General features: G+C 38.6%; 7 protein-coding genes across 8 annotated transcripts in view; 5 read left to right on the forward strand and 2 right to left on the reverse strand.

Moving 5' to 3' along the window:
• The first annotated feature begins 2,178 nt into the window (after window positions 1-2,178).
• Window positions 2,179-17,698, forward strand: agfg2 (ArfGAP with FG repeats 2). 2 transcript variants are annotated; one of them, XM_056259337.1, is made up of 15 exons: window positions 2,833-2,965; window positions 3,111-3,163; window positions 3,469-3,562; window positions 5,993-6,108; window positions 6,229-6,376; window positions 7,869-7,995; window positions 8,181-8,285; window positions 9,101-9,133; window positions 11,264-11,452; window positions 11,555-11,639; window positions 11,782-11,828; window positions 13,281-13,364; window positions 15,602-15,706; window positions 16,542-16,612; window positions 16,746-17,698. In XM_056259337.1, exons 1-15 carry the CDS (start codon window positions 2,834-2,836, stop codon window positions 16,791-16,793), a joined length of 1,437 nt encoding a protein of 478 aa, XP_056115312.1. In that variant the 5' UTR covers window position 2,833; the 3' UTR covers window positions 16,794-17,698. The 2 variants fall into 2 exon arrangements, with proteins under 2 accessions (XP_056115313.1, XP_056115312.1); XM_056259338.1 differs by lacking the exon at window positions 3,111-3,163 and having other exon boundaries at window positions 2,179-2,965.
• Window positions 17,699-19,811: 2,113 nt separating this feature from the next.
• Window positions 19,812-75,743, forward strand: si:ch73-335l21.1 (insulin receptor substrate 1-B). Its single transcript, XM_056259339.1, has 3 exons — window positions 19,812-20,544; window positions 42,016-45,378; window positions 75,469-75,743. Exons 1-3 carry the CDS (start codon window positions 20,196-20,198, stop codon window positions 75,474-75,476), a joined length of 3,720 nt encoding a protein of 1,239 aa, XP_056115314.1. The 5' UTR covers window positions 19,812-20,195; the 3' UTR covers window positions 75,477-75,743.
• Window positions 75,744-94,290: 18,547 nt separating this feature from the next.
• LOC130091449 (uncharacterized) lies at window positions 94,291-95,139 on the reverse strand. The gene is made up of 2 exons (XM_056259340.1): window positions 94,489-95,139; window positions 94,291-94,458 (listed from the first exon to the last, which is right to left on the reverse strand). Exons 1-2 carry the CDS (start codon window positions 94,948-94,950, stop codon window positions 94,300-94,302), a joined length of 621 nt encoding a protein of 206 aa, XP_056115315.1. The 5' UTR covers window positions 94,951-95,139; the 3' UTR covers window positions 94,291-94,299.
• A 4,473-nt stretch (window positions 95,140-99,612) lies between these two features.
• si:ch73-335l21.4 (E3 ubiquitin-protein ligase-like) lies at window positions 99,613-100,294 on the reverse strand. The gene is made up of 2 exons (XM_056259119.1): window positions 99,815-100,294; window positions 99,613-99,715 (listed from the first exon to the last, which is right to left on the reverse strand). The coding sequence occupies exons 1-2, from the start codon at window positions 100,242-100,244 to the stop codon at window positions 99,660-99,662; spliced, it is 486 nt and encodes a 161-aa protein (XP_056115094.1). The 5' UTR covers window positions 100,245-100,294; the 3' UTR covers window positions 99,613-99,659.
• A 7,230-nt stretch (window positions 100,295-107,524) lies between these two features.
• si:ch73-335l21.2 (RING finger domain-containing protein) lies at window positions 107,525-109,659 on the forward strand. The gene has a single exon (XM_056259121.1). The coding sequence runs from the start codon at window positions 107,600-107,602 to the stop codon at window positions 108,293-108,295; it is 696 nt and encodes a 231-aa protein (XP_056115096.1). The 5' UTR covers window positions 107,525-107,599; the 3' UTR covers window positions 108,296-109,659.
• A 2,908-nt stretch (window positions 109,660-112,567) lies between these two features.
• Window positions 112,568-135,953, forward strand: dvl2 (dishevelled segment polarity protein 2). The gene is made up of 15 exons (XM_056259341.1): window positions 112,568-113,103; window positions 120,569-120,638; window positions 121,510-121,655; window positions 123,587-123,696; window positions 123,807-123,942; window positions 125,099-125,186; window positions 125,264-125,333; window positions 125,474-125,613; window positions 126,788-126,864; window positions 128,063-128,130; window positions 128,699-128,821; window positions 128,903-129,034; window positions 129,640-129,816; window positions 129,910-130,128; window positions 135,056-135,953. The coding sequence occupies exons 1-15, from the start codon at window positions 112,943-112,945 to the stop codon at window positions 135,586-135,588; spliced, it is 2,250 nt and encodes a 749-aa protein (XP_056115316.1). The 5' UTR covers window positions 112,568-112,942; the 3' UTR covers window positions 135,589-135,953.
• Window positions 135,954-138,627: 2,674 nt separating this feature from the next.
• Window positions 138,628-144,179, forward strand: part of acadvl (acyl-CoA dehydrogenase very long chain) — a 13,598-nt gene continuing 8,046 nt past the window's right edge. Inside the window, exons 1-5 of the mRNA XM_056259342.1 lie at window positions 138,628-139,104; window positions 139,732-139,795; window positions 140,639-140,716; window positions 143,115-143,187; window positions 143,416-143,480. Coding sequence (XP_056115317.1) covers window positions 139,031-139,104; window positions 139,732-139,795; window positions 140,639-140,716; window positions 143,115-143,187; window positions 143,416-143,480 — 354 coding nt within the window. The 5' untranslated portion in view covers window positions 138,628-139,030. The remainder of the gene's footprint in view (window positions 139,105-139,731; window positions 139,796-140,638; window positions 140,717-143,114; window positions 143,188-143,415; window positions 143,481-144,179) is intronic.

A 144,179-nucleotide genomic window follows, 5' to 3' on the forward strand; every position in this document is an offset into this window, starting at 1 on the left:
GGTCCCTGTCAAACCTGTTGTTCATAAGAAAGCCCCACCTGACAACAGTGAAAGAAATCAAGCCAAAACCGAAACAATCAAAAGCTGAGTCAGTTATGTAACCTTAAAATAAGCCCATGCCTCACAACATTACATCTAACACACGCATTCAACATTCATTTCTCTCTCCATGTCTCTTACTGTACATAAAGTAGTAGCAAGTCCGCAAGTCCTACACATTTTAGAATAAGAATAAACGTACAAAAGTAACACAAAAATATCAAATATGCAAGGCTCTATTTGTAGCTGACTGTGACCTTGAACCAAAAAACAAAGTGTCGTACATCTGCACTCTGGGCTCTTATGTTTTTGTTTAATAAAAAAAGAGTTATATTTAGCACTTAAAAGTGATATAAGAAATTATATTATAATTCAAAATTACATTTAAGCATTTACTTTTCTATTACATTTGTCGTTGAAATAATGTTTAGAGGCAAAAAAAAATAATAATTATGTCATCATTTACTCACCCTGAACACAAAAGAAGATATTTTGTCAGTAATCAAACAGTTGACCCCCCCCCCCCCCCCCCCCCCCTTCCTCCTCCTCATCCTCCTCATCCTCCTCCTCATCCTCCTATGGAAGTCAACTGTTTGGATACTGACATTCTTCAAAATATCTTCTTTTGTGTTCATCAGAAGAAAGAAACTCATACAGGTTTGGAACAACTTGAGGGTGAGTAAATGATGACAAAATTTACTATATGTTTAAAGGGATAGTTCACCCAAAAACAAAAATTATCCCATAATTTACTCACCCTCAAGCCATCCTAGGTTTATATAACTTTCTTCTTTCAGCCTAAAACAATCGGAGTAATTAAAAAATATACTGGCACAGGCATGATCATGTGGGAACTATATTGTGAGAGGGGGGCGGGAGGGGGGGCTTTGAGGGGGAGGGAGAGGGGGGGCAGGCCTTTTTAGTGTAGGCCTATAGTAGGCTGTGTTATGTATCCTGATTGACTTTATGATTAGTTAAATCTGTTTTAACCATTTCAGACAGTACCGGACAGCCTCTGTCTCATTCACTTCACGTCTGTGGGCGTTACGCACAGCTCAGTGTGGCCGCTCCAATTTACCTTCAATGAAATCTAACCTTAGTGTAATTGACAGAATTACTAAAAAATATTTAGCTACCTAAAAGTTAAAGATTTTTAATAAAACTCAAGGGATGGTGGATGTGCATCCATCCATCATAAAAGTGATCCATACGGCTCCAGGGAGTTAAAAAAGCCTTCTGAAGTGAAGCGATGCATTTTTTAAGAAAGATATTAATATTTATAACTTTATAAACTATAATCACTGGCTTCCGGTAACGGCCAAATGCGAGTCTAGTTCCGGTGGAAGAGTGACCTCTGACCCGACGTATGACGTAGGATGTAGGAGTAGCGTAAGCTTAGATGAGAGAAGAATCGAGGTTCAAACAAATAGGGCTGGGCAACAAACTCAAGCTCGTCCGACATTTCTCTGAAAAAATTCTACTTTGACTTCTAATTTGTGACCGGTGTTTTGTTTTTCTCTATCCTTTGTGCTTCCACATTTGTCAATACGTCATACGTCGGGTCAGAGGTCACTCAGGCCTTTACCGGAAGCCACAGTGATTATAGTTTATAAAGTATATTTAAGATAGTCATTTTTATTGTAACTGTTTGGTTGAAAGAAGAAAGATCATACACCTAGGATGGCTTGAGGGTGAGTAAATTATGGGATAATTTTCATTTGTGGGTGAACTAACCCTTTATTGAAGCTAAAGTGGATGTTTGGCGGAGCTGTGACCTCTGCTGGTTGCTAGTTGCCACTTCATGACACGCATCGTGTGTTTTCACCATGGTTTTCACTCACAAGACCACTGCAATACCAGGAACCAGGCCAACATTACATCAGTGTAACTGCTGAGATGTCCCCGTTAATGTGATTTGACTCAAGAATGTGTCAACAGGACGGAGGACGCACTTAACTTAAAACTCGTCTAGCGTGCTATTTGTTTTAGTCGTCCTCCATGAGGAAAACTGTGTGCTTCATGCAAAGAGTTAATAAACACACGTACGGACAGCGATTTTTATTTCAAACGTCATAGAGGGGCGTGATAAAAAAAAAACCTACTCTCGTCCAAGATAAAAAATCTCACGTTGCTGAGTAACACTGGAAATAAATAAGCACAATATAATGACCACACAGCCATCACAAACAAAATATTGTTAAGCAGATTAGTCCCTACTTATCCCGCGCGCGTTATTCGCTTTCCAGGGGCATGTAGTACTCAAAGTTGCCTCCGCGTCCTCCTCCTCTAGGTTTCTGTTCGCAGTCTCCCCAGAATCCCTGGAAGGTAATACGGGTGCGCAACAGCAGAGACTGCGCGGTTTGATACGGTGCGAACGAACGGGAGAGAATCAGCAGAGCGAAGAAAAGCAATGACAAGAATCGGATTTTCTCCGCGCCCAGAGGAGAACACCGCAGGAATTAATAAATAAACAGGGCGGTTGTAAAACTCACGGCCAGTCGTGACCACGAGAGACTACGCATGTAAAGATCCTGTTCATGTCAAAGCAATTCATCAGCGCGTGAGAAGAAGACGACCAGCCGCGTAGTCGCGTTCAGTATGCGCGCGTGAGAAGCACTACGGCGGCGGGGGGATTAAAGTGCAACGGTGGGCAACAGTGAAAAGAAAACGGCTCCCCCATTACCATCTTGAGGGCCAGGGGGGTGTGTGTGTGTGTGTGTGTGTGTGTGTGCGCGCGACTACAGGGCTCCAGAAGAAGCATGTCGAACAGAAAACACCGGGACAACCAGGAGATATGCGCGCGCAAGGTCCGCGAGCTCGCCCAGGCGGGAGTCAACAAACACTGCTTCGAGTGCAACCAACCCGGGGTGACTTACATCGACATCACCGTGGGCTGCTTCGTATGCACGTCATGCTCTGGAATGCTGTGAGTGAAAACATGCAACTACATGCGATTATGTCAAGAATTTCATCAGTAGCATTCACCAAACTCTGTAGCTAATATGCAGCGCGAGTCTGGTTGTGTTTACATTCGAGATATTCGGTATTTACTGCTACTTTGTCGTTTTCAGGCGTGTCCCAGACAGTCTTGCTCGTGTTACGTTTCATTTCGTCATGATTTCAGGTTTGGTATTAATATAAGAGTGGGTTTTTTGGCATGTCAGCAAAGGAATGGTGTAATTTCTCCTTCAATTTGCACTTCACTTCACTTACGAACCAGTTTCCTCACCAGCACTGATGAAAAATGCGCAGCCCTCTTCCTTCACTGTTTTGTAATTGATTGCTGCAAGAGGTTTTGTGCAGCTTACTATCGTTATCACAGCCCTGTCACATCCCGCATCATTTATCTCACACGTTTCTCCAATTTCGATTAAAAATGAATGCGAACCCGTTGAACGTTTCATTGCTTGGGGTTTGTTTCTGTTTCAGGAGAGGGCTCAACCCACCCCATAGAGTTAAGTCTATTTCCATGACAACCTTCTCCCAACAGGAAGTGGAGTTTTTGCAAAACCACGGCAACGAGGTGAGTGGCAGGTCTACTTGTGAAGTGATGCTGTGAAACCACTTGCTTTTAAGGCTGAATTTTCTTCTTGTGCAAAATTCTACCCCCCTTGGACCCAAAGGCGAATAAAGGGTACTCTATTTGGTGCCTGATTAAAATGTTGCTTGTTAATAGTATGTTTCACATTATATAATACATTATTTATATAATCTGCAAATTACAGACTTCCTTGGAAAAAATGTACTTCATCAGCAGGGCTTGACATTGACTTCTTTGCTCACCAGCCACTGTGGCTAGTGTATTTCCAACGTTATTAGCCACTCAGCATTTTCACTGGCCTCAATTTTGACGTCAATACCATAGGGAAAAACTGCCATATAGATATTTTTAATATTATCTCATAATTTAGCAGCAGGTATATTGGGTTACTGTCACTTTAAGACCTGACACACGGATCCATTATACTGTTACACATGCGTTTTCATTTCATCAACATTACTGACTGTGTTTACGTGAATTCTCACCAAGATGGTCATTTTGACATTGTTTTGTGTGTATTTGACTGTTTAAGCGCAATAAGCAGCGAAAAAAAAAACTACATTTAGTGCTGAGAGGCGGGTTTATGCACGCACACTTTGGGTGTGAGCACAAAATCTGCGGAAATGAGTGAAAATATGGGCAACAATAAGCGCAATCCCACACTGAAATTCAAGCCCTGTAACACCAACAATATTCATCGAAGCAAATGAAACGAGTGAGTGAGGAGAGGCGGGTTTGTGTGTAACTCGCTGTCGGAGAGATGAGAGAGAGAGAGCACAGCTGGTATAGTGTATCTATTCTGTGGAAAATGAGCGTTGTTTCAGATATTTCAGTATCGATATGTATCGTAAAATCAATATTTTTTGACAACGATACATTAGTCTATTATTTCAGATATTTTAAAATTCAACCCGCCGAAATGGCTAAGTGTGACAAGTGTTAATTTCAAGCCCTGTTCATAATAATAAATGGTTACTTTTGAATGGAGATCAATGGGGAAACATGCGTTTTGCCATCATAATGGTAAAAATTCCTGACCCCTGAAATAAACCGAAACCAAAGCTCAAAGTAAACGTAACACAGTCCTGCTACGTGCATAGGAGTCTTAAAGGAAAAAAGGTCAGAAAGAGCACAAACAATTTTGGTTCAACATTAAAGAATGAAAAAATTAAATGATTTAAGTAAGGATACAGGCCTATACACTCACTGGCCACTTTATTGGGTACACCTCTCTAGTGCCGGCCGGGCTGGACGCCTTCTTGCCTTAATATATTGTTAAAATTGAATAACAGTGATAGCAAAACTAGAATAAAAACAGCAAACCTTGAACATAAAGAAATATATTATATCCCATTTTACCTATCAACAACCTTATGTGCAACATAACGTGAATTCTATTAATAGAAAATACCACATGTGCAATGGATACACTTTTGCGTTGTTTATTTTTGTGTGTATGTCTGTCAAAACTACCTATTCCATCTGTGGAAATGATAGACTAAAAGCATTTGATGGCTTCCATCATATAAAATACAAAAGCAGTTTGATTTTGAGAAAATGTTAGATAGCAAGAGCTTGTGTTAAGCTGGTTTGTGGGCATAATAAAACATAATATATAGTTTTAATAAATAGTTTTTTTAATAAAGTTCTTAATATACTGCAGTTTTTCCCATGAGTGTGTGACTGAGCTTGCCTTTCTGGTGAGCAAATCTGAATGGGGTTCAAGTACAGACGTTGCTCTTTCACTCCCTAGCCAACACACACACACACACACATTCACACCCACCATTGGCACTAAAGGATTCTTGCTCATTGCAGTTGAAGCCAAATGAATGCTCTGAGGGTGGGCGCCATGCTTGTGTAACACTGGCAAAAAATTCTTCTGACTCATTCCTCCTCTCCTCTGTCAGTAAAGTGTCGAGTATGAGAAGGAACAGACGGGCATAGCTAATATCAATGCTAGTGATTGACATTAAAGTGAATGACAAATGAAAACGACAGCTAAATAGCCACTAATCCACAGTGTGTAACTGAGCCTGCTAATTTGCACCTAAGCTCATTCGATGCTAAAATATGTCGGTGTTAATGAGTCACAGTGTAATTTGTTGAAAAAGCTCAGACACGTCATGTACAGCACACAGTTTGCTTGTAATGCAATAAACAGTATCTGTTGTTAATGTACACATGCTTACATTAACTATTAATGTTCAGTAATAATAAAGCTTTTAAGTTAATTGCAAACACAACCCCAAAGACGCTAAATGCTTTCTAAATGAATCTCAATGTTACATTAAAGTCCTTACATAACATCTCCTTTGAGAGAGTACTCTATGCATTATGCAGATTAGCCTGTAACAGTTAATGAGGGTTAAAACGGTGATTAACTCTGTTCTTGGTTTATGGGGTTGTTAGGTTGGAAGGAGGACCTGGCTCTGCACTTTTGACCCCAAAACAGACGGCTGTTTTGATGCGCGCGACACACAGAAGCTGAAAGAGTTCTTGCAGGACAAATATGAGAGGAAGAAATGGTGAGTGTGGTTTCGGTGTGGATCAAATGGAATGATTAACACGTGCAATGGACCTTCTCAATGGATTGTGTATTGATGAAAGTTAAAGGATGCAATGCTAGCTAGTGTCTGTCTTTCCAGGCATTTCTCTAAAAGCAAGATGCGCAGGGATGTGGAGTCCCCATGGGGCCCGGGGGTTCAGGCTGTTCCTGCTCCACACGGGCCCGCTCAGAACCAGCCTCCGCCGGGACATCCACTGAACCCCACGGCCCGGCCCACTCGTACACTGGTGAGGAGCAAAAGAGATTTGAAGAGGCAAAAAAAAAAGAGATAGAGAAACAACAAAAAATGCAAATGTTTATTTATTTTGTATATTGGTTTTAATAGTGTTATTATCATTCCTGCCTATGTTTTTTTGTTCTAGTTGTCACATAATAATAATAATAGTAATACAATTTTTTTTACTTATCAGTCACATAATAGTAATAACAATAAACATTATTTTATTTATCAGTCACATAATAATACTAATAATTATTATTATTAGACTTATAGTAGTAATAATAATAAAATTATTCTCTTGATGTAATTTCTTAATAAATTAATATTATTATTTTTAATAATCCCTTGCTGTTATTTCTCAATATTAATAATTATTATTATTTGACTGATAATAGTAATAATAAAATTAATCCCTTAATGTAATTTCTTAATAAATTAATATTATTATTTTTAACAATCCCTTGATATAATTTCTCAATAATAATATTATTATTATCTGACTGATAATAGTAATAATAATAAAAATAATCCCTTGATGTAATTTCTTAATAATTATTATTATTATTACTATTTGACTGAAAATAGTATTATCAATCCCTTAATGTAATTTCTTCTTATTATTATTATAATTACAAATGAAAATGACATCAAAGGATTTTAGGAGGAAAATAGAGTATAATAGTGTCAGTGAAGTGTCAGTTATCATCTGTAAAGAACTAAATTATTATTGTTATTATTAGTAGTAGTAGTATAATTATTATTAGTAGTATAAATGAAATTTACATCAAATGATTGTAGAAGTAAAATAGAGTATACAAATAGGCCCAGTGTCAGTGAAGTTTTAAAAGTATAATTCCCCTTAAATTAACACAATTAGTAGTATTATTATTAAAATAAATGGAAGAGAAAATACATCAAGATCTTAGAAGGAAAATCGAGTATATCAAAGCAATAAGCCCCGCGAAGCTGTGTTTTACAGTGAATTTAGAACAGCTAAGGGGCGTTGTTAGGCACGACACGCAGCGGTTACTCAATAAAAATATTAATTTATAAAATAAACACCAGCAACAAAAAATCTAACGTTATAATAACACATTTATTCCTCCGCCAAGCAATGTAGTTCCAAAGAGGTTGCCAAGCAACACATGCAACAACAAAGCATCACAAACGGCAGTTGTGCAGTAATACTAATGTAATGTGGTCACATGTGTAGTTTACAACAGCTTAACCAATCAGAATCAAGGACCGGAACTATCCGTTTTTATAAAAATAGGCTTAGTATCAGTGAAGAAGAAGCATTAAAGCTGTAATTTCACATTCATGACACTGTTATGAGCTCAGTCCTGATGTACTGCTGTAGCAGGACGGTTTGAATTAAAAGAGGGTTTTGGTTCAAGCTGTCTAACATGCTTTCATTTCTGATCTGAAAACCAGCCCAAAAATGTGTCACATCGAGGGTGGTGATCTGATTTTGAATGCGTGTGTGTGTATTCCCACAGTCCCAGTCCCAGTCCCAGTTGTCAATATGGGACAGAGCTCCTGCTGTCTCTCCGGCTGATAGCCGTACTGAAGTGTTCACTGCCAGACCCACTCGCTCACAGAGCTTCAGAGATCATCCCATTAAAGGTACATCCTTCAATCTGTTTTTCTTCTTCCTTTCCTATGCCCTCCTTCTGTCTGGTCTCTCCTGATTAATAACACAGATGCACTGTACCGTGAGTCATCGTTAGACTGTGATTTATTCTTTAAATATTTTACTTATCCCTCTTCCTCTTCTCTCCTTTCTGTCTGTTTCTCTCTTTCTGTCTAAGACACATTGTTAAGTGGTGTGGAGAGACAGAGGCCAGGAATAATTTCTTCGGGAATGGGACCCCAGAATCATCCCTCCTCCTTTCCAGCCCTTCCACGTCCTTCAGGTACACAAAGACACACACACATATTGTGCCCGTCACATAACATACATTTCTATGAAGTATAAAGTGGGCTCCAAAAGTCCACGTTGAAAAATGTATTTTTGTTTAATCGTGGAAATAAAGTTTTTTATTTATAAAGTTTTGAAGGATTTTGAAATATTTCAAACAAAGAAGTTTGTAAATTTGATAGGATGTACATTTAATAGTAGTATATTTAAAGGTGTATTATGTAACTTTTTTTGTTTTGTTCAAAATTAACTAAATTTTACTTATTTAATGTTAGTGCTGGGCAATGATTAATCGTGATTAATCGCATCCAAAATAAAAGTTTGTGTTTATACGTGTGTGTGTACTGTGTATAATTATTTTGTATATATAAATACACACACATGCATGTATGTATTTAAGAAAAATGTGTTATTTATAAAATATTTATTTATATATCATATAAATTATGTATATATATATATATACAGTATATACATGCAAATATTTCTTAAATATATACATGCATATGTGTGTATTTATATATTCAAAATAATTATACACAGTACACACACACATATATATTATTTAAACAACACAAACTTTTATTTTGGATGTGATTAATCACGATTAATCGTTGCCCAGCACTATAAAATTAGCATTAAAATGTTTTTTTTTTTAAATGGAAAACAGAAGCATTTTAATTCGGATCCACAAAATGTTGGATCCCATGGTATATCTAAATTTCTGCATTTAAAAAAAAAAAGATTCACTATTAAGCCATAACAGTTTCAATTGATCTCATCTTCCCTTCTTTATCTTTTATTTCACAGCAAGTAGCACTTTCAAAAACAGCTTTACTTTAGGTAAGTCGCGTAAACGATATATATGTGATTGTGCACTGCAGAAGCTTCAGCTGTACCTCAGACCATCTGGCTGAGTCGCTGAGTGAGCCAGCCATGACAGGCAGGGGAAGAAAAAGTGAAATAAGAAAATGCAGATATAATGTTTGTGTATGTGTGAGGGCTGTGAGTGTGTCAGAGGAAAAGCTTGACACTATGCAGACTTGAACCCCCATGGAATAATGCTGTTAACAATAAACCAGTGATCAAGATCAAATGACCAAGCTAGACTTTATGCAAGATAAGCACTATTCAGTATGTTCGTGGCCACAGTATTATATTAGCCAGTGCATCTACATTGAAACAAGCTACAAAAACTATTTAAAAAAAAACCATCACCTAGATTATAGGGGTGGGAATTGGCAAAAATGGGCGATATTTGGGCCACGATTCAATATTATTGCTTTTCTTAACATATTGCGATACAGCAAGTATTGCGATTCGATTCTGCGATATATTGCGATTCTTGTCCACCATATTATTCAAAGGCATTACAAACAATGAGAAAAATAAGACTGCTCAACTCACTTCAAATGTCACATTTAATTCTGTGAACATTATCTTCTACACATTAACTGAAGTGCAAAAACTTAGGAGGATAGTGCAAAAACGTTGTCCTTGAACATTCAGCACACAAGACCTTATTATAGGACAGGACGTCATTATTCTCTGAATAGGAGAGCTCTCACATAAATGGTGAGCTCCCAGGCCAGCACATAACTTAAAATTATTTAAATACAATAGAGTAACATAAAGCAGATATTATAGAGTAACATAAACCTGAGAATAATCATATAAATAATGTCAAGGTCTTTACTAATCGCTTTTTGATAAAACCCGAAATTTACCCACACTTTCGATTTGAAAGAAGACGGAGCGTCGCGTACAACCGGTTGTCATGGTGAAGCCATTGATTGCACGACAACAAAGCACCGCAACAAGCGCCACCTTGTGGATGTAATACGCAAATGTAAATGATCAGAGTAAACACCGAGAAAACCAATGGAGAAAACCTGAAAGTAAAACAGATAATTTTATAATTAAATATTTCAATACTTTGCGCTACTTTGATATAATTGCGTGCGCAAAATATCGCGACACTGAATAGAATTGATTTTTTCCCCCAGCACTACTAGATTATCACCTTTTGAGATGTTTCTCGCTGCAGTGGCTTCAGACGGAGCCTCTAAATACCAGCAGTGCCATGTTAAAGTCACAGGACGATACTGAATGTGTCCTGCACATGCTTCAAAGCCCACGCCACAGCTCTGCCAGGTCAAGGAGACACAATCTGCTCTTTGATAATGAAAAAGGCACAGGCTTTAAAGTAAAGGTATATTTAGAAAATCGCTCAAAGCACAACCTGTTGATGTGAAAGAATGTGTCGAATTATTTGTAGAATACACTGGAATACCAATAAAGGATATTGCTAGAGGAGCATGGAATTCGATTTTAGTCATTTCCAGGGTTGGATAAGTATGGGAGAATATTTGTTTCTATACTATTGCTTCTATTCTGTTTTCTAAAATATAAATATAATGTATCATAGAGGCAGAGTGTTGTTTTTCATGGTTTTTGAAGCAGGTGGCCAGTGCAGCCAAAAGTTTAGTAATCATTTAACATGATTAATAATGTTCAATACGCAAAATTATAAAATAACGACTTTATTCAACTATTCATTTTCTTTCGTGTGGGCCCCTGACGCGAGTTCACGCGAGAACTGAGACGATGAAGCAGATGGGTCTCGATGTTTAAAATGGTTCAAAAGTAGGCTAATTACTGACAGAATTTTAATTTTTGGGTGAACTTTCCCTTTAAGCATTTGTCTATTTAAATCCAAACAGCATTTTTTGTTGTTGCCTGGGCAGTGTATTTTATATTTTGAATTAGCTTTTATTTCTATATTTTCAGTTTACATTTTAATTGCAGTTTACATTTTAGTCATTATACATGCTAATATTTCTATTTAGCCTAAATTTAGTACTTCAACTTTAGCTTTATTTCAATGAATCAAAATGATGATCTTTAGATATCAATAGCAACACCATATGCAAATTAGAGCGTAATCACTGACAGCCTCTCTGATTGGTTTAGGTCGCACTCTGTCAACTGGGGGTGGAGCTGCGTTCAGAGCCTTCCCTAAATCTATGAGTTTGGATTTTGGGGGTCTGAGCCACGCCCACAACACACTCAGTTCTGTTGCTCCGCCCCCTGTCACTCAGGATAAGTATGCAGTCTTATCACAGCTTGATAAAGTGTTCACTGACAACACACCCGTCACAGGTAGGTTATGGGTTATATCTATTAAGCTAGTGGATAAAGATCTCAAAATAATGCATGGTTCAAATCTACATAGCTTTGACAAGCCCTTTTACACTTTTGTAGCCATTACAACAGCTCCCTCTGATGGACCCCCTCAGTATAGCACCCTCTTTGGGAACCGGCTGTCCTCAAGTTCCACGCCTGCAAGGTAAAACAAAATAAAAAAACACATATTCAAATTAGTTACACACATCAGTCCAAACTAAATAGAAATATTTTCCAACCCACATTACTATGAACATGTTTGTTAATGGCTTTTTTGTTGTTGATCTCCTGTTGCTCTTTTTCAGCTCCCCAGGCGTTCCTGAGGCCACCTCGGGATCTCAAACGTTTGCAAGTGAGCAATTCACAGCAGTGTTTTCTAGTTTATTTAGTTAACCCATCCAGAACTGATTCTGAACTACAATAGAAATGGCTTTTGGCTTTGACTTGGATTTTAAAGCAGTTATTTGTGAGTAAACAAGTAACAGTAGTTTTTTTAAATATACATTGATCCGGAATAATCCCATGTGTTTAAAGAGAACCTCAGCTGTCATTATACAGTAACTTGGGTAGATTACTTACAAATTGTAGTCAGTTACTGATTCCAAAATAAAAGGCAAAAAAATGTAGATCGTAACGGTACTATACGGTAATATAATCGGACTACTTTTAGAAGAATTACCTAACTCATTTATCACATTTGATTGGCATAGGATAATCTTCTACCATATTTATCTAAAATAAAAATACAAAAAGAAAGAAAATATATTCCATTCTTTGTTATCAACAACATGAGGTGCATTAAATATTATATTACGTCAGGGTGTGTTGTGAGTTTAATGAAAAGCTATTAAGTAAATCATAAAAATTGTAAGTTTTTGAAATTATTTTAAAATAAAAACTATCAAAATAAAACACTTACTAAAATAAAATATATTTTATTTGTTTACCTGCATGTCATTTGACCATTAACCAACCTCAGAACTGTGAAATTAATTGTATTATTTATTGTTATTATTATCATTGACTCGGTTTTATTAATAACCTAACTTATTAACTTAAAATCTCAGGGCTTACTTCAAGGAAATATATTTGGTCAAATACATTCAGCTGGCAAAATAGTTGAGGAATAATCCCTGCATCGCATGTAAATATGAAATGATGTGAATTTGTATGTTTTAATGTGTTCGAAAGACAAAAGCCTTTCTACGACAGTAATACATGGTTAAATGATAATTAAAATAATAATTAATCAGAAGCTGATTAGATATACAAGATTGCAATGCAAGTTGAGAAAACACTTGTTAAAAGTGAATGATTTCTGTAAATGCAGTGATCAAATGCTGTTTTTTTCCTCAGTTTTCAGTGATAGTCACATGACTAGTGGCTGGTCTGTGAGTGCAATAAAGACTTTCTGAACGTATATAAGCAGTAGGCTTTTTTAGAAAGGAAAATTTAAAATATAACATGAATAATGAATCATTTACTGACATTGTGATGAGAATAACTTCAATCAATAAAAAGTAACTGTAGTCTGATTTTAAAACATAATAATCTCATTACGTAATCCAGATGACATGTAATCAGTTACTACCCAGTCCCAGCACTGCTTGTGTGTGTGTGTGACATGCAATATTTGGACGATCTTACAGCATGACCTCAGAAAGTCTCTGAGATGGAAACATCTGTAAATTCACAATAATTAAGTCAAACCAGGGATTTGATCCAAAGTGCAGTTCATGGTAATGAGAGACCGTCTGCAGTGTGTGTGACTCATAACCACACTTTTTCTCTCTCTCTGATTCAGATTTCCCAAACCCCTTCAACTCTACAGCCAGTTGCACCCAGTCTGTTCTGTCTCCCAGTAACCCCTTCAAAAGCACAGCCTCAGGTAAGAGATGTGTGCCCATGCCCACTTCATGCGTTGCCTATTGGAAAACAGCAAGACTGCAATTCAGTATAATTGCATTTTTGGGGGAAAATGAGCTAGGATTAGTTTTTACCTTCAATAAAATACCTTTATGGACTGCGGATGTCATAAATCAGAAACTGACTGTAAAGAACTGCATACAACTCCGACCTAAGATTAACCAAGCCTTCCATTTGCAGTGACATGTATGGACATTTCCCACTGGAAGATCCATGCAGCCAAGTCATTATTAATCTGATTGTGGGACACAAGCCCATAGTTATGTCTTGTGAAGGACACATTGTTACAACGCTATAAATCTGACAAAGTGTACTTGGTTTAAAAGGAACTTAATCCATAAATCAATGAATCTGATAACTGGATATTGCTGGTGTTCCCGTGCGGAACTATTACTTCTGTAAATCAAGCCAAACTCTGACTCGCACAAATGCTGTCAACCCAGTGTACATCTCAAAGCCAACACCAACAGTGATGTCACCTGGGAAAATTTCAATGCAAAGAGAGTGGTTTGGTGGATTTATTGTCGGCTGAAGTCCAAGTGTTAAGAGGAAATAATACACTTTGTCTTGAGCAGTCAGACTCAGCACATTTATCATTTTATCATGATGTCCTGAACATTGAGTTCAATACTATTTTCAAACATGAAAACGGGCTTTTATGTCCAAAGTAAAACACAAAACTCTATCTATCTATCTATCTATCTATCTATCTATCTATCTATCTATCTATCTATCTATCTATCTATCTGTCTGTCTGTCTGTCTGTCTGTCTGTCTGTCTGTCTGTCTGTCTGTCTGTCTGTCTGTCTGTCTGTCTATCTGTCTTTCATATCTATCTATCTATCTATCTATCTATCTATCTATCTATCTATCTATCTATCTGTCTGTCTGTCTGTCTGTCTGTCTGTCTGTCTGTCTGTCTGTCTGTCTGTCTATCTGTCTGTCTATCTGTCTTTCATATCTATCTATCTGTCTTTCATATCTACCTATCTATCTATCTGTCCATCTATCTATCTATCTATCTATCTATCTATCTATCTATCTATCTATCTATCTATCGTATGACTGCATATCTATCGATCTACACGTATATATAGATAGATGATAGATACTATAGTGATAGTTTTGTGTTTTACTTTTACTATTTATCTATCTATCTATCTATCGTATGACTGCATACTGTATATTGATAGATAGATAGATAGACAGTTAAAGTAAAACACAAAGCTATCACTATATATCTATCTATTGTCTAACTGCATTTCTATCTACATATACAGACAGATGGGTCGATAGATAGATATGAAAGACAGATAGATAGATAGATAGATATGAAAGACAGATAGATAGATAGATAGATAGATAGACAGACAGACAGACAGACAGATAGATAGATAGATAGATAGACAGACAGACAGACAGACAGACAGACAGATAGACAGATAGATAGACAGACAGATAGATAGACAGATAGATAGATAGACAGACAGATAGATAGACAGACAGACAGACAGATAGATAGACAGATAGATAGACAGACAGATAGATAGATAGATAGATAGATAGATAGACAGACAGACAGACCGATAGATAGATAGATAGATAGATAGATAGATAGATAGATAGATAGATAGATAGATATGAAAGACAGACAGATAGATAGATAGATAGATAGATAGATAGATAGATAGACCGATAGATAGACCGATAGATAGACCGATAGATAGATAGATAGATATGAAAGACAGATAGATAGATAGATAGATAGACAGATAGATAGATAGATAGAGATAGATAGACAGATAGATAGATAGATAGATAGAGATAGATAGACAGATAGATAGACATTAAAAGTAAAACAAAATTATCAGTATCTATCTATTGCCTGACTGCATAGTATCTACATATACAGATAGATAGATAGATAGATATGAAAGAGATAGATAGATAGATAGATAGATAGATAGATAGACAGACATTAAAAGTAAAACAAATTATCAGTATCTATCTATTGCCTGACTCCATAGTATCTACATATACAAATAGATAGATAGATAGATAGATAGATAGATAGATAGATAGATAGATAGATAGATAGATAGATAGATAGATAGATAGATAGATAGATGGATGGATGTCAAAGTCAGTTTGCATGTTTGTGAAGTGTTGAACTCTATATTCATGTCTTTCTGATTGACAGATGGCGTGTCCTCCTCAGCTGTCTTTCCTCAGTCCGTCTCTTTTCCTGCATCTGTCACCCAAAGTGCTTTTTCACACCAACAGTCCAGTAACCAGGAAGCCAACGGTGAGTAAAGCAAGCTTAAGTCTTTAAATCTGCTAAATGGCAGTGAAACCCGTTCTTTAAATAGTCCAGTAATCAATGAAAAGAATCGGTATGGAATCAGCACTTAAGAAGAGACACTGTAAGTAAGTAAGTAAGTAAAATTTATTTATACAGCGCCTTTCACAGACTAAGTCACAAAGCGCTTTACAATAGACAAAAATGGATACAAATAAAATAAAACAGATAAAATTAACAATATATAAAGTACAGAGATTACCCAAAAGCTAACCTGAACAAATGAGTCTTCACTTGTCCCCTAAAACTGTCCACATTCTCAGCAAACCTAATACTGGTTGGCAAAGCATTCCATAATCTGGGTGCCACAGCGGCGAAGGCTCTATCCCCACATGTCTTTAAACGAGTGCGTGGCGTAGATAGCAGATTTTGATTATTAGACCTGAGAGACCGGAGAGGGGTATGAAAATGAATTATGTCAACAAGATAAGCAGGGGCCTGGCCATGTAAAGCCCTATAGGTTATGGTTAGTATTTTGAATTGGATCCTGTAAGTTACAGGAAGCCAGTGAAGGGAGCAGAGTATCGGGGTGATATGGGTGCGCCTATTTGAACGAGTAAGTAACCTAGCAGCTGAATTTTGAATGGATTGCAGTCGATGAAGAACAGATTTGTTAAGTGAAGAGAAAAGTGAGTTACAATAATCAATACGGGAGGAAATGAAGGCATGAATGAGCATCTCCAGCATCTCACTGCAGAGCGAAAACTCAAGATGATCGAAGTGAGATGCAGTTTTGTTGATCTGAACTGAAATTTGTGTGCTATTTTTATCCTGTTTGTAGGTTTCAACTCATTTCCTGCCCCCGAGTCCGTCCCCAAAGTCCCACGACCAATGTCTGTCAACCCTTTTACTGTAAGCATGATCCTCTTTCTATGCTAAGAGTCAGTAAAACAGTGTAGTAAATAAGCTTCTGCCTATAATAAATCATAAATCACTTGCAGACTGAATGTCAGGGGTTACGAGTGTTTTCCATCGCTTCTCTTAGGGGAATGTTTACCCGAGCAGAGGAGCATCACTAAACCCTTTCATCTGATCCCGAACCGGCCATGGAGAACGAGGAGAGCGAGTGGAGCTTGTTTACTTTGCCATACCTACAGAAAACATCCAACACTTCTGCGTGTGTATGTGTCTTCGTGTGTGTTTAAAGGTGTGGGTGTTTGTTTGTTTGTTAGCGGATATTGTACATGTAACTCTGTACATGCTTTGTTGTATGTGTGTGTGTGTGTGAGAGTGTGTTTGTACGTGCCCTTTTGTACCAGATGCTATACAGTAAATCAAGCTGTGTGTGTGTGTGTGTGTGCGCACATGTTTGTGGGTTTTGCCTTATATCAGTGTTGTTTTTTTTGCTGATAATAGGAGAACTTCAGATGAAAGGTGCTTATGAGAACCATTAACACTCACACACAAACACACACACACACACTCAAACTGAACTTCTCGTGCCAATATCGCCCTAACCTGAGTGCCCACTTACTTCACTCGTACACTGAGGTCAACACATTTCAATACAATAGTAGCAATTCAAGCTTCAGATCATCTCAGTAATGCATTTTCCCCTCAGTGCCGATTTGGTTTATTTGATTCAGATGCATGTTAATAAGACGGCATATACGAAACAGGCATTTCGCCACTTACGTGTCCGTGTATGAATGCCGGGCTTGTTTCTATTTATTTTGACGCTCATTTGAAGCGTTAGTAAGTATTCCTGTGTGCATTGTCAGACTGCATGCGCTTCTCAAGCTGAGCCGGAAGCTGCTGAATGTACTGCAGTTTCAGTGATTATGAGGGGAAAAAAACCTTTCTTGTATGGACCAAAAATTGTCTAATATCGTCAAGTTTCCTGTATAACGTAGAGATGGTTTCTTTTGCAAAAGGATTCATATAGAATGTCTTTGTATCGAGATGTATGCATCTGCATAAAGCTATCCATAATTGTTGCGTCTACGTGTATCTGATTGTCCATGTGATGCAAATCCAATTGAATTTGCTGCTTTTGAAATGTCATGCAATATCTTTTTACGACAGCTCCGTTTATATTTTTCTGTGAAGATCATTATCGCATTACGAATGTATTTGCACTCTATGAACATTAGGGCTTTCAACTGAAAATTAAAATGAAACGGATCAATTTCACCTCTCACCTGACCTAGAGTAATTTTTATGATTGCAGTCTAGATTGAAATAGCTTGTTAGTGGAAAAAGGCAAACTGCAAAAATGCTATGCTTTACCTAGAAGAATTAAGAGAGAAGCATTTGTGTACTTATATAAAGTTGATTTGGCGAACCATTGCAGCTTCTAAAAATATGTGCACCGCCTTTTAACGTACATTTGAACCTAAAATCCTATCATTTCTGTTCACGTTGTCAAATATTGCAATGGACCAGTTAGTCCACTAGATGTCAGAGGTGATCCATTTTAATATGATTAAATCACGATACAGTATTCAATAAAGAATATTAAGATTTTATTTAAGACGCTATTTTAAGGTGTCGTTGTTACAGTGTAATTATATATCTAAGTATTGATTAACAACATGTACTTACTATAGGGTTTGGTTGAGGTTTAGTTGCATGTTATTATGCATATTTTACTGCTATTACTATGGTAAATACATGTAAGATATGTAACAAGGACACTGTAAAATAAAGTGTTCCCTTTATTTGTTTATTTTATTTTTTTAGAATTACAATTATGATGTACAGCTGCATTACTGACTTATTTATAATGTCTAGACAAACCTGTTTTTTTGGCAAGTAAAACCAAAAATGTGTGGCATCTTCTGAATGTATTAAAGGGTTATTACAACAACGCTTGCTTTTGAACTCAGTCTTGTGGACAATTGCTCTATTGTCACGCCTATTTATCCGCAATAAAATAACACGATATTTATGACGACAATGGTAACAATTAACATTTATTCCTTATGTTATAAATTAAGTTATGTGAACTTTTTTTAATCACGCGTGGATTATTTACTTAATAATTCCAAGGCAACAGGTTTCCTCACTACAACCGATCACTTTTTACAGTGTAATGAAACTAATCACCACAAGCATGAATATTTTGTTTTAGTATTATTTATTGAACATTTACCAATAACTTATTTCAAATTCATGTTTATAGATGGATCTTTCACGATAGTGAAGAAACTGCTGAAATTCATCATTGAAAGATGATATAATCTTATAAACCTCACCTAATGATGCACAAAACACAACAATGGTGACACTCAACAAATAATAAAAACATTCATACAACATAAACCAAAATTACTAAATAAACCAACAACACAAACTGCTAAAAGCAAAGAAAAAATAAGTTCAACAGTAGCTCAGATAAAACCAACAAGAATCATGAAAATCCAAAGCATAATCTATTCATGCCGCACTGCATGCTGGGTAACTTAGTACATGTGCACTGGAGAAATACAGAATGATGTTGTTTGTTTAAAGTAAATAGTGTTTTCCAATACTGTAAACTTACAGTAAAACCAAGGTTTTTTTGACAACTGCACTTTTTTTTAGTGCAGTTAGATAGGAAAAGTCCTACTTTGAAATGTAAAAGTAATGCAATTATTAACCTGGAATATACTGTAATTTCACGCTAATTCTTAGTTCATGTTAACTAAAGTAAGCAGTTGACTAATGAAACCTTATTGTAAAGTGGTACTGTTTTAGTTAATGGGAAAATTGACTGGAAGCAAAGGGAGCAAATGAATATATATGTCATTAAATACGTACTAATCACTATTAGAGTCTAATCAATAGTTAGTGACACTGAAAAGGATTCTCGCTTTAATAAGTACTGCTACTAACAAAAGGGTTAAGACCCTTTAAAAAAAGTGAAATTTGTTCAAGGCAGTTTTGAGTCAGGACAATCTAGAGGCGAAAGAAATCCGATTGTGGTCCGCAACCTCGTGCTCTGCACAGCTCTCTCTCTCTCTCTCTCTCTCTCTCTCTCTCTCTCTCTCTCTCTCTCTCTCTCTCTCTCTCTCTCTCTCTCTCTCTCTCTCTCTCTCTCTCTCTCTCTCACACACACACACACACGCATAAACTACAGCAGACTGATGATTGACAGAGCTTCACACAGTAGCAGTGAACGCTGCGCTGGAGAGGAGGGGTGACAGGGACCTGTCTACTGTACGCTCCAGTAATGAGATTATTCAACTCAACTAAAGCTTCTTCTAAATAGTAGTATAGTTGCGCTGTTTCCCGCACATGTGCTCGCGTGTGCGCGTTCTCGTCCTGCTCAGGAAAAGCGCAGCGTTTGATGACAGGACTTTTGGAAAGAAACTGCTTGTTGGACCCTCTCTCGCCCAATGCGCACATGACTTTTCAGAAGGAACGGAGGTTGCGTTTGTTGTCGTTTGCGACTTTTAACGGGATTTAACTGTGAGCTATTCGCCGTGGTTGAGCGAAACAGACCCCGCGAGTCATGGAGAACCAGGCAGATTTGCAGAATAGCACCGAGGACGTCCGTAAAAGCGGGTATCTCCGCAAGCAGAAGTCCATGCACCGGCGGTACTTCGTGTTACGGACGGCTTCTGAACGCGGCCCGGCCCGACTCGAATACTATGAAAGCGAGAAGAAATTTCGAGGTAAAGCTCCCGTGCCCAAAAAGGCTCTTGCGCTGGAGACGTGCTTCAACATCAACAAACGGGCCGACTCGAAGAATAAGCACATGATAGTGCTCTACACACGGGCTGAGAGTTTCGTGGTGGCGGCGGAGAACGAGACGGATCAGGAGGAATGGTACCAGGCGATGGTCGAACTTCAATGCAAGAGTAAGTCTGGGAAATGTGTGTGAAATTAGGTGTTAACGTGCCACGCTTCGTTTAATTGCATCTTGCATGTCAGTGCATCTTAATCCGCCTGGGTAATGAAATAAATAGTCTACGTGTGAAATGGTAGATAATAGCACAATGTTGTTAATAGAATGATGCGTCTCTTAAAGAGATAGTTCACCCCAAAAATGAAAAAAAAAATCATTATTTACTCATCCTCGAGTTGTTCCAAACCTGTATGAGTTTCTTTCTTCTGCTGAACACAAAAGAAGATATTTTGAAGAATGTTTGTAAACAAACAGTTGATGGACCACATTGACTGTGTTACTATAGAAGTCAATGGGGTCCATCAACTGTTTGGTACTGTCATTCTTCAAAATATCTTCTGTTTTCAGCAGAAGAAAGAAATTCATACGGGTTTGGGAAAACTTGTTGGTGAGTAAATGATGACAAAAATTTCATTTCTGTGTGAACTATCTCTAAAGTTTACTAGTCGTTCTTTCTGTCAGACAGAAGCAAAACCAGAGATGGTCTTATTATTGGTAAAACTACTTTGCTTGTACATTCACTGTTTTCTGCGCCGTCGGTGTCTCTAATACAGCGAATTCGTATAATGACAGTGGTATCAGAGTAGACTCATACTACTATGATAATGAATCAATAATAACATCAAAGAAACACGAGAACGGGCACACAGTGAAACATAATGGCTTAAAAACGATAAATTAAAAATATATTTGTGTCATATAATTCATATATATAGTATGGATAAAAAAATTAATGAATTCATATCACCTCTATAGTGTCATCTTCTTGTTTCCGATCTTTCTCTTATTGGTTCATTAATATTCAGTGTATTATTAGCATATCTTATTCAGAGCAGCGCAATGACAGGTATAAAATTAAGTCTGTCAGGGATTTACTGTGTGTTTTTTCATTTGGATCCGCCGTAAAAAGCTGTATAAAGCTTCTACTAGATCACTTATAATGTTCCACACCTCATGTTTGTCTACTAAAATTTCTCGGAAATATATTTTTTGCAGCTTTTCATCAGCAGAACAATCCAAAAACTCATGAAATAACAGTAATCAAAGATAAGGTCTATATACTAATCAGAAATGTAGGCTACATTTAAAAAGTATACATATTAAATTCAAGATATCTTTGGTCTAAAAAGTTACTAGTATCTAAAAAATAAGACCTAGTATCTAATGAATAAGTACTAGTATCTAATGGAATAGATATCATGTAAATAGATACTAGTATGTTTTAAGGATTAAATGTTAAAACAGCTTGCCATACATCCTCCACAGCCTTTCTCATTGCATTAGTAGTACAGCTGCTGGTGGTGGTGTTGAAACAACAGTGTTTTTCTTCCTCTCCAGCAAAGTTTGCCCCCAAGTTGGGTAGTGGGGCCTCCTTTGCTGTCGAAGAAGGGAAAGACTGTTACTGAAGCTCAGCTTGGTCCTTATCCACACAACCCGAGCACATGTTATCATGTCTTCTCACTAGGGCTCAACTTGCGCAATGTTATGACGTTACACTTTCCATTTATATCTGTTATTTAGGCGAATTATTCAATGACTTTACTAACAGTGATCTCTAATAATGAGATTTAGTTCAACTTTTGTAATTGGCAGACATTTTTAATCGGTTGACGTTCCGAGGCGTCAAGGCGGTTTAAACTAATTATTGTGATTTTTTTGTGATATATAATCTGTAATAAATTATAAATAATAATAGTTCTTACAGCGATAGAGACAGCGATCAAGCGGCCTTTGCTGTGGTTACCTTGACAAATAGCGATCTTGCGATAGACTTGATATAATAATAGACTTGGAATGCAATCTATCTTAAACGATTGAAAACTATACTTATTTGAATAGCCTATATCCCAACAGGTTTCTTTCTTGCAGTTTGATACTATTGCAAAGCTTTCTTCATTCATTTCTTTTGGCTGCTAGGCCTATACAAATGATCAACATTTCTGTGATACTAGTGTGGAATAACCCAACTCTATTCAATCTCTATTAATGCTACCTAAAAGCTGCAAATTAAATCACACGGACAATTGGTATTTAAAAAAAAAACTGAATATTACATAACCCGTCATAGAATAAACTGTACTGGCGAAAGCAGGTACACTTGCAAAGAGTAAACAGAGAAAAAGGGCAGTGACCGTGACTCCTACAGCAATTACACAGCCCCGCATGTTCCTTGGCTCCAGGAGATACAACTAACAAACCCAACATGTGACGCAACCCTTGCAAACCAATATCAAGAGTCCAAGGTGCTATTACTGCATTACATAATGAGAGCATAATGAACGCACCAACCATATGCCATACCATATGTGCTATAATATCTCATATTACACAGAAACGTGCAGATACTGAAAAGGTTTTGTTTGCAACCAAAGGATGGAATTTCACATATTTACTCTGAATGCAATGCAAAGCCTTGTTGAATTTACATGGGATAAAGACAGTGACAGAATATGTGTGTGTGTGTGTTAAGGCAGGGATGAAAGGTGTAAAGGAGATGACGCCGTAACAAGATGTGAGGTTCAGGCACTCAGGCTATAGAGACGGCCCTCCAGTTGTCGTCCATAAACCCCCAAACTTAACAAGCTAAACAAACCAGTCTACTGATTGGCTGTTAAAACATTTTGACATCTGTCTTACCTCTATACTTGCTCTCTGCTGCGCTTGACCTGTTGATGGGCATGACAACTGCTAAATGACCTGTGGGAATGTTTTCCGTACTCACTTTTACACATCTTAATGCATTTACTCCCTGTCCATATTCTTTACAGACATTACTAGGCATGATGATTGGGAATCTGTCCAACGGTAAACCCCCCCCCCTCCGTTCAAATTACACTGGGGATGAAATTTCAGTGGCCGCTTTCATCCGCTTTGATTCATTCATATGCTATTCATCGAGTCTGGGGTTTGTCTCTATAGCCTGGTCCTTCAAACATTTGTTTTCTTTCATACTGATTTATTCAATCATTCACTTGCATGAATCAGTGTTAGTTATCTCAACATATTGACTTAACTTGACTTGCAAACGCACTGTGTATTCTGTTTATTAAATTATATGGCTTTTAAAAACGGTGTTTTGATGAATGCATACAACTGAGATTTAAGGCGAGACACGGCAGGCAAAAACATATTTTTTTTCACTGGTCAATTTTGAGATTTCGGGATATTTGTCTTCAAAAACATGTCTTCTTTCAGACTTGTGGTGAAAAAAAGTCCGAAATACACATTTAGGTCTTTATTTTACTACACTTCACTACTACAGCTCTCTCTCTCTTGTACAATGTTGTCGGATCCAAATATGGTCATTTCCTTTTTATCAGCAACCAATTGTGAAAGTAAAAGGGCGCAAATGCGCAATCTCATTGGCTGATGCTAAATCTTTAAAGCCCGTTTTCTCCAAATGACTTTACTCTCATACTCCAAGTCTGAAATCTCCACTTCTGTAGCACCTATACACACCAAACTTTCCAGTCTTGTACCTAGTTATATTATGAAGACATTTACAGAGGGATTTGTAAATATATTATTCCTAGCCCGATTTATATAACATTTTATTCCAAAAAACATGGCAAAAATAATTTTTTAAGGCTATTGACAGTATATTCTGATTTATAGGATAACAAAAGTAGATATCCATAAATCCCTCTGTAACTTTTCCCCCATCTAATATGTGAACACAATGAAGAAAGAATTTTGAACCTGGCTCTATCCAATACTCAGATTTCATTTTTTTAAATATATGCAAATTAGCGCATATTTAATTAGATAATGCCTAATTTGCATATTTAAACATTAAATTACAGAAAACTTGTAATACATTTTTTTCTCATCTTAATGTAGGTAATCAACTGGAAAAGTTTCATGGTGATATCTGCTAGTTAAAAAAAATTCCCTATTCACCTGTAGTGTCTCGCCTTAACTGGTAAATAATCATGATCTGGGATATTTACTGGCAAGCACAAGAATTTGCACCCTGATCACCCATTGCACTGTGGGTAGGGAGTTAAGTGGGGCAAACAGTTGAATATTTTCCCTTTGACTAAGATTTTGGACTTTCAGCTGTCTATTTGGTCAGTATATTCATGACTAACCACATCTGAACATAGGCTAGACCACAGTCATTAGAAGCATCAACAGTGGAAAGTTTAGAAAACAGCGAAGAACAATGCTGAACAATTTGGTTCGGGGCTGAACTTAACAAAACATGTTTGCAAAAACAAAGCTAAAAAAAGTTGCTGTTAACTATTTTTTCAAATAGAGAAAATGTTTGGAGGAGTGTTTATCAGATGAGCCAAATAAACGTACATTATTGTGCAAAAGTTTGGGTTCAGTAAGTAAAAAAACGATTTAAACGATATTTTTTTTTTCAGAAAGAATGCATTCAATTAATCAAAAGTGTCAGTAAAGACATTTATGCTGTTCTTTTGAACTTTTTCAAAGAATCCTGACATTTTTTTCATGTTTTCCATACAAATATGAAAGGGATGGTTCACTCAAAAATTAAAAAATTTAATCCTTTACTCACCCTCATGTCGTTCCAAGCATGCAAGACTTTCGTTTATCTTTAAAAAACAAAGCCTAAATTCAATCTGTTCATCATATAAAGCGATCGAGTCTCGTCTGAAAATTTGGACTAAACCGCTCAATTCATATGAAATAGTTTTATGATCTTTTTGTGTTCTGAAGATGAACGAAAGTCTTACAGGTTTGTAACAACATGAGGGTGAGTAATTAATGACTGAATTTTTATTTTTTGGCGAATTATCCCTTTAAACAGCACAACTGTTTTTAACATTGATAATAATATTTAAAAAAAAAAAATCTTGAGCACCAAATCCTCATATTGGAATGATTTTTGAAGGATCATGAAACACTGAAGACTGGAGTATTGATGCTGAAAATTAATCTCTGACATCACAAGAATAAATTACATTTATATTATAAAATATAGTCAAATAAAAAACCATTTCAAATTCTTATAATATTTCACAATGTTGCTGTTTTCACTGTATTTTTGCTATTAAAAAAATGCAGCCTTGATGAGCATGAGAGACTTTAATAACCAAAAAACCCTACTGACCGCAAACCTTTGAACAGGAGTGTGTATGTGAAAGAAGGAGGGTCCTGGGAAACTCACCTGCATTCCTGGTGTCGTGTGGATTTCGAATGCCAAATTCAATTGAACAAATACCAAGCAGCCTCGCCGCTGTGAGCAGATATTCAATGTTCGGTATTTGTACAGCTGCAAACAGGGAGAAGAAATTAGGTTGAAGGAACTAGTTTTCTCACCATTGGCACCTCATATGAGCAATATTTGCAGGTGAAACCCACTTTACTCTACAAGCCGGAGCCGCTGTCTGGTATTTTTTTTAGAATCAAATGCTACTTTCTGGCTCAATGACTCAATAAAAGGCATTTTATTCATTTAAATACATTGTTTAGTCAATTTCAAAGATAAAGTCATGCATGTAGCCTATTCTGACTAAATGTTTATATGGAAACAGTAATGCCCTTTGTGAAATCAAACAAATCTTTCTTTACTTTACACAGCACCACATCACAACGCCACTGCCGTCTCAAGGAAAACACTGTGTGTTTGTGTATTTGTACAGTGTGTGATGCCAGTCTGGCTCATGGCTCAAAGGTTAAACTTCCCTAAGCCTCACTCATCTCCTTAATGTGGTGGTAATTATTGTGTCTGAGATCTTGGACACACACACACAGCCAACGGTAGAGCTTGTTCTATTTTAATGCTAAATCTGATGTAATGAAGCAGATCACAGAGGGCTTTATTCAGCTGCAAGGTTCCTACTGTTTGACCCTCATGCACCCCGTATGTGCTGCTTAAACATGACCAGATCCTGAAATGTAAGCCTGTGACGAAAATATCCATTAGGCTCCTCACTGTACAGTATATAAAGCAGTTCTCAGGACCAGCCCAGCAACAGCTTCTCTCTTTCTGGTTGTATTAGGCTCACTGTAAGTGTAAAAAAAGTAATAGTTTGAAGTCGTAACTAAAACAAAGATTACGGGAGTACGTTTAACAAGAAAATACTATTTCAGTCTTTCTACTTGAACATTTCGCGTTTAATTCAATATTTTAGTTGCCGTTTCTTTGTAAATATTTGTGAAGTTTAGTGAAATAGTTAATCCAACACAAAATTATTTTCAGTGTTGCTCTGGATACAAAGTCTGCTAAATTAATACATTGTTATTAAAAGGCAAATGAGAAGAAGCACATATGTTTATGTTATCAAAGGTGACTCACAATAGAGACTGAAGATTCGTGACAGCGAGCTGGAAAATGTATATTAAAATACATATTTTAATCATATTTATGTTAATCTTAATTAATATTTACACTGTTATATATATAACAATGTATGTTTTTTATATATATATATATAAAGTATGTATGTTTGAAAATTAATGAAATTAATTACATATTTATTTAGAGCGTATTATAATTATTTATGAATAAACAAATATATGAATATATATATATATTTTTCAAATAATAATAAGGAGGTTTATATATATTTGTCAAAAATATAAACATTAAATATATATATATGTAATGTATAAAAAAGCTTGTGTTAATCACAGTAGTTCCTACACATTTATTAAATTTTTCCAGATTTAAATTTGCAAAACTCTCTGTAGATTTTTCAGACCATATTTAACATAAATGGTTCTTACAGCATTATATTTGGTATAGCTTTTTTTTTCATTCGCATAACATGCATATATTCACCTCTGATTTGATACTGTAAAAGAGGTTTGATTTTGCAGGATCACCATAACAGCAAAGTACAGTCTGAGTGAAGTTCAAAAGTTTTGCGTAATGAAAATGTGTTGTGTTCAACAAGCACTAAATTATGACAAAGACCATTTTATTCCCATTTTTTCCAAACTTATCCAGATTTGAAAATTACTTTCCATACTTTTCCAAAGTGCACAAGCTGGATCCCTGAGTAGTGATGGTGACCTCATGAGCTTCATGCAGTCAGTCATGCTGATTCATGATAAACACTGCAAATCAATGACACATATAAGCCTAATAAGTACAGAGAACCGAATACAAATAGCTCAGGGATTAACATATTAGCCATTTTGGCCAGTTTTCCCACATTATACAGACCTTCACACATATGCACACGATTTGTTGACTTAATTTTCTTGTTTCCTGATTTAATTTAGAAAGGAAAGAAAAGGAAATCTATTGTTTTGTTTCATTGTTGATATCTGAGGGCTGCAAGTCAGAGTAAGGTTGTTGGGTTCAGTTGGCCAGGGAGATATTTCTTAAAGGGATAGTTCACCCAAAAATGAGAATTCAGTCATTAATTACTCACCCTCGTGTCGTTCCAAACCTGTAAGACTTTCGTTCATCTTCAGAACACAAATGAAGATCTTTTTTAATGAAATCTGAGAGCTTTCTGTCCCTCCATTGACAGCTACACAACTAACTTTGATGCTTCAAAAAGTTCATAAAGAGATCGTAAAATTAATCCATATGAATTGAGCGGTTTAGTCCAGATTTTATGAGACTCGATCGCTTTATATGATGAACAGATTTAATGTAGGCTTTTATTCACATATAAACATTCATCAACTCACACATCAGTTGTGGTGAAAGGAAGCTCAAGCATGTTCAATGTTACGCATCACGTTTGAGCTTCAGCAAGAACCAATGAGGTTCATTCTCGTGTTACGCATCACGTTTGAGCTTCAGCAAGAACCAATGTGGTTCATTCTCGTGTTACACATCACGTTTGAGCTTCAGCAAGAACCAATGAGGTTCATTCTCGTGTTACGCATCACGTTTGAGCTTCAGCAAGAACCAATGAGGTTCATTCTCGTGTTACGCATCACGTTTGAGCTTCAGCAAGAACCAATGAGGTTCATTCTCGTGTTACGCATCACGTTTGAGCTTCAGCAAGAACCAATGAGGTTCATTCTCGTGTTACGCATCACGTTTGAGCTTCAGCAAGAACCAATGAGGTTCATTCTCGTGTTACGAATCACGTTTGAGCTTCAGCAAGAACCAATGAGGTTCATTCTCGTGTTACGCATCACGTTTGAGCTTCAGCAAGAACCAATGAGGTTCATTCTCGTGTTACGCAGCACGTTTGAGCTTCAGCAAGAACCAATGAGGTTCATTCTCGTGTTACGAATCACGTTTGAGCTTCAGCAAGAACCAATGAGGTTCATTCTCGTGTTACGCATCACGTTTGAGCTTCAGCAAGAAGGTTCATTCTCGTGTTACGCAGCACGTTTGAGCTTCTCCAAGAACCAATGAGGTTCATTCTCGTGTTACGCATCATGTTTGAGCTTCTGCAAGAACCAATGAGGTTCATTCAAGCATATTCAGTTGAGTTTGCTGATCAATGTTTAAATGTGATTTGAATAAATGCCTAAATGAAATCTGTTCATCATATAAAGCAATCGAGTCTCTTCAGAAAATTCAGATAAAAAGTGTTTGAGCTTCAGCAAGAACCAATGAGGTTCATTCTCGTGTTACGCATCACGTTTGAGCTTCAGCAAGAACCAATGAGGTTCATTCTCGTGTTACGCATCACGTTTGAGCTTCAGCAAGAACCAATGAGGTTCATTCTCGTGTTACGCATCACGTTTGAGCTTCAGCAAGAACCAATGAGGTTCATTCTCGTGTTACGCATCACGTTTGAGCTTCAGCAAGAACCAATGAGGTTCATTCTCGTGTTGCGCATCACGTTTGAGCTTCAGCAAGAACCAATGAGGTTCATTCTCGTGTTGCGCAGCACGTTTGAGCTTCAGCAAGAACCAATGAGGTTCATTCTCGTGTTACGCATCACGTTTGAGCTTCAGCAAGAACCAATGAGGTTCATTCTCGTGTTACGCATCACGTTTGAGCTTCAGCAAGAACCAATGAGGTTCATTCTCGTGTTACGCATCACGTTTGAGCTTCAGCAAGAACCAATGAGGTTCATTCTCGTGTTGCGCAGCACGTTTGAGCTTCAGCAAGAACCAATGAGGTTCATTCTCGTGTTACACATCACGTTTGAGCTTCAGCAAGAACCAATGAGGTTCATTCTCGTGTTACGCATCACGTTTGAGCTTCAGCAAGAACCAATGAGGTTCATTCTCGTGTTACGCATCACGTTTGAGCTTCAGCAAGAACCAATGAGGTTCATTCTCGTGTTACGCATCACGTTTGAGCTTCAGCAAGAACCAATGAGGTTCATTCTCGTGTTACGCATCACGTTTGAGCTTCAGCAAGAACCAATGAGGTTCATTCTCGTGTTACGCATCACGTTTGAGCTTCAGCAAGAACCAATGAGGTTCATTCTCGTGTTGCGCAGCACGTTTGAGCTTCAGCAAGAACCAATGAGGTTCATTCTCGTGTTACGCATCACGTTTGAGCTTCAGCAAGAACCAATGAGGTTCATTCTCGTGTTACGCATCACGTTTGAGCTTCAGCAAGAACCAATGAGGTTCATTCTCGTGTTACGCATCACGTTTGAGCTTCAGCAAGAACCAATGAGGTTCATTCTCGTGTTGCGCATCACGTTTGAGCTTCAGCAAGAACCAATGAGGTTCATTCTCGTGTTGCGCAGCACGTTTGAGCTTCAGCAAGAACCAATGAGGTTCATTCTCGTGTTACGCATCACGTTTGAGCTTCAGCAAGAACCAATGAGGTTCATTCTCGTGTTACGCATCACGTTTGAGCTTCAGCAAGAACCAATGAGGTTCATTCTCGTGTTACGCATCACGTTTGAGCTTCAGCAAGAACCAATGAGGTTCATTCTCGTGTTGCGCAGCACGTTTGAGCTTCAGCAAGAACCAATGAGGTTCATTCTCGTGTTACACATCACGTTTGAGCTTCAGCAAGAACCAATGAGGTTCATTCTCGTGTTACGCATCACGTTTGAGCTTCAGCAAGAACCAATGAGGTTCATTCTCGTGTTACGCATCACGTTTGAGCTTCAGCAAGAACCAATGAGGTTCATTCTCGTGTTACGCATCACGTTTGAGCTTCAGCAAGAACCAATGAGGTTCATTCTCGTGTTACGCATCACGTTTGAGCTTCAGCAAGAACCAATGAGGTTCATTCTCGTGTTACGCATCACGTTTGAGCTTCAGCAAGAACCAATGAGGTTCATTCTCGTGTTACGCATCACGTTTGAGCTTCAGCAAGAACCAATGAGGTTCATTCTCGTGTTGCGCAGCACGTTTGAGCTTCAGCAAGAACCAATGAGGTTCATTCTCGTGTTGCGCAGCACGTTTGAGCTTCAGCAAGAACCAATGAGGTTCATTCTCGTGTTACGCATCACGTTTGAGCTTCAGCAAGAACCAATGAGGTTCATTCTCGTGTTACGCATCACGTTTGAGCTTCAGCAAGAACCAATGAGGTTCATTCTCGTGTTACGCATCACGTTTGAGCTTTTGCAAGAACCAATGAGGTTCATTCTCGTGTTACGCATCACGTTTGAGCTTCAGCAAGAACCAATGAGGTTCATTCTCGTGTTACGCATCACGTTTGAGCTTCAGCAAGAACCAATGAGGTTCATTCTCGTGTTACGCATCACGTTTGAGCTTCTGCAAGAACCAATGAGGTTCATTCTCGTGTTACGCATCACGTTTGAGCTTCAGCAAGAACCAATGAGGTTCATTCTCGTGTTACGCATCACGTTTGAGCTTCAGCAAGAACCAATGAGGTTCATTCTCGTGTTACGCATCACGTTTGAGCTTCAGCAAGAACCAATGAGGTTCATTCTCGTGTTACGCAGCACGTTTGAGCTTCTGCAAGAACCAATGAGGTTCATTCTCGTGTTACGCATCATGTTTGAGCTTCTGCAAGAACCAATGAGGTTCATTCTCGTGTTACGCATCACGTTTGAGCTTCAGCAAGAACCAATGAGGTTCATTCTCGTGTTACGCATCACGTTTGAGCTTCTGCAAGAACCAATGAGGTTCATTCTCGTGTTACGCATCACGTTTGAGCTTCAGCAAGAACCAATGAGGTTCATTCTCGTGTTACGCATCACGTTTGAGCTTCAGCAAGAACCAATGAGGTTCATTCTCGTGTTACGCATCACGTTTGAGCTTCAGCAAGAACCAATGAGGTTCATTCAAGCATATTCAGTTGAGTTTGCTGATCAATGTTTAAATGTGATTTGAATAAATGCCTAAATGAAATCTGTTCATCATATAAAGCAATCGAGTCTCTTCAGAAAATTCAGATAAAAAGTGTTTAAAACACTAAACTGCTCAATTCTTATGGATTAGTTTTATGATCTCTTTATGAACTTTTTGAAGCGTCAAAGGGTCAGTTCCGTACCTGTCAATGGAGGGACAGAAAACTCTCAGATTTCATCGAAAAGAATTTCGTTTGTGTTCCAAAGATGAACGAAAGTCTTACAGGTTTGAAACGACACGAGGGTGAGTAATGTATGACAGAATTTATAAAGCAAACCCTTTAAAAATATAATTCTAGACTGAGTCTAAAGATAATGGATTAAGACGTGGCAGCAATCACTCACCAGCTAAAGCACCACTTAGACCGAATCAACTTCTGGGAAATGACTGCACTTCTCCTGGCTTAAACAACAAAGCAGCGATTTTCACAGAAATCTGCTTATTTTTTCTATTGCTTGTTCACAGTAAACAGGAGAGTGGCATTAATCGTAGGCGTTTACGGTCCATCTTCCCTCCCTTCCCGTCCTCTTTCCATGAATGATTTTGTTGTCACACTGTACACAGCAGAAATGTTTCTAACGCTGCGGAAATTGATTATTTTTAATGTTTTGCTGAATGGTCTTTGCAGTTCTTATCAGGAACTTAGAGTTGTAAAATCACAAAACTTTAATGAAACATCCACTGATGTATAGCTCCAATTTTGGTTGATTAAAATAAAGTTAAATTAGGGTGGATTAGAACCCAAAGTCCCCTCATAGTTGAAACAAAAACATCACCACTGACAAACGATTATAGTCAGCTCCATGTACAGTAGCAATTAAGTTATCAAATTAAATATGTTATATAATAATTTTATGGATAATTATAATCGGAATATTGTTTAGATGTTCTGAAGTTTCAGTTCAGAAATAAGCAAATATACTGATCTCACTGGACCAATGCATCACATAAAATATTTACTTATAGTCAAGTCAGGATTTTTATGGCTGATAACAATTACAGATTTTTGAATCAAAAGAAAAACAATCATGATAATCATTATTTAAGCTTTTATCACACGTTCTCTGCTCATGGTTACTGTGTAATACTGTACTGTAGCCCTAGTTTTTGTTGACAAAATATTATAGGTTGGTTAATTGATCATCAAATAAACAAGCATAAAAAAATTCATTTTTTAATACACCAAAGTTTGTCCATATTAGAATGCATAGGCCAAAGAGGAAATAGCCTACATGGGGTTATGTTAGATTAATATTCAACTATAGCCTATGTGATTTTTAATCGTTATTGTAATATCTAAATATTGCAAATTAAACCATTCACTGCTTTTTTGTGAGTTGGTAATATTAGTTCCTCTCTTATTTGTTCTCCCGGAGCTTTAATGGGGGGAACACGAGCTCGTGAGGGAAGCGGACAAAACAACTCCTACTAAATAATGTCGCTTGCTTTGGAGTTGTTTAATAAAGGTGTTTAAATCGTACACGTAGTAAACACAAATAGGCTACTAACCCGTTGATATTATTATTTTACGCGCGCCTGACGGATACAGAGACGCCGCTACCAACGGTTAACTTACACAAGCTCAAGTCAAATCTCTCACCTGTGGTTCACTGTTGAATCAGGTACGTTGTCTTACTAATTTTGGATGATGTTCCCCTATAATGTATTAATTTTGAAGCTAATATGTTTGAGTATTTCTCTCTCAGCACATCTTAAAATATCAAGGCATAAAACAAAAGTGATGTGATTGTAGAGTCTGAGTCTGCGCCACTAGCGGCATTACACGGAATTGCAATGTTTTATGCAATGTCCATCTCATAGCGAATGATAGACAGTAGACACCCATGAGTTTTATAACATTTTCATTAAAAATACACCATACAATCCAAAGTTGAGAAAACTCAAAAACTTGAGGCAACTAGCTTCAAGACATTTGTCAGTATGCCCGATATATTCAATACTCAACAACAATTAAAGTTGGTCAAACAGAAAAAGGAGTTCTATATGAAAAAAAAGTTTTTTTACAGTGGATCCAAGTTTAATAAGCTTGTATTTATGTACAGCTGAGCATTAACATTACACAATAGATTAGTGCAGGGATGATCACCCTGGTTCACTTGACAAAACCCAAAATGATTTTTCCATTGGCTTCTGGATTATTGCAGAAAACAAGGTCTGTGACTAACAAAAGCTTATGATTCTTACATGTTTTGTTCATCATGATAATCTTCACAAATGAACACAACTTTTATGAATTTTGAAGAGTAAATACAATTGGCAGAAGTCAAAAGCTAAACATATATAAACAAACAACACCACGATCGCATGACTTAGTAGTAGCAGTTACTTCTATAGGCTACAACTAAACACGTGGAAAATACTCCACTGCATTGGAAGAATCTTCACCGAAGATTACTTACTCTTAATGGTGGCTTGACTTCTGCACCAAAATGTAATCAAAAACACTTAGCTATAACATGTCTAAAATCTAAAAACCAAACATTTATATCATCATAATTCCCCATGCTTTGATAAAGGTTTAAGTTTATTAAATTATTCAAATGCATTATTAGTTATCAAACTGAACTTGCTCAGGATGTTCAGGATGTTCTTCACTGTCAACTTTTGCAGTGTTATATGCTAGGAGTGGAACTGGCTTGTAAATGAAATCTGCTTGCGTAAGTGTGTGCTGATTGGCCAACATCAGCTGCTGGTGTGGACAGCAGACTCGTCCTCTCGCTTGTTACATCTTTCATCACTCCAGCTCGAGTTTGGCAGAGTGAGAACCACTAATATGCTTCCATGTGGCACTGAAACTGAAAACCACAGGCAGATCTGGAAACTTCATGATAATGCTGACCAGCAAAGGGTTCATCTGGGTTAACGTGGCAGTGCCAGCATTTGTGTGTTTTTGTGTGTGTGTGTGTGTGTGTTGTGATAACAGAAAACACATGTGTGAAAGGAACTTAGAAAGATTGTGTGTTTGTGAGTATACAGGGGACACTTGGGAATTCGTTGTGGTAAAACTAGATAAACTATTTCAAACTGCCCCAATTATGCTATTTTAAAGGTTCCTAATTTTTAGTTTTGGAGGTCTGCTACAATAACATATATTGCACATCACTGAGTCTGAAAACGGTTCGTTTGAAAACTCAGACTCTCTAAACCCCTCCTTTCCGAGAGCTACTCTGCTCTGATTGGTCAGACGGCCCAGTCTGTTGTGTTTGGTCTACAGCTTACATCGTGTGTCCAAAACTAAATGCCCATTACCAGCTCCAGATCTTCCTCAGCACTTGATACACAGTGATACGAACGATGGCATTGGTTTTTCCGCATCAAGTCCTTCTGAAGTGCATCACAGTGGATTCTCAGCGCTGAAAACAGCGTCTTCTCGACATGAACAACACGCACCAAACTCTTCCAGTCTCAGCTACAACTACATGTGTTTGAGGGTCAAAGTAGATGTTGTTCACAGGCAGCCAATGAACACCATAAACTAGCATTGTGCAAATGAGTTACATTGTTATGTAGGTTTGTAACAGGAAGTGAGACTGGAATTACCGACGCCTCGTTTCATCAGATCAGAATCGATTCCTTCTTTTAGGAGACAATAAATGTATTTTTCGTGCACTTTGATCTTTAAAACTTTGCAGACCTTTTACATTCACAAAAAGCGATATTACACACTGCATAAAAGGTAATATTCAAAAATAATAGGGGCACTTTAAAGGTTGCCATGTGAAGGTTGTTTGTAAAGTTGTGAGCCTTCCCAGTTGGATCAAGATCACTCAGTCCTTGGAAGATATTTGGTGCAGAATAATCTCTCCTTTCTCTTCATTATTGCAAATGATGGCTTATATATAATGTATTCATGTTGTGTTGTTTAAATACTTAATTTAAACATAACTTGACAATAATTGGACATTTTGTTCTGCAACTAAACTGCACACCCATACCGAAAACACGACTTTTGAAACATTTTTGAAAACATATGTTTCTAATAAGTAACTAGATAAGTTTGGGGTGTGAGTGTGTGCAGTTTACGTTATAGAACAAAACATAAGCGTATCATCAAGTTATGTTTACCACAGGCTTTATTTTACTCATAAATTGAAAAACCCCATTAAAAAACCTCATAGGAAACCTCGAGAGAATTAGTCTTCCAGGTTATGACGTCAAACCGGCACCCCTCTATAGATGTTTTAGCTCTATTTAGCGTTTTTGTAAATGTTAAATAGTTTCGTGAAGTCACTAGTGTTCCCTTTGGTGAGTGTTGTTGAGTAATAATTGGACGAACAAAATGTGCTCAAGAGTTGACAGACCATCCTTACAATTGACATCTTTGCTAAACAGTTACTAAAACGTTTTTTGATTTGTGTCAACTTGCAAGTAAGAGTCGTCTACACGTACAAGAACGCATATTGAAGTAACTTAAAACCTCAACAGCTGCTTGAACTTACACCGAAACTTATTTGAATTAGATGTTTTTATTTTATAACCTAAATTTTCACAACTAATACCATAACTTAGAAGCCACCTTGACATTATCTAGAGATTATGTGCGAGTACTTCTGTTTGCTGAGGGAAAAGGCAGTGGGACACTTACACGCACAGCTGTTTCTGTACTCTCATTCTGGTTATCTTTCCAAGTACCAGGAAAAAGAAAGATCAAGACTGAACTTTGGTCCTAAAAACAGCAATTAGGCCTTATTTTAAAACCCTTATGTGCTCACATGCACACAAATCTCAGTTTAACAGCTGAAGTGATTGTTCATTACTGGCTATAATAATAGTTTTACGCCTATCGCTGTTAAAAATAAGTTTACAGGATGAAACAGTTACCTCATTTCTTGACTCATTACTTTCATTTGCATAGCATAATAAATAATAATATATTTTATAAATGTTTTATGTATCGCTTGAATAAAAAACAGTTAATTCAGATTCTTAGGTTGCATTGTAAAACATTTATATAGTGTTTTGCTGATTCTATAGTTCATTATTTGAATTTTAAGGAAATACGTTTACTTATTTAAAGACAGCTGCGATTTGTGCTGCATCTACGCTTCAAAACAGCGCTTATGTAACAGTTCCTGTTCCCCTCAAATCCCCTGAACCCCCCCACTCCATCCCTCTGCTGGTGTAAGGTAACACGCATACCGCCAGCACTGCTATGCCTCCTCCTCCAAAATACTGAGTGAGTATAATGATGACGGCAGACTTAAGCTCAGATGGAGCCACAACATTGGATTAAATGTTCTTCATGGTCCCAAATGAATCAAGACTTAAACTAATAAGTGATGGATGTGGCCTGAAGCGGTCATTTTGTTGGGTCGGTTTGTGCAATACACTGCCACAGCTGCATTGACCTTGCCAGACTAAATCGCTTTGTTATTTGTGTTTGTGTGCTAAACAATTATCAGTGTGTTATTATCCATCCTGCCTGTGCAAGAAAAGACCTTACACTGCCAATAAACATAGGCGATAACTCTGTGTGTGTCTGTTTCTCTGTGAGTGTATCTGTGTCAGCGGTTGTGCAGTCTTGGGGAAAGTTACTTTTAAAGGTAATGCATTACAATATTGCGTTACACCCTAAAAAAGTAACTAATTGTGTGAAAGAAATGCATTGTTTTTCTGCGTTACTTTTCTAATCTGGGCTAGGCTTGCTTGTTTGTTTTTTAATGACAAAAAAGCCTCAGGCTGAAGGAAATGCAAATTCACACCTGTGCAGTAGAAGGCATAGCTCAAACAAACCTTTCAGCTGTGCTGTAATTCTGGATCGGAGAAGAATAGGACGCAGGAGAATAAAACGCAACACTCTTATTTTAGCAATTAAAACAAACAAACAAAAAAGAAAATACAAATGTCACGTACGTCTAGAAGGTCCAACACATTGAAAGTTTCTGGGATACTGATACTAACTACATTAAACACAATTATAAACGCAACACTTTTGTTTTTGCCCCCATTTTTCTATGTACACAAAAGGCCTATTACTCTCAAATATTGTTCACAAATCTGTCTAAATCTGTGTTAGTGAGCACTTCTCCTTTGCCGAGATAATCCATCCACCTCACAGGTGTGGCATACGTTCAGTGTAGGATTAACAGCCAATACCTGTGTTTTCAATTGAAGTGTTATACTTGTGACCGTTAACAAATTTGCACGTCTTACAAGCAAAATATATATGCAGGAGTATAATTCTCAAAATATATCAGTAGTAGACCCTTTAAAGAATATATGTACAAAATATGATAGTTCTATCTGTTAATTAAGATGTTTTACATACTACTTTTTGTAGTAGTCTGAGGAAAACATCTTCTTCTAGATGTGCAAGCAGGAAGTAAACTGATCTGGTCATGTGACCTTTCACACTACTAGTCACATGACATTATTAGATTTTAATCAAGACAATCTATTTTATCATTTAAAAGTTGAATTTCTTGCCCAAAGTCAATAACAACTTTCTTAGAGCTTCCAGAAATAAGAAAAAAGATGCGGTCACATTTGTGACCGGTGGGATTAAACGGGTTAAAGTATATTTGTGTAATGTAACATTTAATTATAGCAGGTTTGCATATTATTCTGATTTTGCATTTTACTGTTTTTATTCATTTTGAGGAATATTATGTGTTTTTGTGCAAGTGAGAGATGAGTAAATGCTCACATTTAGTCTACAGCTACAATACCCATCATGTTCACACACACAACGCTTCTGCACTTACTCACGATTTCTCTCAACATGTGGACAGAAGAGCTGTCAGTCAAAAAATGTGAAAACAAAGTAACTGTTACTTAAAGTAACTCAGTAAAGTAACTGTTACTTAAAGTAACTCAGTAAAGTAACTGTTACTTAAAGTAACTCAGTAAAGTAACTCAGATATTTTGTTGTAAATTTAAAAGTAATGCGTTACTTGGAAAAAAGTAAACTGATTACGTAACTCCCGATACGTGTAATGCGTTACCACCAAGCGTGCCGCAAAAGCCCTGAAAAGTGAAGCCAAATCGTCCGGTTTTACCCCCCCCCCCCCCGGGGATTGGTCCTAGTACAGATCATAAACCCCCTCCAACTAAACAATTAAATTACACTTCAAATATCTTTTTTCCAAAGGTGGTTTCTGTAATTCACTGTAGTTTTTATCACGCTGATGTAAGTTCAAGTGTTTGTTTTTAAAATAAGTTTGTTTTTAGTTAGTTATTTGCTGACATCCCAACCTGCAAAAAAGTCATTCCAGGGAGGTATCCTAATGAGGTATTACACTCCTCATAAGCTCAACCTAGAAATGACTGCTAGTTGTCTCTGCATATTAAGCTGGGTTAGGAGGACTATTTTAACATTTAGGTTCAGCTTTATTTGATATACACACGCACAGAAAATAATAGCTATTTTTGGTCTCCCTATATGCACTTCCTGACAACCTGTCTTTCACAGTCTCATGAAAGCTTTAGTAAAATTCTGATTTATGTATGACCCTGCTGCCATGTTTTTTGGAGACATCACGCTAGTGTTTAGCAAGGCCCTCCTCGTAATTGTAGATGTACTGTGAAATTCTGTTCTCATGAGATCAGCAGCCAGTTGCTGTTATAATGATGCATTCCCACCTATTCTGGCACAGTTGCTGTTAAGATGCTGATCGTGCTCTGATGTGATTTATCTATCACAATATCAAATGGAGGGATTCGATCAGGACGGCATGTTCAAAATATCAAAGGTACAGGCCAGAGACTACAGCCAGTCTCATGTGGTGTGTGCTTGTGCAAAATTTGAAGCAAGTGCTGATTATAAACACAGAGCATGCTGTTAAAGAGTTTTGTTTAGTCTCATATCAAGAAAGAAAGTCCTCTGAAGGAGGGACCAAATATCTAGTAAATATCATAGAGACTTGTGAGTGATTTATTTATTTTTTTGATCCAGTGCTAAATAACCATCTTGCAATCACACAGAACAATGTAGAAACCCATTACCAATGGTTTAGGAACCACTCAAAGCATCTGGTTATTTCTGTTACTTTAAGCCTCTTAATTTCTATTATTTTCTTGCATTTTAAAATGTAGACTGTCTATGTTTGAAAGCAGTGTTCAGGAGAGTAGGACAGGCAGAGAGAGGGAGAGTTCCTATGGATAGTCATTAAAAAGTCATGTGTGGCTTTGTCTCTGACTCATCTAATGCAGGCTACCAACCTCACTTAAGTTCGCACAAGCATTCAGAGGGGCCTAGAACACATAAAATCAAACACGCATACATTTGGGGCAAATCACCTTTGAATGAAGCTGCTCATTCTTCCATTTAAGTGAAAGAACGGAAGAAAGAATACACGCAATTATGTGACCACAACAGAAATGTTCTGGAAACGGTACCGGATATGTTGGTCAGACATAAGAGGAGTGGTGATCCTTCTTATGCGTACTCTGTGTGCTTTTTGTGCATGTGGTTGTAATTGTTTCATCTGTGTTGGAAGCATTGTGATTCTCAGATTCACAGCAAGAGACTGGGTACAATGACGTGTTCTTTGTGTGTGTACTAGAGCTAAGTGTATCTAAACAATAAGTACAAGCAGTCGAGTAGCGTTTGAACATGCTTTTTTTGCAGGGACACTAACATACTGACTCTGACACTGATTTAGCGTCACAAGCGCCATGCAAAATAGCGTATTTTGCATAGTATAGTAATGAGAGCTCCACTATTTCCAGATCATAGTGGGGTGTTGATACAGTTAGTAAAATTATTCAAACTTGTGACAAGCAAATATTATGCAAACACCGGAGAGTAATGATTTCGACAAGCAGGTTTTGTGGGGCAAGCTGCAGCAGATTAAGAAAAGTCATCGAATTTGAAACAGACTTAAACAGCGAGTTCCTACAGGATTATGAACATCATGTCTGTTTTCACAGAGCTGTTGGTTGTAGGACTCTGCCAGCACTTGTACTAATAGAGAGGGAGAGAATGAGAACCTTTACTATGAGTGAACACCTTCTCAATCTGTCAACTGATTTGCACTCTTTCTGTTATTAACCAGGTGTTTCAGGCCTTACCTTTTAGAGAACAGACAAAAGACTTATTGGAAACCTCATGCAGATGAACAGCCTGCAGAAAGGAGAGTTGATATATTGAAGATAGCATGCTTTCTCAGTAGGAAAAATCGAGAATTAACCAAGCTAATGGCCTCAATGTCAAGGTTTTTCTAAAGAAAATCAATGGGACTATAAAAGGGTTGGCACTGCCTACCACATTCTTCTCATAAAGTTTCAACCAGTGACTGTGTGTCTGTATCTGTGTTGAAAACCATCAAAGGCTTGTATGGTATTTGATAGAATATTTCCTTGTCTTTATGACCGTACATCACAATAAATAGTTGCCCTGTCTCTGACTTACCCATGGCCTTATATGAACTATGCAAGCAGTTTTAAATATTTACAGGTTCAATATTCAAAACGCTAAGGGATCCATAAGTGTGGTGTTTGGGGGCAGAAGGGTCCTGTGGGGTGTTTGTTTACCAGTTTGCAGATTTGGAAAGTGTAGTACCAAGCTTGTTTGTGTGCCCGGCATGCAGTATATTGCAAGTTACTACTTATTTTCACTACATTTATTGAGAGTTATGTTACAGAGAGGACAAGAAATGGTGGGGAGAAGAGGATCAGGAAATGACTCAAGCTGGACTATGCCACTGTTCTGACACTGTAGATACGGACAACAATATGTTCATTTATATTGACCAATGCTGGAACTTTTCGAAAGTGAAGTGTGACAGTCATGTTTGGTTTTCTCTGCTAGTTATTTTAAAAGGCTTCTTTTGCTGCATTATTCCTTTAATTGCATGATTCTGTAGGCCACAGATTGTTAATCTTTTTATCCCCTTGGACACATTGCATACACTGCAGTATTGACTGTTGGCTGTTGACTCACAGTGCATCTCATATGAGTATCAAGTGTTCATTTGCAGTTGTATTAGTAATGGCCCATTGACTTCAGTCTTTATCAGTGACCTTTGTCCTCCTTGTTTGCACTTGTTAACAAACCACTTCTAGTTGTAAAAGATGAAGCTTTCTGCTTACTCAGACATTTCTAGAATTGAGTATATATATTTACTAAAATGCCTTTTGGTTACATTTTACATGATACATTATTTTTTTTTGTTTATTTAAAATTTATATTAAGATGTGCCTACTTTGAGTTTATATGGTGGATTGCTAAATTTACCTGATTGTGTAAGGTTATACTGACATGTTTCTCTCTCTCTCTCTGCAGGTAAAGCACTCTGTGACAGTGCAAATGGGGGAGACTATGGAATACCAACCCCTGGTCCTGCCTTCAAGGAGGTTTGGCAAGTAAAAGTTTGGCCTAAAGGTCTTGGCCAAGCCAAGAACCTGGTTGGCATCTACAGGCTCTGTCTGACTGAGAAGACAGTCAACTTTGTCAAGCTAAACTCTGATGCAGCCGCTGTTGTGCTCCAGCTGATGAATGTGAGGCGTTGTGGTCATTCTGAAAACTTCTTCTTCGTGGAGGTGGGTCGTTCAGCAGTAACTGGCCCTGGAGAGTTTTGGATGCAAGTGGAAGATTCTGTGGTTGCACAGAATATGCATGAGACTCTGCTGGAAGCCATGAAGGCCCTGAGTGAGGAGTTTCGCCAACGTAGCAAGTCACAGTCAGCTGCTGCAGGAGTGGGAGGTGGCACCACTGCATCAAATCCTATTAGTGTTCCATCTCGACGGCATCACCCTAATCCTCCACCCAGCCAGGTTGGATTCACAAGACGTCCACGGACCGAACCACCAGGGACAACTGGAGGATGTAATAACACTTCTCCGACTTCTCGCCACAGCTTCCCCCGAACTCGAACATCAAGTGATGGTGGAAAATTTGATGATGGAGGTGGTGCAACAGCTGGAGGGATTGCTTCATGCTCAAGTCCAACGACCAATGGGTCATGTTCCAATACCCCTATACTGAGATCAACATCTGTTCGTGCTCAAACCCCAGTCAAGGCACAGCATGCACTAATGAGATCCACCTCAACCCCAGCTGCACCAAGCCTGCCTTCCGGGCCAGGACATGGATCTGAGTTTTGTGCAATTGGAGCCGGGACGAACAGCAGTGTTGGAAGTGGTAATGGTAGCATGTACAGTAGAATACCTCTCAGACAGCCCTCTGTCTCTGGATCTCTTAGCGACTACGGATCATCGGATGAATACGGCTCCAGCCCTGGTGAGCACTCTCTGCTAACCCCAACTATGCAGCCAGGGTCTGCAGGTAGCTCAGGTGGGCATTCTCTTGGGGATGAAGCATCTAACTACATCCTTATGAGTCAGAGAGGAGCTTCCAAAACTCAGTCAAGCCAAAATGCATTGCCACAGACCAGGAGGGTTCTGAGGCGCTCTTCTAGCAGAGAATGTGAAGCAGAGCGCAGGCTAATGAGCAAGCGGGCCTCCCTCCCACCCATGGCCTTAGAGAGACTTGCACCACTCCGTCGAACTGGGGAAGAAGCTGCTGAAGAGGATGCCTATGCAATTATGACTCACACCACCGGGCGAGAATCCTTTGAATCAAGGCAGGATTCTGGAGCAACAGCAAGTGAAACAGGATACTTGGAAATAGCTGCAGAGGTTAAAGGTGATGCTGGTAGCAGTGAAACGAGTGTACCTGCTGTCATTGGAAGAGCTAATGGAGCAGTAGATAATGGCTACATGTCCATGTTACCAGGAGTTACAGCTCCCCCAGTATCTCTTTCTCACTCCCTCTCAGTAACCGTTTCAGATCCAGACTCAAAGTCTGCAGATGACTATATGGCCATGACCCCCAATAATAGCATTTCACCCCCACGGCAGATCCGTCCACCACCTTCTGGTACAGATGGCTACATGATGATGTCTCCCAATAGTAGCTGTTCACCAGACCAACGAGGGGTCCCTACTGCCTGGGTTGGCAGTAGCAGTGCCGACAGCCGAACTGGCAGTGACTACATGAATATGTCACCTATAAGTGCCCGCTCTGCCAATAGTACCCCACCACCACCTGAGCCCCACACTCCATCTGACCTGCATCCTCAGCAGCCTCCACCCAAGATGGTATATTCTTATTATTCTCTACCCCGCTCATACAAACATAATCCTTCAACACACTTTGAGGAAGGGCCAGGAAGAGGGAAGCATTTGGTTAATGGTGGTAGAGGTCTGGGTGGAGGTAGGGGGCTTGGTAATAGCAAGTCCAAGCATCAGGAACCCCCGGTTGGCCGACATCTGTCCCTTTCGTCATCCTCATACTCCTCCAGTTCTGCTAGCAGCGAGAGCCTGGGTGAAGGTGAAGAAAAGGCCGTCAAATTGACAGGAAGAGCAGCTGGTGCAACTGCAAAGAACATTGAGCAAGGATCCTTGCAGCAAAAACAAGGGTCTGGAAGGGTAAAGCAAGGGCATCCTGGTCAGAGGGGCCGACCTCTTAGCCTGTTTGTGGATGTCTCTAAAGCCAACACTTTACCCAGAGTCCGTGAGACACCCCTTCCTCCTGAGCCTAAGAGCCCAGGGGAGTATGTCAGCATTGAGTTTAAGGGTGAGAGGAGCCAAAAGGCAGGAGGTAATGGAACTGGAGGATTTCGGCAAGATGCTTCTCTTCCACCTAACACCCACCGCCACTTACCCAGGCCTACCTCTTGTCTTGCTGGGTTTATGCCCTTCTCACATTGCTCCTCCGCCCCCATTTCTCCATTAACTGCTTCTGAGTATGTCAATATGGAGCTAGGAGTCTCACTATCCCCCTCGCCTATCTCCCTCACACCACTTGGGTTTCCCCCATTCCCTACCCCTCCTGTCACGCCTGCAGCAGCCCCTAAAGCTCATGATGAGCACAGATCTTCAGTTCTAAATGAGGATGATGCAGAGAGTGAGATGGGGCTTAGAAAAAGCAGGCAGGTGTTTGTACCACAGCCAGGAGACCCACCCACAGCCTGTGGTGACTACACAAAGATGGCCTTTAGCCTGAACTCAGGCAGCACGTTAAGTTCTACATCACCAAAAGCCTCTTTGCCAGACCAGCCTGAGTCATTAGTTCCAGCCCTAGGTTTGGGACTGGGACTAGACTTTCCACTTGCCAAAGTCCCAAACCCAGATCACGGGGCTAAAGTAATCCGAGCAGATCCACAAGGTCGTCGACGCCATTGCTCTGAAACGTTCCAAGCTCCTTCCTCACTTCTACCTTGCTCTGCAACATCCTCTGCATTCCCTGATCACTCTCAAGTTATGGGCCGTCGACTTGGTTTTGATGGTATGCTTTGGGGGAACAGTGGCTCAGCAGACATCTCATCTCAATACATCAGCCCTGGACTACCCAGTCTATCTGTTTCACAGACATCATCTATGGAACAGGGCCTCAATTACATAGACTTGGACCTGGCTAACAAGGAAAGCTCCCATGCTGCTACAGATGGGCAAGCAGCTGTCCACACACCTGCTGTCCGTATCTTTTCCTCTGTGCTGGGTGGAGGAGCAGCAGGGAGCTCTGTAGGAGCTGGAGGTTCAGGCGGGAGTGCTTCAAACCTCAATATGTATGCTAGCATTGACTTTTACAAGTCAGAGGAGCTACGGACACACCAAGGTAGCAGCAGCAGCAAAGATGGTACAGGTAAGATCAGCTCTAATCTAAAAATGAGTTTAGTCTGACAAGTATTGAATTCCAAATTTCACATACAATATAAGATTTATTTATAGCTTCACCAAACTGACCAGGTTCATTATACAATTCAGTGCCTAAGTTTGCATACTTTGTCTGCTTGGTTTATAAATCTCTTGCAGAATTTATACAAATATAATAGATAACAGATCTTATTTTTTTTTTTTTTAGTACTGCTTTTCAGAAGCTAGATATTCCATATTTCCCACAAGACAAAATAACATTTTACACCGATCATCCTGTTGAAAAGTTTACACTCTACTTGGTTTTTAATTAAATGTGTTGTCTTTTCATAGAACATACAAACAGTCATTGATCATTGCAAAAGCTGAACTTATAAGTTGTATACCTCGGATGCAGTGTAAGTTGCTGTGAATAAAAGCACCTTCCAAATGCATAAAATGTACTTTTTAAAAGGATGTGTGAAAATTCAGTTATTTTTGATTTGGAATATAAATATCAATTATGTGACATGAGAGGACGCCGAGGGCAGTAATAAATTAAATGCATTTTTTATTATTTTTAATGAAGGAAAAACATTTAGCAAATTCTGCAAGGAGTATGCAAACTTATACTCTGTAATATATTAGCAGCTAATTAACAAACCTGATGACAGAACCGTGTCTGATATCTTTTCAATGTGTTGCTGTATTTTTATCTCATCTTTAGTTCCAATTTAGTCAATAACAGGTTGTGATGATGCACTGGAAACAGAGTACAGCCTGTTCCATAACAAAACTTTATGAGGCCATGGTTCACTTTTGTTCTTTATTCATATCCACCTGGTGCCTCTATATACAGGAGCCACCTGTCTACCAGGCATTACAATCCCGACAATACTAATCAGAGAGCAATGGAAAGTTGCCTTTCGCAAATCTCATAACCATTGGTTTTGTCTGCAGCCTCTGTCAGTCCCTTGGATCCTAAATTTGATTTACCATTTTAAATGTATTTTAGAATTTTCCAGTGTTTATCTTTGAGCTAAAACATTAAAGTGTCCTCGATAGTTATGTTTATAGAAGGGTTACAATGACAGGGTAAATGGCTAAATACAGTCTTTTCATTCTGTTTAAGTTACCGTCTCTTTGAGTTCTCTCTGCGTGTTTTAAATGCACGTATGGGTTTGTGGCTAGATTCGGGTTTGCCGTTCAGTGATGGGATGTTTGCATAAATGGTCTTTTTGTACAAATATCGACAGAGCAGGCAAACCACATATGTCTGAATCTCCGTGTTCAGTTTACGTTATGCAAGAAAACAGTGAACCTTGCGGAATAGGAGAAAGCTTGCAGTGGTTGTTTGTAGAAGTCTTTGACCCGAGTATCGCTTTCTTTGTTTTTTGCTAAATATGAAATTTTGATGGCCCGGATTTGCAGCCTGATTTTCAAATCAAATAAGATTATCACAGAGTGTAGAGTTGGATTAAAAAACTAGAGAAAGAAGAGTGAATGATACTCGCTCTTTTTTTGCAGCAGCGAGTGGGTGAAGTGAGTCTTTTGCAGTTAGTGGACGGCATGGCATGGGCACTGGGGGGAATGCGGCGTGCTGGCTGTGAATGTTGAGAAGGGGCCAACGTTGTGCTGGTCCAACGTGGTCACAACCGCAAGCCCCCCTTTTCTGCATTTAATAAATGATCCTTTTGTTTGTGGCTTTTCTCCCTGGCTGCTCTTTATGTGTGTGTGTGTGTGTGTGTGTGTGTGTGTGTGACTGTGTGTGTGTGTGTGTTCTGCCCTTGCGTGTGTGTTTCAGCTCCAGTAGGCTTGAACTCATCGCTCCCTTGCTCCGTTTTTTTTTTTTTTTCTTCTTTTTTCAATCAAATGCTTCAGTCCGAGTAGAGTAAGAGAGCACAGACAAAAATAGATTTTTGGGAGAGAATGTGGAATGGGAAGTCCCCCCCCCCTCCACCTCCTTAATTTGAGGAAGGATTAAATCGAATGAGAGGAGGAGGGAGATATGGTACAAGGGTGAAAAAGAGATGGCACAATGGGAGTGAAAGAGAGAAAACGTGAGACCGACAGACAGTGTGTGAATGGCAGATGGAGGAAAGATGGGAAAGAAAGTGAGAGACAGACGAGAGAAACAGAGTCAGATTGGGTTTTCAAGTTGTGGGAGTTGAGAAAATCGTATGAACATTTTAGGGTTCATTTTTCAGCGCTTTTGAGGGAACAACGATGAAAGCAGTTTTCTTGGCTGAACTCCAGATTGGGTCTCACTGGCCACATCCAAACTCCCACACGCAGTCGAGGGAAAGAAAATAGAGAATGAGAAGAATTAGAGGTTGCGATACTGGAAGAAAATGGAAGAAAAGTGGTGAGAGAGAAAGTTGAGGGTGAAAGGAATGGCATCAGAAAGCCTGAGAAATAAAATGTCTCTTGCTTAGGATGAGGCTTTTTTTCTTGTATGTGCATGAGAGGGAAAGTATCCTCCTATTGGCACGACAGCCTCTTAATATTTGCTTCTCTACGTCTCTTAGACACACACCTTCACACCCATACACGCGCTAAGACTGTTTGAAGCTCTGGCACGACTGCGTTCTTGATGTGTGGTAGTGCCACGTGTATCAGTAGGGAGCACTGGATTTAGACAAGCGCAGCTACTGGCACCGAGGGAGGTGAATTCCTCTACTGTGCCAGTGTGTTAAAGAGAGAGAGTGAGAGAGATCATTCATCCAAATCATAACCACAAGATAACATTTACCTAAATGGAGAGTTATAGGTAAGGTGAAGTAGACATAATTTTCAACTCTCCTAATCCCACAAAAAAAAAAACCTATATACACCTAGTACACACACAGACACTTTTTTTTAGGTCTCTATGTCATTTAGGTGTCATGGACAGTTTTGTAACGGTCCCCTACATTGATATAGTTGCTTAACTGGGTAATAAAAATAGTTTTTTTTTTTTTTTTTACTACTCATGGGGTTTTTGCTTAACTGGATCATAGTTTAGATTTCCGCCACAGTCTGCACACATATGCACACTTTGGGACACCATCCATTTATTCAGAGAATGTCGTTCCTTGTGCACTTGTGTACTCTTAAACCTATGCATAGGCCTACTTGTAAATGCTACTCTGGGACTTAATTTATGCTTTGCAGTACATGCACACCCAAACACATCTGGCTAAGATGCAAAAATATTTTAGGGGCCTTCTGGGTTTAGTACAGCAATTGTGGTATAATGTTGATAAACACACAAATATATATATATATATATATATATATATATATTGCTTGTTTATAAAATATATTTAAATATGTTAAATATAAAATCTGTCATCCCACTTTCACAATCACAGAGTCTTAAAGTCCCCCTGTGGTGAAAATCAAGTTTTTAATGTTGTTTATGTGGTGTTTTTAATATGCTTTAAGACAACCCATGTGCAAAGTCTTTTCTCCTTAAAACTGCAGTGAACCAAAGACAGTCTCAAAAACGTGGTTTGAAATCGCTGGTGTTTCTGACACAAACTACCTTTTAACCAATCAGGTCAACGTGTGATCGTGAACGAGTGGATCTCTGAGCCGGTGGCGGGGCTAATTAGCATATTCATAGAACTGCGTATACTAAATGAGGCATGGGTGTAGAGATATATTTGACGAATTTTTTTCAAGGAAAAAACGTTTAAATATTTCATTTTGGTGATCAAAGATGAGTTTTAAAGGGATACTCCACTTTTTTTGGAAATAGGCTCATTTTACAACTCCCCCAGAGTTAAACTGTTGAGTTTTACCGTTTTTGAATCCATTCAGCCGATCTCCGGTTCTGGCGGTACCACTTTTACCATAGCTTAGCATACATCATTGAAGTGGACAAGACCATTAGCATTTCTCATTAAAAAATGACCAAAGTGTTTCGATATTTTTCCTATTTAAAACTTGACTCTTCTGTAGTTACATCGTGCACTAAGACCGACGGAAAATGTAAAGTTGCGATTTTCTAGGCTGATATGGCTAGGAACTATGCTCTCATTCCTGCGTAATAATCAAGAAACTTCACTGCCGTACCATGAGAGCAGCAGGCGTAATGATATGACGCAGCGCCTGAAAATAGGCCACCTTCCGTCAACACAACGGAACTATTTTCAGGCGCTGCGTCATATCATTACGCCTGCTGCTCTCATGGTACGGCAGTGAAGTTTCTTGATTATTACGCAGGAATGAGAGTATAGTTCCTAGCCATATCAGCCTAGAAAATCGCAACTTTACATTTTCCGTCGGTCTTAGTGCACGATGTAACTACAGAAGAGTCAAGTTTTAAATAGGAAAAATATCGAAACACTTTGGTCATTTTTTAATGAGAAATGCTAATGGTCTTGTCCACTCCAATGATGTATGCTAAGCTATGCTAAAAGTGGTACCGCCAGAACCGGAGATCGGCTGAATGGATTCAAAAACGGTAAAACTCAACAGTTTAACTCTGGGGGAGTTGTAAATTGAGCCTATTTCCAAAAAAAGTGGAGTATCCCTTTAAGGGATCAAATCATTGACTACAGGGGGACTTTAATACTATATACACCAGACACTCATCCAGGAATCTGTCTTTGTTTTTCCCTTTAAGGTCTGCATTGGAAACCTGTCGATAATAGTCCAACTAAATCTGTGAATCCACGGAATGGATTTTTCTTACTTTGAAGAAAACACAGCGATGTTTTGCTTTGAGTCTTAAGAATTCCCAACTGATTCACTCAAGTTTTACCAGTATGTTTATCAATGTCAATATTTTCCTGGTTTATTCATAGCATCCCTTTCACATGAACTGTGTACCTACATATAACTAATAATCTCTTCTATAATTATGATAGCTGTCATAAAATTGAGTCATCCTCCGGTAGTCCTGAAGGACCCAAATCTGGTTGTAGCTGGTTTGATAGTGGTCAGCCAGCAAGCGAAAGCGAGAGATGGAAAGTTTGTGTATACATGAGAAAAGGAGAGATGGAAAGAAAGATATAGCGAGAGACTGAGATGGATTAAAGTTGACACTAGGTAATCTGTGGTTATTTATGAACGTCGACGGGGCGGAGTAACGGACCGGTCCCGTAGGATCCCATGTCCCAGCAAACCCCGTGGAGCTGGAGAGTGGACAAGCCAATGCGCCAGCAGATCTTCTGGAACACAGAGTTCCTACTGAATACATAAAAGCTGCGTATCGGAAAAAATGAATTTTACATTTGATTTTTCATTTGATTTAATTACATACTGTACGGCTGTGATTTAATCAAAGTGTCTGAGATGATGAGATGCTCTACGTTTATAGTTAGTCGGATTAATTTTAGCTAAAACGCACTAAATTTTGTAGCTATAGTTGTTAAGTAGCACTGGTCCAGGAGGGCAGAAAGTAGGACGGGCTTGGGAAGGTAATATTGGATGTCCTTGTAAAACAAATTTAGCTGAGAAAGACGAACAAAGGTGTGTGTTTCTGTAGAGGAGCGCACACCTGGGCTCTATAGCTGCTCTTTTCCTCAGGGCCTTTCAGATATCATCATGGTCACCATGAGAAAATATGGTTGTACATTTGAATACTTTGAATAGCAAGGTGAATAGGAATTTGAGTGTTGACGTGGGCTGTAGAATTGCTCAGTTGTAGAGCTGGCATTTTTTTAAGGTGTGGTGATTCCAATGTTGAAATATTTCCTCCTCTCCCATTTTTTTATGCAGAGAAGACCATAAGTAAGTCACTTGTAGGTAGACTTCCCTAAAGTCTGTGTGGCAAAACACTGGCTATGTTTGAAATGGACAACAACAAACAACACATTATTCTAAAAACATTCTCAATACATTATTTCAACAAGTGGAATCCAGTTATCATCTTGTAAATAAATGCGGTTAATTTTATTTTGTGTGAAAAAAATCACCCAAAAAATTCTGACATCATTTACTCACCCTCATGTTGCTCCACTTCCAATCCTGTATGATTTCTCTTCTGTGAAACACAAAAGGAGACAGTAGACAGCATGTTAGGGACTGACAGCCTCAGTCATCATTGCATCTGTTTTCCATACAGTGAGACGAATGATGACTGATGCCGCATAATTAGGGCTGGGTACCGAGTTCGGTACTTTTTAGGTACCGACCGAATTGCCTCGATACTACCGAGTATCGAAACATGTCTTGTTTTTCGGTACCACATTTCGGTACCTAAGTGGTTAATCTCGTCAACGTCAGTGAAACAATAAGCATGCAGCATGATTGGCTGTGGCGGAAAAACACTAGTTTACGCGGCTGCCCAGAGACGCGGCTCGTCGCACGTGAGGCTGCAGTGTGTGTGTGTGTGTGTGTGTAAGCGTGCGTCCCAACCCAGATAGATAGAAAATATGTGGAAATGATCCAAAGTGTACCTATGTCATGTGCCAGACTCGATGCCAGATGCACGCGATGCAATATTTTTGACAAGATCATTGCTGCCAAGATCGACCGGCAACACGGTAAATCTAGGCACTGAAGCGCACAAAATACACTTGAGAGTAATGGTGTTCACATCGAACGCGAATAGAGCGTCAAATACGCGTCTATCGCGTCTAGTTCGACGCTTGAATCTTCAGCTCGAGTTCAAATTTTTCAACTTGCGCGGAAGACGTTCGCGGCAAACGTGCGCGTCACTCGCGACGCCCGGCGCGAATGATGCGTCTATTCGCGTCTTTGCATTGACTATGTATGTAATCTACTCGCACAAATAATTAAATTCGCGTTCGGTGTGAACACACCATTAGTAAACACTTGTTCATTAATAAACAATTAAAATATCTCCTTGCTATTGTTTCCACATCCATAATCATTAGGCTACTTTTGCCAGTGCTTTGCTGCAAGCTTCACGTGCAGGTATATATCCCGCCCCCCAGTAGCCTATATTTAATTTAATTCACATTTATTTGTATAGCATTTTTCACAATACATATCGTTTCAAAGCAGCTTTACAGAAAATGCATGTCTAAATTACAATTTAGAGTGATCTGTTATCAGAGGTGACAGTGTAATGCATTTCAATTAATTTTCATTCAGTTTCATCGTTAATTAATGCATTAAGTTAAAGCAGAAACAATGAGCTCATTGAAGTAAAGAATACATGTTGTTAAATGATTAGGAAACATAGAAAACTTTAGCATTGGTGCTTTTTTACATACTCAAAATATGAGTGTAAAAAAGTCAACAAACTGAAATAAAAATTAGGTAATGTTATATTGTTAAACCTGGTTACATAAAATTGGTATCGAAAAAAGTATCGTTCAGGAACCGGTATCGAAGTCAAGGTATCGGTATCGGTACCGAACATTTTGTTACGATACCCAGCCCTACGCATAATATCTGTTTTTGTGCTCCTCAGAAGAAAGTCATCCAGTTGTGGAGAAACACGAGGGTAAGTAAATGGTGGCAGAATTTTCCCTTTTTTTATCCTTATGTTTTCAAACATCTTTGATTAAACACTAGCATTCAAAAGTATGGAGTCAGTGATCTTTTTCTTTTTAAGAAACGTGTACTTTTATTTACCAATTTAGTAAATTGATCAAAAGTGGACAGTTAAGACAATTATGTTAGATTTCTAGTTGAAGTCGATGCTTCCTATTAACCAAATAATCAATGATAATTGATAATAATACAAAATCTTTCTTTAGCAACAAATCAGTATCAATATTAAAATGATTTCTGAAGAACTGAAGACAGGAGTAAAACACTTTTTTTTTACATTTTATATTATATTTTTAAGGATATATTATACATACTACTATGATACTATATAGAATTTTTTTATTTTAAATTGTAAAAATATTTCACAATAGTATTGTATTTTTTTTGTATTTTTAGTAAATGCAGCCTTGGTGAACATAAGAGACCTCTTTCAGAAACATTTTTGAAATCTTACCGACCACAAACCTTTGAACGGTAGCGTGTTTCCAATTTCGTTGGTTGCTGCTGGTGGTGCAAAAGTGACACACTTCACCTTTACGATTCAAATACTGAATTAGATGTTTGTGCATGTGAGTGAAGTGAAAGGGCTCAGTGATCCTAATTCAAAAGACTAAAGCTTCAAATCTCCTTACAGTCCAGGTAGTAACTGTGTGTGTGTGTGTGTGTGTGTGTCTGGTGGCTGCTGGTCCAATTCTATGAATGGAGCTGTTATGTTTGGGTTTTACTGATTAGAGACTGAACGCTCTGACGAAGGTTTCAGATTTAAGATCTGTTGAGGTGCCTTACAAAACCTACAACACTATCCTTCATCAGTCTACAGACCATCACACAGGTGTGTGTATAATATCCCGGATCATTTACTGCAAGTACATGATCCACGCTTAACGTTAACCCTCTTTTGCACCCATATGTCTTCATATATATATATATATATATATGAGAAGACAATTGGTTTAATGTTTAATAAATAAAAATATGTATTAATTCCAGTGATGTGGTTATGTAATGTTTGTGTGTGTAGACAGTGATTACTTCGAAGTCGCTGCATCTGTCAGTAATATCAAAGCCACTTGAAGGCAAGCCTGCAAGGTTAGCAAAAAAAGCGTAATGCCTGCTAACGCTGCCGTACACAGGGAAGGAGACAAGAGGCCGTTTTTTAATGGATGTCAATGAAGCAGAGGCTTCACTACACCGAATATAGTGCTTTTGGGGGGAAACGACTTATCGTTTAATGAATCGACAGCCCATCGGCTAATCTTCAACATGTTTGCTCTTAAAGGGATAGTTTCAATTCTGCCATCATTTACTCACCCTCAAGTTGTTCCAAACCTGTATAAGTTTATTTCTTCTGCTGAACACACAACAAAGTATATTTTAAAGATTGTTGGTTACCAGGCAGTTGACAGTAGCCATTCTTTAAAATATCTTCTTTTGTGTTCTTTAGAAGAAAGAAATTCATACAGGTTTGGAACAACATGAGGGTGAGTAAATGATGACAGAATTAAACATTTTTGGGTGAACTATCCCTTTAAACATTCATTTTGGATTGATTGGTATCCACAAACAGTTGAGTGACGCACAACTCTGAACGAAATTCAATGACGTGAAGGCTGAAATGTGATTGGTTATCAAGGCACACTTGGTTATCCAAGTTAGCCGTTGCGCTTTCTTGAGCCACGGACCCTCGTATCACCCAATAACAAGACCATCTCTGGTGATACCGACCCCACTGCACCTGCAGCTATACCCACAATCCTTAGAGGCGATGTGCTACGGCCCCTCCCAAACCCTCCACTCGTCTATTCGGTGGTGGTCCTGCTTAACTCAGCAGAAGTGATTGTAGAGTTGCACTTCTATGGCATCAGGGTGTGCGGCAGAATAAAACGAACAGGGTAGAATTTACACAGATTGTGCAGAGTGTGTTTCTGGGTGCGTGCCCAGCTGTAAACGTATTATACAAGTGCCCAGCTGTGGGTTTATCGCAGAGTGAGTGTGTGTGAGAGTGGCATCAGTTCAGTCCAGGGCTACGGCCCTTTGACGCTTAATCTCCCATTGACTGCACGGAGAGAGAGGAAATCGGAGGATTTCAGAGCGTCAAGAATGAATAGACCATTCAATCCCTTTTCTAGACAGTGCAAGGGAGAAAGGAGAGCAAGACTTAGGCCTAAAACATATGTCTGCAAGTATGTGATTGATTGCTTATAAACGCTTTCATGTGTTGTTGTAAAATATGTCTCTGCTTTTTCCACAAAGGGACACTGTTGTCATCGTTTATGGTCTATTTTCTCATTCAAGCCAAGAACTAGTGGCGAAGCAATAGTTTGAATTCATAGGCTGCGTCCAAAATCGCATACTTCCTCACTAGATAGTAGGCGAAAAACAGTATGTGACAAGAGTTGTATGTCTGAAGTCACAGTACTCATAAAAGAGTAGGCAATAAGTAGTTTCTCATGAAGTGTTTTTCCATTGAAAACCCTTATAAAGAAAACGCTTACCATTTAGCGTGTTGCTTTCGTATCATTTGGTCTTTTAATATCACTGTATTCACGTTAAGTGTTTCAGAATGTCCTGCTGTGTTTGAAATACTGCAGCAGGTGATATTTATGGATCACAAGTGCCCAAAACAGTAGTTAAACTATCAATAAAACATCCGGTTTAAGAGCACGGGTAACTCTATCGCCCTCTGGAGCTCTGAGGTTTGCTTCCTCGGTAATGCAACAGGCCCATGTTCTTGCTCGCGTCGACAAAGCAAATTCACATTAGAGTGAATGAGCTTTTACAAACTACCCGCACACACCTGGATGAATCTTATCATATATTCACCATTCCAAGTGTTCGTTCTGGAACTGAATGTGCCCAACTGAGTCCTTTTACCTACGTTATTTACCCATGTGGTACTCATTCAGTTTTATTTCAATAGTCCTATTTCACAACGTAGACCAAGGCCAAACAATGACTCACGACACACGCAGTAAGGAGCCCGTGTTTCAATGGGGGACGAGAGGAAAAGAACAAGACCGAGGGTGTTGACAAGTTTCATCTGCCGCCTTATTGCGTCACAGAAGCAGAGATGTGTGTGGTTGCCGTAGTGAAGCGTACGACGGGTTTTCTTCCCCTGTGACCTCAGAGAGAGAGTTCTTCCTCAAGTCTTCACTGCGGGTTTATTGCTTCTTTCTGCACATCATGTCTATTCTTGTCTCTGGAGCTTTTCTTTGCCTCATCTCTCCTATTTTCCTCTTTTCTATCATCCATCCATCCATCCAAGTTTTTTTTTTTTATTATTAATTTCAGGGATTGTTTCTGCTGACCTCAGGTCAGTAGTTCAGATTAGTTTAGCCTATATTTAAACTGGCTTCACCACAAAACAAATTATGAGTGAGAATGAAATCAAATTACATTTATATAGGGCTGTACTTAACTATTATTTTGATGGTTGATTATTTTTACGATTAGTTGATTAATCTATTGATTATTTTTAAGATTAGTCCAATTATTTTCTGATCAGTCGATTAATCCTTTACTAAACCTACCAATAAATAATAACCGTAACTTCTGCCATTAATCTTTTATTCAAACATTTTCTCATAAAATACACATTTCTAAAAAATACCAACAAAAGTGCCAAGAATTAAAAGGCATCGATCAGTAACACACGAGACCAATCGAGGTGCGAGTTCATCCACTTTGATCATTTGACTCCAAGGAATTGATATTTAAATCAGAGTAGGAGTTAAAACTTGTGTGTTAATTCATGACTGCTACAAATTAACAAACATATATTGGGAAACTGTGGCATACAGTGATTTTAGTCCATTTCTACTGACAAATTTCCCTTTGAAATTAGACGAATTCGCAACTGTTCACAACGAATTCACAACAAACGAATGTTCGAACAGAAGACCAAATGTTTAAGACATAAAATCACAAGTACAAGATCGACAAATGTTATCGCAAGATCTAGTGAGAGCGTCTGTCTTGAGCATTGTTTTTAAATCAGCTGACTTTTTCAAATCGACCGATCATCATAATCTCAGTACATTTCCATTAAGTGTGTGTGTGTGTGTGTGTGTGTAATCTCTTTATCTCAGTCCTGACAGGGCTCATTCCGTTGAGAGTGAGGGTGTCAGCTGAGACCGTGAAGACAGAACGATGGCCAGATAAGAAAAGAAAAGGAGGAATAAGGGCACATGGCTCTATCAGGGTGTTTCTTTTCTTCTTCTATTTCTGCTTTGGCTTGGTGTTATGGGTTCAGGAGTGCGTTGGAGGGTCAATGACTGCGTTTCTTTAAAACCTATGGGTGTGTAGTGTAGAAAAAGCAAGCACATGCTGAAACTGAAGTAAGCATAGTCTTCTTAAGATCTAGTTTCACAGGTTTAAGGTGATGGAAAGACCCACTCCCATTACCCATTCCAGGGCATGTTGGCGTGTGTGACCAGTGCTGTTCTTCTATTCTTAGTTACGTGTCTCTCCTCAGGTCATGGCATTGTTCACTAAGCACTTTTGCCCAAGTTTCACACACCCTGAGTGAAGAAAATACAGGAGATTAGATCTCTTACATGCTGCATTTGTAGACATAAGTGTTTTTGCATTAGGGACACATATTTTGAAAATTGACTAGTTGGGTGTGTCGCATGATGGACGACAAGTAATCTTTCTTAAGGAAGTCTGGTATAATCGAGCTGTTTTCGGGGTTACCTGACTACGATCAGGCGTGTTTCTTTCGGGGGCCTTTTCATAAGACTCTTTCTTGCTTTCACAAACCGAGCGCAATAGAAATAGAAAAGAATTTAAAAGTCGAACTGTTAATTTGATACACCGCCTTGCATATTGCGCTTATGACATTTGACATTATGACTATTGCAGCAATGCAAGTTTTACAGTGCAAACTATCTAACAGATACGAGAAGGATAATTAAATCACTAAAAACTATTTAGGTAAAGAAAAGAAAAAAGGTAGAGTTGACCGTTGTGAACTATTCCTAGTTTTTATGTACTCTACTGTTCAAACGTTTGGCCTTTTTATTTTTTTGTATCTTCTGCTCACCAAAGCTGCATTTATTTGATAAAAAAAATACAGTAAAAACAGTGATATAATATCTTTTTAAAATAACAGTTTTCTATTTTAATATACTGTAAAATATAATTTATTCCTGTGATCAAAGTTGAATTTTCAGCATCATTGCTCCAGTCTTCAGTGTAGGTATGTGCCATATCATACCGTCCACAATAACACCGGTATACATTTTTACATGATAAAAAAGTCTCATATCAATGATTGATGTGTCAATCAATGATTGATTTACATTTACATTCCCTAGCGCTTGTAACAGCGCTTCTGTGTCGGCCAATAGTGAGCCTACGTTCTGACGTACAACCCAGAAGCGTTGCGCTGTTACACTACGTGAACTGAAGAAAGAATAGCTCCCACACAGAAGAAAATGAATAGTTGAATAAAGTCGTAATTTTTGGGGGGGTTTGCGCACTAAAAGTATTCTCGTCGCTTGATAAACTTAAGGTTGAGCCACTGTAGTCACTTGTTTTGTAGCAATGTTTTTACTAACTTTCTGGGCCGGCCAGTTTCAATTACAATAGAAGCCTAGCCTATGGAGGAGTGATCCAGCTCTCAGATATAATCAAAAATATCTTAATTTGTGTTCTGAAGATGAACGAAAGTCTTACGGGGTTGGAACAACGTGAGGGAGAGTAATTACAGACAGATTTTTAATTTTTGGGTAACTATAACTTTAATTGTAAGAAATCAGAATTAATAGCCTATGTATTTAATTTAGTCAGGACTAAAATACCATCAGTGTTATTTTGCATTTGATTACCTTATTCAGTTTCTGTAGTATTTCTGAATACTAGTGTTAGACCTACTTAACCCTCATGTGGTCTTCGGGTCATTTTGACCCGGAGAAGATTTTCTTTTTCCCAAAAATACTAGTTATTGTTATCGCATTGGACTGAAACTTAGTGACTTTGTTCCCAAAGGGTATAACTACTTCTTAAATGTTTTTTGAAAATTTTCGTACTTTTTTAGGGGGGGTTTGTTACATTGTTACACTTGTGGTCTTCCCGGGTCAAAATGACCGGCCTATAAAAAATAGCTTATAAATCACTCATTATACCATATTTTCACCAAATCTTGGATTCAATCCTTTTGTCAACTTGTTCTCTTTCAATTAGGACTGGTTTTGTATTTCCATTTGCATCTAATTAATCGTGGGCCTCATTTATCTGAGAGTAGGCATCTCATTTTTTGAGTAAAAAAAACTTTGTTTTTGAATAATTTTGGATTTTTAACATTTTTTTTTAGAAAATTGGTACTGTTGATCACACTAGTCTACTTTAATGTTTCACCAGGAAGTTTGTTTTGAAAAACTTTTATTTTGTAAAAAAAATGGTACATAGTCACACTTGTGGTATTCCCGGGTCAAAATGACCGGCCTATAAAAAATAGCTTATAAATCACTCATTATACCATATTTTCACCCAATCTTGGATTCAATCTTTTTGTCAACTTGTTCTCTTTCAATTAGGACTGGTTTTGTATTTAATTTTCAAACGGTTTAATTGTAGGAGTCATTTATCCGAGCTTATGCACCTTAGTTTTTGAGTGAAAAAAGCATTATTTGTTAGTAATTTTGGCAATATTGAGTAAAATATGAAAAAAAAATTGCACTGTTAATCAATATATAGTCATAAATATCATTATCTCATCACCCACGCCTACTTCAGTGTCACATGACCCTCCAGCAATACTTCTAATATGATTTGGTGCTCAAGAAATATTTCGTATTGCTATCAATGTTGAAAACAGTTGTGCTGCTTAATATTTTTGTGGAAACCATGATACTTCTGATCAGGATTCTTTATTGTATAGAAATTGTAGAAATTCATAAATCTGTTTGCTGTCACTTTTGATCAATTTAAGGCATAATTTCTGAATAAAAAATTCTAGTTAACCCCAAACGTTTGGCCGGTAACAGGCCTTTTTTTTGCTTCAAAAATTATGTTCTTCAGTTGAAATTGTCTTTGCATCAACAAACTGATTCAGCAGTCAATGGGAATTCAACAGCTCACATGTGCTGCCTGTCTCTCCTCTGTTTATTTTCTTAATCTTGTTAAATGGCTTAAAGCATTGTTTAGACTTCCGGACTTAGATAGTTTGTGCTTGTGTGTCTGGGTGTGGGTTTATAGGTCTATAAAAAAAGCGCTGACTCGATTATACGCACAGGTCTACTCAGTTAGATTCATTCAATTTTATTTCTTTAAACACAGTTTTTCCATCCCCTTTTTTTATCAATTGTATCCTATATATTATACACTATTACCTTTTTTTTCCTGGATATGTAATAATTTACATTTTTATAATGTGTATATATATATATATATAATATATATATATATTTGTCAGCCTTCATTTGTTTGTTTTTTCTCATCTGAGCAGTGCATGATGGCTTTTTTTAACATATGTATAAAATAGTGCTTACAAGATTCTATGATTTTTGGGTTGTCCTCAAAAAGTCATGATTTGACTGACAATAAGTAATTAATAAGTGAAGTTGTAATATAAATAGAAAGAACTACAAGCCAATCCCCATCTGACCTCACTGTGAGAAAGTTGATTTGATCCAAACCTTTAAGTCTAAGCATTTGCCTTTATGAAAAAATGAAAGAAGAAAAAACAGCATTAACAAGCCTAGAAAGCTTAGCAAGTCTCACAGCCCGGCTGGTCTGTTCTAATAGGGGTTTTGAGCACCAGCATAAACCAACTAAAACCAGCAAACCATTGGCTGTTTTTTTAAGCAGTGCACTTGAAAGTTTTTGTTATGAAAATGAGTCCTCCATGTGCGGTACATCATGACTCATAAGCAGCTCTCTTCTGCTTCAGCAGTTTTTCTGTTCTTTTGCAATGCTTGATATTGCTTAATGTTTCTAATTCAGTTCAGTTGCTCAATTCTGTCTTTGTCTATGACTGCCCTACTCCTCAAACGTGTGCTTACCCTCTAGAGATGGGATCTGGCCTTCTCTGCACACACACACACGCACACACACACACACGTAAACACCAAACTTGTGTGAGCACACATATAGTTTTTCTTGGCGTCCGACTCCACTGCTAACTAAGCTTGTGTGTAAAGAGCTACTGGTCCTATGGGAAACAAAACTGATTAAAGTCTGCTAATTAATCATTTTTCCCTCAGCTAGGAGTTTAGTGTGTGTGTGTGTGTGTGTGTGTGTGTGTGTGTGTGTGTGTGTGTGTGTGTGTGTGTGTGTGTGTGTGTGTGTGTGTGTGTGTGTGTGTGTGTGTGTGTGTGTGTGTGTGTGTGTGTGTGTGTGTGTGTGTGTGTGTGTGTGTGTGTGTGTGTGTGTGTTTGACTGATGATGGAGAGAGGGAGGATGAAAATGACATGGCAGCCAAACTGCAATACATACACCATACAAACCATAGGAAATGTTTAATCCATTGTATTTGTTTGCTATATTTTACATATTCTTTATTGTATATAATTGTAATTGTTTATAATTAATATTACGATAGAGATATTATCTTTTTATTCTTTGTTTGTTTTGTTTTTGTATTATCTACTGTTCCTCTTCAGGGTTTTTATTATTACTTTTAGTGGTGTAATTCTATTCTGTATTGAAATATACTTAAAATGCTTTGGCAATACTATTTTTTCCAAATGTAATGCCAATAAAGCAACTAGAGAGAGAGAAATGCAAAAAGTATTTAGGGTTGGCTATTGACACACATTTCACAATTCGATTTCGATTCAGTTCGATTCGATATCTATATCAATTAATGCTGTATTAACAATGATGCTAATAAAAAGCAATGCAATTAAAGGAAAATAGTTTTTATCAATAAGAATTAATCATACAAAAGTTATGTTTTTTTTATCTCTTGTGTAAAGAAAAAATAGATACATTTTCTATAAAATATTGTATATTAGATTACATTTTAGAAATGGAATGAATTATTAAATATCATTATACCCTTGAATTATACCAATCAAAGCATCATTAATGTAACGTGTGCATGCTCATTCATGGAGTAGATCACTATGCATAATTGTACACTGTGGATTTGTGAGAGTGTGTGTGTGTGTGTGAGTCCTCTAAGACTGGTTTAAGCTTGTTGGGAGCTGATAAAGGAACAGACTGGGCCTCGGGCTGAATTATGTAACACTCTCATACATTCAATTAACTAAATCAACCTGTCTCTCCCAGCGCTGCAGTCAGAATGTGACAGTCGCACACACAGAAGCTGCTGTTTGCTTTTCGCACAGTGTGCAACTGTTCACAGTGTCAACCTGTCAAAGACTTGAAGGGATAGTTCACCCAAAAATGAATTCTGTCATCCTTTACTCATGCCAGAACAGATGTTGATTTTTCTGTGGTGTACAAACCTAGACATTTTGACGCAGCTCCTGCCTTACAGTGACCGTTCAAAGTCACCAGGGCCTGTCATGCTACGATACGGGGGGAAAAACAGAAGTATTAGTGATTTATCAAATGATTCTGCAATTATATGACTACTTTGTGTGAGGAACAGACTGAAATCGTGGCAAATATACGCAACATTCACTATTATTCACACTCTAAAAAAAATGCTGGGTTGTTTCAACTCAAATTTGGGTCAAATATGGACAAACCCAAATGTTGGGTTAAACATTTAATGTACAGTTGAAAGTGAAAGTTGAAGTTGGGTTAAAATTTTAAATTAGATTTTTAACCCAACATTTGGGTTTGTCCATATTTGACCCAAATTTGGGTTGAAACAACCCAGCATTGTTCAGAGTGCTAATGCAAGAGTAAATACATTTACATTGTGACAAAAAAGACTGGAGCAATGGTTGCTGGAAGTGTAGGTAAGCCATCACGGGAATAAAGTACATTTCAATATATCGTCGATGTCGCTCTGAAACCTCATATCTCCATATTTCCTCGTTTAATTTATTTTTCATAAACCATCACACATTTACGTCTGTCTGTGGCTTTTGTAAATATTCCACTAATGAAAAGTATTAAAAAGAGCTTGTAACTCAATTGGATCCTCAAACTGCCGGTAAAAAGTCTATCATGAATAAAGTGTCGCATGCAGTTTGGAGCGTCTCTGCTTGTTTGCAATGCAAGGGTAACTAAACTGCTTGTTTGAATAAATACAGCGTTTGCTTTACTCAAGAAACTCTTTCTAAATATGTATAGACTAATGTTTTATGTATTTGAGGAGCGTCTTAGTCTAGCATTTGTCATTGAATCACAGCCAATCGTCTTAAATAGCCTATGCGAAGCACTTCGACTTCAATAACATGAGCTTTTGTCCAAATGACAGAAAAAACTGAAACTTTATAACCTGTAATTTGATGAAAACTTACACTCACTGCCTCAGATGCGGCTGTCCTAATGACGAACAAAACACGTAGTCAAAACACGTATATGTATATATATATATATATATATAGCAATGACAGCAAACAGAACTTGTTTAGACTGACATGAGGGTTAGTAAATAGCAGACTTTTCATTTTGATCTGAAATATCGCTTGGCCTTGTTTCTTCACATCTTTTTCTATGTTCTAGATTCTCTTTCAACCCTCACTTCATTTCTCTGCAGCTCTTTTAATCTTTCAGCTGTCTTCGTTCTCCCCCGATCTCTATTTCTGTCTGTTCTTCTCCCTCTTTTTCTCTTTTTCCCCACTTTGCTCTCTTCCCCTTTCTCTCTGGTTTGAGTATTCAGTGACCGAAGGGCTTGAGGAGTGACGTACAGATGTTCAAAAACATCAGCTAGAGCTGCTCACCTCAACATCTGGGTCAGCATCGCTCATCCCTTCTTCCTTTCTGCGTGCTCTCCATGTTTATAACTCCCTCTATAATCACTCTCCGTGTCTTTGTTTGTGTTTTTGTGTGCAAGTTTTGTTTTTTATTTAAAAGGGAACAGGAAGGCTATAGATTTTCTCATACGCAGAAATAAACACACAGACACGCACACACTTGCAGCGTCTCATCGTCGCTTGCAAAACGAGAAAAGGTGGAGATTAAACCCAGGAGGCAGCACTCGCTGTGTGTGTGTGTGTGTGTGTGTGTGTGTGTGTGTGTGTGTGTGTGTGTGTGTGTGTGTGTGTGTGTGTGTGTGTGTGTGTGTGTGTGTGTGTGTGTGTGTGTGTGTTTCGTGCGTATATGAGAAAATCTAGCCTAGAACAAACTGTTCTTTTTACATATTAGCCTATATTATACATGCCATACCTGGGCTGTTTCTCCAGTGTGTTTTTAATCTGATCGATGTGACAGCTTCTCTCTTTTTGTTTCTATGTCATTCATCAAGTGTGTATGTGAGTGTGTCTATGTGGGTTTTTTTTCGTGTGTGTGTGTGTGTTAAATACTGCAGGGCTTCTGTGACATGCTTTATGAGCCGCCCTGACAAGACGGGAAAAAAATGTTCTTGTATTACTTCTCAGTCTCTCTGGCTCTTTTTAGCTCTGCTTTCAGCATACAGCGGCCCCAAATAGTATTTGAACACTTAAATTCCCCCTGCAGTCAATAATTCTATCCCGTAATACTCATCTTTGGTAATCAAAATTACATGTGAAAATAATTTCAAAATTAAATTTGTGTGAATACAATTTCTTCATGCCTTAAAATAGCTTGAATGTAATTCTACAGCCTTGCTTCGTTTAGTATACATGGATCCATGAATATGCAAATTAGTCCCCGCCTCCACTCACTCACACCAGCTCTGAATACCTGATCCACTCACTCAACTTGACTGTAGTAAACGCTACACAGTGGCAAGTGGAAATATTAGTTCATTTCAGTCATATATGTTTGAATCAGAAACTGATTCTTCAGAAGAAGTGGAAGAGTGTGTTTTATTTATCGCCTTTATAACGTCAGACACATAACGGTAATTAATATGATTAGCCTTTTACTTGACTACGTTATCAAAGAGTTAATAATGTGCTGTAATGTTACACAAACCATGTTCGCCATCTCAGAGTCTTCTAAAAATCAGCATCCTAAGAAACGCTTTGAACCATCGAAAGTCAGTGGAGAAAAGCCACACGTTGACGGGATTGGTCACATGTTTGTGACGGTATAGGAAACGGGGCGATTTCAAGCTGTGCTTTTAAGACTGTCTTTGGTAAACTGCAGTTTTAAGGAGAAAATACTCAGCTGATGAATTTGCACATGGTTTGTCTGAAATATTTTAAGAACACCAACATATAAACAACATTAAAAACTTGATTTTCACCACGGGGGTCTTTAAGCCGCTCTACAAAATGTATACCGTCAAAGGTTTGGGGTCAGTGTGATCTTTTTCTTTTCTTTTTTTCGTTGAAAGAATTACATTTTTATTCAGCAAGGATGCATTAAATTGACAATAAAGAAAAGACATTTATAATGTTACAAAAGATGAACTTTCTATTCATCAAATTGTAGAAAATAGCATTGACCTGATAAATAAAATGGATGTCTATGGCAGTCCTCACTAATATAGTGAAACAAACGTGTGTGTGTGTGTGTGTGTGCGAGAGAGAGAAGCTCTGCAGAATAGAGTTACAGAGTGTAACCTTAAACTTGCAGGGGAAAGGGGGAATGACAGTGTAAGAGAGAGAGGGGAGGATGGAAGGAAGGAAAAAACTAGAGAAGTAAACTCCTATTAATAATTAGTCATTTGATCAGGCAGCATTTTGGATCTGTATTTTGGCCTGGCTTTCAAGGGTATGTGCGTGTGTGTGTTTACTTAGCTATTCTTTAGGGACAGTTTGAGCTAAATCTAACAAAACCTCCCTTTCGGGGGTTCTCGTTTACAGAAATGATTTATAAATAAACCAAGTCTTTATTATTCTGATAAGGAAAAAGCTTGATGTTAGTTTTTAGTAATTCAAATGTATTCATAGCTTATACAGGTTTATAAAAACAACAGCGGTCTATGGTACTTGTGTGTGTCTGTGTGTGTCTGTGTGTGTGTGTGCGTGCGTGCGTGCGTGCGTGCGTGTGTGCAGGGATGTGGGCAAATTCAGTCCAAAACTGAAGCTCTGAAAGGGCTCAGTCAGCATTGCTCAATAAATGTACCGCTTACTCTTGAGTCCTCTTAATATCCAGAGAAACACTCTTCCTAACTATGAACACACACACACACACACACACACACACACACACACACACACACACACATTTACTTAGCTGTCTAAATAAGGACTTAGAGTACCATAGACTTCTATTGTTTTTCATTTTAAGCTAATTATGTTTACTACAGACTAAAAGTGTGTGAAATTAGAACAATTTTATTTACAAACTATTTTTAAGTTGACATTTATTCATTTAGCAGATTCTTTATCCAAAGCAACTTACAAATGAGGAATATAGCAGCAAGTGATTCATCGTGAAGAGGCAAATTAACACATAAAGTGCTTAAAATACAAAGTTTCAGACTTTGCTTAGAGCTAGGGGGGGATTAAAGGAAAGTAAAAGCATGAGGTTTTGTTTTTTTTATGATGAGGTTAAGTGCTGCTTATAGAAGAGATGAGATTTCAGGTGTCTTTTGAATGTTGTCTGGGTTTCTATATTCCGGATGAAGGTGGGGAGATCGTTCCACCAGCAAGGAACAGTGAACGAAAATGTTCTGGAGAGTGATTTTGTGGCTCCTCTGTGATGGTACCACGAGCCGTCGCTCATTGATCGACGGTTGGCTTCTGGTAGGGAAGTAGACTCGTAAGAGCGAGTGGAAGTATGAGGGCGCTGAACCTGTGGTAGATCTGCAAGCAAGCATCAATGCCTTGAACTTGATGCGAGCAGCGAGTGGTAGCCAGTGCAGAGAGATAAAGAGAGGTGAGACGTGGACCCCTTTGGGCTCGTTGAAGACAAGACGTGCTGAATCATTTGTAGAGGTTTAATTGCACATGATGGAAGTCCAGCCCGAAGAGCATTGCAGTAATCAAGCCTGGACATGACCAGGGCCTGGATAAGAAGCTGTGCATGCAAGGCCTGATCTTCCTGATGTTGTGCAGTGCAAACCTGAATGACCTAAGCTGTCTTTGTAATGTGGTCTTTGAAGGTCATCAAAGGTTACTCCAAGATTTCTGGCCAACCTTGATGGGGTGATTGATGATGAACCTAGCTGGATTGCGAAATCATGCTGTAGAGTCGGATTGGCGGGGAACACGAGAAGCTCAGTCTTTGCCAGGTTGAACTGCTGGTGATGTTCTTTCATCCATGCCGAGATGTCCGCCAGACATGAAATGAAAGGTAGTGTGAGTGTCATTATAAGCATAGCACTGTTAGGAGAAACCATGTGCCTGTGTCATGGGTCCCAGTGATGTAATGTGTATGGGGAAGAGGAGGGGTCCAAGCACTGAACCCTGAGGAACCCCAGTGGTCTGTGGATGTGCTTTGGATACTTCACCTCTCCAGGCAGCCCTGAAAGACCTACCTGTGAGATAGGATTCAAACCAGTGGAGTGTAATTCCTGTGATGTCCAGTGATGGGAGGGTGGACAGAAGGATCTGATGATTTACAGTGTCAAAGGCAGCAGATTGATCCAGGAGGACAAGAACTGATGATTTCAAATCAGCTTTCGCAATCTGTAGGGCTTCAGTGACCTACAGTAATGCAGTCTTGGTTGAAAAAAATACTACAATATGGATTTTAACAGGAGTTGTAACTATAATAGCATGCAATTGTTATAGGACTATAATAGGATGAAACGAATTGTAATTGCATAGAGAGGAGTGATTGAGTGATCCACCTTCATACACTACACTAAAGTTTGGTGTGGGTAAAATTTTTAAGTCTTTAATCCTCTCCCAGGCTTCCTTTATTTGATTAAAAATGCAGAAATAAACAGTAATATTGTGAAAATATTATCGTAATTTAAAATAACTATTCTATTTGAATACATTTTTAAATATAATTTATTCCTGTGATGAAACGCTGAATTTCCAGCAGTCTTCAGTGTCACATGATCCTTCAGAAATCATTCTAATATGCTGATTTGCTGCTCAAGAAACATTTATTATTATTATCCATGTTGAAAACAGTTGGAATGCTTAATATTTTGTGGAAACCATGATACAAACTTTTTTAAGATTCTTTGATAAATAGAAAGTTCAAAAGAACAGCACTTATTCGAAATAGAATAGTTTTGCAACATTATTATTGCTGCTTTTGGTCGATTTAATGGATTCTTGCTGAAAGAAAGTATTAATTTATCTTACAGACCCCAAAGAGTTTTAAACAGTAGTGTACATACTGTTCTTAAACATCCTGCTGTCTTTGGAAGGGTAAAAAGAACATTTAGCATTTTTATGATTATATGAAACATATATTAAAAAAGTCTTTTCTTTCTGCTACATGTGTGACGTGCTCTTATCGCAACGACTGTCTCTCTGGAAAAGCCGGGGTTAAATGTCAAGCCCAAGGGGACAGCAATGGAGATCTCAGATCACTCACTTTAACAAGACACCGGCTACATGGAAATATTTAAGATATTTTAATTATATAGTGTCATTATTGCTGCACTTTATTATACTATATTATGCCTGGAAAAAGAGACATTCAGACTATTGTCTATGTTGCATGTTTCTTCAAACATGTAAAAATAGTGGTTAATCCTGAGGAGCAAGAGAGAGAGTGAGAAGGGTACAGATGAGTCAGCAATGTGTGTGTGTGTTAGTTTAGTGCTCATTGTTGGGTTTTCACCAGGCCCTGATGGAAAATGCAGACTTTTTTCACGTTTTCTGTGTTGATTTTGGAGGGGGGATCTGCAGCATTCTGTGGTGTAGACTTAAAGAGGCCATGTTATGCCCTTTAACAAAGTCTTAACATGTTATGCCCTTTAACAAAGCTCTACTAGAAGAGGTTTTCATGCTTGAATGTTAAAAAAACACATTATTTTTCACATATTTAACATTGTTGCAGCACCTCTCTTTCCAGTCTGTCAGTATCGCTCTGTTTAGTTCCTGTCTCTATGAAGCCCCTCCTTCTGTAAAATTCAGTGTGCTCTGATTGGTCGGCTGGGTCAGTGTGTGTGATTGGAAATGTCACGCCCCTTACCATAACCACGAGTTTAAACACACTACTAACCAACTCAACCAGGCCCCGCCCCTTTATTATATCTATGCCTTGGGCGGGAATTATTTAAATGAGGAATATTGTGATGTGTTTGTTCCCAGAAGAAAAACATCAACATTACACACTAAAGACATTAGGAAATGTAAAAAAAGGATAATAGGTCCTCTTTAAACATGGTCAGATGAGTTCAGAAGAGCTTTAAGCACTACATTGAACATTTTTAATATTTATTCAAAGATATCAAAAATGTTAAATAAATGAACATGAAAATGGAGGATATGTAAATCTTTGCTCTAATGGAGTGCTTCTGATTCGCAAGGCCGTCGCAAGCACACAAATTTTCATTTACTTTACATTTCCGTTACACACACAAACACTGGCTCAAGACGTACTTGTTAGCAATTAATAAGCCCACATTACTTTCCACTTTCCTTTTTCTCACTTTCCTAAAGTCATTTACTCATTCTCTTGATCTATCCTGCTCTTTCTTTCAGTGTATGATATGTGATGGACTTCAGCCACATGCTTTCCCTGAGGACTTTCTCCACAGCTGTTGTTTCATGTCAACGTTTTAAGACCCGACTGAATGGCACATACATACTCCTGGATAAACATATCATAATGTCATTCTAAAAGTTGATGTGAAGCTGGTCAATGATTGACAACCTCAGGGACTGAAAACAGAACGTCACTCACATACTTTCAGCAGAGGAAAGATCAGTGTCACACATACTCTCTCACATACAGGCACTCAACACACATAGCTGTATGTACATGCTTTTAATACACAGGAGGCATTACATACTATATGCCACTGTGCTATTTAAGGCCTCTCATCAGCCTTTCTTTTCTTTGCCTCTTAAAAAACATAAAAACATTCTAACACGCACTGTAAAATCATTGTAATTTTAACTAAAATGACATTTGGCAGTGCCCGAAATGTTCACACTGGCACGCACACACAAAGTCTGCAGACACTCTCCCCATGCCAAACTACTCGCACTCAACTAATGTATGCCGGCCCAGACAGACAGATAAAACATAAAACATGTCACAGACCAGACACAGAGAGAGGGGGAAGAGAGGGAGAGGGATGGTCCCAGAGGCATTATTAAATTGATCAGTGTACGGATGGTAGGATGTGTGATGAAATGAGAGAGATAGATGGATCTGTGGTCTCATCTCATTATGGCTCTTAGTGCAGGAAATGGGCTCTACCTGCAGCACTGCAGCTGTCGTGTCCAAGCTCCTGCTGTCAGCATGAGGCAGTTGTTGTTGTGATTAGAGGTATTTTTTTTAGTAATATGCACATTTTTTCTACCTGACCGTTGCCACCGTTGATTCTCAACTGAGAAATCAATGTATAGCAGTCTAAGACAAGGAAAAAGGTGAAAATGCATTTCTGTCATGACAGCTCTCAGAGAGTTTGGCATTGTAATGAGAATGAAAATGTTAATGTGTTCGGTCTTTGCATAATAGATCTGGTGCGCTGCTGCAGCAGAGCAAGTCGAAATTTGCCACTGCCAATACACGACATGCTGCTATGAGCAACTTGAGGCAAGCATGCATGAATTAGACGAAGCAGATCTATACAGGTGGAGCTGGGGAAGGTGGAGGGTTTCTGAAAGCTCGCTGCTACCGCAAACAATAGGCAAGAATTTGAATGTTGAGCTGCGAGCTCTTTTGCTACCAATACAGCGGGAACCAATCAGCTGTGGCCTAGAGAATGATGTGATTGCAAGCAGATTGACTTAAGGACCTATCAGCCTGCGCCATCTAGAGTTGCATGACAGAACTTTGTATTTGTGACAATTTATATTAATATCATTATTCTTTATATTATTATCACTATTATTATGAATGCATATTATGGCGCTTTTCCACTGCTGGTACGGCTCGGTACGGCTCAGTACGGTTCGGCTCGGCGCAGCACGGTTCGGCTCACTTCGCTTTAGCTCGGTTTGGTTTTCCACTGCAGTTAGTACCGCTTCAAAGTGGGTGGGATTATAGCAGTGCCCTCGGATTTCTGATTGCTTAAAAAACAAACAAACTTGGAGGCAAAATATTTTTTAGTGATTATGTGAATTACACTGCGCAAACCAAATACCCACCGGATGAAGAAGGGTTGGCTCTCAGTCTCCACAGTAGGCTACATAAAATATTTATTTTATTTTATTTTATTTTATTTTTCGTGTTCGCATTTATGAGGCAAAAACAATGTTATGGACGTGTTCTCCGTTACGGACGTGAGCGCTCTGAAAGCGGCACTAAAAGATGCTTTAAAACTTTCACTTAGACATCCAACAGAAAGCACAAAACCTTTCTTTAACCTGAATTTCATTTGTATTAATTGTCTTTTAATTTTAATCAATGTTTCATCAACCAATTGCCTGGATTTAATAAATACGAAGTAGATGATAGATAGGAAACGGAGGCGCCGTCGCGTGAACTGGAGCTGGTCTCATAAATGAACCGAAACTCAGCATATAAGGTAGCCTACTACCTTACAAAGAAAACACTTGTTTATTAATAAACAATTAAAATATCTCCTTGCTATATTTTACATATTCATAATCATTACTTTTGCCGGTTCTTTGTGAAGAACAGCGGTGGCTGTTACTGGCTATTTAAATCTAGCAGGTATGATGTCTCGCAAATACAATGACGCTGGTAGTGACGATTCTGTCTGACCAATCAGTGATCTGCAGTGTGTTCACGTCACATTTTAGTATCGGTACGGTACGCTTGGAACCTCGACAGAGGTGGTACCATTTAAAGCGAGCCGAGGCGAGCCGTACCGTGCCGTACCATGCAGTGGAAAAGCGCCACAAGTGAGCCGTACCGAGCCGAGCCGTACCGTACTATGCAGTGGAAAAGCGCCATTACTGTTGTCACATAATTGTATTTATTATTTTATAGAGTCAGAGGCTTAAATAAAACAATAATTAGGGTCCAAGCACATAAGGTGCGAAGACACCCATTGTGTCCATTAGTTATCTTCTTCTTTTTCTTCTTGTGTTCTTGAAGTCTATGTCATTGCCAGCCCATAGAACTGCTCGCAGGAAAATGAGGAAATTTGGCACACTAGTAGAGGACAGTCTCAGTATTAAACACAACCAATTTTGGGGTCAAAACTCAATCCTTCTAGCACTATCACCTGTCCAAAATTGCACTGTCCAAAAAGCTTTTTGATAGATCTAACCATTCTCGTCAGATCTCGTCATCTAACCAACGCACAAACTAATTTGATGAATACCACGCCAAATTGTATGCGAGGCTATCTCCCCGCGACGCTTTAGCACATTTAGACGAATCTTGGTACATGTCATCAGAAGCATGACCTGAGGCTACATGCAGAATTTCGGCACAGCGCCACATACTGGTCTCTATCGGGTCTCTTTTGATTCAGTGCAGCATACCGAGTCAAATGGTACCCAATTTTTCCATATTAGCCATTTTGAATTTTGTCATAAAATGCTGTATTTTATGAACGCATTAGCGCATCATTACAAAACTCAGTATGTGTCATCAGGACCATGACATGAAGGTACTCTAAAAGTACACAAAAAACACTTTCTGGTCAAAACTTATATTTACTGCTTTTGATTAATTTAGCATATTTTGATTACACTTGATAGATTCCTTGAGTCATACAATGATACCAATTATGCCATATTCGGTCGAACTTGCTGTTTGCCATTTTTGAATTTCTTTGAAAACCAATTTTTTCGATCTCCTTCTAGACCGTTGGTCCAATTTCACCAAAACCAGCTCAGATCATCTTCAGACCATTCCAGAAAAAAGTTATTTATAGCTTTTTGATTGACCAAACCAGTCTCGAATAACGCATCAACAAATTTGATGGCATGGTGCCAAGCTGATTCAGAGGTTGTAACTCTTTAATGCTTTTGGCATATTTACACCAAACTTTGTCATTGTCTCCACACACTGACCACACAACATCAATTTGTTAACAGCGCCACCTATTGGTCAGAAGTGATAAGCAGTTTAATCATATTAATGTTGACTAAAATATTCTAAAAATGTCTTTAATTGCTCATTGTTGCAGTTGCTTTGAAGCTCCCAGCCATGCTTGAATAACTCATCGTGCCTTTTGTGTGCTGCTTGCAGCTATATTTTAACATTTAACAGTTATCAGAACACCAATTAATCAAATATTGTCTATCGGATACACAAAAAGTAAAAGTGGGAAATCTCAATGTTTTGCTTTCCGTGCTGAAAAGACTGGCATGACTGGTCACCAGCTTGTGAAATGTTTTGGATGCTGCATTTCCAAATGTTTGTGTATTGATGCTCATCTGATCTCTCCCTTCTTCTCTCTCTCTCTCTCTCTTTCTGATTGAGTCTCTCTGTGTTCTGGTTGGAACGAGTTGTTCTGAAGGGACTAAATATAGCCGTGCTCAGTGAGGAGCAGAGGTGGCGGGGGCAACCTTTTTACAATTAGAGCCAAGACTAGAAAATTGAGAGCAACAACGGAAAGGAACATTGGTCAATTTTCAGTTCATCAAGAGTTATTTTGTTTTTGCCTGTTTGTCAGAACCTCTTGTTTCATGCAGATGATGTTTTTAGTCATTATTTTTTGGGTTGCAACAGTTAAGACCAGGATTTGGGGTTATAAGTAAACATACACAACCCCCAAAATTAGATTCTAGATGACAATAGTTTTATAAAGATTGGGTGTGTTAAACATGTGATGGTAAATGTAGACTAGAGATAGAGATAGACCATTATATCAGCCAGGACAATTAATATATTTGGCAGTCATGGGATTGTCTCCATATGGCCAATGAACAGATTCTAAAATCTTCTGGCATTATTAATGCGTATATACTCAGGGCTGCAGGTTGGATGCAAACGTGTCTGGTTGGTCCATGTCTGTTTTTGTAATTGCACTGTATTTAATTTAGGGATGTAGTATATTAGTTTAGAAGAACATTCAATTGTACATTTTTCATTGGCTGGCACGTTTATCTAAATAAATAGATACCGGGAGTGCATTAAGGGTATACATTTGATCATTTTGTGTTCCCTCTAAATTAGTTGCTGTCCCTGCTGTGTGTGTTTACCCAGATTACTTTTCACAAATAGCAGAATAATGGGTGGAAATGAAAAGATGTTAAGCAGAGGAAGGCTGAGACTGGCTCATCTGTGATTTTATGAATAAAGACAATCAATTTGTTATTCTTCAATGATTGTTTTGTTTATGCCGGGGTCCACATTTGCAGACCAACCGGTGACGCACATGGAATTGATTAAATGACTCAAAACATGCATATTTTGTCATATGCATGCATGCATTAAGCCGGTGTGTGACTTCTCTCGTTCAACATTACATTTACATTTTCATGGCAATATGGTTTTATTGTACCTCATCATGACATTAAGGGCATTTAACCCTGTACAACTCAATGTACAAATAGTTATTCTGATAAAAACAGCTGCGATAGAACATATCTATTGATTTTCTTGCGATGGCACAAATCATGGCACTGAACAGCGTGAAGAAACACGATCTCTCAGCCAGGTTAAGTTGCCTTATACTGCAAATTTATTCATGTTAGACCTCAAAATCTAACAGCCTCACTGTATTTTATAATATACTAGAATACATTTTCTTCACTCAGCATTTTCTCTTAAAATCCACTGTTTAATACTAAAACTTAAACAAAAACATTTTCATTAATTGAAATAAAATAAACATAAGCTGAAATAAAATCTAAGATCTAAACTTTAGCTAATTTTATTTCTGCTAGTTGCCTACGCAACATTTATCATTTTTGTTTAGTTTACAGTGCCCCTATTGAATATTACCTTTCATGCAGTGTGTAATATAGCTGAATATAAAAGGTCTGCAAAGTTTTAAAGATCAAAGTGGACAACAAATAAAGTTATTGGCTGTGTCCAAAATTGCCCCCTATTCCCTCATTCACATTTATGCATTTGGCAGACGCTTTTATCCAGACGACTTGCATTGCATTTCAAGGTACACATTTTACATTCTTATCAGGTCTTGCTCTCCCTGGGAAACGAACCCATGACCTTGGCGTTGCAAGCGCCGATGCTCTACTGACACACGCTGTAGGCTGTAGACCAATCAGAGCAGAGTAGCTCTAAGAGAGGAAGGATTTAGAGAGGCTGAATCTTCGAACAAACTGTTTTCAGACTCTTTGAGAAATTGTGTAATGTATATTATGAGAAAATTAAAATGTGTTTTTTTTACCTTTGATGCATGCAAACCTATTGTAGGAGACCTCTAAAACAAAATTAGGAAAGTTTAAAATAGCATAATTGGAGTTGAAGTACTAAAATAACTAAAACTAAACACTAAACTTTATAAAAACTATATATACATTTTTTCAATCAACTAATAAAAATTATAAAAAACACAAACCAAATTACTTAAACTCAACATTAAAATATAAAAATAAAACCTAATTCAAAATATTAACAAAAACTATAATAGTATATCAATGAAACTAAAATCACACTTCCTATGTTTTGTATTAGAATATGCAACATTACATCTCATTTCGGTCTTTTTCAGAATGTTGATGCCTCAGCAACGTGGGATTCTGGGAAATGTTCTGCCGGCGCGCTCCCGTGCACCTGATGCACCTGCCAGAGCCGAGAGAGACGTGTGCACAAACCCAGCCAACTTTGCAAGCACTTTCGAAAGACTATTCCGCAATGATTGGTTGCTGCAATCGATGGGAACAAGTGCCAAACGAGACTAGCAACATCAATCTGTGCTGTTCGGACTCTCAGCACACTAGCACTATAACCAATCAGAGAGGAGAATGACACCAATGAACCTTCAACTTGAACAGTCTGAACAGTCAACTTGAACAGTATTTACAAAAAAAGCTACAGTGATTTGCAATCGTTGAACATATATATACACACACACACACACACACAAAGTGCCTCGTTTTCAATATTAGCTTTCTAAATCTAGACTTTCAATTGTTCAGGCAGTGACTGATGTGCTTGAACGTTGCTATTCTTTTACATTGCAAAAGCTGAACTGATACAGAAGGTCAAATGGTCTTTGGGAGCGTTACGGCAAGACATCGACAACGCTGATGGAACTGCTTCTGGTGATGATGATGAAGATGAAGTAATCATGAATCTCATCACAGTGTTCAGCTAACAGCATCACAGCTGTGTGACTAGTTCATCATCCTCCCTGTTCTTCGTTTGTTTCTCCACCCTTTTTGCCCCATGCATTAGTACTTAAGTGCCTGTCTCTTTTCTGCTTCCCTTTTTCCTGCTCTCTTCACAGTAGTGTCCTGAAAGGAACCAGTTACAGACATTTGGCTCAGTGACACGAAGCGTCTATTTTTACTCTAAGGGTGGGGTGCTTCTGTGATGGTGTCCTGCGGTAGATTACCTCAACTGGCACGCAAGGATGCTAGCTGACCAATCCACACTGGACTATACCAATGAGAGTCCGGAATGGGGGTGTTTAAAGGCTTTTATTTGGGAATCGTCCCCACACACTGTATCACAGTGACACCCTTTGCTGGCCAACAGTGGTAAAATAAAAACAGGAGTGTTCAAAACATGACTCTCGCTTATGTTTTCCTTCCTCTTTTTATTTATTGATTTTTTTATTATTATTATGATGAAAATGTCATAGTTCACCCAAAAATGTTTAATCTGTCATCATTTACTCACCCTCATGTCGTGCCAAACATGTATGAGTCAAAGAAACTCATACAGGTTTGGAACGACATGAGGGTAAAGTGATGAGAGAAATTAAATTTTTGGGTGAACTATCCCTTTAAATAAGGACACACATTCTGCTTGTCATCGACCTCTGAAAGACCTCGGGATTGAATATTTATGCTTTTTAGTGTGTGACGGTTATGTTTGCACTAGTGTACCTGTTTTTTGGTAAGTTACTCTAAAAAAGTAATAAATTAGATCTAAAAAGTATTGGATTACTTATTACTAATTACTTTCTAAATCCCATTTCGACCAGTTGAACAATACAAGGATAGACATAATTCTTTCAAATAAATAATATAAAATTATTATTAAACTGCCCGAAGTGTGTAAAGAGAGAAGGTTACATTAAAATATTACCGTTAACATTACATTATAATGTTAAATCCACTTATGTTTTACATAGAATTGTTGTATAGTCCATATAATTAGGGATGCGTGATATATCGGCCACCATATTGGTATCGGCCGATATATGTTAATTTTTTAATGTTATCGTTATCGGCCCAATTAGAAAATTAGGCCGCTATATTAAAGCCGATAAATAATGGATTATTTCCTTCAGCTGTGACACTTCAGATGCGCACTTGATGGTTTTGAATTGCTTGAAATATTATTGGAACCACTATAAAGGAAAATGCTGTTAAGTGCAACATGTGCAGCGCAAGTCTGTCATTTAGGCTACATATAATAATAATAATAATAATGAAGAACATTATTAAAATTGTGTGCTTGGGGTGTGGCTTTTAATTGTGAGACTTTTGTTTTTGTAATCAGGCTCTCAAAAATTATATAAAATTTGAATTTAGATTTATCGGCGAATATATCGGTCATCGGCTTTCAAATATAAAGAATTATCAGTTATCGTATCGGCCAACATTTTCATATTGGTGTATCCCTACATATAATATTTATTGCAATTACATCAGAAGTAGCTGTAATTAAGAGTAATCCCTTACTTTACTTTTCAAGGGAAAAGTATTTAAATTAAAGTAATAATATTACCGTGTACACATATTACTACTTGCTTGGATACAAAATAACAATTATTGTTTATGTAAACTGAGCCCATAATGTAAATACACACTGAACAGAACCAGTTTCTCCTTTAATCATAAGTGGAATCCCACATATTGTTCATTCAAAAGAATGATATCTAAACTCAGCTTTGAGTGCATTTCAACAATCACACCACAAGTTGATCGAGGTCAAGCCAATGAACTGAAACAATATGTGTTTATACCATATACATTCAGAACATAAATGTTTCCAGTACCACTGAAGTCAAGGTTGGGGAGTTGCAAGGCAAAATATGGGGTAGTTCATCCAAAAGGATAATATTTTGAAGAACATTGGGATCCAAACAACATCGAACCCAACTGACTTTCCTTGTATGGACAAAACAACACTGATAGATTTCTCAAAATATCTTCTTTATCTCACGTCTCACGCACATGACACACAGCAGTCTAAAACCGCAGAGATCAAGTTAAAAGCTCAATAAAAAAAGCGCCTCTAGAACTTGCGCTTTTACCTTTTTTTAACAGCAAAATTGCGTTCTGTGTGAACTGGCCCGTTAGATGACAGAGGGCGTTTCTACAGGCTTTGCTGCTGCATGTTATAAAGCTACTTTGGAAGAAACTTTGAGAACTTTACTAAAGTTGTTCTCATGCACTCTGTGTTTGGTTCCTGTTGACAAACTATACATGTATATACATATAAGTGTATATTAAAAGTGTATAAATCACTTGTTGTCTAAAGTAGCACTGTCCAACATCGACACTCGGTAAAGTTACAGCGGGACGCCGCGTCTCTCTTGCCTCCCCTGAGCCCATTGACTTTTAACAGACCCCCTAAAGCGTGCGGTGCGTTTGGTGCGGGGTAACTGAGAATGAATGGGGGAAATCACATGAGAGGAGGCAATGCCTCCATCCCGCTATGATTGGATGTGATTGGTCCGTGTGATAAATCCCGCCTCTTATTTTCATGTGCCTTCCGGGTTCGCAAATCAGTCTGAATGAACAAAATGATGGTGTTAACAGACTAAAGTAAGACTAAAACCTCTTAAGTGTCACCGGCCCACCGGTGGGCCCAAATCCATTACATTTTTTAAACAGTAATATCCTATACTAAACCTAAACTAATCTTGACAAACTATATATCAGTTGAAAGCTTATAATCTCTAGTTTCCATATTTGGTGATTGATTTTCAAAATAAACTACAGAGGAGCCGTAATTTATCAATTTGCAACAAGAATATTTTCATACTCCAAGGCGTGTTCAGACCTTTATTTTGAAATAGTGATGAACATGAAAAATCATGAAAGAAGGGTAGAAACCTCAGTTTGTTTTCATGCCAAGAGTTCAAAAGATAGCATTCAATTTTTTTCAGAAAAAAAGGTCTGAAATGTTTTTAAATATAAAGAAAAAAATTATAGATTCACCATTTGTGATGTGGCAGCGAGCTATAACGCACATACTTGTTCTTTTTATGTGTTTCTTAGAGGTTGAATTCATATCAAAATCTGCCAAACTTCTCATATTACTTCTGAATAGGATGTCTACTTCATAAATTGTATGAAAATTGTGGAAATTATGGTTCAGATCACTCAAAACACATTTGGAAATGGAGGCGCCCTTATATGGGCAGTAATGGAGTCTGGTTGTGCCCTAGTGAAAAAGTTTGGTACTGCGTCCAAACAAAATCTTACTGAAAGCTCATTTTTTGAGAAATCAACCTAAAATTTGAAACACAACTTGTTTTGATTTTTGGCTTTGATTTTTTTTGGCAGTTTTAGAGTCGCCCAGGTTTTGAAAATATATATTTTATAAAAAATATGAATAATTAAATTTTTTACATTGTACATTTTCATAAACTCAAACTTCTATAACTTTTTTTCTGTTTCACTTTCTTAATTTATTTCACTTCTATAAAAATCTGCCAAATGTCTTCTTTAAAACGAGACCAATCTTACGTCTATATTCCAAAGCATTCTTGAATTACAACCATTCAAGTTTGAAATGTGCATTTTCATGTATATTAAAAAAAGGGGGTGACACTTAACAGGTTAAAAAGTAAGTAAACAGCTCGACCACTTAGATATCACAGCTTTATATCTATAATGTAATGTAATGTAATATATATAATGTAAAAAATGCTTAAAAACGCTAATTTGATTAGATTTAAACTGGGTTTTAATAAATAGAACATTAATAAGATTGTTAATGTAAAATACAAAATAGTATTGTATTTAGTTTTTTTTTATTTTATGTAACAATGTTTATTTAACCAGAAAAATGTGACATTAAGTGTAACTGGGACATGAATTTACATTTGATTTATATATATATATATATATAAACTGAACACCAATGCACACCACTGATATATATATATATGCGTTTGTGTGTGTGTGTGTTAACATGTCTTTGTGTTCATGTCTGTTCAAAAAACTGGATGTTTTTTATGAGTATTGTGGGGCTTTTTGAAAAGTATTGTAAAGTTATGCTCTATTTTCTGCTCCATTTCGTGAAATCAAGTCAAAACAATAAAAATAAAAGAAAAAAAATCACTCATAGCAATTACACACTAAAGCAAGCACATATTACTTTCGTAATGTATTCAGCTTCATAATCCCATAATTATGACAGACGAGACATTATTTCTCATCATTGTGACTGATTCTTGTAATTGCGGTTTTACTGTATATATCTGACAATGTAACGTTTTCAAATCTCAATTACATTTTTTTTAAATCTTTATTCTGCGGTGTAAATGCCATACATGGCATGTGCCCTGTCATGCGTTCTCTCTGTAACAGTATCTCGGGCTATACATCTATGAATAGCAAGCGGTCTAGCTTTAGTCAGAGCTGATACCATACAGTATACAGAGTCTTAAGGGTCATTCCACACATTTTTCATGCACGTTACACCAACACAAAAGAGATCTTTATGTGCATGGAAAGTCTGGTTTCACTGTCATGCGCACACACACACTGACATGGGTAGGAGGCTGGGCGTCTAGGACTGGAAGTGAGGGCACATATTCATGGGTGGCCTGTTACTACAGGAGTACTTGTATTATTCAGAACACACAGGCCCCGGGACGGCTCTTCTCAAGGTGAATTAAACCTCAAACTCTGCAGCACTTAAAAACACTTGCTATGCTGCAGCATTTTTTATTCTTGCGCACATCAGCAGCACATGCATGAGAAACCTGATGGCCACTGAGGACACACACTCTCACCTACAGGAGAAACGCAGATGTGAGGTTCTGATCTTCCCGTGACCTGGTTTGTAATCCACACGTGCCTGTATTTTCACCGCCTGGTCCCGGGGGTCTGAGGCTCCGCACACGGCTGAAGGCTAGGAAAGAAATACATGGCTCTTTTTGAACTTTTGACATGAAAAGAAGTGACAAAAATGATGTAAAAAAAGCTGAATGTATTAGGAGCTGGGAAAAGCAGTAAAGTGTGATTTTTTTTTAACCCTGTGCATGGATAAGTCAATTTTAATAGATTTCATGGGGACTTTAAAGTAGCCTATTTCTTTACATTATATTTGGCCATGCAGGATAATGTTAACAAATAACCAAATATCTATACAAGCATTGCTACGTGACACACATTTTTTTCGATCCAATAAATTCCCTATGTTTAATGTTTAAGTCCTGCACTATTTTTTCTAATGAAATATCCTGTTTAATTTAGAAATGTTATAAAACAGAAATAAAATGAGTTGTGAAAGGCGCATACAGAAAATGAGCAGAGGATATAAAAAAACAGTAGAAAAAATATTGTCTAGTAAATATGTACACAAAAAGGGAATATATGCACACTGCTGTTCAAAAATGCGGTCATATTTTGTAATGTTTTTAAAGATGTATCTTATGCACACCAAGGCTGCATTTAGCAGATCAAAAATGGAGTAAAAGTACTATTGAGATTTTTTTTTACAATGTAAAATAATTATTACAATTATTTCAATAAACAAAAGAAATGTTTTATTTGATAATTTGTTCATATTAAGCATCATTACTTCAGTTTTCAGTGTCACATGATCCTTCAGAAATCATTCTAATATGCTGATTTGATGCGCAAGAAACATTTGTTAAAAAGATTGTGCTGCTTAACATTTTGTGGAAACCATATGATACATTTTTTTCAAGACTCTTTGATGAATGGAAAGTTTGAAATAACAGCATTTATTTGAAAATAAAAAATCTTTTGAAACATTGTAAATGTCTTATACTGTCACTTTTGATCAATTGAATGCCTCCTTGCTGAATAAATGTCTTTTTTCAAACAGTTTCTCATGATTTCTCAATAAAATTCAGAAAATATATTAATGTGAATCATATCCTTAAGGCCATAGGCTAGTGTCTTCTGCAAGTTAACTAAGTAGGCCTAGTAAAAACATCGAAACTGGAGATTAAAATAATTGCAGGTTTGTCCATTTTCTAAATAAACACAAAAAAAAAACAAAAAAAAAATATGTTAGAAATGTACTTTTGCAATGGTAAAATTAAATATCAGTGACACTGGGCTGCTAATTGTCACGCATTCAGCGCGAGACTCACAACGTCCACGCCACACGTCCATTTTCCTCACACACACACACACACACACACACACACACAGTTGAAAATAACATCGCGGAGCAAGAGGACACGGGTATGACAGACAAGACAATGCAGGGTACTTTTGATATAAAACAAAGTCTCAGCTTTCAAATTCTGTAAGTGTTATTACGAAATTCAAACGATAAATACCGTTTTGGCGCTCTTTAATGTGGCGTGACGGATTGCTGTAGTTCCTCAGTTCAAGCTAGCGCGTGCGAACTTATCACTTTCTCTTACTACTTGTTATAGCACAAAATAACCAAGAATGAACATCCGAGGGTTTGTTAAAAAGAACCTACAGTTTATTGAAATGTAATCAGTGTTTCAACTGCGGAAAGACGACAATAAAACAGATTTTAAACAATATGTCATGTAACCTTACATCTAAGAAAAGCCATTCAGTCCATAAACAATAGTTAGCGTGAAAAATGTATTCTAAAGATAAGCATTTTGCAAAAAAAAAGCACTATATTACATATTCATTATATTTTTACTCTTATAATTAAAAATATATTATTATTATTATGTTACCGAGGAGTAACCGTTCCTTCCAACAAGGGAGATAAAAAAAACTAACTTCAATGTACTCACAAAAAAAGGGATTTATTGATAAATAAACAATACATATCAAATCAAAGAAAAGGTACATTGTAGAACAGAAAACTCATTCCCCCTACACGGATGTTACCAACCAGCCAACCCCCTACAAACCCCAATACAATCCCAACTTGGTCACACAGGACAATTCAAAATAAAACAAAATACATTACACAAACAACCCCAAAATCATATTAAATAAAAGTACCGCACACTCAAAACAAACCAAAAAACAATGACACTACAACCTTAAGTCTCATGCAAATAAATAGTTTATGTGTTTTAAAGCGTCAATATAGTACAGAGAGTACAAGGGTTGGCTAGCAACACGAGGCTGGGAAGTGATATACAAACAAGGAACAAGAAAAAAAGAAAACACCCCGTTAGCCAGTACGATTCACAACATCTATACACTCATTGCGCTGGAGGCATACAGCGCACATGCAGGTACTGGCTAAACGGGGAAATCAAAACAAAAAACAAACACACGAGGAACAGCGATCAACTAAACCTAATACAAAAATACAAAAACACAATTAACAATACACAAAAATAACCACAAAACGTATTTTGTTTACTTTAATCTCATTAGAAAAATAAAATCAAGACACTTACAAGCACTGTATAAAAAAACCTCACATTACCTGCGACACAGCCCCAAACCCTGGACTAACTTCCAAGATAGGAACGGGCGTGACCAAATGACCTACAAATACACAATGTTTGCGTCTGCATTAAAAACAATTCCCTAATTAATAAAACAAGGCGTCCTAAATAGGAAACAAAACAATCACTATTTATTTAGCCTACCTGCTCATCAGACCGATCACGCACAAACCAACATGAACGTCACAGGACAGCACGATGTTTGTGTCTGCACTTAAAACATAATTCAGTAAAAAACAAGCTTTGTAAACCTAACACAACACAATAAATATTTGCTTGGCCTACCTGCTCAACCAGACCGCGTCTGTGCACCAACACACAAAGAAGTGCTACCAAACAGCACAACTCCAAAAAAGATTGGACCTCCTCTCTAGGCCTCCCTACAGGTGCCTGCTTAAAAACCCTACCTGGCCACACCCTCTACTAATTGCCACCTCACCGGCTACATTCTTCCCCCCAGAAATTAATCGGCGACCCGCCGATGCACACACAAAGAAGTGTTCTCATTACCATAAACAGCATATCACATCTGTCTCTGGGACTACAACTCCTCCCCAACTACGGGTGCAACTGCAGCTCGAGGCAATCTATAAGGGTTTGAATGCCGACCCGCTGTACTTCTCCTAGAACGCCTCGGCTCTAGGGGTTGAGCCTCTGATACAGGGGAACCCTCCAAGGCACTATCCTCACCCGTCCTAGGAGGTGACCCATCACAATCATCTTGCAATAATATACATGAGGCCGAATCACTATCTGAATCAGTGGTAGACCCACTATTCAAGCCAACCGCTTCGGACACAGTCGAGTCTACATCATCTAAGACAGGGTCAATAAACGCCTTTCGCATTTCCATCCGATGGACCTGCTTCACAGGCCCAGCCTGAAACACAGGAGCAACAGAATACACAACGCCCTGCTCTCCTGGTTCACGCACCACCTTATACAGACATGAATCATACACATCCTGAATTTTATGTCGTCCACGATGATGGCTTTTGAGATAGACCAACTCGCCTTCTCCAAGACCCTTATCATTTACTCTATCCTCATCACGTCTGTTACGACGGGCAACCTTTTCTCTCAGTCTCTCCTGTACCTCACCGTATGCTGCCTGAAGCCTACCTTGATGTTCCACGATCCACTGCTCAGGTGTCTCTGCAGTCTCTTCCAATTGATTATTTAACAAGAAATCAACTGGTAATTTGGGTTCACATCCAAACATTAAAAAATACGGGCTCATACCAGTGGAGTAATGCACTGTGGTGTTATAAGCGTAAACAAGCTGTGGCAGATGTTGAGGCCACCGCCTCTTTTTCTCTGGAGGCAAAGTCCGCAACAAATCATGGAGAGTACGATTAAACCGTTCGCACTGCCCATTTCCCTGTGGATGGTATGGGGTAGTGCGACTCTTCTGTATACCATAAACCTTACATAACTGACTAATAAGGTTACTTTCAAAATTTCGCCCTTGGTCAGAATGCAGACGACAAGGGACCCCAAATAAATGGAACCAATGCCGGACCAAAACCTCCGCCACAGTACTTGCTCGCTGATCCCGAGTAGGGATGGCCTGAGTGAACTTAGAAAAAACATCAGTGAGCACCAACACATTCTCCCTCCCATCACTTGCAGGTTCCAACACGGTAAAATCGACAGCCAAAATTTCATGAGGCCGGGATGCTTGTAGTGTTCCCATAAAAGACCTCACTTTTGGTTGAACCGCTTTAGCGAGGATGCACCGCTGACATTCCCGACACCACTGCTCCACATCTCTCACCATCCCTGGCCAGTAACAGCGACGCTTCACTAATTCTACCGTTCGGTCTCTTCCTTGATGCCCATGACTGTCATGCAAACTACAAAACACCTCCCTTTGAAGTTTTTGAGGTAACAGTAACTGATATATCTCTCGATGACCATCAGGTGTGTACACTAAACGATATAAGCACCCATCCTTCTCACACAATCGGTCCCACTGCCTAGCCAGTTCCTTTACCTCTCGACCCCCACCAGTAAACTCTGAAGAACGCAAAACGCTACCTGCCTCCCAAGCCTTGGCAATAGGGCCGATAACTGGGTCTGCCTTCTGCAAATGAGAAAGATCTACCTGTGAACATCCAGGCAATGCAGCAACCTCACTGCCACTCACCACTACCCGCTCTGGAGATCTTCCCCTCACCTGCTGCTGTAACAGTTGGGGAAGTTTGGTTCCTGGAAACACATTGTTCATGGCCTGTCGAGACAGTGCGTCCGCATTTTGATTAACCCTTCCTGGGCGGTACTTCATCACAAAATTAAAAGAAGCCAACTGGGATAACCATCGCTGTTCAAGAGCACCCAACTTTGAGGTCTGCAGGTGACAGAGAGGATTATTGTCGGTATAAATAACAAAGTCATTCCCCAACAAATATTCTCTAAACTTATCACATACAGCCCATTTTAGGGCCAAACACTCCAGTTTCATGGAGCTATAGTTCTCCATATTCCGCTCTGTCCTCCGCAGACCCCTACTGGCATAAGCAATGGGACGAAGCTTACCACTCTGCTCCTGGGATAAAACTGCCCCCAAACCCTGATGGCTTGCGTCTATCTCCAGAACAAATGGCTTACGGAAATCTGCATAAGCAAGCACAGGTGCAGTAACCAGCTTTGTCTTTAATGTTTGGAAACTGTTCTCACACTCTGCATCCCACACAGAGGCTAAAGGCAGCCTTGGAGTCTTGCCCTTTCTTGCAGAACCACTCAATCTTGTTACCAATTCATGAAGAGGCTTAGCCAGCTTAGCAAATCCATCAATAAACCGGCGATAATAGCTGGCAAAACCTAAAAATGAACGAAGCTCTGCCAAGTGTACTGGGCAACTCCATTCTTTTACTGCTGCCACTTTGTCGGGGTCAGTGGAAACCCCCTGCTCAGACACTAGGTGCCCCAAATACTTCACCTGCTTCTGAAAAAAACTGCATTTGCTCAATTTAATCTTAAGACCTTCCATCTGCAATCGCTTAAAGACCTCCTCCAGCCGTGACAAATGCTCCTGTACAGAAGAGGAAAATACAATTATATCATCCAGATACAAAAGCAAAGAAGAGAACCGCTTATCCCCAAACAGCCGTTCCATGAGTCTTTGGAATGTCCCTGGGGCATTACACAGCCCAAAGGGCATACGGTTAAATTCGAACAACCCAAAGGGAGTACAAAAAGCTGTCTTTGCCTTATCTGCCTCAGCTACCTCAACCTGATTGTACCCACTTACTAAATCTAAGGTGGAAAACCACCTTGCCCCAGTCAGAGCATCCAAAGACTCTTCAATTCTCGGCAGTGGATAAGCGTCCTTTCTAGTTTTCGTATTCAATTGACGATAGTCAACACACATCCTAATTGTTCCATCCCGCTTCTGCACCAGAACAATCGGGGACGAGTAAGGACTACTACTCTCCCTTATCACCTTACTGTCCAAAAGCTGCTGAATATGAGCCCTTACGGACTCATACTGAGAGGGAGGGATTCGTCTATATGGCTGTCTAACTGGTTTATCGTCCTCCAACGGAATCTCATGTTTAATCAGAGCTGTACAACCTATATCGCCCTCAGTAGTGGAAAAAATGACCTGATATTTATTTAATAGCTGCTTTGCCAGTTCTGCTTCCTGTTCAGTAAGTCCTTTACAGGAAGGAAGATCAATGTTACCACCAGACAACTGCTCAGCCACATGAACAGACACCTGAGCACTATAAACATTTTCAGGACATATTTGTAATGTCGGCCCTGTGGCAGTAACCACGTTCACCACTTGGACTGTACCTATAATACGACGTGGTGCCACCCATACCTCCGTACTACCTACATTAACAATGGGTGCATACACTAACCCTCTCTCTGCATATACCAGCGAAGGAGACAACAGCAAACCCTCTGGAAGGGCATTTTCCTCTGGCCCCAAAGGTTCTAAGAGAAACTCTATCACAGCCCCTGAAACTTGTGGACAGGTCACCGGAACCATAGTCATGGTACCTGCAGCAACACGGACAGGGTTTTTACCCTGAACTCTCACCTTAAATTCAGAAGAAGAATGTGACACAGCTTCAATTTTTTGACAACAGCGGAGTGCCTGTTTCCATGCTGGGGTAGCTGCTCGTATTTGGGGAATCTGAAAAAGCTCTGTACCATGTTCATTAAATAAATTAACATAACACTCTCGGATAATATTCATACCCAGTACAGCTGGAATCTTCTCCTTCTGAGCATACATACTAGGTGAACAGGCATATTTTACAATCAAAATCCCTTTCCTAGGTAATGTAACCCCAAATAAACTAACATCAAGTTCTACATACCCCACACATGGAATATCCATCCCATTTGCCGCTTTCAATGCCAACCATGCACAGTCACGGAGATCCCCTTCCCCCAAATCCGAAAAATAATGGTTAAAATAACTCTCTGTTACAGTGGTAACCATAGACCCTGTGTCTAGTAAGCACAACACCTCAACCGTTCCCATTTTAATCTTTAATGTTGGACAAGACCCTACTAAACTAGAAAAAGCATGAGAATCAATTTTTGAGCCTAATGTCCTCATCTCCAGTGTGTGGCTCTGCACCCTGGAGGGCTCTAGTTTTCCGCCGACGAGACAGACTCCACAACTGCCCCACCACTAGAACCCACAGCCGGCACAGGCCTAGTTTGTATATTGGTTGTACAATATCTTGCTATATGACCAGCTTTATTACATTTGATACATATGGGTTGGCCATCAGGTGTTCTACGAAATCTACTAGGTCTAGGGAATCTATTAACATTACTTGCAGCCCCTTCTGGAGTACTCAAAGTTTTAAGAATCAAATCCAATTGTGCCTGCTGTCGTAGGACCATATCTTTCAATTCAGCAAATTCAGAACCAACCACACGGTTCTCTTCACATGTAGTAACAGCTTGAGTTTCAAATGAGTGAGGAACTACTCTACTTGATCGGTTTCTTTGAGGCTGTCCCTCCTCCACCCAACGCATTGCCTCCTTGCGTAGGTCAAGGAGAGTTAAAGAAAGATTCTGCCTCACCAACCTCTTTAGTTCTCTACGAAGGGTATGGTCCTGAACATTTTCACAAAATTGATCTCGCAGAACCACCTGATAGTCAGACACAGCATTAGGGTTAGCTTTTCGTACCTTGTCCATAAGATCCATTAATGCATGAGAAAACTGTTGTAAAGATTCCCCCTCCTTCTGTTTTCTGTCAAAAAACTGCTGTTGAAGGATTACATAGGGAGAAGAAGAACAATACAGTTCACGCAACACTGAAAATATCTCAGTGGAGTTCTCTTTAACTTCCTCAGGCCTAAACTTAATTTCAGTCCGAGCCTCTCCCTCTAAATGATCATAAACAAACATGGCTTTGTCTGATTCAGATATATGTCTCCCTCTAATACAACTCTCCACCTCTTCAATCCAATCCTCCAGAGAAAGAGAGCCAGGGGACAATTTACCAGAGAAATTCGAACATTTTCTTTCTCTAGGCACATATATAGCGGCCTGTTCACGCCGCTGTCCATTACCTTCTGGGACCGAACTCGACACACCAATTGCTGAACCTCCAGCTTGAGGCTGTCGTCTTAGTCTTTCATTTTCAATTCGCAGTTGATCTAACTGCTCCCGTAGTTGCTGCAGCTCCTCCGCCATAACTGCAGTAGACCAATCCGATGTCGCCAGAAGCAGTCGTCCCACGAGCTGATCGCTGTTCCTCCCTACCAAAAACAAAAAACAAAAAAACCATCCACTTCCCAGCCTTTAATACCACAAAAGAAACTGGTTATCCTGCCGACTACGCCAAAATGTTACCGAGGAGTAACCGTTCCTTCCAACAAGGGAGATAAAAAAAACTAACTTCAATGTACTCACAAAAAAAGGGATTTATTGATAAATAAACAATACATATCAAATCAAAGAAAAGGTACATTGTAGAACAGAAAACTCATTCCCCCTACACGGATGTTACCAACCAGCCAACCCCCTACAAACCCCAATACAATCCCAACTTGGTCACACAGGACAATTCAAAATAAAACAAAATACATTACACAAACAACCCCAAAATCATATTAAATAAAAGTACCGCACACTCAAAACAAACCAAAAAACAATGACACTACAACCTTAAGTCTCATGCAAATAAATAGTTTATGTGTTTTAAAGCGTCAATATAGTACAGAGAGTACAAGGGTTGGCTAGCAACACGAGGCTGGGAAGTGATATACAAACAAGGAACAAGAAAAAAAGAAAACACCCCGTTAGCCAGTACGATTCACAACATCTATACACTCATTGCGCTGGAGGCATACAGCGCACATGCAGGTACTGGCTAAACGGGGAAATCAAAACAAAAAACAAACACACGAGGAACAGCGATCAACTAAACCTAATACAAAAATACAAAAACACAATTAACAATACACAAAAATAACCACAAAACGTATTTTGTTTACTTTAATCTCATTAGAAAAATAAAATCAAGACACTTACAAGCACTGTATAAAAAAACCTCACATTACCTGCGACACAGCCCCAAACCCTGGACTAACTTCCAAGATAGGAACGGGCGTGACCAAATGACCTACAAATACACAATGTTTGCGTCTGCATTAAAAACAATTCCCTAATTAATAAAACAAGGCGTCCTAAATAGGAAACAAAACAATCACTATTTATTTAGCCTACCTGCTCATCAGACCGATCACGCACAAACCAACATGAACGTCACAGGACAGCACGATGTTTGTGTCTGCACTTAAAACATAATTCAGTAAAAAACAAGCTTTGTAAACCTAACACAACACAATAAATATTTGCTTGGCCTACCTGCTCAACCAGACCGCGTCTGTGCACCAACACACAAAGAAGTGCTACCAAACAGCACAACTCCAAAAAAGATTGGACCTCCTCTCTAGGCCTCCCTACAGGTGCCTGCTTAAAAACCCTACCTGGCCACACCCTCTACTAATTGCCACCTCACCGGCTACATTTATAACGTTATTATTATTATAAAAAGTCTAAAATGCAATTTTATACAAATCAGTTTTTAATTTTAATCCTTTAAATAGTAGGTTCCCTGTACAGTTTAAGTTGCCTATTTTTATACGTTTCTTTCCTAGAGAAAAAATAACATTTATGTATAGCCTAGGCCTATCCAAATTGAATCGCAAGCTTATGAATCATTATTCCCCCACAGGAACAATTTTCACTCCAAGCTGTACTCAAAAGTTGGCACGTCCCTGAGGCGCAATTTTTTCTTCATATAGGCTTGGGTGAATTCAGGTTGATTTGGGCTCGTTTTCCAAGTCATCTCAAAGGCAAAAAGTGTCCCACTCACCCTGAATTCACCCTAGTGTTGACAAGGCAACTAGTAAATAGGCCTATACCTAAAATTGTAATGCTTAGCATGTGTGGAAACTTTTAAACCATGTGTGTTACAACTAGCCTCGCTCACCCCAGTCCAGCCTCAAAGTTGTTAGCTTTCACCTTATGCTAATTTTATAGGGCTGCTAACAGCTTTAGCCTCGCGACACACTCTCTTACAGCTGAGCTACAGCAGGAAGTCTTCCTGCTTTATTACTTCCCTTTTGGCTCAGCGATGCAGGAAGGCCAGCAAGTATGTGCACACGAGAAAGAGAGTGACAGAGACACAGTACTAGTCTTGGTTATCATAAGCTAATTCAGCATTTACGTTGTTTTTTATTTTTACAGTCCTCTGTTTAATCTTCTTTCCTCGCAGATTTAAATCTGACACAGTTGTAGTCAGTAATGCGTTTAATCCATGAGCCTCATTGATTGCCCAGTCGTTTGAGTGGATGGTCCAACCAAAGTTCAGCAGACGCGGGTCGATGGGGAACAGTAGTTTTGCTGTGCGTACTCATCGCCCACAGCATGGAGGGTAATTATGTTTTTAATGCATTTTAATACCCCGTCATTACCGCTAAACAGAAACAGCTTTCTTCCTGACCAGTTTCTTTCACTCCACGTATTCCATCTCTCTACCTGCTAATGGCCATATTTAGCATATCAACATGTTTATGTGCTAAAAGCTGTTTAGACAGTTAAACTGAGGAAGCTCAGATGAGATTTAGGGGGTTCTTTCTGAATGGCTAAGACTGAAGCTATCAGAAATTGGCTTCACATCTGAACAAAAAGGCTCCCTGTACCCTAAGACTAGCTGTGCTGTGTGAATAGCCGAGCGGTGCGAGAGCGGGAGGGGTCGCGTCACTACGGGGCCTCTAGATTTTATTTTCCCCAAGAGCTGCCTGAGATCCCACAGACACATGCTACAGAATTCCCCCGCAGAAAGAGGGAGGGACGGAGGGAGGGAAAAACAAGACGACTTGGGTGAGAATGCAACGTGTTCACACACTCTCAGGCATTTTTGTCTTTTAGCTTATACTTGTCGTGAAACTGGGAAAATGCAGTCGTCAACATTTGAAGTCGATCAAAAAAGTGCATCAAAGTTGTCCTAAGGCAAGAACGGGTATTGTTCAAAATTCATGTATAACTTGGATGAAAGGTTTTGATCCACTTCAAATGTTGACTACTGTAATTCAAATATCAAACTTTTTCATACAGTAAAGCTTTAGATTCTCACGGTAAACTTCTTAAGGAATGGAATGTTCCCATGTCAAAGCATTTTAGGGGGAAGTGTGGTAATCCATTGTACAATGTATGTGGTCATGATTGACAGAAAACCCCTCAGTTTTTTTCTTTGTCCTGGCCTCATGCTGGGCAGTTCATATGGGGCGTAGACAAGGGGATTTTTTTTTACTTAGGCCCCTCTAATGGGAAAAGGTTAGGGGTCGTTCTTACAAATGTGGCTGTTACGGCTTTGATGCAGAAGCAAAACTCGAACCCTCATTAATGATGTTTTTTGATTAGTCAGAAATTATTTGTTCAACATGTTGATTCATTCAACATGGAGTAATACATTTTATTTTATTGCATGCTAAATACTTCAGAGTGATGATTGTGTGTTCACACATTGCATGCTTGCTCAAATACATTTTTCTTTTTTGGCAGTTCTGTCCTTATTAAAGAAGAAAACAACTCCACCATAAACTCCAAGAACCCCGTGAGATCCTTCTGACAGCGCACACATCCCATCTGGTGGCCATCTGAGGCACACGCACTGAAAACATATTGTTGGATCAACCTTCCTAACATATTGTGGACAGAATTTGATTAGTGACTGGGTCAATCTTATTTCAGAAATACATTTTCGTGGAGGGGAGGGGAACGTGATTTCACAAAGTACAACATGATCTTGGATCAACATCTTTGTTGATCCTGGAACAACATTCCAATCAACCAATCAGATTTGAGGGACACGTTTACAGTTTATGTCAAGTTTAGGCTTACAAACAGGGTTGGGTGCTTCTACATCAGTGTTATTCACCTATTATTCCCCTCTGGTTTAAGGGATAAGTTATGGGTAAGGTTAGGTCTAGGGGTAGGACAACATTTTCAGACAGGAATGTTGTTCCAGGATCAACAAAGTTTGTTGATCCAGGAACATGTCTGACTTGGCAAAATCATGGAAGAGATTTTTTTTAAACAGTTTCCATTCATCTCAATATCACAACTAAGTGAACAGGAATGACATTTTAAATATTTTCACTGTTAAATGTTGCATTTTTTGCCAAGTGTTAATTAATTTTTCTTCTCTCTATACTCTAAACATTTTAAACAAAACATGTTCACTTGGAAACATTGTTACCCATGTCCTTAATTTCACTTTTAAAATAAATAGAAAGATCACTCATTGATGACATCTTAATGGCATCATACTGCAATCATACTGCAGGAAGTGATATTATTTTGATATAAAAACAACCACACAAACCCGAGTTACAGTTTAGCAATGGATTTGATGGATTCTGTTTTGTGTTTTATAGATCACACAATTAACCAAGCAGGCATCGTCATGTAACCTCGCAATTGCTCACTGGATATTAGCTAAAGGTCCTTATTTCTTGCCACTTTATAAGTTGAATAAAGGTTAAGTTGATTTTAACCAGAATATATTTCTGAAAGTCTGGTATTCAATTTCATAAAAAATACTTCCTCAAAGTACATCACAAGCATATTCATTATCTTATAAGTTCCAGAGATTAAAAGTTACTGCACAAGAGGAATGACCCGGCTAGAGCAGATTTGTTTTGTTTTTTACCAATGCAGAAATAAACAATTATTTTCAATGCGTGATTAAGTTTCAGCTCTGCATTTTCCCTGAACAACTAAAATCATAGTTTTTCAGTAGCACTCATAAAAGGCAACTTGGAAATTCCCAGCAAACTAAGCCTAGATCCATGGGGAATTTGGGAACTAAACTATTAAGAAATTGAATGCATGTTCACGCATGTACAGTATGAGCCCATAAGTAAACTAATTACACTATGTTCATCAACAAGAAAACTTCTTAAACTCACATTTTTAGGCTATTACTGTATTAAGACTCAGTTCGATATAAGACATCTTAATCTCAATATATTGCTATGCTTGGAAAAGAACATGGGCGAAATATTAACCAAAAATTATATTAACAAATGCTGTTTATCAAAGGGAAGTAAAGAGAAAACTACATGAAACTCAGAACTCACAAATTTAATGGCAAATTTGATGACAGATCTGGCGCCATCTACCTACAGAAAAGAGAAACACTGCAGTCTGTTGGCGTTGATGACGGCCGCCATTGAAGTAAATACAGATGAAATCTGCAAGAGGCAGATCTCATCCTGAGGTAATTGTGACCAACAAAGTGGTATTGGGTATCAATGTTCCCTCATAAAATGGATCAGTACCCTCTGCTGTAGATGTAGTATGATCCAGCTGTGGCTCAGACGAATAGACAGTTGGTTGAGGTAGAGTATAGTCTTCTGTAAATGAACGCTGAGATCGTGTGGTGATGTCTATAGGAACCTGAGATCGTGTGGTGATGTCTATAGGAAGCTGAGATCGTGTGGTGATGTCCATAGCAGCTGTTGTCATAAGCTCAGGTCCACTTAAATCCAAATCACTTTCATCAGTTTCATTTTGTAAGGCCAAGGTCATATAGGAATTGCCTATTGTTGTGCCAAAAAGCAGCTCTTTAAAGATTTCCTCCATCAATTGGGTTGAATTGGAGGCGTTTTGATCACTTACGAGATCCACTTCTTCCTTTGCCTTGCTGACGGCAGAACGTGGTTTTGTGAAGAAGGCGCTACCTGCTATATCTGAAAACCGAACTGGTTTATAATTGTTAAGTCCTGTTTTTGTTGAAGACATGTTGAGGTTTGATTTGGTTGAGACTTTATTAAACGGATTGACGTACCTTCCGACAACAAAGCTGCTTGTGGGACTCGATGCCTGGGACACACCGACAGCACTGAGGTCGATATCCATTTTTGAGATTGGAGTGGTTTCATTCGTCCAGACTGAAGTTAAATTAGCTTGTTTGATGTTAGCTTTACTGCGATGTTTGTTAGCAGGTCTGTATATAGTCGAAGGGCTGTCGGTTTTATGACTACTAACGTCAGCAGCTCTATATATTACAGATTGAGAGGATGGGATTGCATGGATATTCTTGTTTGAATTTTCTCCAGATCTCTTTCCTTCTTGAGTCACTTCAACCTGCCTACCAGTCACAACGCTACTCGTTGGTCTCAATAATTCACTAATATTTGTTTGTGCTACTCCAACTGAGTTTCTGTCCTTCGTAACTTCCCTTGTTGGATTTACCAGACCTTCATGTTCCTTGAAGTTATACCTGTGAAGTGGCTGGATAACAACATTGCCCATTTGAGGAGATCCAGTCATTTTGTTCATAAGAGAAGACTTGAGGATCGGAAGAACAGGCTCTGATGTGGGATCCCAATGACTGTTGCTAGATTTCATGGACGCTGAGTACGTGTTGGGTCCATCAAACCTGCCGTTTGAGGATCTCACTGTTGGTATTTCACCTTGGTTAGATTCAGCCTGAGCTTGAGTGTTCTGTGCTGAGGTAAACCTGCTTGAAATCCAATTCTGAGATGTTTTTGACTGGACTTCATCCAATTTTGATCCATCATACGCTATTTTAGGATGTTCCATTATTGTGCCAAGACCCGCTGAAGTATTTGTGCCGATTACTTTCTTCACTAAAGCTTGACCTCTAACAGCATGGTGCTTTGGAGCGTCAGACTTGGCGTTACTTGCAGCTTCAGTCGAAGAGACAGTTTTACGCTGAGGTCCATTATCAAAAGAATCAGGTTGTTTTTCTTGGCTTGCTTCAATGTCCTTGATCTGGAAAAGTGATTTTTCATAGCTATTAGGCGTCAAGGGTTTTTGAGCAAGTGCATTTAGGGCGTTACGAGGATGAGCAGGGGCATGTTGCACATTAGATAAAGAGTTTATGAAAGACTTTTGGACAGAGTGCATTTCTGTTTTTTGTAGAGGTGTATGCAACGTAGGGGTAAACATGAAACCTCTAAAAGCAAATGGCTTTTTAGAAGTCAGATAATATGGTCGGGTTCGGCTACTAGACATACCTGAATATGCAGATGTGCCTTGAGGACCAGACACAAATGGACTAACGCTGTGGACGTTCTTCATTGTGTAACCCGGCGTGAGACTTAGCACTGGATAATTTTTAGTGACTAATGATTGTACTGTACTTTGGGCGGAGGAATTAAGATCTGTCCGGTTTCGCGCATTATGCTGACTTGGCTTCTTTAATGAATTATATGTTGAGTCTGGTAGATTCAAATGTACATCATGTTCTGAAAACAATGTGTTCTTTGCAAAGTGCATTCGTGGGGTCAAATGTGTGCCCTGTTTTGACTGGTTGGATAGCTCAGACATCGGTCTTCGGATGCCACTGTTTACATCTAATAAGGACTCTTTGTACGAGCGGACACCATTGGTCCCTGAAGGCCTGATGGCAGACATGCCTGTTGCCAAATTATCATACTTCTTTTGGCTGTGAAACATTTGAATGGGCGTAGAACTCGGACTACTATGTCCCCGATTTTGGTACCCATTTTGTGTCTGTGTCAATTGAATGTCCTTGAAAGTGTATCCGCTCATGGCCGATTTTGTATTTCCATACTCAAAGCTACTTGGCGGATTTTCTTTTGGGCTGGCGACCCTTTCAGAGTTAGACTGCTTGACCTGATCATGTTGAGAAGAAAACATGTGAGCCTTTATTAAGGGAAGGATGCTTTGACCTCTATTTGAATTTGACATCTTAATCACAGGAGTCATTGGGGTTTGAACGGCTGGAGGTTTGAACACCTTGGAAAGAGATACATCCCTCATATTCTCATAGGAATTGGCTTCGGCCCCAGCATAAAAGTCACGTGGCAATGATTTGCTCGCTTGCTGATTTGCTCTTACAATTGAGAGAGACGGACTTGATGGTACAAATTTTCTCAGGACTTTTTGATTCTGGCCATTGTGTTGAAGCAAGTTATCAAACAGAACATTTCCATCACTTCTGTGCCTCATGTCGTGCTTCACAGTTGAGCTTCCAGACCTATAATTAGCTGGAATGCTTTTAGCATGTGCTGGTCTGATGATCGGCTGGCCAGAAATATTTCCCCTCAAATAGGGTTCATTGAGTCCTAATGGTCTCGAACTGCCTGAATACATTTCTGATTTAGATTTTGAAATATGCTGATAGTCAAATGGCCCAGATCTATAATCATTTGCTGCATGCACTTCATTTCTCAGACCTTTCCTCATCAGCCATGGGGCCGGATTAATATCACTAGAGCTCTTTTGGTTCCCGGTGAAGTATAAAGGATTTTGTTCCGGTTGGACTGTTTGGAAAGCATAGCTTCTTTTGGCATCAATTCCATCATCATATTTGACGCTTGACAATTCAACAGGATTAGGTCTACTATTGACATTGGATGAGGTATTTGGGACTGAACGGTAATAGATAACATCTGCAGAGGCTCTTGCCTCGGTGGGACTGAAGCTTGGATTTTTGGCATTGCCATCATTTCTCTGGCTGTATAGAGAGGAAGTGATCCTCGGCAGCGGATATTGGTTGGTAAATTGTTCTACGTTCCTTTGAAGAGTGCGTCTTACTGAATTTTGGATGGCTGGATTAACACTTCTGAAATTTTCCAACGCCTGTTTTTTGATCTTTGGATCATTTTCCGTGATGTCTCCTAAAGACATAATATACTTAAGTTAATTCTAATTAGATATGGCAGCAAATTTAAAGCCAGCTTATTATGGAGCTTATCATGACAAAATGATTTGAATTGTGTAAATTTGAATTATTGACAAGTGTAATCTAACAAAATTGAATATTATGTGGAAGTTCTGAATTTGATTTCTTTAAACGAATATTTGAAATTTAACGAATTGAAATGTTTTATGGCTAAATTTTATAGACTGCAAATATCCCGTTTAAAAAAAAATACAGATTCAAGTTTAAGATGAAGAAGAAATTCGGAACTTCAAATTCAGTTTTCTAAAATTCAAAACGTGGAAAATTCAGATCATACAGAAAGTAGGTCATAGGTCATCCACAGGGAAGAGTAAAGGATCTCAGAAAAGTCGAACAGAGTATTTTGGCTGCACTGCAGACAGTAGTTTTCTGGTGCAAATGTGGTGGTGGTTAAAGAGAATCCGTGTATCGTTCGTTCAGTCGTTTTTTTATTTAATATTAAGAGTAGAAAAATTAGAACACAGCTTAAATATTAGATTTCTAATAATAGTCCTTAAAATACCTCACAATATTACATTTTGTTAGATTACACTAAGTTGTCAATAATTCACATTTACACAATTCAAATCATTTTGTCATATTATAAGCTTCATAGCTTATTTCAAAGTTTTCTGAAAAACACTTAAAACCGTTCTAAATATTTACAGACTCAAATTATTCTTGGAACTAAATCTTACCTACTGACAGTTCAGGAAAACATCCCACAACAGAGAGAATCAAACAAACCAATGGCAGTCTATAGAAAAAAATGTATTATCCATTACAATAATGGACAAATGGGTTTATAAACTGTTGCAATTAAGCACTGAACACTTACCTCAGATAGTATTGAAGAGACATGCTTCGAGGACTAATGAACTTGTGCTTATGTGCCACACAAAGCTTTTTTTATCACACCTGCTCAAAATTACCCTACTGATGTGGGCTCACTGAAACACTATTGATCAGTATCGTGCTGATCACTGATGAGGCTCACCTGAATGCATTTAAAGCTAAACACACACACATTTGCAAACGCACACTCACATATCTTTATGGGTTCTAAAAATATTATGAAAATGTGGGACTCTGGGGCTTTCTGAAAACAAAACAAACAGTGTGCTAAACTTGTCATAAATATTATAAAAAGTTTTATTTGGTACACATGTACAGTAAATCATATACAGTAAAACAAATGTAAAATACTTAAAATAAATATATAAAAATAATTAGTGATCTTGAAACTTGTACAGTACAGACATAATTGAGGCTCTATTTGATACAAATGTAACACTGAAAAACTCCTTATAATTATACTAATTAAAAGGATACAACAAATACAGGAAACATTTAGCAATTCTTCCATACAAATAAATGACCATTAAAAAAAGGAGTAGGGCTAACCTTCCCTTTTCTTTCCATCATTTCGTAACAGCAAACAACAGCACCAAAGAAATGGTCTAAAATGAATAATCTATTGGCAATGTGGTTCATTTCAGCAGAAGGGGGGGAAAAAAAAGCTTTTTTTAACATGTTTTGTTATGTTTATGGGTTGCTTTGGGACAACCGTACATTTCTGTTATGGCAACAAGGCACACCCAACAGCAAACAGTCCCACGGGCACTGACATTCCACCTCTTCAGCCGAAACACAAACAAAAACAATCACACATTCATATATTCCCATTGCAGGTGTCAGTCATAAGCACGAAGCAGGGTAGCTTACTGACACCAACAGACACTAAAGGGTCCACATCCACCCCAATTATTCAGATTAGCAGTAAACCAGTGTGTTTTTCAACAGTTGATTCTTCAATGATTACACCTGGTCCATTAAATCGTGCATGTGTGGTTTCATCATTTGGATTGAGGAATGTGTGAGAACACAGTTGAGACGATCAACAACTTCGATTTCACATGTAGCAGGACATCATTGCCAGGTCCCTCAGGTCTTCATTAGTCAAACAATCTGAAAACACAAATGACAATTAGTATTTAGGTACTCAATTAATGTATTAAACGCAGATGCCAGTTTATAACGAGCACGTTATAGAGGTGAAATACTCACTTCTCCGCACACGATCCCCGGTGACTCTTTTGCACAGGCGTCTTATGCTTTTCATCAGGTGTCCTTTTCGGGATGTAGGAGGTGGTGAAACGTCCTCTTTTGGTGGGCTGGACGGGTCCCTCTCGGGCTCCTCGGTGTCGTCGTCATCATCATCATCCGTGCATTCCTCAGAGCTGCGCGCGGTTACTATACGCTCAAAAATGTCCTCGTCTACCGGCAGGTTGTCTTGGACTCTCTCCGCCGACAGCGAGGTGGAGTGACGGCACAGCGGACACACTATCCGGGGTACGGTAACGGGACTCTCCGCGGATCTCGCGAGCGTCAACAGGCAGCTCTCACAAAACGAGTGTTTGCAGGTCAGGTGTCGAGGACACCTCCGACTGGCGTTGTAAGTCCGGTAGCAGATTCCGCACTCCGTTTCTGGAACCATGGTGTCCTGGTTGCTTGTGTTGCGAACTCCTCTTAGTTGATAATAAAGTGCCGGTGACTCACCTCGGAGATTCTTATATAGGCTAGTAGTAGTTTGGTGAAGGCGTGTGTGTAGGAGGGAGGCGTGTTTCGGCTCCCATTCTCTCAGATAAACTTCCTTTAGCAACAGGACTTTCCAAACAAACGAAGTGATGTCATCGGCTCTAGGCGCGGTGATGTCATTTGCCCTCCAAATGCATGACCTAACATGATCAAAAGTTAAATCAGATTGCCCTAGGTGTCTTACCATGCTTTTTTTTTTTTTACAGATGTAATTGGTGTTTACGTTTATAAATAGAAATGGGGCTAATTTAGGTTGATTGGGACACTTTTACCTAGTAGCCACGCTTATAGTGGCAAAAAGTGTTCCTGAATTCCCCCCTAAAGCTTGGGATTCCCCATTTACTGATTTTGCCAGGCATTTTAGATTTATGAAAACACCTATTCCCATCATCAAAGGGAAAACCGAAACCAGGTGTGTGTGTGTGGGTAGATCTTTGGCTACTGTAGGGTTATTTCTGGTAAATAGGCCTATTCTAGGCCTATTTACCAGAATTAACCCTACAGTAGCCAAGTTGTAAATCATTGTCAAAAGAGGGGGGTTTCATTTAGGTGTGTTTTTAGATTTAAGGTGACATTTAAACTTGTCACACACACTCAGAAATATGTACGGTTGTTAAAACTGTAGTAAAAAAAAAAAAAAAAAAAAAAAAAAATGTATAGGCCTATGTCAAATAAATGGGCTTTTTTTCTTTTTTTCCCCTACATAGTTTACCGGAATCAATGTCTTTATGAAACGCTGAGTTCCCCAATACTGTAAGTTTGGAGGAAACAACTGTTTTTATAAAAATAAACAATTGATTACAGTAAGGGAAATATAAACCAGCAGCGCTAAGAGCCTTATCCAAACAAAACCACTCTACCCCACTGTGTGATTTCCCAGAATGCACCCCCTCCCATTTTCTCCCTCCCCGTCATTCCCTTACTTGGGCTTGGGTGTGCCTCTGACTCTAAACTGGCTTCAGCCGGCCGGCACGGGACATTCTTCTTCAGAACCCACATTTCTAATCTAATGCTTTTGTGTTTAGATCGAAGTTCAGAATTTGTCAACATTTCAATAATTCCTATGTTTTGACCTTTTTCAATGTATCTGGGCTTAATAATGCATGAACTTTTATTTGAACAGCATTATGAGTTTATGGCTTTCCAGACTCATACACCCAATTTATATCACACACACACACACACATATATATGAATGTATAACGTAATGTTAAATTATTGTAGAAATACATAAAACTACATATTTTTTGTGTTTTCCAGTAAATCCTGAAAGAGGATGTTATACGTGATCAAGACAAAAAATAAAAGGTCAAAGGAAGTTGAGAAAGTCAACCGTGGGAGGTGGGCTGAGGATATGTCACTGCCAGCCAAGTTCAACGTGCTGTTAAACACTCACTATACAAGACAAGACATGTGACCGTCTGCACGTTTTTGTGTGACTCAAGGGCAAAAAACTTTTAATCATTTACTCATGTAACAACACCAAAATGCCAATCAGTTATTATTGCCCATGGGTTTTCCATGTTACAGTGCAGATATGATCTTTCTGTGAAAAGTACTATGAATTGTTGTGTCCTTTTTCAGTGTAGGCCTAATAATGCCCCAACTTTAATCTAACATCACTGATAAGTGAAATTATTGATATTTAATGGCTTTTCGGATGCATAAACCTTCCTCTCTTGATTTTGGCATTATGTTCTTTAGTGCTTAAATGAAGTGATCCAATAATGACAATGTTGTGATGTTCCAACTTGTTGTGACTGACTTGTTTTCGTGTAAAACAAAAAAAAACATATTTTGAAGAAGGTTTCGCCTGTTTCTGTCCATATATAAAAGTTAATAATTATGGTCCGAAACAACACTGGACCCAAGTGACTTCAAGTGTATTGAATTTCTTTTTTTTTAAAGATCAATCCAGAAAAGTTTATACAAGGTGTATTCACTTCATATGCACTTTGAATAGTGATAAATAGGGGTCTACTAACCTTTTCCACCAATAAATTGTCTTTTTGTTCATTTAAGCTGCACAAATCATTACAAAATGTACATTTGAATCATTTGGTAAATTATTTCGCTCTTTATTTGACAGAGCTGAATTTCATGGTTTTTCACTGCACTGTACTCTAAAAAGATGTTTTTTAAAAGGTTATTTACATACAGTAACACTTCTATTTAGAACCTTTATATGCTGAAATGGTTCTTTGTAGTTTAAGGTTCTTTATTCCCTCCTTTTTTTTCAAATCTGTAACTGTCAAAGCCTCCTCATTACTGATTTTCTGGAGCTCAGCTACAACTACAGACTGTCAACACACTCTCAACAGGTAAATTATTTATTCCCTAAAATGTCTATAAATTTTAACTTTTGTAAATTGTAACCGGTTTCCTACCAATCATGTCTCATTCTCTTTTTAGTTTAACAGAACATGTAAGTGTGAGCAGCTCTGTTCAGTTAAGGATACTCATCTTCTCTTCTCCACAAAGTAAGTAACAGAGATATTGAATCTATGATATGTCAGAATTTTTTTAATTATTACTTTGTCTAAACATGCAGTCACAAAAAAACATCATAGCTATCCCATGGCCATGACTCATCACTTTTTCCTTTTAACACAGTACAGGGCTCACATACTGTCATGTTTTGCTAATTTTGACCTTCATAAACATAATTGTTTTTACATAGGCCTAATCAAATGGAAGAGACACACTGTAACTCGAAACTCAATTGTGTATTTCAGATGCTGTCTCCATCATAACTTCATCATGCAGAGAAACTTCCACTCAGAATACACACATAATGAAGGACGTAAAGACCTCATAGAGGATTGTGAAGATATTTGACTGGAACTTGATCTTCATTACATCTATATCGTGTTCAATGTCAATTGTTATTTATTAATGTATTCAGCTAACAACTGTTGTAAGAGCATTTTTTGCCACATAAGACCAGCCAGATAGAAGAAAAAATAATATATATATAAATAATATTAATAATACTAATATACTAACGAAAATAAACTATTGTTGAAAAGGTTATTTATAACACCATTAAGGTCATAGCACTTTCAAAGCATGGTTCTTTATGGAATCTTATAAAAAGGGTTCTCTTTAGCACCAAACCATAAATTAGTACTGTTTAGAACCATCTACTGTATCGAAAGCAAAATAAAATGATGTAAAAGTAATATTTTGCATAGTGGCACATCCATGAAAGCATCCCACAGCAACAATAGCTCTTGTGCGGTTCCCTCTCCTAGTAACCAAGTCATCTCTTGATAATACATGTCGGTGAAACCAGCGATATGAAGCATTGCATCAGGGGAGGGAAAGAGTCGACAGTAAACGTAGAGAAACATACATGTGCAGCGTAAAAGCAGGTGGTGTTAAACGGTGACCAAGCTGAGTCAAGAGTTTGTTTTCTGTGACTTTAAACTGGCCCAGAATGGACCCTGTACTCGCGTTTGAAAAGGCGCGAACCGCTTCATCTTGAGAGAACACAGAGGCGCTGGACTGGTGAGTGAAACTTTCATCCTTCTTTCACACTTTGAGCTAATAGTAGAATATGAATAGATACATGAATGTATATTCACATGACCTTTCTATTGTGTTGCCAGTTTTCTCGAATAAATATCTATGAATAACTATTCATTCTTTCTGAAAACGACCAGATGTCAAGTGTTTTTGTTTAATGTTGTGTGGTATTTCAAATACAATTGTAGATTGCCACTACAAATGTGAACAAATAATCACTTATGCATATTTAGATCTGCAACCCTTACATTTTAATACATGTTAAAGTCCACGTCTGCACTTCTAAGATATTGTTGCTATAATTCTATAGAGACTTGCATTGCTAGGCAGCTTCTCCTGTGAGTGATGGTTGCTTTGACTATATTCCCCCATTGAGAGTTGGATTGAAACTGCAACACTAATAAGACAACAGACAGCTGGGTATATTAGAAGTAAACGGCTCTAAACAATTCTGTATTTGTCATTTTTCGTATATGTGCAGTTATCATAAATGTGTACACTTTTTTGAGACGTATGAAACTGTTTCCCATTCAATGTGCACGAGAAAGCTAAACCTGATGAAATCCTCATGAATATGCGTTGTAACTCCAAAACCAGAGATGACACTTTCATATTTACCATATGTTAGTGTATGTACACATTTAATAATCATAATCACGAGGTCTATGTCACACTTTGGTGATGTTTTGTTATTGTGACAAGTGATTCATTGACATTTTTCATTGAGCGGTTAATTAATTTTTCATATGGCTCTTACAAAGTATTGTAATTTTAGCAGTAAAACACTGTAAAAATGCTACAGTAAAAACCTGTTGGTTTACCAGTAAGTTCGCTTACAATAAGTAGATCAAACATGACATTTTGTGTAATTTTACAGTAAAATACAGTTTAAAAAATATAGTTTTTGGAAGTGAAAAAGAAAATGTCATCTTGAAAATTTGCATTCCCAGAATTCCCTGTATGTGTCACATTTCATGTTGGATAGATTCTCAATTAAATAATGTTTCTTCTTAGTTTTTATCAGAAATGTATGAGTTAATGTACATGTTAAATGAATGTTTATAGCATTATTTTTGTGGTAGTGTTTTGTGTTTGTGTGTATTTGCACCTTCATAATTAGGATTTATATCATCTTGTGGTAAAAACTACTGATGAGAGTTTTTTTCTCTCAAAATAATGCAAATGCTTTGCCCATCTGTGGCATCACTGCTTCTTATGCTCCCTTCACATGCTGTCAGAATTATCATAAATATGACCTGCCTAGTTAAAAGTTGGACATGAACGGCCTCTCAAGTCCTATTTACCACTGGGAATCTCAGGGATAATTTTGACACCCAAGTTCCCGAGTTGGGCGAGTCATAGACTTTAAACATGGCGGAGGGGGGAACGATTGCTGCTGTGATTGCTATTCTTTATTAGTTTTTTTCACAACAGCTAAATCGTCTTGTCTTGTAGTTAGTGCATATTTACATACACTCACCGGCCACTTTATTAGGTACACCTGTCCAACTGCTCGTTAACACTTAATTTCTAAGCAGCCAATCACATGGCGGCAACTCAGTGCATTTAGGCATGTAGACATGGTCAAGACAATCTCCTGCAGTTCAAACCGAGCATCAGTATGGGGAAGAAAGGTGATTTGAGTGACTTTGAACGTGGCATGATTGTTGGTGCCAGAAGGGCTGGTCTGAGTATTTCAGAAACTGCTAATCTACTGGGATTTTCACGCACAACCATCTCTAGGGTTTACAGAGAATGGTCCGAAAAAGAAAAAACATCCAGTGAGCGGCAGTTCTGTGGGCGGAAATGCCTTGTTGATGCCAGAGGTCAGAGGAGAATGGCCAGACTGGTTCGAGCTGATAGAAGGGCAACAGTGACTGAAATAACCACTCGTTACAACCGAGGTATGCAGCAAAGCATTTGTGAAGCCACAACACGCACAACCTTGAGGCGGATGGGCTACAACAGCAGAAGACTCCACCGGGTACCACTCATCTCCACTACAAATAGGAAAAAGAGGCTACAATTTGCAAGAGCTCACCAAAATTGAACAGTTGAAGACTGGAAAAATGTTGCCTGGTCTGATGAGTCTCGATTTCTGTTGAGACATTCAGATGTTAGAGTCAGAATTTGGCGTAAACAGAATGAGAACATGGAACCATCATGCCTTGTTACCACTGTGCAGGCTGGTGGTGGTGGTGTAATGGTGTGGGGGATGTTTTCCTGGCACACTTTAGGCCCCTTAGTGCCAATTGGGCATCGTTTAAATGCCACGGCCTAACTGAGCATTGTTTCTGACCATGTCCATCCCTTTATGGCCACCATGTACCCATCCTCTGATGGCTACTTCCACCATGTCACAAAGCTCTAATCATTTCAAATTGGTTTCTTGAACATGACAATGAGTTCACTGTACTAAAATGGCCTCCACAGTCACCAGATCTCAACCCAATAGAGCATCTTTGGGATGTGGTGGAACGGGAGATTCGCATCATGGATGTGCAGCCGACAAATCTGCGGCAACTGTGATGCCATCATGTCAATATGGACCAAACTCCCTGAGGAATGCTTCCAGCACCTTGTTGAATCTATGCCACGAAGAATTGAGGCAGTTCTGAAGGCAAAAGGGGGTCCAACCCGTTACTAGCATGGGGTACCTAATAAAGTGGCCGGTGAGTGTATATGAATAATCATTTGAAGCATATCGTGGTGAGATTAATACGATTTTCCCAATAAATAGGCTTGAATGTGTTCTCCGTGATTCCTGTTCTTTCCGGCAACAAAGCCCTTGAACGCGGCGATCTCGTAAACGCAACTTCAGAAGTGGGAAGTAGGAAATTTCTGATAACACGCGAAGACAGCATAAGATGAGAGTCTGAGATGTTTTAAAGTCCCCCTGTGGTGAAAATCAAGCTTTTAATGTTATTTATGTGTCTATGTGGAACACGCCGACTTTTTTGGACTTTAGCTTATTCACCGTATCCCCCAGAGTAAGATAAGTCCATACATACCCTTCTCATCTCCGTGCGTGCCGTAACTCTGTCTGACGCACACCAACCGCTAGCCTAGCTTAGCACAAAGACTGGAGCTAAACGGCTCCAGCTAGCATCCCAATAAGTGATAAAATAAAATAACGGCAAAATGTTCCTTTGTATAATCATAGCGTGCACAAATAACAAGGTCACATGAGACACAGCCATCTTCTAACCGTATACATACTGGGAACTATATCCTCAGAAGGAGAAGCACTGCTACTTCTGCGCAGTGATTTGCTCGCAGCACCGGAGAAGCCCCATGGTGAGGAGCAGAGAGTTCGCTCAGTGTTGCGCTAATCACTCCGCCCAAGTAGCAGTGCTTCGCCTTCTGAGAATATAGTTCCCGGTATGTATACGGTTAGAAGATGGCTGTGTCTCATGTGACCTTGTGATTTGTACACACTGTGACTATACAAATCACAACATGTAAATAGGAAAATGTTGGCGTTATTTTGTCACTTATTGGGAGCAGTATGCTAGCTGGAGCCATTTACCTCCAGTCTTTGTGCTAAGCTAGGCTAGCGGTGGGTGCGTCAGACAGAGTTACGGCACGCACGGAGATGAAAAAGGTATGGACTTATCTTACTCTGGGGGATACGGTGAATAAGCTAAAGTAGGCGTGTTCCTTTAAGGACATTCAAAATATAGCAACAAAAACGAACATTCTTTCTCACTAAACAGCTATTTAAAAATGAAAAACAACTTTTTTTTTTCTAGGTTAATTCAGACCCTGGAAGTCCCCCCAAAGCTCTGTGGCATCATCCCGGCTTCCTCCATCATGTCAGAGACTCGACCAACGCCTGCACAAACTGAGCTGCCTTCAGAGTCTCCAGAGGTGGAGTGTCCAGTCTGCTATCAGGAGTACGACCAGGTCTCTAAACTCCCGCGCATGCTGGAATGCCTTCACGTCTTCTGCACCGAGTGTCTCCGCAAAATCCAGCTCACTCCTTTGCACCCGCCTGACCCCAACAGCGCCCCCTCGATCTCCTGCCCCCTGTGCCGCCACTCCACCCCGCTACAGGGTGGCGACGCTTACTCTCTCCCCTGCAACTCACGGATTCTCGCCCAGCTCCCTCCCGTTGCCTTCCGCCTGCCTGCGTCGGTGTCGGCCCGGCTGGCCACGGTGACCCAGCGCCTGGTTCTGTCCCTGGGGGAGAGGGACACCCGCTTCATAATCCTGCCCACTGTTAGTCTGAGGGTGGAGCAGATGGGAGACCGCACAGAACGGGAAAACCCTCCTGGGGTGCTGCTTCGAGAGATGGAGGTTTTGAGGAGACACAAGAAGAGCCTGATGTGCGTTCAGGTTCTGGCTATCGTCTTCTGGATTTCGTTTGTGCTGACTTGTGTTTTTGGGGTTGTGTTTGGGCCAAGATTTTTTCACAATTAAGAAGTTAATGACATGGGTGTATATCCTCTAAATGCATTCCTTTATTTATTCTGTCCCCGCGTCTTCCAAATGAGAACTTTTAGACCATTATAAATAGATCGTTTTGATGACTGACAGGTTGAGCAGTTAAATCTACAGTTGCCCTAAAATATTTGAACATTTAAAATGTGTGAATGTCATTGGATTAAAAGACTAAATATAAGCCAATTGGCATTTTTAGATAGCATGAGCAGAGTTTAAGCTAAACATTTCAGGGTATTCAAAGTTTTTTTAAACATGATTTTGTTAAATATAAAGTATTGTGACACCTGGTTGTCAAATGGGAGAGGAACATAAATTAAACACACATATGGCAATTTATCTGTTCAAAAAAATACCTCACCTGTTGAGTAATAAAAACATCATCTCTGCATTGCTTTTACAACATTTCAAATCCCTCAGTTCTCGACCATCTCCAAACAGCCAAGCTAATGTTGATTCTTGTTTTATTACGAGCTATGTCTCGTTCTCTTTTTACCAGCAGACTCTCCTCTGTTCGGCGTTTGCTTTAAACGGGTGATTCCCAGAGGTTTGAGATTTAACTGCTCAATGTCAACCTTTCTCACTCTTTGTGAAACTAGCCTCTGTCCCTTCCACACCAGACACACGTCAAAGTAGCCGGAGAAACTTCTCTCTATTTACGAATATGACGAGACGCGCACAGGCGAGTGATGCATGTACGCAATTCCCCGCGAAAACCATCCGACAGGTCTAAAATAGGCTTACCGTAGTAAATCAGGGTGAGACAAAAACACGTTTTAGAAGAAGGATTGATTGTGTATTGATTGACTCATGATTTAAATTTAGGGAATTTTAAACAAAAACAAAAAGTTACATAGTGTACCTTTAAAAGAAATGGGACAATTGTGAGGTTAGTTCTGAGAATAGCTCTACTCAAGTGTCTTGAAGATGGTTTAATATTTTGTTTAATTCAGTTTATTTGATACATTCAAGTGTTCAAATACTTTATGGGCTCTCTATATATGAATTAATTTAGTTCATATTACAATGTGTGTATAGTCTTACAGTTATCCCTGTCCTTGACTGTTATGTGAATATTTATCTACATATTTTGTAAATAAAGAATGATATTCTCTCTTTTCTCAAATTGTATGTATGTTGTTTTTTAAGCAAACATGTAGAATATAGAAAAGAAAACCTCATTAGTTTTTTGATTGTCATTTGAATGTAAGATGTGTTGATCTGTAAGTGTCTGAATGCATTGCAGCATCATGGAGACCGTCCAGAATGGGCTTTTTCAGAAATGATAATGAGTCCCTCTTGTGGATGATACACAGGGATACATCTGTGAATGTTTTGATGGCATGGCAGTGAAAATATTTGCATATAAAATAACAAGAGATGAATACTGTTATCCTTTTTAGTCGATTTCTGCATGTATATACACAAACCTTAAAATTTTGTTTACAAAAATTGGACATTGCCGTCAAAATTGCCCAGGAAAGGACCATAACCTTGATTGCAGGGTTTGTCATGCTGAAAGTGGCATGTTGTAAAAATGAGAATTTTGATTAAAAAAAAAAGATTTGAGAATAATTTGTTAGAAAAATGAAATAGGCCTATTTACAGTAAAACTCATATTTACAATGTATTATAGTCTAGTAAATGGTTTTTCAGTATTATTTAAACAGTAGACATAAATAAAAAAGTATAGTTAAAAATATAAATCATTCTTTTATTGTTTTTGAAAGAGTTGTTGTCATTTATATTCATGCTCTGATTCAGATTTGGCTTTCGCTGCTAACTTTTAGTAGAGGTTGCCATAGAGGCAGGTCGAATTGTTGCTCAAAGTTGCTAAATGATATTGTGCTGTAATTGCGTGATGACGTCATTATATAAAATAATGACATAAAACCTCATCATTATGTAGAATAATGTCATTACTCAAATTAAATAAAGAAAATTATAATTTATAAAAGCAATATAAACTAAAAAAAAATCTTATAAATTGCCTCTTTTTAATTGTGACTTCCTAACCAAAAAAACTGCCCTCTTAAAGGCTCTGAACTGAAATGATTTGACAAAACCCTGTGCCAGGCTGTATGGGGTCATCGTGATCTTGCCAAGGTAGACATGTTCCTGGATAAACATATTTTGTGGATCCTGGAACAACATATAATAGGTTTGACCTACTGAATGAACACGCCCCATTTACTGATTCGGTTTTGAATATGAGCCAGGCTCGAGCAGCACTGATGTTTACAATAGAACGTGTTTTTAGTCATGAACAAATCGTTTTTTAACCAGTGAATAATTCAATGACTCTTTCATAACACAACAAGTTGGCGCCTACTGGCTTAAAGGGGTAGTTCACCCAAAATTTTTAATTCTGTCATTAATTACCCTCATGTCTTTCCAAAACCGTAAGACGTTTGTTCATCTTTGGAACACAAATGAAGATCTTTTTGATGAAATCTGAGTTTTCTGTCCCTCCATTGACAGCTACGCAACTACCACTTTGACGCTTCAAAAAGTTAATAAAGAAATCGTGAAACTAATTCATATGAATTGTAAATGTTTAGTCCAAATTTTATGAAGAGATTCGATTTCTTTATATGATGAATATATTTAATTAAGGCTTTTATTCAGATTTAAACATTGATCAGCTAACATAAACAAAAGCTGAGCCGAACCTGCTTGACACACGAGAACAAACCTCATTGGTTCTTGCAGAAGCTCAAAGTGATGTGTAACATGAGAATGAACCTCATTGGTTCTTGCAAAAGCTCAAAGTGATGCGTAACACGAGAATGAACCTCATTGGTTCTTTTGGAAGCTCAAATGTCATACGTAACACAAGAATGAACTTAATTTGTTGCGGAAGCTAAAACGTGCTGCGTAACACGTAAATGAACCTGATTGGTTCTCGCAAGTCAAGCTAACATGTATTAGCTTCCTAGCCTGACTGCGTCAGACTTCGTACTTCCGCTCAATTTCATTTCGCTTCTGTACTTAGTCTGAGACATCGACATGTCTCTCAGTTTTCCTCCGGCCTGAAAACAGCCGGCCAATCAACGAACAGAGGGCGGGCTGAGAGCCGTGACGTAGACGTTAAACACAGAGTTTAAGATTGTATTTTAGGTGGAAATCGAAAACGACCGCGGATATGGAGACACGGGATGCAATTCGCTCTGTTGTGGAGAATATTCCCGGCATTTGCAAACTGAAGCCCGAACAAGAAGAGTGTTTGTTAAACATTTTGAATGGAGGTGATGTTGTGGCCCTACTCCCGACAGGTTTTGGGAAAAGTTTAATTTATCAACTATTACCGATCGTCAGCAAGAAACTGGGCAGGCCAAAGGCCGGCAAGGCAATAGTTGTGATTGTTTCCCCCTTGGTTGCACTCATGGAGGATCAGGTTAAGGAGGCAGCAAAACTCGGTCAGCCATGTTCACTCCGGTATTTCGCTCGATGGTTTCGTTTTCGCATCATACATGTTTACAGTGGAAGGTCAATGCGGCTGAGCTGGCGAATAACACATGTCATAACCAAACGTTATGTGATTGGCTTATGGGTAACCAATGATTTTATACTTCAGACAAGCCCCCCCCCCCCCCAGCTTTCTGTCCCTCCGTTAATGGCTACGCAACTGACACTTTGACGCTTCAAAAAGTTCATAAAGAGATCGGAAAACTATGAATTGTACTCATGTGTTCAGGCATGTTCGCTTGACGTGCGAGAACCAACGAGTTTCATTTTCATGTTACGCAGCACGTTTGAGCTTCTGCAAGAACCAATGAGGTTTGTTCTCACGAGTCAAGCTGGTTCGATTGAGCTTGTTTATGTTCTCTGATCAATGTTTAAATGCAAATAAAAGCCTAAATTAAATCTCTTCATCACATAAAGTGATCGAGTCTCTTCATAAAATTTGGGCTAAATGCATGTGAATTAATGTTACAATCTTTTTATGAACTTCTTAAAGCGTCAAAGTGGTAGTTGCGTAACTGTTAATGGAGGGTCAGAATGAAAGCTCTCAGATTTTATCAAAAAGATCGTAATTTGTGTTCTGACGATGAACGATAGTCTTACGGGTTTGGAAGGACATGATGGGTGAGTAATTAATGACAGAATTTTAATTTTTGGGCGAACTATCCTTTTAACCTTCACAAAGGGTCAGTGAATGAATCTTTTTAGTGAACTGTTTTAAAAGATTCGAGTCAATGGAGTGAATCAAAATTCCCACCACTAGTACCACAAAACACTCGTCGTATGGACGTGCCCCAGTAAAAGCGGCGGGCGCCTCTCTTTCGTCACACGCCGGAGAGAGAACTATTCCAAATCTCCCATGTGTTTTTGTAGGGGGGAGGAATGTTGTTGAAGTTTGGCTGGTTGTAGGCTAAGTGTGTTTTAACAAACCAAAATCATGAGACTTTTGAGAGTTCGAGACACTTAAAGTTAGGCGCTGGTTTTCTTTGTTTATGCTGGATGCGCTGGTCTGGGCAGTGTTATTGGATAGTAGTATTGTGGTCTAGAGACGACTTTCCTCAACCCCCTTTTTCTCCCGAGCGCTGGCTAACATTAGCAGGATAGCCGCTGCCTCTTCCATACTTTCGTAGAACAACGGGAAAGTTGTTTGAGTCCGGAGACATGGCGGAGACTAAAATAATTTATCACATTGACGAAGAGGAGACGCCGTACTTGGTGAAGATTCCCATAGCGGCTGAAAAAATCACTCTGCTGGATTTTAAACAGGTCTTGAACAAGCCGAACTACAAATTCTTCTTCAAGTCTATGGACCAGGACTTCGGGTAAGTTGAAACACACAAAGATGTGCACGAAATGCCCGAACAAAAACAGTTTTCTTCGTGTTGTAGGAAATTAATATTTGTGTATGTTGTGTGTCAGACGTTGTTGTAACAGCTTGCTAAGGTTTGGGTGGTCTAATCGTATCAAGCCATCACACTGCAAAGCAACTGTAACTTTCCAAATGTCTCGAGAGAGTGTATCAGTGGTATAGGCTAATTAAAAAAATACTTTGTCCATATTAGTTGTGTTATATACAGATATAACATTGAATGCATATCTACATAGGTCATTATTTGATAGGTTATCTGGATTATTTACCTTGAATGCGATTATTTGAATGCAATAGTCAAATTCATGTTGATGCGAGATAGCCTAATTTCTCTAAATCTTTCAGTTTTTAGTGTAGCCTACACCACCGTGCTTTTTAAAAAAAAAAAAGAGATGAAGGATTTATTCACCAAAGGCACATTAAATAGGTCAAAAGTGACATTTACAAAAATATGTTACAAAAGGTTTCCATTTAAAAAAAGTGCTGTTAACTTTTTATTCATCAAAAAACGCTGAAAAAGATGCATCACAGTTTCCACGAAAATATTAAGCTGTTTAAACATTAATAATTATAATAAATGTTTCTTGAACAGAGAAGCACAAAATTGTAAAATTCAGAAATTGTTCTGATTACGATCATGTGAGACTGAAGACTGGGGTAATGATGCTTAAAATTCAGCTTTGCATCACAGGATTAGTTACATTTTAATATATATTCAACTGGAAAACACTTACACTTAACATTATTATGTTTTATTGGATTTTTGATTAAATAAATGCGGTGAGTAGACTTCTTGAATAACATAAAATCTTACTGACCCCAAAGTTTTGAATGGTATTGTATAATTTGTTGCCATTCTGTCTTCTACCTAAACATTAGGTAGATCATATTCATCATGTAGTGAAATCCTCATCCTTTTTCCTTCTCTTCTTTGCATACATGCCAAGTTTTTAGTGTCCCACTGCTGTCTTGCTGGCCTTTTTTTTATAAAGAGTGGAGTTCTTTGTCTCAGACCGCATATTTGGCCTGAATCGTCCTGCCATGGACAGAATACCAGCCAATAAATCTCAGCCACGTACTTGTCAGTTATGCATTATCCAGATGCTACAGGAATGTCTGCAGTAATCTTAGCAAATTAGGTTATCATCTGACTGTAAATAGTCCATCAGTTTGACAGTTTACACTTATGTTTACATAGATATGAATCAAAGACATTCACCTGAAGCACTGTAAATGTTGAGTCACTGACGCAAATGCAAATTATTGAGTTGCATTTATTTTGTCTACAATTTCCGGTTTCATGACGATGATCATATTTACAATCAATCATTTGATTGCTATAATATACTACCATTCAAAAGTTTTGACTTGGTAAAATTTTTTGGTTTTTGAAGAAATTAATACTTTTATTCAGCAAGGACACATTAAGATGATCAATCAACATTGATAATAATAAATGTTTCTTGAGTACCAAATCAGCACATCAGAATGATTTCTGAAGGATCATGTGACACTGAAGACTGGAGTAATGATGCTGAAAATTCAGCTTTGATCACAGGAATAAATTACATTTTGAAAAATATTCAAATGGAAAACTGTTTCACAATAATAGTTTTCAAAAAATTTCACAATATTGCTATTTTTACTGTATACAAATAAATACAGCCTTGGTGAGCAGAAGCGACTTCTTTGAAAAATGTTTAAAAAAACGTATCGACCCTAACTTTTGAATGGTAGTAGTGTATAGCAATATATGTGTAGAAAATATACATATGACCTATGAATATACATGTATACATAAAATATCATCAACAATGACCAATTTACATCAGAAGAGTGAAACTAACATGGTTTTACAGGGATTTGAAAATTAGCATTTTTAACCCTCAGGTGCTGTTATTTGTGCTGTCATTATTGACTTAAATTTTTTACTTTTTGTGTTTTTAGAATTTTGTAGCCTACTTAATGGGAATGGTACAAAACTTGGTAATGGTTTTGGCACTTGCTGTGTTAAAACACACAAAAAATAATGTACATGATTCGAAAAGGTTAAATGGTCCTGAAAAAAAAGTCACAGTATTGTTCGCGGTCAAAAATGAGCAAATTTCATCTAGTGGAAACGTTTGGTACTGCGGCCAATCGAAATCTTACTGAAAGCTCATTTTTTGAGATATCCTCCTCAAATATGGAACACAACTAGTTTAGATTTATGGCTTTGATTTCCTCACAGTTTTAGAGTAAAACATGTTTTGGGAAATATAAAACTTGAAAATGTTATTTTTGTGCATTTTGCACAAGTTCACTTTTTCAAACTGGTTTCACTTCAGCAAGTGTTTTCTTAAAAAGAGACCAAACGTTAATCTGTGCTCCAAAGCAATCAAGAAGTTTTTAATAATTAATTAGGTCTATTTAGATTGATGTAACTGCATTGCTGAGATCTGTTTTTATTGTAGATTTTACTGTGAAAGCGAAATCTTCAGTCTTGATCTTTTCTTCTTTCCTACCTTGGAAGAAGGGCCGTCGCTGTCTCGTCGGTTTCTGTTATTGTGGTAAAGGGTGGACGTGTGTGTGTTATTGTTGAGCGGCGTTGGATGTGGATGTAAGCGGATACGGCGGTGGAGTGGGGCAGAGCGCCGTGATGCTGATTCGCAGTGTGAAGAGCCAGCTGTCAGTCTGACTGTGTGTGGCAGGAGATGTTTGGGGAGGGATATGGTTGGAGGTTGGAGACGGGCCATTTGCTTAGTGTCTGGGATAGAATCAACAGAAAGAGAGAGAAAGGAGCCGGGGACCCCTCGGTCTCTCCAGGGCCCCCTCTACATTCTCTCTGCTGTTTTTACATCCCCTTAAAAGTACAGACCAGATTCCAGGCTGGCTTTATTCCTCTTACCTTGCTTCTCAGACTTTGTAAGTGCAAATCATCCAAATTAAAATAAATATCCAGATGGTTCCTAAGCCAAATTGTAACATGGTCTGCAGACTTAATATGTCCAGAACTCATTCTGTTGTAAGAGCTTTTGTTGAAAGCAGGTTTTCATGAGAGGTTGTGGTTTGAGTGTGTGTGTGTTGTTGTGGGCCGTGTTAGAGGTCAAGGGTTGTTTTTCAAGTACAGATGTTGGGCTTAATTAGCGTCATTAGTGGGTTTGGGGGTGGGATTGTTTCCCATGCGTTAAAACGCCAGGAGAGCTTTGCTTTTAGGAAGTGCTTTGTGAAATTGTTGAAGAGTTGCATCATCTAGTCAAATGTTTGTTTGGTGCAGAAGAATTGGCAATGGTTTGTGTACATTCAGACAATGAAAAACACTACAGACAATACGTAAGCCTAGTCCCAGACTAAAATTGCATGTTTGAGCTGTTTTAACTAAAAGCAAATTGCACTGACATATCTTAAAATATGTCTCAAGATTCACACCAGTAAAGTTTTTTTCTAAGGGATGTTTATAAAAGCTACTTGAAATATCCTGATTGAACTAAGGCCTAATCCTGGCTTAATCTAAGCCCTGTCTGTGAAACCAGGCCTTAGAAAAATGAGAAAAACCAAGTAATTTAATATTTATGTGATAATATAACTAACAGTGGTGTTTTCTAAGGCAAGCATCACTATTACTACTGCTGATAGATATTCAGGGGCTGTATTCACAAAGAATTTTAAGGCTAAAAGTAGCTCCTAACTGGCGAATTTAGGAGCAACTCCTAAAAATAATGGGCGTGTCACTCCTAACTTGGGCTGCAACGATTCGTCGACGTTGTCGACAAAAATCGATAATAGAAAAATTCATTGTCGAAGTTGTCGCCAGACATGTTTTTTCCGACCGAGGCATCTCTCTTCATTACAATCTCTGCCGAGAGTCGCACATGCGCATTAGCTTCTCTGCTGAGCGATAACATACAGAAATGGCGGCGTCCAACGCAGCAGCTGCGCGTACCAAAATATCTAAAGTTTGGGAGCATTAGCCTGGATATACGGCGAATAAAAAGATTACCTGCATGGTTTGCAAAGCTCGGTGATGCACGAACATTTAAAGAGAAAGCACGTCGGACAGTTGAATGAAACGGAGTTTGACTCGCCTCGGTAAGATTTAAATAACATGGAAGCCAATACGTTTTGTTTTGGATGTACATTGTACATTTTATAAGCGTATTTTCGGTAAAAAAAAAAAAAAGGATTTAACGTTATGCCCGACTGTGCCTGACAAAAGTATTTTAAATTACTGTTTTATTGCTGCTAATGTGCCTGCACCTGGTTTACAGGAAGAAAATGTTTACTTGATTTTAATTTATTTTTTCTTATAAAACAAATGTGCCTGTCCTTTATGAAAATGACAGAGTTTCTTTATTTATGTATTTATGTCTATACTGACCGAGCACTGTGCCTAATTCGTTTTAGACAGGGCATTTTTATTTACTTTTAGTATGAATCCGCCTATCAGCAGCAAAGTTCAATAAAATATGCATTTTTCATTGAAGTACCCCCTTCTTTCTTGTGTTTAATATCATTTTCCACAGAATTAAAGCAATCTCATGCTAAATTTTTGAAAAAATTTAATAATTATTCGATTAGTCGACTAATCGTTTCAATAGTTGGTGACTAGTCGACTATTAAAATAGGCGTTAGTTGCAGCCCTACTCCTAACTTTAGGACTCCTAATTTTTTTCACTAAGAGTAATTCACGAAGCATTTTAGCCCTAAAAGTAGCACCTAAGTCTGGGACAGCTTAAAAGAAGTCGAGAGGACTCCTAACTCACTAAGACCTGTTCACAAAGGATTGTAGCGCACACCACCGCCTCTCGCAGTCGTCCGGGGTCCGCGACACAAGCGGGAACGCTGCATTGATCTGCAAACAAATCCTCTCCCATTCTCACGCTTAGTTTGGCTTGATATCCCAGTGCCGAATTTCCCTTTTATTCTGTTTTTTTTTTTCAGCACCAACTGGGCCAGCAGCAGTAACTGATCCTGCGTCCAGTTGGGCTTTCTTTTCCGTTTTGGCGATTTCATAATAATCCACCGTCATTCAACTATTACATTACTTCAATAGGAGCAACATTTCCTTGTTTTAAGTTTATTTTTCTATTTAGGCTAATATGATGTCAATTAACCAAGCAAGTGTTAATGCAAGTGGCGTTTTTTCATTATTAGGCAAGTGGCGGTTTTCATTCGGGTATTAGGCTACCTTGATTTAATTTAATTGAATTCACGACTTTTCTCTCTCTCTCTGCCTTTTTAGAATTACACTTCACTGGGGCCTGCACAAACATGTCATTATATATGCATTTCGATGACATTACATTACTATTATTATTTTGTGTAGGACACAGACATATTTAGATGTCGTAATTCCATGATTTGTTGCGTCTGTGTTATGCTCCGCATGATCGCCCTGTCATCTAACAACCAATCACCGTGATCATTGCGAGGAAGCTCGTGCATGAGAATTGACATCATCTATAGCAACGAGGACTCGCTCTTAGTTTAGGAGTTGTCATTTTTCCTTACTAAGAGTCGGTCTGAAAGGCGTTGTGAATAACTTTTAATAGAAAACTCCTAGCTAAAATATTTTAGTGCGATTTAGGAGTACTCCTAATGGTAAGATAAAATTCTTTGTGAATACGGCCCCTGATCTCTAATTTTTAAACTTTGGCACCATTTTGAGGGCTCAGTAGGATTGCATCCATTTGTATGCCTTGCAAACTTAAACACATGTTTTTTTGTGCTATATTATACATTGTTATGGCATTGTCAGTTCTGCTGAACTGTCAACAAGATAATCTTGTATCTGGCTTACATAGCTGAGATTTTGTCAGATTAGCAAACATGACTTGTGATGAACCTTGCAAGCATCAGAATATGTATGCTACCATTCAAAGGTTTGGTGTTGGTAAGATTTTTAAAATGTTTTTTAAAGAAGTCTCTTCTGCTCATCAAGCCTTTATTTGATAATATTTCATAAAACAACCGTTTTTACAGTATTTTTTTATTACACTAAAAAAAAAAGTTTTCTATTTTAAGATATTTGATCCCGTTCAAACTGATCCACAAAAACAACTAAGCGCTGTATTATTCATGCCAGGCCAGTAGTTGGCGATGTCACTTTGTAAAGAAACTACGCACCTATAGACTGAACATGTAACATGTATTATACATGTGTATGATGTCACAGTTTTCACAAATTCACATTTTTGTAGTTTAAATAGAGATTGTAAACGTATTGTTTTCAAAAACTTGCACTTTGAAACCCGTTTTCAAAAGTTTGTGTTTTCAGGCCGTTGTTGTGTAACTGAACAGCCAAAACAAAGCTTCCGTTTTTAGTTATCATGCAAACCATGATTAATTTATTTTTAGGATCCTTTGATAAATTTAAAGTTTAAATGAATAACATTTATTTGAAATCTTTTGTAACATCTTAAATGTTTTTACTGCCATGTTTGATCAGTCTTTGCTGATTAAAAGTATTCATTTCTTTCAAAAAAAAAAAAAAAATCAGTACCAAAAAATTGTACTTACCCCACTTTTGAATGGAAAAAAGTGGACACACATTTAGTCCACAACATATGCACAACATACAAAAGTGTATGTTGTGCATATGCCATCGTTTTTGTGCAAAAGTGTTTGTTAATTTACGGAATTACATTATAGCTAGCTGTATCTTTTCCATCTTGCATATTGAGATTTTCTTTCTGTAAAGAAAACATAACAATTAATGAAAATATAAATATTTATGGTCTGTGAGTGTGACTACTACTAGCCCAATTAGTAAACAGTATTGTTGTGTCCTGTTATTGTTCTACAGAAATGAATTCACCTCAGATTGTGTGGTTTGTGGATGAGATGTGATGATTTGAGAGTGGTCAAACTTAATAGGATTTTCAATAAAATAGACAGAAAAATTCCATAATCATATCGAATATTACCTTGAATGCATGTCAACCTATTGTAGGAGACCTCTAAAACAAGATTAGGAACCTTTAAAATAGCAAAATAGTGGCACTTTAACATAAGAAATATATATTAAACTGCATCGTGACAGCAAGTTTTGAATGTTTAAGTACCACTCATGTTTTCATCATAAATTGTACAAATCTAGAATATACATTCTTTCTATGGCTTGAGTAAAGTCAAAATAGCCTAAGGCCTGGTTCCACAGACAGGGCTTAGATTAAGCCAGGATTAGGCCTTAGTTCAATTAGGACATTTAAGTAGCTTTTATAAACATGCAAAACATTACTGATGTGAATCTTGATAACACTGATAGTATTTTAAGACATGTCAGTGCAAGATGCTTTCAGTTGAAACAGCTCAAACATGCATTTTAGCCTGAGACTAGACTTAAGCCTCGTCTGTGAAACCGCAGGAATATGTATGCATATGGATATGTGTGTTCGTTTTTTAAATTCCGTCTCCCTTTAATACCTGTGTCTGCTCAGGGTGGTGAAGGAGGAGATCTCAGACGACAGTGCCAAGCTGCCATGCTTCAACGGAAGAGTTGTCTCCTGGGTAAGAAAACAACTGCTCCTGTTCCAGTGCTCTCTGTCACTCACTCAGCAGCATTTTTCTCCCTCCCCGAACAATATTTGTTTTACTGAGCTTTCATATGGTGTCTCAACAGTTCTCGGATTTATGAGTGCAAACTGCACCGTTTGACTAAGCTCTGCCGAAGCTCCTCATCCCTGTAGTGACATGTAACAGGCCTGTTTTGATTTATGTCACAGTGAATCTTTTAAAGAGCACTAAGTGTGTGTGTCAGGCCCTTCACACGGAGGCTGAAATCCAGTCTCGTCTAAAAGCCCTCAAAGAAAAGCAGGTGCTTAAGTCAAAAGGCCTGGACGAAACCAGACCCACTGGGATGGAAATAGTAGACCACTGTCAGGATGGCTCAAAGTCCCTTGAGGGGGAGTGTACAATAACGTAGCATCCATTAGCATGAAGAAAGGAGAAGGGCATACAATGATACTGTACATCTGAAGTTGCTTTCTCTTCTCAAGTATATGTCTTTGACTAACATTTAGCATACTGTGTTTTCTTGCAGATTGTTGATGAATTTTCCATTGCTTGTTTGCAGTCCTATTTGAGCTTTTTAAAAAGGGTTGATCTCTTCCTGTTCACTGTCAGACATTTACCTCTCCAACTTAAACTCTTCATTTAAATTACACTTACGTAAAACCCAGACACTGGATATGTTTGACCTGAAGCATTGTGTGATCAGTTTGACACTTTTCAGTGAGCTTCACGAGTATAAAAAATCGTTGGGTAAAAAATAATAATTTGTGGTCATAAGATCTTTTCCTATAGTCCCTTTTAGTTCCTTGTTTTTTTTTTTTTATGGATCACATTTCACTCTTACCTCAATCTTCTTTCTCTCTGTAAGCTGGTGTCCTCAGATACCCCTGCAGCCGAACCCCCAGCCCCTCCAGTAGAGGTCCCGTCTCAGCCCTCACCCCCCCCTCCACCCCTGCCTCCACCTCCCGCCGAGAGGACGGGGGGGATTGGAGACTCCAGACCCCCTTCCTTCCAGTATGTTAATCTGCATCTCTGTTTCTTGCCATGAATGTCATTTTGTGGTTACGGTTTGCAGCAGCGCTCAGTCAGTGACTAACTTTACAGCTTTCCTTGAAGGAACACTTACTTTTTTTGTTTATTTGCTTTTCCAAGCTGTATCATAGATTAGTCAAAATATGTGAAATATCATCAGACATCCTGGTTAAAGGTGCAGTAAGCGATTTCTGAGGAACACTGTTGATATTTGAAATCAGCCCAAACAAACACACCCCTCCCTTCATTGCTCCGCACCCAAAAAGCATAAACAAACAATCCAAGAGTGGATGTCTCTCTATCATTGCTGAAGCGAAGCAAGGAAGAACAAAAAATTAACATAAAGTAAACAAGAATAAATACAAGCAAGAGTTTGGTTGTGAGTCGCCAGCAGCTCCAGACAAACAATGACACTCAAAACTGTCCTGCTACTTTAGCTCACATTACAACAACAGTAAATCTTGATTCTGTTAAACTCACATATGAAGCAGAAACAATGCAACCTTGGGGTCCGTTTTCAGGCCTTCCCGCTTCGGTCTCTCCAGCGCTGGAAAGCTTTTCTAATATTAACCCGGGTCCTAAAGCTCTTGCCTGATCATAACCCTTCTTTTCCAGTGATATTCCTCTGAGCTTTCCTCTTTTGTAATGCCTCTCAGCATCTCTCTTTCTACAGTCTTTCTTCAAATCTCCCTCTTGCTCTCTCTCTCCTCCATCATCATGAGTGGACACACCCCCTACTGCTGATTGGCTCACTCTCTCTCCTCCCCCATCATGAGTGGGCACGCCCCCTACTGCTGATTGGCTCACTCTCTCATCCATCATCATGAGTGGACACGCCCCCTACTGCTGATTGGCTCACTCTCTCTCCTCCCCCATCATGAGTGGACACGCCCCCTACTGCTGATTGGCTCACTCTCTTCTCCCCCATCATGAGTGGACACGCCCCCTACTGCTGATTGGCTCACTCTCTCTCCTCCCCCATCATGAGTGGACACGCCCCCTACTGCTGATTGGCTCACTCTCTCCTCCCCCATCATGAGTGGACACGCCCCCTACTGCTGATTGGCTCACTCTCTCTCCTCCCCCATCATGAGTGGACACGCCCCCTACTGCTGATTGGCTCTCTCTCTCCTCCCCCATCATGAGTGGACACGCCCCCTACTGCTGATTGGCTCACTCTCTCTCCTCCCCCATCATGAGTGGACACGCCCCCTACTGCTGATTGGCTCACTCTCATCCATCATCATGAGTGGACACGCCCCCTACTGCTGATTGGCTCACTCTCTCTCCTCCATCATAATGAGTGCTTCTCGGTCATATCCACTTTCAACAGCACTTCTCAGAAATCACTTACTGCAACTTTAAGGATTACAAAGAAATGCTTTTAAAATATGATGCATAAACCTTTTTTCTTTGTTTCTATAGTGCATTATACAGTGTTCAGTAAACCAGCTTCACAGGAATAAACAGTTAAATATCCGTTAATGTTGCAGAATTAATCAATTATGAAACTGTGTGCATAAGGCACTCCTTTAAAAACTTCTTGCCAACCCCAAACTTTTGAACAGTAGTGTAAAACCTTTGCATGACACCCACAAGGTAATCCAATATGTTTTTGTGTAGAAAGTGCCTAAAACCATGAAGTGTTTGTGGTGTCTGACATGTAACAGTAGAATTTAAGCTGTTAAATGAAAATAACTTAAAAAATAAGAAAAAGTAATCAGGTTAAAAATACCGATTAAGAATATGATTTTGTTAACTCTCTTGCTCTTTCCTTATCAGAGATTGGTTTTCTAGAGGCAGCTGGCTTTTAAAAATTTAAGTTTCACTCAGCTTGCAAAGATGTGTCTTGAATAAAGCATTGTGTGTGTGTGTGTGTGTGTGTGTGTGTGTGTGTGTGTGTGTGTGTTTAGTCCCAACACTACAGGCAGCCGGGAGTCCTTAGATGATCAGACAGAGACGGAGTCAGTCGTGTCTTTCAGGAGAGAGAGACCTCGACCCAGAGAGAGCATAGAGCAACACGGTCAGTTCAGTCTCCTTTGTTGTTTGTTTGACCTAATAATTACTGTGAATTCAACAGTATTTCAGTACGTTGAGAAAGCAGTCCGTGTTCATTTTGCTGCTGTGTTTCAGTTTCCGGGCCGCGTCTGAATGGGCAGTCCCGTATGGACCGACACCTGGCTGGGTATGAGAGTGCCACCACAGTGATGAGCAGTGAACTGGACACCACAAGCTTCTGTGATTCAGACGATGATGATACCATGAGCAGGTCAGAGTGTGTATTGTGCTCGACTGGGCTTGGAGAATGTTTTGTACTTGAAGTCCACTTCAATCGCATCTGTAGTTTTTAGGTTGTGTGTGTAATGTTTTATTTCTGTGCTCTGAATCAAATGATTGAACTGAAATTAAGTGTGTATAAGCATCTGTGCTTGCTTTTAGTCCAGTGGTTCTCAACTGGTCAGTCACAATCCAAAAATGGGTTGTGGGGTCCAGAAATGCAAATAATATTATGCATAACAAGATATTTACACATAGTAGAAGAAAAAAGGCAGTTGCTACCATGACTCAGATTACATTAAAGTTACATTTAAAATCCCTAATTTTGCTCTTACAATGGATTTACATGCATCCAATGTTAAAAAACACTTTAATTTTCTCATAATACGCAGTGCACGTCACCTCAGAGTCTGAAAACGGTTAGTTTGTAGATTCAGTCTCTCTTAACCCCTCCTTTCCGAGAGCTACTCTGCTCTGATTGGTCAGACAACCCACTCTGATGTGATTGGTCGACCGCTTACAGTGGTTGTTGGAAATTAGACACTCATTACCATATTTAAACTTCATCTCCCGATCTTCGTCAGCACTTACACAGTGATACGAACGATAGCATCAGTCCTCGTCCTTTTGAAGTGCGTCAAAGTGGATTCTTCTCGACATGAACAACACGAACCAAACTCTTCCAGTCTCAGCTACAACTAGTGTTTGAGGGTCAAAGTAGACGTTGTTCACAGACAGCCAAAGAGTTTCAGCAGTTCAGAATCGATTCTTTCTTTTAAGAGACAATAACTTTATTTGTTGTGCACTTTGACCTTTAAACTTTGCAGACCTTTTACATTCACAAACAGCGATATTACACACTACATGAAAGGTCAAATTTTAAAAAAGCACTTAAAATAGACGTTTATTTGCAATAAGGATAAACATGCTTTTGCGCAGTGAGTTATTAGCTGTTAAGAGCATGAAACCTACAAAATTCAAGAGACGTTTAAAAAAAGAATAATAAACCAGCTGAGAAATGTAGAAGTTTTTACTATGTTGGGTTGCGACTTGATGTCCTGTATAATAAAACCTTGATCCTGAAGCAAAATGAGTTTGATACTTTGATTATGAATGTTTCATTTATTTGACTAAATGGGTGTGATCAGGTTCAGCAGCTCCACTGAGCAGAGCACAGCGTCCAGATTACTCAAACGCCATCGCAGACGCAGGAAACAGCGCCCGCGCCTGGAGAGGGTATGAAACAACCATCTGATACGATTGAACAATTAGTTGTTGTTGTTTTTTACTGAGTTTTCTCTGTTGTATTATAGGCTTCCTCTTTCAGCAGTGTGACAGATTCAACCATGTCCCTAAACATTATTACAGTCACTCTTAACATGGGTCAGTGCCATTTCTTACCTGTTCTTCCGTGATATTTCCTGCGCTGTTTATTATGCACTTTTTTCTTGCTATTGATGAAGTATAAATTGTGTTTAATTCATAATGTGCTCCATACTCCTTCTGTTTGTTGTGTCGTATAGAGAAGTATAATTTCTTGGGCATCAGTATAGTGGGTCAGAGTAACGAGAGAGGAGACGGAGGAATCTACATTGGCTCTATCATGAAGGGAGGAGCTGTAGCTGCAGACGGACGCATTGAACCTGGAGACATGCTGCTGCAGGTGTGTGTGTGTGTGTGTGAAGAAAATATTCTATATAGAACCTTAAAGGGTTCTTTCAGGCGCTATATCAGGCGCTTCATGTGTCATGTTATGTATGTGTGTATATATTAACGTGTTTATGTATATTCATGTATATATCTAGTGATGTCAACTTTGTCATTTATATTTGGGATCATTGTGTTTTATGCTATATGTTACACCAGTTTCTCATACTTCTTACACTAAATACCCCTCTTAAAACGCTTGACTTCCAAAGCAACTTAATGCTGAGTCTTAGATTAAAAAGGTTTTATTTTAAAGTGCTATAAAATAAATTGTGTGTAGTGGTATACATACCACAGCTCGGGAACCACTATGACTTACTTTACTTTATCTGTGATGGGGGGGATAGTGAGAGCTTGAGTGTGTGTGCGGGCGGGTGTGGGTGTGCGTGGTGTCCGCATGTGAGTGTGTGGTTAAGGTTTTTCTTATATTTTGTATTTTGTGTCTACTCTGTTGTTTTGCTGTTTAATGTTGTTTGGACATGATCCTGAGGACCCCCATGAAAACAAGATGTTTCATCTCATGGGGCTGATCCTCTAATAAATGTTCATAAATAAATATATATAACATTTTAGGAGTTCCCATCATTGGATCATTTTATGGATTTAATTTTAATTAATGAATTTTGTTTTAATTCACTTTTAATTTTAATCAAATTTTATGAATTAAGCACCTTGTAAACATACTTTATGACTAGAAAAAAATGAAATAACCTGTTAAACATGAAAGTATTATGCAATTATGTCAGGCATTTTTTCCTTTTCATAGAACCTTTTTGGGATACATCCTAGGGTTCTATATAGAACCGCATTGAAACTTTAAACATTTTTCTAAGAGTGTAGAAAATAAGTGATTGGTGTTAGGAAATCAGGCACAAAGTGAGACCTGCACATTATATAATCTCTACTCGATGGGCAACCAGCCAGTCAGTTGAGTGAGTTTTAATTCCTGTCGAACGCAATGGCTTTACATTCAAATCTGAAACCATGTACTCAGACCGCACCCAGCTTCAAGGCACACACATTGGGAACATTTCCAAAGCAATTACCTCTAAACAAGAGATCCGTACTTTCACTGCTGCAGGGTTCTGTTGTAATTACTGGCTCTAATGTTTCTTCTCTTTTCTGTGCAGGTGAATGACATCAACTTTGAGAACATGAGTAATGATGATGCGGTCAGGGTGCTCCGTGAGATCGTCCACAAACCCGGGTGAGTCTGTGAGAATTTCCCTTAAAGTGTCTATGTGGTGAAAGTCAAGCTTTTAAAGTTGTTTATGTGTCTATGTGGTGTTTTTAATGTGCTTTAAGACAAATCATGTGCAAATTCATAAGTCGACAGCATTGCCGAGTATTTTCTCCTTAAAACTGCAGTGAACCAAAGACAGTCTTAAAAACCAGTTTGAAATCGCTGGTGTGTCTGACGTCACAAACTACCTTGTAACCAATCAGATCAACGCGTGATCGTCAACGAGTGAATCTCTGAGCTGGTGTGAGTGAGTGGAGGCGGGGCTCATTTGCATATTCATAGAACCGCGTATACTAAATGAGGCAAGGGTGTAGAGTTACATTCAAGATATTTAAAAGCATGACGAAAAAAATGTCATTTTGGTGATCAAAAAGTAGTTTTAAGGGATACAATTATTCTCTACAGGGGGGACTTTAAAGGTGCTGTATGTAATTTTTTTTCACGATACTAAAGCACAAAAATACCATAATATGTTTACAGAGATTCACATACATGTTTCTCCAAAAAACAATGCTACAGCCAGTTATTCTACTTTGAAGTGCGCTTTCCTTGTCAGAATGTCAGTTTTTGTTTTGGTCTCTGCGATGCCAATTTACATAATAATATTTCCACACCTAGGTTGCCAATCAATGGAAAACACAGCCTATTGTAGCTATTGAAGCCAGCAAACAAACTGGGTCAGAGATTGCAGATTCTACCCGACCTATAAAATCTAAAAATCTCTGTCCAGAGCAGTGTTGGGTGTAACGTGTTACAAAGTAACTGTAATTAAAATACTTATCCACTGAAAAGATAAAGTAAAGGATTACTGTTAATTACTTAGGTAATTGAATTACAGTTACTTATAATTTACTTGCATTACATACTGTAAATTAGTTCAACAGTTCTGCATAAATCAATATTGAATTTAAAATCTAAATTTATCGCCTAAAGGTAAAAGTGAACGCTGCCTCTTTAAACTCGTTAGCTGTAGTGCAGTTGCACGTGATGAGACTTCACTTTTTTGACACAAGTAGACAAGAACATTACAGTATAATGTAAGCTATGTCCTGGGGAGAAAAAACTATCGGCCGCTGTCAATAGCACAAGTAATCTACTGAAGCACCTGACAAGGTATAGATATATATCCTGCAATGTTATAATACCACTTTAATTCTCTTAGACCCATCACTCTGACTGTGGCAAAATGCTGGGATCCTGCTCCTCAAGGCTATTTCACCCTGCCACGCAGTAAGTCTCATTTTAATATTATATATATCCATAACTATGTACTATTACATAATGTATTAGACCCAATAAATTGGGGTTGGTATGATTGTATTTTTTTTTAAAGAAATAAATACCTTTATTCAGCAGGGATGCTTAAATCAAAAGTAGCAGTAAAGACATTGTTATAAAAAAAATCGAATACATTTTGAAATTTCTATTCATTAAAGAATTTTGAAACAAACTTAAGCAGCACGACTGTTTTCATCATTGATAATAATAAATGCATCATATTATAATGATTTCTGAAGGATCATGTGACACTGAAGACTGGAGTAATGATGCTGAAAATTCAGCTTTGCATCACAGAAATAAATGACATTTTAAAATGATATTCATTTATTTTGAATTGTAATAATATTTCACAAAATTACTGTATTTTAGATCAAATAAATGCAGCCATGGTGAGCAGAAGAGACTTCTTTCAAGAACAGTTAAAAGTCTTGCCATCCCAAATTGTGTTTTTAATGATGATGATGAGATGATATTTGAGATGTGTTCATCTATCACCCTTCCCCATCTTCTCTGTCAGATGAGCCAATCCGGCCCATAGACCCGGCAGCGTGGATCAATCACTCGGTGGCTCTCACAGGGGTGTTTCCGTCCTACCCCAGCAGCACGATCACCTCCGGCTCGTCTGTCACTGAAACTGAACGTAAGCATTACGCGTATTACTCAAGTAGCCTACACACTCTCTCTTAGCCCCATGATTCGAACTCTGTTTCTCTGTCTGTAGGCTTTGACGAGTTTAACCTGTCTCTTCGCTCTGACATGGCATCTGTTGCGAAGGCCATGGCATCTCCAGAGTCCGGTCTGGAGGTCAGAGACCGAATGTGGCTGAAGATCACTATTCCCAATGCTTTCCTGGGTCAGAGACTTGTTCACTTTTACCTGACACTGTTTTGTACACACTTGCTGCATCCCAATTCGCCTGCTTATACTATGGCCTTAAAGTATGTGCTGTTTTTGTGCTGTACTTTTGAGTGTCTAGCAGAAGAGTAGGCAAGCTTTGAGACGTACTACTACATCATAACCGTTTCATGCCAGTATCAGTCAGATTGTTGAACGTGGATTAGCGAAGTCTACCTATTCTTATGTGTAAGTGTATGGTGTGTATGAATATTTTCTGTAATTGTTTATGTACCAGGCTCTGTTGAAATGCTGGCTATTGAGTCCATTACAAATTTCCCTATCAGGGACAATAAAGTACATTTCATTTAATTTTATTTCACAATAGTGTAACAGTGCCCGCCCCCTTTTTCAGCAGCGCTGGTTCTGGAATTTTAAAATAGTCTTCGTTAAAGAGTTAAAAGCCATGAACCAAGCCAGTCATCTGGTCACAACATTACTATTTAGGACGGATTGGGACACAGCAACTGTTCCCAAATGAACGTTGTACAATGACTGAGACAAATGGCCTTAAACCTAATCTCGTGTTTGTTTTTCTCTGGCTTTATGATTGTGTGTGTACAGGTTCAGATGTGGTTGAGTGGTTGTACCATCACCTCGAAGGGTTTCAAGACAGACGGGAAGCTCGTAAATATGCCAGTAACCTACTAAAGGCTGGTTTCATCAGACACACTGTTAACAAGATCACCTTCTCTGAACAGTGTTATTACATATTTGGAGACTTTAGTAACTGTGAAAATTGTAAGTAGAAGTGGCGTTTCTTTCAGATAATATTTGAAAGTATGAATAAGTTCTTTTTCACTTACACAGACTCTCGCTACTTTTTCCTCTCAGACATGGCCAACCTTTCTCTTAACGATAACGATGGATCCAGTGGTGCTTCAGACCAGGACACTCTGGCCCCTCTTCCACTGCCAGGGGCGACCCCGTGGCCCCTGCTCCACTCTTTCACGTACCAGTACCCTCACCCTTATTCAACCCAGCCGCCTCCGTACCATGAGCTCTCCAACTACAGCTACGGCCCGGGCAGCGCGGGCAGCCAGCACAGCGAAGGTAACCAGCTACACTCACCCTCAGTGTGTGTGTCTGTGGACGTACTCGAGACAAATATATGGAAGTGTAATAGTCAATAGAGTCAAAGTACACATACACCAGAGTTTCCGCTAGAAAAAAATGGTGCCGGTCAAAGTGACCGGCAGAGGTTTCGTTTAACGGACATTTTGATGATATGCCGGTCAAATATCGCCTCTTAATTAGTCAAGTTGAGGAAAACTGGATGCAGGCTATGTAACTTAAAAAATGACATAATCAGGCGGTATAGAATGCAACATGTTATTATTAGCCTAACTTTCAAATAGACGGAAAAAAACATGAACGTCTGATTGGCGTCAATTAACACCAATTGTTTTTTACTATGGTTTCACACACATTCACTTTTTGAAACATTGAGGCACGGATGTACCTAATACAAATAAATAACTAGCTAACTAGTTAACATCTCGAGTTAACTAGCAGATCATTCATTTAGTTCGCTATTAAATAAGAGATCTAGCGCTAAAATCAGTTGTTTTTTAAATCAAGCTGAGCGCTCGTGTCCGCTGCTATCAGTTGCATGGACGACGCGCTGCGGGAGTTGCGCAATCTTCACTCGGACGCGCGTCTCAATCTATCGCCGTTGCGGAGACTCTACACAGGCGAAGCACTGCTACTTGGGCGCAGAGATATCATGCAACACCTGAAATAAAGCTTGCCACAAAGAACCGGCGAAAGTAATGATTATGCAATACACCGACCTTTGGCTATGTTATAGGAACAGGCTCTACCGTTTGAAAGTTATTAAACAACATCGCATGCTGCATTTCAAATAAAGCGCACGCCTAGAACGGCTGTAATATAGACCTAAACAACGAACGATTGAGTGAGACGTTTCAAATATGGCCAGGTCCATTGATATTATTGATAAAGTTGATAAATTGATAAAGTTGACGATGCAGACTCGCCATCTTCGCAGTAGTGAACGCGCCTAGAGAGAGAAATGCACACTCATGATTAAATTCTTATTTTTTAATCCAGGCAAATTTGTTGATGAAACATTGATTAAAATGAAGATACAATTTATACAAAACGAAATAAACTTTAAAGAAAGGCTTTCTACAAAACAAAACTAAATAAGTGGTCAAAATCATGTCTGACCCATTCCAAATGTTTTCCGATATATAGGCCTATTGGTGATCTTATGATCCTATCTTACTCATCTCATGCGGTTCCCTTTTCATATAGCCTAATCAACATAGATGAAATAAAAAAATAATAACATTATATTATTTATAAAAATGAAACGTATATTTAAGTTTTTTAACTTATAATAAGCGTCACACCGCTCCGCTTTGCTCACATGCTCTGGTGTGTAGTCTAATGCATGTGTGTGCATGTGGTGGAGATGGGTGCGATTTTCGAATAATAATCAACCCAACGATCTTCGAATATTATTTTTGCTTGAAAATTTCGTTTTGTATAAATTGTATATTCATTTTAATCAATGTTTCATCAACAAATTTGCCTGGATTATTAAATAAGAAGCAAATATAGTGGACAATAGGCTAATCAGGACACGGAGGCGTCGGCGAGTGCACACTTCTCTCTCTAGGCGCGTTCACTACTGCGAAGATGGCGAGTCTGCATCGTCAACTTTATCAATTTATCAACTTTATCAATAATATCAATGGACCTGGCCATATTTGAAACGTCTCACTCAATCGTTCGTTGTTTAGGTCTATATTACAGCCGTTCTAGGCGTGCGCTTTATTTGAAATGCAGCATGCGATGTTGTTTAATAACTTTCAAACGGTAGAGCCTGTTCCTATAACATAGCCAAAGGTCGGTGTATTTTTTCTTTATACATTTTAGGCTTATTCTCAAATTCATATTGTGTTAGGGGGGCGGGATTATTACGCAATTTTAATCGGACAATTTGACCGGAGAGATTTAATTTTGTCGGACATTTCATTTTTTTCCCGGCCAATGTCCGGTAATTACCGGACAACGGAAACCCTGACATACACTACTGTTTATACGTTCGGGGTCAGTAAGATTTTTTTAGTCAGCAAGAATGCATTAAATTGATCAAAAGTGACAATACAGATTTTCATATTGTTATAAAAAATCTATTTCAAATAGATGCTGTTCTTTTGAGCTTTTGAATGAATGAGGCATTTATATAGCGCTTTCATATGTACTACTGTACACCCAAAGCGCTTTACAATCATATCAGGGGGTCTCTCCTCAACCAGCACCAGTGTGAGCATCCACTTGGATGATGCGACGGCAGCCACAGTACAACGGCGCCAGTGCGCTCACCACACACCAGCTATAGTTGGAGAGGAGAGAGAGTGATAGAGCCAATTCAGTGGATGGGGATTATTAGGAGGTAGGGGTGCCACGAGATCTCGCGAGACTAAATATGACGAGATTTCTCGTTGAGTGAAAAAGCTGTCTCGCGATATCCCCATTAATATTTCACCGCTACACTCACATTCGCCTAAACTATCGTTTTGTTGTTTTTATAAAAAAATAAAAACCATTAGCCTATAAACTAATGCAAAAGTCTGCTCTGCTCATCCAGCACGAGTTGCCGTTGCAATCAGTGCAGCACGAATCACAGTTCACTGATCGCGTGACGATGGCGGAGAATTCGTTGCGCAACAGACTAAACGTCTGATAATGTCTTATCTTGTAGAATGCGCGCTCAGCACCGCTGCTCCCTATACGCCGGTCACGAATTTGTAAGTTAAAGTAAAACACAAGCTCCCTGATGTGCATTGCGCACAAATTAGGCTGCATACATACAATAATCCGTCTCCCAATACCCATCTCTGGACTGTTTATTTGCGGCTATGGTCTCTGTTGGCACTGCGAATATTGAGAGAGTACTGTAACGTATAAAGGACAACAGACAAGGGAGGCTCCGTTTCTGAACTTATAATCGGAACGCAAGAACAACTGTAGAGACAAACACACCAGCCTCGTTTCTCTCGGCCTTTTCCGAACTCACCGCATTAACCCTATAACTGCCGGTGCAAAATAAAACCGCAATTTCACAACAATTATAAAGAGTCTGTGTGCTAACTTTGATTATGGTTGCACTTGCACTTATTGTTTGCACTTAATAAGACTAAGAGAAACCAGTTATTTATTTTTGTTATTTATACGGTTTTTATTTCTCTGTTAAATGTATGTAAAGGAGTTCAGTTAGGAGGTCACACACAGCCTCAATCAGAAGTTCTGAAAGCTCTTAAATGTACAGTAAGGTCTGAAGAGACTAATGTGAAATCATACAGGAGAAAAGCCAGTCAATAAAAACCTTTTACAGTGCTTGTATATTGTTTTCTTTCAATGCATTTGATAATTCATACTCATAAAGTAGACCTGAAATGACATGCATTAGAAGATTATTAGTTAAAACATTGAAAAATGCACCTGCATGCTATTTTTCCAGTCATGTATTTTGTCATTGAGGATTTCTGAAAAATTGTGCAAAAATCTCGTCTCGTCTCGTTCTCGTGAACCCAATCTCGTGTCTCGTCTCGTCTCGTGAGATAAGCGTCTCGTCACACCCCTATTAGGAGGCCATGATTGGCAGGGGCCAATGGGTTTTCTACTCATTCAATTCACATTTATTTGTATTGCACTTTTCACAATACATATTTCAAAACAGCTGGTTTCTACATTACAATTTAGAGTCAAAATATGTCAAAAATGTACAAATCATGCAGTTAGCTCATATCATTTATTCATTTAGACTGAAACAATGAGCTCATTAAAGCAATTATTACAAAAATATTAAACATTAAGAATATCGATCATTTAACGCATAATATGCGTTAAAATATTTATTTTTATTCGTATTTAATACATTTTATTGTTTTTTATTTAAATTTATGTAATTGTAAAATAGTAATAATGATTTTTTTGTGATTTTTCTTGTGAAACACTTTAAAGTGCCCCTTTTATGCTATTTTAAAGGTTTCTAATTTTGCTCCTACAACAAATTTACATGCATTCAAGGTCAAAAACACTTTAATTTTCTTATTATATACATTACACATCACCTAATTTCTCAAAGAGTCTGAAACGGTACTTTCGAAGATTCAGTCTCTCCAAACCCCTCCTTTCCGAGAGCTACTCTGTTCTGATTGGTCTACAGCTTACAGCGCGTGTCAGAAACCAAACACCCATTACCATATCTCAATTTCAGCTCCAGATCTTCCTCAACGTTTGATACACAGTGATACGAACAAGAACGATGGCGTCGTTTTTTCCATATCAGTTCCAGCACGAGTCCATGTCCATTTCAAATACATGCAAAGTGGATTCTCAGCACTGAAAACAGCATCTTCTCGACATGAACAACACGAACCAAACTCTTCCAGTCTCAGCTACAACTACTGTGTTTGAGGGTCAAAGTAGACGTTGTTCACGGACAGCCAATGACGACCATAGACTGGCATTATGCAAATCTGTTTAATTGTTACGTATGTTTGTAACAGAGAGAGACTGGAATTACTGACGCCTCGTTTCATCAGTTCAGAATCGATTCTTTCTTTTAGGAGACAATAACTTTATTTGCCTTGCACTTTAATTTTTAAAACTTTGAAGACCTTTAACATTCACAAACAGCGATATTTCACACTGTATGAAAGGTAATATTTAAAAAAGCATAATAGGGACACTTTAAGCTTTTAATGCTATACAAAATTAATGTATTATTATTATTATTACTATTATTAATTGTTTCCAGCTGCCCTGTGGAAAGAGGTTTCTGTGTCCACACAACCTATTAACAGCTGTTGTGTTTTCTCTCTCTCTCTCTCTCTCTCTCTCTCTCTCTCTCTCTCTCTCTCTCTCTCTCTCTCTCTCTCTCTCTCTCTCTCTCTCTCTCTCTCTCTCTCTCTCTCTCTCTCTCTCTCTCTCTCTCTCTCAGGGAGTCACAGCAGTGGCTCCACACGCAGTGACGGAGAGAAGAGAAGGGGAAGTAAAAGTGTATCTGGCAGTACGGTGGGCGGCAGCGTGCGTGACGATAAATCTCCCAGCGGGGGCGGGGCTGACTCGCGCTCTGGCAGCGGCAGCGAATCAGATTACTCGGTTCGCAGCGGCCTGAGACGAGACCACGGCTCAGCCACGCCCAGCGAACACAGTCGCTCGAGCCAGCGCTCGCATCACCGCGTCCCGTCCGCTCACCTCGCCCCGTATCCGCCTGGAATCCCAATCCCTTACAACCCGATGATGGTGATGATGGTGCCACAGCACGCACACCTAGCACTTGGAGCCCCGCACCCACAAGCCCCTGCTCTGCCGCCCCACCATGCCTTGCTGGCCTCAGGCACTCCAGGTGGTCCTCCCGGAGCTCCTCCAACCCGAGATTTGGGCTCCGTCCCACCTGAGCTCACTGCCTCCAGGCAGTCGTTCCACTTGGCCATGGGCAACCCCAGTGAGTTTTTCGTGGATGTGATGTAATGAAGGATGTGACCGTTGATGCACGGTGAAGGAATAAATGCTGAGAGGTTTGTGATCACGTGATAACTGTGAGTTCTGCTCTGTGACGGACAGAGATGTAGTTTACTGTATCAGTGCAGCTCTTTAGAGTTAGTGTTTGTTCTTGACGGTAGGAACAGGGTTTATGGAAGGGTAGGAAGTCTTGCATAGCAGACTTCAAAATCCATTTTTTTTTTTTTTTTTTTTTTTACCACAACGCGGTCTGGGCTTCTGAACGACTGTTTCGGGGTGATAAAGAATTGGCTTATTCTTTTTCCGAGTGTTGTTAGTTTTCTTTACATTTTCCCACAAATTGCTGGAAGGCCTTTGGTTAAGCTCTAAGAAAGTTTCTCAGAAAATATTTTCAAGTATGCTTTACACACCTTTAAAGTGACCAACATTAGGACATGAAATCCAAAAATATAACTTTAAATGAATAAAAGCCATGCCTTCAAAAACCTTTAAAAGGATTCAAATGTTCGAAACAGTTGATCAGATGTATCTTTTTTTTTTGCTTTTTTTTTTTTTAAGTAGTGCTTACCAAGGAATTCTGAAAGCTTTTCTCTAATGTATTATGTACTGTATGCTTTAAAGATGGCCTTTGTAAACTGTCTTTGTACTGCTGAACGGAGCCAGGGTTTATGGAAACAAATATTTGGTTGTCATTTTCAGAGATTTCAAGAATTGTTTTGGTTCCTGGTCTTAGAAAGCAGTCCCTTTCAAAGACCCTCACAAATAGGCAGACTATAAAATGGCTGTACTAAAACGGTACACACAGAGGAAGTTTTAACCTCATAAAAGGTACTTTCTGGGTAGAAGTGCTTGTTTTTTCTCTTTTTTTTTCTACTCCAGAGCTTTTTTTTTGTTGTCTCTTTGTATGGCTGATAATAATAACGCCTTTTTTATATGAGTTTATAGATATACAAGTCCAAGTATGCAAATCCTACATAACGACCGAGTCTCAATGGAATGCCATGTTTAAGTGTTAGATTTTGAACATCATCAGATACTGTCACTTTTGCATGTCTTTAATCCAAATAAATGTATGATAGAATTAACTCTGAAACTAGTCATTTATTCTCTAAGAATTGTCAAGTGTTTGATGATAATGTCTCATCTTTGTGTTTTAGTTACAATCTTTGTCCTACTGTATAACACAGGAAATCGTGTTTATATGTACAGTATATCACTACCAGTGGTGAGTTGTCCTGCTTACTCCTGGTATTAAGAAGTGTTTCATCGATCGGATCAAGTGGACAACGCTAAATACAGGTGTAAACGGGGTCTAAAACATTTTGAGCTTGTCCACTTTCCACCACTTCCAGAGGTAGTCAAAAACACATTCGACTCGATTGCTTTCGTAGTGTAAACGCTCATGTAATCGAACAGCCACAATAGACCGTCTACTCTCCACTACTGATCTAATGCGTAACGTTATCTGAAGCGCTGGCCAGAAGGGATTTAAAACTTTGTCGGCTGGAGACCCAAGTTTGGTTTGAAGAAGACAAATGTACCTACACAATGTTCTCTCATCATTCCTGATTTCTAACACTGAAGCTGCTGCTCTCCGTGTGTTTTTCTGTCATCTCCGGTCGTGTTCATATGTCAATTGCATGAGCTTATTTTGTCCATTAGATCAAAAGATCTGTAAAAGCCCACACATTCACCCGCCTATAGACCCTCCCCTCGAAGAAATCAGGACAGAAGTGTTTGAAAGTGGACAAAAGAGACGGATTAAAACACTAGGTGTAAACGGGAATGTGTCTCCCTCGTCTACTTGTGATCTGATCGACCAAAATGCATCTTTAACACCAGGAGTAAACGGGGCCTTAGAGGAAGCGAATCCCCCTTGTTCGGTTCGTTCACGATCGCCTACCAGGGTGGGTGGGTTGTCCCCTTTGGTCAGTTCGGGATCATCTTCTGTGGGGCCGATGCGGTCGCACCAGTTGCACCGCCCTAAGGATGGCCCTGATCACTACTGTATCAATGTTATATACACATATATAGTTAGAATCCCCTTAGGTGTTTGAAGTTAAAGAGTGAATCAGCTCGAAATTGAGATTTTTATTCATACAAAATTTTCCTTTCCAATGCAGCTCTCAAATGTCAGTCTCCCTCCCGCATAATCGTTTCTTAAAACTGTTTCTTTTGGATCACCAACAACACGTGCCCGAATCAGTGGCATTGTGGGTTCAGTTATGTCTGACATGTTGTGATGCTTGATGGTGCCATTTCTAAATTGATTGCAAATTAGATTTAATGAGAGAAATAACTTTTAATGGCTGTTATGGTGTGGCTCCCCCTGCCATTTGAGAGGTTTTATCACAAACTGTCATTGTATTATTATTATTATTATTTTTTTTTTTTTTTTTGAAATTCTCCTTTTGTTTTCCACTAAAAGCAAAAAACAAACAAACAAAAAAAACTTCATTTTGGAACAACATGAGGGTGAGTAAATAATATTCTTCAGAATGTGTATTTTTGGATGAAATTATAATATTTAATATATAAGCTAATATATTAGTTTAGTTTAATATAGTTGCGTCTGGAGACCCATCACTCAGTGTCACATTAATAATTATCCAGAATTTTGTATTGCTTTTTTGGGAGTTAACACACCGCCCAAATGTTGACAGGTAAGATATTATACATTTATAAATTACACTATTTGTTGGTCAAGACAGTGGTTTGATATTTTTCTATGTTGTGTTGCTGTTGTGTTCAACCGTGGAAATGTCCAATCGTTTTTTCCCTTTTAATTAAGACTGTATAAGTATGTGTATACAGAAAATTATGAACCCTAAGAAATATTCACTCGAGTAAAAAGACTGACCTATAAACGATATGACATGATTATATTATATATAATCCTCTTCTTCTAACGAAACAGGCTATATATAGTTTTGTTTGTATCCGTCTCGTTTCACTGTGTTACATAAAGGAAACTGTCTTCAGTGCATTGTAGCACCTCCCACAAAGCGTTTATACAAGCTGATCTGAGATCAGTGTTACATGACTAAAGGAAAGAGTATGCACTTCCGGTAGTCAGTAAGCTCTGCAGTGAATCGGGGAACCTCGTCGTTTGACTGGTTTTCTTATTTTGCGAGCAATTTCACACGTCATTTGAAGTGTCGAGTCGCGTCAGGAGGAGGGTCTCTGGTCTGCGGTCAAGGGCGAAATAAAACCGGTTCTGCTGCATTGTAGGACGCTCTCAGTACATAACCGAATTACCTCTAGCCGGACATTGTTCTCGCGTTGTTTCTCGGCATTTAATTACGTTTTATTTTGTCTTCGATCCGTTGGTAAGTTTGACACTTCCAATACAACAACAACAACAACAACAAAAACTGTTTGACACTTCCGCTTCACGGGAGATAAACAACGTTCGGCAAGAAATCGCATTTGGCCGGTCTTCATCATCATCATGTTACTGCGTAAAGTTACACAAAGTCCTGCGATCTGCAGCTCTGTCCTCCGTCTACAGCCAGCTTTCACAGGGTGAGACTGTTTTCTAATTCAGGTCTAACTTACAATAAAATCGTTAACTGAAGATAAAAAAAAAAATCGGATTAACAGAAACTAACTCAGTTGAACAGAGATTAAATTGAAAATAGTTTTTCTTGCATCTGATACTCTGCTTGTTTACTTGAAATCCTTTTAAACTCACCTTTTAGACATAGAGCTAACACAATTATGTGGAAAATCGGTCAATTTGACCTGAGAATGACGCCACTGGCCACTCAAAATCAAGTATTACGGGAAGTATTTCCTAAAATAGCCTCCCCATATAGACAAATTATGTAATTTAGCTTAGTTTACTGAAACTACAACTAAAACAAATTGAAAGTAAAATAGAAACCAAAAAAAATTTAATCTAGAAATCAATTTCTGTGCTTTATGTAAAATTATTTTATACATTTGTATGTTACATATTGTAAATTGTATATACAAAAATATACTTGTATATTTTATGTACAAGTATTTTAAGTAAGTATTTTATAACTTGTGTGTACTATTGAGAATCATGCAGAAGAGGTAATAACAATATATGACATATGACTGTGAGAGAAACATTTTATATCACTATTATAATATGATTATGTATGACTTTCTCTCCTTTATCAGAGTGCAGCGCCAAACTCTCGTGGCAGCGCAGAATTCTCGTCTGTATTCAAGCCAAGCTGCAGAGGTGAGACCAATCATACATCTCTATAGTGTATTCATTATTATTATTTTTTCAAACCTAGGTTATGTCACAGAGTCAGTTTAACTACTTTGTGACCAGAACAGATCATGCTGTAGTCCATCTGGTCAGGTGCCATGGAAAAAAGACAGGTGTTTGTCCTCAGACACCCATTAATATAAATCTGGAGTAAAGTTCACGTCCAGGTCACATGACTCGCGGGAGCTTTTGCCATGCGGTCTTACGTGTTATGTAAATATTGTGTTTGACCTACAGCAAATCTGATCACTGTGTGACTGAATAAATATGTAAAGACGGTGGTGAAAATATTAAATGTTATTTTTATGATTGATTCAGTATCATGCTGGTTTGTATGTTGTGTATGAGGAGTTATTGGTTTGTTTGTGTGTGAGGGAAGGTTTATAACCTAAGCGAAGGTTATGTGATGCTTGTCTTTGCTCTTTGCTCTACTTGGCAGCCTTTTTTTGTAACCATGTCAAGCCATGGAAATCTTTACATGCCACTTTGTCATATTGTCATTGAACCCTCTTAAAGGGACAGTTCACCCCAAAATGAACATTTTGTCATCATTTACTCCCAAACCTGTATGAGTGTCTTTCTTCTGTTGAACACAAAAGAAGATATTTTAAAGAATGTTGGTGAACTCGTTCTCATTTATCTAGTTAATTATTTTAGAATTACTTTAATTTAAACCAATTAAATAAGTCATTAGCAAGATTAGCCTTTTGGTTGTTCAATACTGACAAAATGTAATACTGTAGATTTCTGTGCAATTTTCTTACATGCATATAAACAAAATGATAACTTGCTCTTGTTACTTTAACCAAGGCTGTCCTGGACAAGAATGTAGTCGGCAGGGACGCCGCCACGGCAGCTGAGAAGGTTGAGAAGACGGCTCTTAATGTGGTACGTGAGTGTTACGCACACACTGCACCATTTTAGCCCTGATTTTCACTCACCGACAGTTCTGTGGAAATTGCGGACAAATGCCTGAATTCGGATGCAGATCGGTGCTCGTTCACATGAGTGACAGTCGCGTATTGTGTTTGATCTCAGTCATGCCGTGTGAAATGTGTTTTAATTGATAATTACATTGTGGTCGACCTACAGCTAATACCGTAAGAGACGAAGATACAAGGCAAGGGAATCGCACACTGTATAGTAGGTACTTCGTTTGATTTGCGACCATTAAAAAAAGTATGTTAGATATACTGTGAATATGGGTAGTATGAAAGAAATTTCTACGCACTACATTCGCCATGTTGCCATTGTCATGTCACTTGACCTCCATTCATAAATCCTCTCCCGTGGCCTCATGGGATAGTAAAGTGTCCGTCATATGCGCACTTCAGAAAGTCACCGGAAGTAGTCGGTCATCCGGGAACTTTGCGTCTACTGTTTTATGAATACTATTAAATCGGACATACTACTCCACTCACATACTGTTTTTTCGTGTACTATATAGTATGGAAGTATGCATATTCAGACGGTTATTTTTTTAATAGGCCGGCGCACAGGCAACTTGCATCATATTAACAGGAATAAATCCAGTCTCATCTTACTTTGTTTCCTGTATCAGTTTTCGCTTGTGGTTGTGAAAGGCTGTGTTTGAAATCGTCCCTTATACCCTCATTCACTATTCCCTTCATTACTCCACTAATATAGTCCACTTGAAGGAGTGAAGGAAAACGGGGAACGTGAATTCGGACACTGAGTGCGCCAGAAGCTCTGCCACTTTTGCATAGTTTGTGCTTGCTATTTAATAATCATTTGAAACTTAAAAAACTGGCAGCTCCAGTAGTAATGAAAACATTTACTTGGCTAAACAATTTAATAATCAAGTAAAACGGAAGTCATACTTCGCCGTCTTCTGGTCAGACGCGGGAATTCATTCGGCGCACGACTCTCACAGTGCATCATGGGTATTCTCTAGTTGTTGCGGTGCATTGTGGGATTGAATGAGTGCACTCGATAATGTCCACTATGGTTTTGGACACCACTACAAATGGCTGTCTATTCAAATAGTGCCCTATTTAGGGTATGGGGGCGATTTGGGACACAGCCGTAGTTTGCAGACCAGATTGTCTGCGACTCTTCCTATTGAAATGTTGTGTAATGTGTGACCCCCTGTCGACGATCTGTCCTGTAATGTGCACACAACAGAAACTAAACGGCACCCCAGGCCCAGACAGTCGTGCAGTGTGAGAAAAACAGCGATCCGACGACTTTATAAGTCGTGCAGTGCGTGCTGGATTTACACACAATGGGTCTCATTCATGAAACATTCGTAAATATATGAGTAAATATGCGAGTGATTTGCGCGTAAAGAAACCTTTCCGAAAACTCTTCTCCTGATTCACAAATACTTCGTAAACGTCAGATGTGATAGTGAAATGTGTGTGTTAATGAATTCCAATCAGTTGTAAATGGGATGCGCGTGCACGTTCATTCTCAATTACCATAAATCCCGCCCATTAAATCCGACTGACAACTAGGCTATATATGGGCATCATATTATGACATGAATGCGAATGAAAACAAAATTCTCAGATGCAGAAATTGAAGTTTTATTATCGGAAGTTCATTCAAAACGCCACATTTTATTTTCAAGCGTACATATAGTGGCGTATCGGGTCCTAAAAAAAAAGGAAGCTTGGCAGCATTACAGATGCAGTTAATGGAGTTTCATCTGTTAATCGAACATTCCCAGAAGTGAGAAGAAAATGGTTCGACATTAAGCTTGAGAGCAAAAAAACGAATTAGTTCACTTCGGAAAAATAGTATTCAAACTGGAGAAGGACCACCATCGCAGATGCTATTACTGGCTCTCATAATAAGAAAAACCGTATGTAATTACTATATATAATATTTTTTCAAAATGCTGTGTAAATATGTACCCGATTAAGGTGAATTAAAATGCAGCCTTATTAATGAGCAAAACGTTCGGGTGTTAAGCGCACTATTTAAGCGTGGCTGGGAGCAGGTGTAGATTTCTTTCGTACCAACTAACATTTGGAAAATACGAACATTTTAATGAATCCGAAAATTTACGCCAGAACCACTTTACACACGATTTACACACAAATTCGTTCTGCTCGTGTTTCATGAATGAGACCCAATGGGCATTTACTCTTTGCATTGATTTGACAGTCAAACTTATGATAACTGCAAATGCTACTTTTTATCGTCTTGAGATATTTTCAGAAGAGTTAAGACAAATGTGATGCCACATTCTTTCATAGAATATAGAGGTAGTGTTATTTTATTATGAAAGTCTCATAACTCTCTTTTTTTTTTTTCTCAGGAGTCAAAATCTTTTGCTGTGAACATGTTTAAAGGGCAAATCAGCACTTCTCAGGTGTTCCCCTTCCCCTCAGGTGACTCCCAAGTTTTCTTTTCCTGCAACTAAAGATATTTTAGATGGGGTCGCTTTGATATCGCCACCGGATTTTATATTTGCCCAAATTGGAAAATGTTGAATTAAACTGATTATTGTTTTTAGCATTGCTTTCAGGCTTTGTTGTACTGTTGTTATTCATTATACTCACACTTCAGTGTGTTTACTGTTATTTCTGTCCTGAATGTTTTTTCATCCACCCCTGTAGTGCTCAATGAGGAGCAGGCGCAGTTCCTCAATGAGTTGGTGGGGCCGTGCAGTAAGTTTTTTGAAGTAAGTTTAATTCACCTACATTTCTGCTTTAGAATCATTTTGTTTTATAGACCGATTTCCTTAAATTCTTGATAGCACATAGCATTGAAAACTCAATGAGCACAAATCTTGCTTAAAGCTTAAATCTTGATGAAGCGAGGCAATATTGATACATTCCACCTTCCATCCAGTAATGAAACGAGTCATTGAAGCTTTCATTCAAACCAATTTTTGTAAATATCATTCAAGTTAACTAAACATTTAAATAGACTGCATCAATTAAAGGTGCTCTATGTAACTTTTCTACTAAAATGAATCCTTTTTTTATTGCCTGTGTGTGAAGGGGTTGTAATCACACATTAAAATGATCCACTTGTCGAGTTTTGCTATTACCTCTGAAGGCCAGTATTCCTATTTCTATGTGAAGTCTCCGGGTCGGATTTACCGCGAAATCCAACGGATGTGACGTGCATGCGCGTTCCCGAGCCTCTCTCCTTATATACAGTCTATTGTAGACGGTCAGGGAGTTACGTCCGGTTAAAGGCGCACGTTTTTCGGCTTATATCTCAGTCAATCTTTGATCAATATTCCCAAGACTCTAATAGTTCGTAGTGCTGGACGGGGCCTTTCGAACGAGCCCACCCCCGAGGTCCAACTCGCCCGGCTCCCCGAGTTATAGCCGTTCGAAATCGGGGGTCCCAGCGAACGGCGATCCGGTAG

This window comes from Rhinichthys klamathensis, unplaced genomic scaffold, assembly GCF_029890125.1.
Source record: "Rhinichthys klamathensis goyatoka isolate OS25496 unplaced genomic scaffold, OSU_Roscu_1.1 h1tg000165l_1, whole genome shotgun sequence".
NCBI lineage: Eukaryota > Metazoa > Chordata > Actinopteri > Cypriniformes > Leuciscidae > Rhinichthys > Rhinichthys klamathensis.

Coding starts and splice junctions, on each gene's coding strand:
- agfg2 (XM_056259337.1), top strand. CDS start 2,834: ATGCGCGCGCAAGGTCCGCGAGCTCGCCCAGGCGGGAGTCAACAAACA. Junction 11,453..11,554: donor TGACAACACACCCGTCACAG/GTAGGTTATGGG, acceptor ACACTTTTGTAG/CCATTACAACAGCTCCCTCT. Junction 15,707..16,541: donor CAGTAACCAGGAAGCCAACG/GTGAGTAAAGCA, acceptor TCCTGTTTGTAG/GTTTCAACTCATTTCCTGCC.
- si:ch73-335l21.4 (XM_056259119.1), bottom strand. CDS start 100,244: ATGGTTCCAGAAACGGAGTGCGGAATCTGCTACCGGACTTACAACGCC. Junction 99,716..99,814: donor CGGGGATCGTGTGCGGAGAA/GTGAGTATTTCA, acceptor TTGTGTTTTCAG/ATTGTTTGACTAATGAAGAC.
- LOC130091449 (XM_056259340.1), bottom strand. CDS start 94,950: ATGGATATCGACCTCAGTGCTGTCGGTGTGTCCCAGGCATCGAGTCCC. Junction 94,459..94,488: donor ACATCACCACACGATCTCAG/GTTCCTATAGAC, acceptor ACACGATCTCAG/CGTTCATTTACAGAAGACTA.
- si:ch73-335l21.2 (XM_056259121.1), top strand. CDS start 107,600: ATGAAAAACAACTTTTTTTTTTCTAGGTTAATTCAGACCCTGGAAGTC.
- si:ch73-335l21.1 (XM_056259339.1), top strand. CDS start 20,196: ATGGAGAACCAGGCAGATTTGCAGAATAGCACCGAGGACGTCCGTAAA. Junction 20,545..42,015: donor GGTCGAACTTCAATGCAAGA/GTAAGTCTGGGA, acceptor CTCTCTCTGCAG/GTAAAGCACTCTGTGACAGT.
- dvl2 (XM_056259341.1), top strand. CDS start 112,943: ATGGCGGAGACTAAAATAATTTATCACATTGACGAAGAGGAGACGCCG. Junction 125,187..125,263: donor AGCGCCCGCGCCTGGAGAGG/GTATGAAACAAC, acceptor GTTGTATTATAG/GCTTCCTCTTTCAGCAGTGT. Junction 126,865..128,062: donor GAGATCGTCCACAAACCCGG/GTGAGTCTGTGA, acceptor TAATTCTCTTAG/ACCCATCACTCTGACTGTGG.